The sequence below is a fragment of the Mauremys reevesii genome, linkage group 5, assembly GCF_016161935.1.
Source record: "Mauremys reevesii isolate NIE-2019 linkage group 5, ASM1616193v1, whole genome shotgun sequence".
NCBI lineage: Eukaryota > Metazoa > Chordata > Testudines > Geoemydidae > Mauremys > Mauremys reevesii.
The window spans coordinates 32,732,962-32,877,140 of record NC_052627.1 but is presented as its reverse complement, the minus strand read 5'-3'; the positions used below and the strand labels follow the sequence as shown (position 1 = coordinate 32,877,140).

At 41.5% G+C, this 144,179-nt stretch overlaps 1 protein-coding gene and 1 long non-coding RNA gene across 5 annotated transcripts; one reads left to right on the top strand and one right to left on the bottom strand.

Moving 5' to 3' along the window:
• Window positions 1-23,361: 23,361 nt before the first annotated feature.
• TET2 (tet methylcytosine dioxygenase 2) lies at window positions 23,362-113,745 on the top strand. 4 transcript variants are annotated; one of them, XM_039540994.1, is made up of 11 exons: window positions 23,362-23,642; window positions 32,078-32,150; window positions 83,198-86,597; window positions 88,505-88,595; window positions 97,497-97,590; window positions 98,805-99,013; window positions 100,336-100,486; window positions 102,744-102,833; window positions 104,198-104,335; window positions 106,168-106,528; window positions 110,677-113,745. In XM_039540994.1, exons 3-11 carry the CDS (start codon window positions 83,243-83,245, stop codon window positions 112,077-112,079), a joined length of 5,892 nt encoding a protein of 1,963 aa, XP_039396928.1. In that variant the 5' UTR covers window positions 23,362-23,642; window positions 32,078-32,150; window positions 83,198-83,242; the 3' UTR covers window positions 112,080-113,745. The 4 variants fall into 4 exon arrangements, with proteins under 4 accessions (XP_039396928.1, XP_039396927.1, XP_039396930.1 ...); XM_039540993.1 differs by lacking the exon at window positions 32,078-32,150; XM_039540996.1 differs by lacking the exon at window positions 32,078-32,150 and having other exon boundaries at window positions 106,168-106,344; window positions 110,677-110,949.
• On the bottom strand, window positions 60,330-137,711 carry LOC120406328. Its single transcript, XR_005599223.1, has 3 exons — window positions 137,637-137,711; window positions 134,981-135,112; window positions 60,330-60,750 (listed from the first exon to the last, which is right to left on the bottom strand). It is a non-coding gene; the product is annotated as an uncharacterized LOC120406328 (long non-coding RNA).
• Window positions 137,712-144,179: the final 6,468 nt, after the last annotated feature.

Sequence of the window (144,179 nt, the reverse complement as noted above, 5' to 3'; positions counted from 1 at the left end):
GCCTGATCATGGGCCTGTGTCTGTATGTGTCGAGTTAGATCTGAGCTCACAAACCCGGTTCTCCAAGTTTCCCCCACTTCCAAAGCACGTTTTAAAACTAATGAAATGTAACAGTAATTAATAATAAAACTTTCGTTGACTTTGCATTTCTGTTCCTGGGTTGAAACATGGAAGCATACTGTGCTGGGTTCGGTGTGCACTGATGTACAGACCGCTTGTCCAATACAGGACGGACAGCCTCCTGCTCCTACATAGGTCTGTGGGGTGGGGGACGGTTTACAGTGATTGTGCATGTAGGGGTGGGTTTGCAGGAATGGGTGGGTTTGCAGGAAGGGGCGAGGGGTGCCATCTTTGGATAGGGGTTTGCATGATGGCTGTGGGCTGTGGGTTTGGGCGTTGGAAGGGGTGAGGGGTGTGGGGGACGGGTGAGTATCTATCCCTGGATGAGGGCTCTTTTTGGGGCTCAGGGCAGCGGAGAGGCTCGTGGCTACGGTCGAAGTGCATGGTAAGGGAAGCCTGCCTTTACATTCGGGGATGGCAGGCGCCAGGACCCTGGACAAGCATACACATCAACAACTGACCCGGGGCAGCATACACCACACAGACTGACCCTTGTGCCTAGTGACTGCAGTCTGTGTGTGCCCTGCAGTTGACCCTGCCCCCAAGTCTGTACCCTGGTAATGTGGGCTATGCACTGCAATTAAAAATCCCCCCCACACACACAAAGTCTTCTGACACGAGAAACGTGACGGAAACAGAGAGTAACAGCAAACCGCTTTTAATAATGTTATACACAGTGGGGGGTTGAAACTTGGATTTGGGACTGGGTGATCCTGTAAGGGAAGAACTTCTACAAATTTAGAGCGCGAGAGGTGTCTTGTACATTAGCGCTCTGCTGCGGTGCAGTGACAGTTCTCACGGCCCCTACCACCCCTCCTTCTTGTAACTTTGGGTGAGGGGGGGACAGGACTTCTTGGCGTTGGAGGGCGGTTGCAGATGCAGTGCAGGGGGGCTCTCTCCTCCTGCCTGCGGTCCTGCAGAACATCTACAAGGAGCGTGTCCGTTTGCTCCCTCATTAGACCAAGCAGCGTTTGAGTCGCCTGCTGGTCTTCCTGCCGCCACCTATCCTCCCGTTCGATGTGTGTGCGATGCTGCTGACACAGGGTCTCCCTCCACTGTCTCTGCTCTGCCACCTCGGCTGTGGAGCAGGCCATCAGTTCCGCGAACATGTCGTCCCTAGTCTTTTTCTTTCGCCGCCTAATGTTAGCCAGCCTCTGCGAGGTGGATGACGGGGCAGTCCGGGAAAGAGCCGAAGCTGTGTGATGGGAAAAAGTAAGTGATTTCCTTGAACAGATACATGTTTGCGAACAGTGAACACAGTCTAGTTAGTTTCTGTGAACAAGACCATACAGGGCACCTAGTCTCACGAGATCTCAGGCCAAGTTCGCGATTTCGGAATACGCTTTCAGTGGTTGCGGTCTTGCACAGGAGACGCTGCGGGGAGGGACAGCTGAATCCGTCTAGCAGCCAGTCCTGGTAAGCCTTACAGTAGAGTCTGCTTAACAGTTAATGGATAGCTGTGCCCTCCGCTAAAGGCAATCTGGAAAGCATAAAGTCTGAGCCTTTTCCAGCCCCTCCCGGCAGTGCACAGGAAAGATCACTGTATGCTTTTCCTCTGTGGCCTCCAACACGTGGCTGTTAAGCGAGGGTCATTCTTATGCAAAGTAAAAGTCTACCATTCACAATAGTAACAGTACACTAATTGCCCTAATTAGATGCAGCACTTCCAGAACGACATTACCCTGAGGCGTGTCACTCGGAGTCAGAGAGAGCGGATGCTAAGGGAAGCCCTGCACAGACCAGGACCATATGCAGCAATGCTGGTGGAGGCGATGGTTCCTATGTACATTAGGATGTCCTGGCGCGGAAGAGTGTGCTTCCACGGAGCACCCAATAAGGCACCTCTCCCCAGGAACCTCCTGCGGAGGCTTTTCGAGCTGCTCTCTGAGAGCTTTTTTGAACTGTCCCAAGAGGATTATTGCTCTATTCCTATATGTGTGGACCTACTTTTTGTATAGTTTGAGATTTAAAAATTTTTATATAGTATTTCTATTTTTTATATACCTGTTTTTTAAAAAATAAATGTTTCCATGTTTATAGCACTTACCGCCTGATCCTTCCCCTGATTCTCAGTCCGGGTTAACGGGCGGGGACGGTTGGTAGGGGATCTCTGTGAGGGTGATGAAGAGATCCTGGCTGTCAGGGAAAGCAGGAGTGGGTTCGCTGTCACCTGCGCCGTCCTCCAAAGACCATTCCTCATCTTCCCCATCGGCGAACATCGAGGAGGAACTGTCCCGGTACACTATTCCATCCTCGGAGTCCACCGTCACTGGTGGGGCAGTGGTGGCAGACCCACCTAGAATGGCATGCAGTGCCTCGTAGAAGTGGCATGTCTGGGGCTTGGCTCCGGAGCGTCCGTTTGCCGCTCTGACTTTTTGATACCCTTGTCTTAGGTCCTTGACTTTCACGCGGCACTGCATCGCATCCTGGCTGTATCCTTTGTCTTTCATGGCTTTCGAGACCTTCTTGAAGGTCTTTGCATTCCGCTTGCTGGAGCACAGCTCCGAGAGCACAGACTCCTCGCCCCACACAGCGATCAGATCCATGACTTCCCGGTCTGTCCATGCTGGGGACCTCTTTCTATTCTGGGATTGCCCGGACTCCTCTGCTGGAGAGCTCTGCATCGTTGCAGGTGCTGCGGAGCTCACCCCGATGTCCAACCAGGACGTCAGATTCAAAGTGCCCAGACAGGAAAATGAATTCAAATTTTCCCGGGTCATTTCCTGTATGGCTGGCCAGAGAATCCAAGCTCGGACTGCTGTCCAGAGCGTCAACAGAGTGGTGCAGTGTGGGATAGCTCCCGGAGCTACTAAGTTCGATTAGCATCCACACCAAGCCTAATTCGAGCTAGCCATGTCGAATTTAGCGTTACTCCACCTGTCGGGGTGGAGTACCAAATTCGAACTAAAGAGCCCGCTAGTTCGAATTAAATGGATTCCTGGTGTGGACGGTTGAGCGGTTAGTTCGAATTAACGCTGCTAAATTCGAATTAAAGTCCTAGTGTAGACCAGGCCTGAGTTGCTGTGTGCATTAATCTTATTTGTAATATTTGTGTTCCATACTATAATGTAATATTTTAGCAGTTTGTACTGTGAGCCTCTGTGACTATAGGAATCGTCATATAGGAGAGTGACATTAATTAGCATGAAGAGCTGCTCTTTTACAGAAATTGTTACGCACCTCCTAAAAGAGGAGACCTATCAATACTAGACATGACCCGGCTGAATCTTGCAACTGAAAACTCCCCACATCTGTATTGAGGAATTGTCAATACAAGGACTAAAGATTCATATTGTGCTCTGCTCTTCTCCCTGTGAAGATGAGTCATACAAATGGATTCCTCTCATCAGCTGTGTTTTCAGCTCAGAGCATATGGCAAGAGGGGGATAAAAACCCCAAATCAAAGGAGCTAAGGATTTCTATGCTTCTTGGGCTTCTGATGGGGGCAAAGTGTTTCTAGGCATAAGCAAAAGATCCCCAGATGCTTAGCCTGGATTAGCCCTAAAGGACAAATACAGAATTCATAGTCACTGGAAAAATTAGGGCACTCATTATCTGATGGGGAGCAAAGGACAACATGCACAGCTTTTCCGCAGAGAGAACTAAAATATAGCCTACAGCTGAGAGCCACTGAATCAAACTTTAAACCCTGTATATGAAGAAAACCACTTCCAGCCAGGGATGCAGTAGCACCCCTAGCACCTATATCTACTGGTCTCAAGAATCCGGAGCCACAGCTATTCTCCCTTTCTCATAGATCCGCCCCCACCACACACACACAATTCTCAAAATATTTTCTAGTTTCTTCCACACACTGTTTAGGATGAAATTAGCTACACACAGATCATCCCAGCAGCTACGAGGTTTTGGTTCCTGTCAGCTTCACAACAATGTTTTGCCTTAGTCTTTCAACATCCTATTAAGTGGAGGAGGAGACAGATCAGGCTGTCACTGTTCAATAACATCACTGCTATTTTTCAATTTGACAGCCAACAGCATAGTGCAAGTGAGGCGCTACCTATGTAGAAATGTGCCAAGACACAGGTTCAAGGCTTACCACCACTCACTTTTTCACTGTCAAGATATCAACCATCCTTTTGACATATCTGCTGAGTTAATAACGAGAAAGTGATTCATATCAGATGTTGAATCTGAGGGCTTTTGTCCCCACCAATGGAGAAGAAAAGGACAGTGCACTCCCATAGTATGCTGAATAGCACTACAGTATTTGTTTGCCTCCTGCTACTGTTATCATGCTGTCCTATTCTTTGGCTAGGCATCTTTGCTCCCCAGTGATAGGAGAAAAGGGACACCAGAAAGGCAGAGGCAGTGGTTTCAGACAGAATTTTCCAGGACATATTTCACATTTAAACTAGTAACTTTGCCAGTGTTGCCACTAGACACAGAAGACAAACATTTTTTCCACTCTTTTTAAAAAATAGTTTAAAAAGAAGCTTCTGAAACAGAATTTCATTTTTAAAAATTACAGTGACTTAAGAGTTATTTCTGACTGTGCCCAATAGCGAGGCCAAGAGACATACTCAGTTCAAGACTGTGAAACTATGTACCACTTCTGACTGACTGAACACTAGAAACTCACATTCTTTTAATGCAAGTACAATTTTGGCAATAGACGTGCATTTGAGTCTCGATCCAATGCCCAGTGAAATCAATGGGAGTACCCACATGAGCCCCATGTGGCTGAAAATGCAAGATTTAGGGTCCCATCCTACAGAGTGCTTGAGCCCCTTTCAAGGAGTGGTGGGGGGCATGGATCAGTGTTCATATCGCACACCCCGTCAGTACCTGTACCAGGCCAGGGAAACTAATGATCCAACCAGCAGACCAAATTCAGTGATAAATCCTGGTCACGTGCCACTTGAGGCACATTGCACATACTATAAGATGACGGGATGGTGAACTCCCTTAATTCTTATTAGATAGAAGTTAAAGGAAGGGGGTGTTCAGAAAGCACACCTCCCCTTCCTCTGCTAAAGCTGGTATAGCACTCCCCTGACTTTTCCCTTCCTAGGCTTGGGAAGTTCCCCCTCTTTCTGCCTATTCACTGACAGGAGAATTGAACTGGGAGCAACAGATGGGCCTGGTGGTGTCTGACTGAGGAATTAATGGGACTTATGGCCTTTCCCACCAGTAGATGGAGCAGCACTGGCACCTTATGGGAGAAGAACTGTCAAATCTGAGAGTCTTTCTTATCTATCTTCTTTTCTCTGTCCCCCTGCTGGTTCTCCCAGCCAGCCCAGGGAGACAAAGAGGGAAAGCTCCCGCTCTCTCCTAATTTCAGCTGAAAAGAGGGACCATATAGCCATTCATCCACCACCCCGGCCCTAGCAGATTCAAGAGGATACAAAATGGTCCTGCCGGTTCTTTCTCCCCTCTGGGCATTCCATTGTGTGTGCATGTGGGGAGGTGGGGTGGCAATACAAAGATGGTCCCCTGCTCAACTTTACATCATTTGTGCAAATAGGCTATGCTATGGGCCTGCCTAGGACCTGGACACCCTGCTGAGATATTTATTCCCTTATTTCCATTCTCTTTCCTGTGCCAAATCCTGCCTTGCAAAATGATCCAAACGTCACTTCTCTGGTGGGAAAGGCCAGTTAAATAACACATCTGAAAATCAGCTGCAAATGTCCCATAACTGCTTATCCAGCCGTGATTATCTTTAGGGAACACAAGAGAGACAAGATGGGTGAGGTAATATCTTTTAGTTTTAATGAACCAATTTCTGTTGGTGGAAGAGACAAGCTTTCAAGCACTACAGAGCCCTTCTGCAGGTCTGGGGAAAGAATTGGGAATATGGAATAGGGAATATGGCATTTATATCTGGCACATTTATATCACCATTACTCATCTGCTCCCAATTTTCAACCATATACTATTGTGGGAGCATATCCAAGAAAAATGAAGTGGAATAGACTGACATGGCTCTGCCTACTACCCAAACTCCTCTGCTCTCCATCCCCAGCAACTCCCTGCTCAGTTGCTCCTGAGGGAACAAGCTAGGATGCAGCCTCTACACTTCCCTGATGAAATCTCATAGGCTGTGAATTTAGGAAGCCTTGCTGAGGTACACAAAAAGGTGGGAGGAAACTTTACTCCCTATTGCACCTTTACACAGCAGAGTCAAATAAGGCACAATATAACCCCATATCTTGTGTAGATTTTGCCCATTCAATGAGATCTTTATTACATACAACAGTGTTCTGTTCCTAGTTCAGTGACTCCTCTCTGTCCTTAGGAACCAGTATAGCTGTAATTCTGAACACACACACACACACACACACACACACACACAGAAAAGGATCAGGGGAAAAGACACTTTAAATTTTGGATAAAGGCTACCAACTAATCAGCAATCAAAGGGCAGGTAGCACTGAGCCAAGCACCTGAATTAGAGTCTGATAAAAGAAAGTGTGCAGTGATATATTACCTATATGAAATATTGAACTAACAACACGTCAGCCTGACCACATTTGCTTGTATGCGTTGTTTTCCTTTTTCCCCATCACTTTGTTATGTGTCTCTTTAGGTTGTATGCAGGGCAGGAAATGTGTCTTCCTGGATATCTGTAAAGTGCAAAGCAGAACTGGGTACTGCTATCATACAAATAATAAATTATTAGAACGATAATATTATTTCCAGTGTCTTCTCCTTCAGAAGTGAAAACATAGCTCAGGTCCTGACACTGTTAGCTAGTGCCATTTGTGATGTGAATACCTCTATAAATGAAACTAGTCGCAGATCACCAATTCCTTTCACATGGGCCATTAAACCTCTTACACGTGGTAACAACTTCAAAACTCTGCTGACCTGGAGACCTAGAAGTGAAAGGCTAGAGAGCCCATTGCCAATTTCTGGAGCCATCTTTTTCTATTTATTTTATGCTGCTATAGAATTTGCTTGCTGTAAGGCCTAGGGCTAAGGTGCCACTGTACGAAAGAGAGTGAAAAGACTGGGGTTGTTTATCTTAGAAAGGAGACAAATAAGAGGGGGATAAAAGTATATAAAATAATGAATGCTCTAGAGAAGATAGAATGGGAAATTCTGTTCTGCCTGCTCATAACACAAGGACAAGGGAACATTCAATTGAATTGAATGTTGGGAATTCAAAACTGATAAAAGGAAATTCTGTTTCACGCAATGTACAATTGAGCCATGGAACTCATTGCCACATGAAGTCATTGAGGCCAAGAATTTAAACAGGATTCAAAAAGAGATTAGATATTTATATGGAAAATGAGAATATCCAGAATTACAATTAATGGCAATAAAATTTTTGAAAGGGATATTAAACCTCATGCTTAGGTCTCAAACCAATCCCTAACTACCAGAGACCAACATGAGAACTAATGGGGGCGGGGGCAGATTATTTCACATCACTGTACTCTGATACCCTCCTCCAAAACATGGTTCTGACCACTGCTGGAAACAGGATACTGAACTGGATGGATGTGAGCCAGTCTGGCAATTCCTACATTCCTACAATGGCAGAGAATACAGAGGGTGCGCCAGACCTGAGGTTATTAATACCTGAATGAAGAAAAAGATGGGAGGTTTTTTGATAATAATATGCTCTATCTCCCTCCTGTCCTGGCTATTGAGAGCATTCTGTATGTATTGGTGGTTACTGGAATTTGATCATTTGCTTTTGCATGTTTCATTGCTCACCATTACCCATAAATCTCAGTCAGTTTTGTCTTATTATTCCTATGGTGCTGTTAAATTGTGTCTGTTTCATGAAAGGAAGCATGACATTTCTGTGCAACTCTAGTGTGATAAGCTGCCTAACTGACTCTGGTATGGTTGTTACCAAGTATCTGTGGGTATAACATCTGCTTTACTGGCCATGGCCTATTTTCTCTATTGTGATTTTCATTTTTCATTAAATAAAATACCTCAATCACTGATACAAAACAAGACAATTTTTCTTTCTTTATCCTTTCTGGGGTCAGATATGTTAAAACTAGAGGATAAAACCTCAGATCCAACTTCCCTGCCCCCTGAACTCTGGAGAAGTTTGAACTCAGATCCAGTTCCAGACTTCATAGCTAGCTGAGCTAAGTCACTATCTCAGATCCAACACCCTGAGCTTTGAGGAAGTTCAGATCCAAATCCAGATATGAATGTTTTGTCCAATGTCCATTTTTAATTAAAACAAAGTAAAGATCTTGAGAGGGGGAAATGTCATTTAAATACACGTTATATTTTAGATTTTGATGACCTTGTTGTTCTCTATCATATTAAACAAAAATGGCTTTCACTCTCTCAGGTGTTTTTCAGAGGGAAAATAACTAAGAACTGTTTTTCTTATATTTCCTTATCTGCTCTCTAACTGCCCTGGAGGGATATAGCAACACCCAAGAATCACCTGATTACCTGCTATTCAAGCTCTCTCTCCTATTTGAGCTAAAAGTCTCATAAAATTCTCCCCTGGTGATAGTCACCTGTTACTAAATTCCCCGCCCCTCTGTCCTTTTGTTAAACTACAATTAAACTTCCTCACCTGTCAGTCATTTTCTCAGTTCAGTGAGCTCTCTATTAGTTTAATATTTTCACACTTGCTCTTGAAAATCCTGAATTCATCAGTCTCTTTATATGCCCTCCTGTGTTTTCTATACAAGAGCTTGAGCTGCTCCTAGGCAGCCTTTGATGAACCTGCTGGAAATGGACACTTTCTTTAGGCAGGGTTGTTTCTTGTAGACAATCTATTAGAACAAATTATTAAACAAAAGCTCCCATGGAAACTAAAGGCAAAGCTTCCAATGACTTCAACGGAAGTAAAATTGGGTCCAAAGTTTGTTCTTTCTTGCCATAAAAATCATAAACTAAAACAAAAACAACCCTCCACCAAAAGTCGTTATCCACAATAGAGAGGGATTGGATGGGGTTGTTCTGACAGACTAACAACCTTTGCTTTTAAAAAAAAAATTAATATATACCCACAATTTACGCTAAATATAATTTTCACTTTGGCTTGTGAGTATGAGTGAGATTATATCAATTTAGAAAATCATGCTGGAGGAAGTGAGCAGTCTCCTTGGCTAACTATGGTTTCATTCTGTAAAATGGTGATACTACAAGCACACAGCTTAGAAATACTTAGTCTTACTTTCAGAGGGGCTCATGGCACATAATTCTGCACTCTGCTACATGATGTCAAGTATCAGAGGGGTAGCCGTGTTAGTCTGGATCTGTAAAAGCAACAAAGAATCCTGTGGCACCTTATAGACTAACAGACGTTCTGCAGCATGAGCTTTCGTGGGTGAAGTGGAAGAAGTGGGTATTCACCCACGAAAAGTGGAAGAAGTGGGTATTCACCCACGAAAGCTCATGCTGCAGAACGTCTGTTAGTCTATAAGGTGCCACAGGATTCTTTGTTGCCTCTGCTACATGAGTTTGACAGTGAGGTAACTTCATTGATTACAATAGTTACAACTGTATAAAAATTGACAGGTTTCAGAGTAGCAGCCGTGTTAGTCTGTATCCGCAAAAAAAACAGGAGTACTTGTGGCACCTTAAAGACTAACAAATTTAGCATGAGCAGAGCTTTCTGAAGCTCACTTCTTGGATGCATCCAAGAAGTGAGCTTTAGCTCCTCACGAAGCTCATGCTACAATAAATTTGTTAGTCTTTTTGTATAAAAATTGTGTGAATAAGTGGTGGATCAGTTCCAAAGTTTGGACACATGCAAACTCTCCCAAGTTCTGGTGTGTTTGGGATTTTGTCTTGACACATTATTAGAGATCGGAGCCAAAAACAATGTTTAATTCCAGATCTGGATCTGGTATATGCAAAAAGAAAGTTTGAAATAGAAATGCTCTGTTATAGAATGGAATATTGATTCTATGTCATAATGAGGTGATGCTTACTGCATGAAGCTAAATTAGTTTAAGCAGAATACAAACAAGTTTAATTTTGTCTATATTAGGATTTTGAACCTAATGAAATAAATGATTTTAGTTCTGGCAGTGCAAGATTTCTAATGTAGACAAAACCAGAGAGAGCAAGAGAGAAAGGGGGAGAGGTGCTACCAACTCTTCTTTTCAGGTTTTTAATTCTGATTGCACAGGGAGAAAGGAAAAACAACCAACAAAATTCCCAGTAGTTTGTTAAAGAAATTATATTTGCATTTGAATTGATAATCTTGAGGTGAAAGGCAAAGCCCATTACCAATCCCAGTCAGCCAGTCAGAGCTTCCCTTTCCAGAGTTCCTATGTCTCTGGGCTCTACTCTCAAGACACCCTAGAAAACAAACAATAAAACTAACAGGAGGGCTTACAAAGTCCCCACAGACTTATAGCTGAGATTTCTTCAAATGCCAGTAATTATCTGAAAAAACAACACTGGAGATGTACCCCATCATAGGTCTCTCTGTCTCATTCATCTCTTCTTGCTTATCCTGTTCAGTTTTTCTTTTGCTAGCTGTTCTCTAACTCTGCTACAGGAACTAGTCTTCAAATCTGCCAGGAAGTCATAGGTTGTGTTGTAATCAGTGGCACACTCCATATATTCTTGGCACTTCCCTGTAAATGGCAAGCCTTTTTATCTCCAGCCTTAGTACATGTGTGGCAAACTGTTTACTATGACCAACATTTAAATCCTGGGTCTTAATCTATATTTAGGAAATTAAATAAAAGTGACTTTCAGATGTGCTAGGCACCTGCAAGTCTTCACTGGGATTAGTAGCAGTTCAGTACATCTGAAAATAAAGCCACGTTTTTGCTGGGTGTGTGAATATAGATTTAGGAGCCTAACTTTAGTCACCTAAGTTTGCAAATATGGCCATATGAGACCAATGCTAAATCACACCTTTGTTTTCTATTCATATTTTCAATATTAGCATAAATCAATTTTCAAAGAAAACCACCTAGAACAAGTTAGGAAAGTAAGAGACTCTCAATATGGGACCACTAAAAAAAAGTCAGTTTTAGAACCGTGAGCCTTAACAGTTTCCCTTTCTTTTGCATCTGGCTGAAAAGTGACATTCAGGTTCAGAGAACAGAATGACACTTTAAAGTCCCACCATCACCACCACATACACACAATTTGATTTAAATTAATATAGCTAAAGTATATGTAGGGGCTAATAGATATAAATGTCATACTGAAGTTCATAATCAAAACCCAGGTGCCATGGATCTCCCACTTAAATTCATCCTACTTCTCATGTATATTCCCATCTGTTTCTCACTGAGTTTGTTTGTACAGCCATAGAGAACAAATATGCAATGTGTTATTTATTTTGTAGAGGCAGGAGAGTGCGGTGCAAAAAGCAAAGATAGCATCCTGAATCAAACACCCACACCTCCTCAAGACTTCATCAGTACATCTAATAATGGAAAAAGCCACACCCACACAACCATCATAAAAAAGGCAATGACTGCTAATAAAGAGATCCCTGGAAAACAATGCTGAGTTATAAAGAAGGTATGAGCATCCATCCTAAAATACAGCAACCTTCTCGTCTGGCAATCACACAAGTACTTCATTCAAGTGAAACCAGTGTGTCAATCTCTCCTCACAATGCATATGAGTCTGCTGGTTGATAATGTTAAATTGAAGAGATGATGGGTTTAAGCCATGGTGAGAGCTACCAGTTTCTCATGGCAAATTATGGAGAAGTCATAGTGACAATAGTTCATGGAAATAATGGCAACATTATGTATTATAGTACCTGAACTGCCTTTGCAGAACCAGAGTGCTATATTTTCCCCTTACATAGGGGCATGGCCGTCATTTCTTGCCCTATATTTGACTAAGTTGCACCATAATGGTTGTCCAGTGCTGGGGAACTTCCATGTGAGTACACCAATAGGGTTCCTTATTTTCTTGCAGCATTGTCACCGATCCCCTGCTCTCTAATAGCTTCCTGAATATTATTCCAAGGTTACAGGGGTGGTGTAGAGACATGAAGCCAGGAGCAATCAAGACAGAAGCTAGGTTAGGCATGATGCAAAGAGTAGAAGAGAACAAAGGAGGAGATGAGGACAAAGATGAAGGCAGTAGCTGAGTTATGGAAAGCTTTGAAGTTGAGGAGAAAGAGCCTGAATTTTAAAGAAGAAGGTTCCCAGTACCCAGTTCCCAGGAAGGTAGGAGACATGGTGAAAGTGGCACTAAAAGGAAGATGATCTTGGACATAGTTTTGAACTACAGGTTACATTCTCAACACTGTGAATACAGTTGTTTGCCTTCTCATTTCCCCCAAGCACCTACTTCCTCACCCACACATCCATCAGTAAAAATTTCCAGATGTCAAAAATCATGGGCAGACTTTTAAATAGTCTAAAAATAATGCAATTCATGACTGACACAACAACTTGATCCAATATCAGAGCCATTCAGTAGTAGTCACACACTAAGTTTCTCTCAAAGAGCCCTACAGACAAAAGGCCACTTACATTCAATGTACATCAAGGAGAAGATGGGCCAGATCTGACATAAATCTATCCATGTGACACTTGCACTAGTTACATTGTGGGGCACTGATAACATGGATTCTGTAAAAGGTTCTTTAGAAGATCTGGAATTGTCAGTGATTGTGTAGCTCTTCAGTGATGATTAATGTCTAAATGAACTGAACTGAAGGTGATACATGCCACTAACTTTTACTACTGCAAGCTGTTGAGGATAGGCCATCATTAGGCCTCTTCAGGAGGGACAGAGTTTCTCATGGGACAACCACAAGCAGCCCACTTCATCCTCTGGGAGCAGATATTCTGGCAGCCTGCTCCACCTTTCTTTCATTAACTGCTTGCTCGCTACTCAGACAGCAGAGATCCTTGCAAGATTCTAAGAGGTTCGAGGAAAATGTAGGACTCAGAAAGTCTGGAAGGTTCCATGAGATTCTACAAAATTCTAGGAGGTTAGAGATAAATGAATCCACATACGGAATACCTGAAACATTTTACTTCAAACATTCTATTTTCCCTTTTATCGCTAACAACGACGACAGCATCCTGAGCCTGACACTACCCAAGCCCGGTAGCCCCAGTGGTCACCTGGGTTTCCTGCACCTAACTCAGGCCTTGAGCATGGGTATGTCACCTTCAGCTGCAGTGTAGATATACCCTCTGAGTAAAAGAGAGAGATAAAGGGGAGTGTGAGAATGTAAAGGCCTGCTGATGTGTATTTGTTAATTTTCTAGATTCCAGGGAATAAAATGATTAGATGACATAAGTGCTGGAACTCAAGGTGCTGGGGTTGCTGCCACACCCCCTGGCTTAAAGTGATTTCCATCATATACAGGATTTACAGTTTGGTTCAGTAGCTTTCAGCACCCCCACTATACAAATTATTCCAGCACCCCTGTTAGGTGAGACAGAATATGAGTATTTTCTGGTTAATTTACTCCTCCCTCCCTACTCAAACTCTTTATTATTCTAAATAACACATTAATGGACTCATGAACACAACAATGGCCATAGGCTGAGTAAGGGTATAAATACAATGAACAAAATTCAGTTTTGACATAAATCCTGTGCAACTTCACTGGAGTCAAAGGGGTTTGCACTGAAGTTTAAGAAGGCAGAATTTGGTCTTGCATGCTGTATACAGTTAAAATAAGCCACGCTTTACATTAACATAGGATACAGTGTGACAAAGAATTCACTTCATATAACTCATTATCTCCTCTTACATAAGTAACAAACAGATCCACTAGGACCCACCCTGGAGCAGTCCACAGCATGACAGGCAGGTCTGCCTCAGTTTCCCCTTTCAGGTAACCCCAGGATTCTACACTGACTCTCTTGCTTGAATAATACCCCTCCTGGGAGCCACTTCACTACAAAACATATGCTAATCAACCCATAACAAGAGAACCAAAACATGGTCCCTATTACCTCCAGGGCACGTAGTCCTTAAAACCCCACTCTTCCCAGCGGGAAACACCCCCAGCCTCTCTGCTGGGAGTGCATTCCCACCATCCTCCAGTGTCTTCCCCCACTCCTAGTCTATCCCCTTCCATTCTTTTGCCATGACAGCCACCCCAGACTTTCCAGCTGCAGTGCAATCCTGCTCTTCACAGCCTCTCTGCTGAGAGATCATCTTTACTAGGGAAACAAGTGCCGTAATGAGGGCAAGGCGAGTGAGGCACTTGCCTCGGGCGCGGAAGGTGAGGGGCACAGAAAGTCTCTCCTTCGGCAGCAAGTCTTTCCCTCCGAGAGGGACTGAGGGACCCGCTGCCGAATTGCCACTGGTCGTCAGCAAGGGAGAGAGGCAGCATGTCCGGCTCTTCGGCAGAAATTCGGCGGCGGGTCCTCCAGTCCCTCTCAGAGGGAAGGACCTGCTGCTGAATTGCCGACAAAGAATGGCAGCAATTCGGCAGCAGGTCCTTCCCTCCGAGAGGAACCCGCCGCCGAAGAGCCAAACCTGCCGCCCTGTCCCTTGCCTCGGGCACAAAAATCCCTAGTTACAGCTCTGCAGGGAAACATCCCTCACTCCCCGTGGCCCTGGCACTGTTCCTCAGGATTCAGCTCTCCACCTCTAGAGATGTCTGTCGGTAAGACCCTTATTTGCTCCCAGGCTTTCAGCCCTCTCCAAACCTGGAGTCCAGTTCTCCAGCTCAGAGCCAGAAGGTAATGCCTTCTGCTGCTGCAGTCACTGCCACCTTCAACCTGGGCTCTTCATCTCGTGTTGCTTTTCTTGCCTTCGTCTTTCCCCCAGGAAATGCTTTCTGCCTCCTTCCAGAACTTTCTCCTGGTCTCACGCAGCTCATACCTGCCCCTGACTGAACCAGTCTGCTTTGACTCACTAGGACTCCCTTTGCCTAGGTCTCTCCGTGATCCTTTATAACTTCACCCTCTTAACTGGACACTGCACATGGGAGCATCTGTCCTGGACACTGGATCTAATTCATTTGCTGGTGCTAACCTCCCTTTGACAGCATCCCTTCAACAAACTAGAGCCTGGTTTGCTCACTGATGCTTTGGAAGAGCCTGGGGAACTTTGGGCTTTGACTCGCAATTTGGATCTCTTTCAAACTGCTTTGACATCCTTCACAAACATTGCCATTCATAAAACAATAGAAATGAGAAGGACACTGAGGGTTGGATCAGAGATTTACAAATAATACTACCTAGCACTTATAGAACACCTTTCATCAGTAAATCTCAAAGCAGGGCAGTATCATTACCCCCATTTTACTGATGGGAAAACTGAGCCACAAAAAGAAGGAGAGACTTTCCCAAGGTCAGCCAGCAGCAAAGCTGAGAATAGGAGACAGGCATCTAACATCCCTGTTTAGTGCACCATTTACTAGGCCACACTTATTCACTTAATATGTACCTGCAATTACTTCAATTGTATAGGCAAATGTCATACTCCGACATGCAAATGGCCAATAATGCTTCTAACTGATCTTCTGTGCATGCAGTTTTCCAGTTTGCACATATAACTATGGTAGCAGCTTGTCCAAACTGGGCATACACACCCACAGTTGAGCACACAGTTTTAAAATGCTACCCTAAAATTACTTGCCCAAGGCCACAGAATTATTAAATCTCAGTGCCACAATAGCCCACGGAACTTTCTAGTTTCCAGTCCTGTGCTCAGGCTATTAGACCACATTTTTTTCTGAAAAGTCCCAAAATGAGCAAAAGATGTTCCTAACCACTACAACAGTGTATGTATAGATATTGCTTTTTCTGTAGGAATCACAAGAAGCCATATGTTTAATTATTTGCATTTCTCACAACTGCAAGGATCAATTTTTTAGAAGAAAAAGATGGCTCAAAGAATAGGCCTAAAGAAAGGCAGAGCAAACAACTTTTGAGCTAAGCAAATTTCAAGACCTAGTAAAGTTGGATGTCCTTTTAAAAAAAAACAAAACCCTGTTTGAAAAATATTCATCACAATTTTTTTTTATAAGTTCAGGCTTGAACTTTATGCCCACACTGTAAAAGTTTAATGAGGAGGGAGTGTTTTCTTTTAAAATAACTTTTCCGAGACCTCCAGCATTCCTGCTGAGTTTAACATGCTCTTTAACTCTGCAAGCACTGCTGCCATCAGACAAAAGAAACAAGCAGGTCTGGCATCCTTCACAACAACTACTGATGTACTGTACAGAGGTCACTTACCCCACAAATATGTGGCATATGTTTTAGTCTCTTGTTTTGCAGGAATCAGCATTTGGAAGCTAGGAATGGATGCAAATACATTGCATCATGATGTCAATTTTCATTTTCAAGTCTAGGAACTGGCTACCAGTTGTGACTTTGTTTTGTTTTTCCTTCCTATCTAGCTAGGCTTTTAAAAGGTCAGGCATCACCATGCTATCTGAGCATTTTAATTGGAGCATTTTTCCCATTTTATAAGCGGAGATAGGTCTAAACACATGGGTCAGATTTTCTGATTGTGTAAATCCATTGAAGTCAATGGAACGACTCCAGGAGAGAATTTTGGCTCTGTGTGCCTCCTATTAGGCTGCTAATAGAAGTCAGGAGATTTGCATTGTAAAGCAAGCTGCACTTGACAGCTGCATGTGTAACGGACAGCAGTAGATTTGAAAGCCAAAAGATAGCTGCTGTCTATCAACATGTGACAGGGGCACTGGGTCAGCCAGGAGGCCTGCAGGTCAAGGTAGTTTAGAACAGCAGAACTGAGCAGAGGATACTGTTGTAAGTGTGGGTTACATTTTGTGGAGAAAGAAAGTGCTGCTGTTTCATCAGAAGCGCTGATCCTGGCTTTATCAAGTCTGTGAGGAACTTGATTATAACAGACTGTTGTTACAGCAGTAAATTATCTTTTACACACACACAAATAAAAAAAGAGCAAAAGCAGTTAACCACACCTATAAGAGGAAGCATTTTAAGAATGCACCCATTTACTGCAACTAGCATTTGGAGTAGGTCATGTGTGCCTTGTCTTTTGCTTTTCTTTTGCCCTAACTGCATAGACAGAAAAATAAATCCAAATTCATTATGCAGAACCTGCTGTTTTCTTTGTAAACTTCAAGTTATCCCTGTTTGCAGTTGCTTGATAGTGTGGAGGAAAAGAGGGGATGTGTTCTCCTTTTTTTAAATCAACAAATGTCATAGTGGAAGTAAGCGGGGGGAGAGAGAGAGAGAGAGTTGGCAAGAAAGGCCAGGCTTGTTTCCAAGCTGGGTGCAAGCCAGAGAAGATTTCAGGCCGACAAGAACCACCTGTTATAACAGAGAAGGACGTGGAAGGAGGTGGGGAGAGATTTCAAAGATGAAATGAAAAAGAGGTGACCTTAAGGATCATTTTACCAAACACAATGCAAACACCAAAGAACAATGCAGATAGAAATGCCTGAAGAAGAGCTCTATGTAAGCTTGAAAGCTTGTCTCTCTCGCAACAGAAGTTGGTCCAACAAAAGATATTACCTCACCCATCTTGCCTCCCTAATTTAAACATGTAAATGTTGTATCTTCATTAGGCAAACTGAGGAGATACAAAAGATACAGTCCTAGAACCACAGCTGGTATAAAATCAGCTTAGCTCCATTGAATTCAATGAAGTGACACCAGTGTTCACCAGCTAGCCTGTAGCCTGTCTGATAGTTCTCTTCTTTGTATCATTTGCCTCATAAAGATAACAGGAAGGGGAAAACCTCTCTGTTTTATTAAATATGTAGAATTTAAACAGCCTGAAATACTGGTGAAAGACTGGTAGATGCTTGGCAAATGCAGCTTGCAGTGAAAGGACAAAACCTGCTGGGAAACAAAATGAAAAACTTCTATCTTCAGATAAACTAGTCTGCAGAGAGCCTCATTCTGATATCTATCACTAACATCAGTTTAAACTGTGTGAAACTCGACTGAAGTTAATTATCTCACACCACTATAAAACCATTGTGAGAGGAGAATCCTGTCCAGGCTTTGAAAACAAAAAGATCTCACTGTCCAGGAAATTTTCTTTCCATACCACACAGAACTAAGAATTCTAGCTTTTGGGGGGGCTGGTTCTGGTTTAAAAAAAAACTTTAAAAATGAAACTGTTCCATTGTACTAGATGTTATACAAACACAGAACAAAAATGGTGATACATTGGACAAGTCCCTCCTTGTTATTAAGAAAAAAATCTTTCTTCATTATTCTTTTCTTCATTTTTTTTAACCTTTCACTACATATATTTTCACATTGCAGAAATGTTTTTAAAAATCCATCAAAGTACCAAGCAATGAGCTTGTGACAAGGGCTGGACTTCAATAGATCACAGTGACGTAGCTGCTCTGCTACATATGAAACCCTGACCCAGAATCAGGTTGTCTATGAATGATTTAGCACCAGGTTCCCCATGAACATGTGGTGCACTCTGGGTGAGAGGCAGCTCCCTTCTGTGCATGTTCCGGTCCCCAGAGAACATGCAATAAAATTATTTGTTATGTAATAATTTATTGCCAAAATAGCCTCTAAATTGTTCTTCACTGAAATTACTGAGCCAGATCTTCTGTCCTGATAAATTCCTTTTGGATTTTTCCATGCTCATAGACTAACAGGACAGATAAGGGCTTTCTGTCTACTATTGCTGGCTCTAAGCCACCCCTTTCTGTTCTCACCGGTGTAATAAGCACCTCTGGATATGAGAGGCTCGGCCAAGAATACTGCTTCACTCCAGCAACCATTAGCTATGTAACAGCCCCTAGGGACCATGATTAGCCAGGATGGGTTAGAGCAACCCTGAGATCTCAAGATAAAGGGTGAAAAGGTGGCTTTCCTTTCCTTTGAGTCCTGCACTGGATATTGAATAGCCAACCTGAGGATCTAGACCTCTATTTGAAAGCTAGGCCTTTATGGTATGAACACTAAGGGCCTGATCGCAATCCTCACGTACAAATATAAGTAACTACTCACATGGAGTTCAAGTTCTCATGTGAGTAAAGTTGCTTACACGCATATGTGTTTGCAGGATTGAGCCCTGAAGTAACCAGTGACTTATTATTTTTAAAAAGAAAATACTCAAGGGCCAAATTCCATTTTTGAGTACTCCTATAGAAGCCCATTGATGTAAGTGGGATTACACAAGTGTAATCAAAGCAGAATTTGGCTCCAAGACTCAAGCACTCAGCGCACGTGGAATCATTTCCTCTAGCAGAGAAAAATAAAGTCATCGTTTCAGAGTGCTCTAGTGAGTCTCTCTCACAAAGAAAGCAACCAAAGTCACTTGTGTAACCCAGTTACAGATTTTAGAGATGTGTGAAAGTGACTGGTTATCTAGCCCATGTCGCCAGAGGTCTAGTTTTCTCTGTTTTTTAAATTATCTCCAGATCCATTGCTTCAGCACATGGACTGAAATGCTGAGAACACAGGATTTTTTGTTGAAGAGGCTAGGTACCATATTATCCATTATTATTATTATTATGGTCACAAAATGTTTAAGGAGAAAGTCAGAGGAAGACTAAAGTTAAAGTTCTGTTTTGTGGACGGTGACTGTCAAGCTCTCTCTGTAGCTCACATGGCCAGAGTAAACAGGAGGTGGGCATCAGCTAGTATGGGGGAAAAATGATGACTCAATGACTTTTAAAGGTCGAGAACCAACCACATCAATATTCATAAGGCTCCTTTGACGTCTGTTCTCATCTGGCAATATTTTGGGGGCTGTACAATGGACGAGCAGGACTAGGACAGGGCTGCCCTAAAGACAAGGGCCTGGATAGTTCGCCTTGAGGGGTGGGTTTTTTTGGTGGTAGTGGTAGTGTTGTTTAATGTTTTGCTCACTCTGCTGCATGGCAGCTACCCTGTGGCGAAGACTGTGGAGAAAGTCCTGTGTCAGCTCCCTCCTTCTGGCACCCAAAAAGGGCACATCACTTGCCACAGAAGAATTTTCTTCTGTTGGCATTCTAGATCACGCTATATACTCATGTTTTAATTAGGATTATCCCACTTTCGCAACTCTTTGCCATCCTCATTTCATCTCAGCAAGAAATCCCTCCCCCAAATTTCCACATGCAATTCTCTTCCAGCACCCATTGGTCACAAGCCTTGGCAGTGTGCTTGGTTTTAATAGGTGGCTAAAGGTCCCGCCCCTTGGGACTCAAAGGTGAGGAAATGAAAAGTGTGGCGCATGAGTGTGTACAAATGTGTCCTTGGTGCATAGCCGACTCAAGTTACAGGGAGGAGGTGACTGAGGGAGGGGGGGACTCGCAGGGCAGGGACCCAATAAAAAGATCTGGAGGGCCATGGGTAAGGGGCAGGCAGGGAACACCCTCCCACATATCCACTAAAGGAAAGCCAGAGAGGCAGGCAGTAAGGCTGCCCTCACCTCCTGGAGTACGCGCTGGTGAGTGTGAGGGATGTAGTGCCCCATGCACCAACTAAGTGCCAGGGGGTCCCCCCAGCCCGCCCCCAGGGTAGTCCAGAGGGGTCTCTGATTCTGGTGGCTCCTGCCAGGGACCAACCTCTGGCACACCTTCTCCTTGTCCAGGGACAGGAGGGCAAACAACAGACCACTCCTATTACTGAGCTCTAGGAGGTCCCGGACCAGATAAAGGTTATCAAAGATGGTACAGCCTAGGACAGTGTAGATCTGGTCAGGGTAAACCACGTCCGCCAGCACGGATCCCAGCACAGCAGGATGGCCTTTGCTACGACCTTGTAGTCTGTGCTGAGGAGTGAGGTGGAACACCATTTCCTAAGGCCACAGAAGTCCCCCTTCTTTGGTAGCAAGGCGAGCACAGCTCGCTTATATGACAGGGGAAGCACTCCACTCCCTAAAGATTTCGTCACCATGCCCGGTGACGACTTAGTTGATGAACATTAGATGAACTGCAGGTTGGGAGAGGCTAACCCCCAGCCTGCTCCCCCCCCACCCAAGGATCTACTCCCTTCCCCCGCTGGAGCCCCCCATCCCCATGGCTGCCAGCTCCCCTGTCCCCCGAGCCCAGGGCGGGCGGTCCCCACTGGTCCCCCCCAAACACAGGGCTGGCAGCATCTGCACCTCCTCCCCCCAAAGCACTAGGCAGAGCAGGCCCAGGGCCGGGAGCCCCCTAGCGCTAGGCGGCCCCAACCATCCCAAGTCCCAGCCACCCTAGCCCTAGCCCCAGCCCTAGCATGCCACTTCCCTGAAGAGAAGCAGCTGCCTAGGCTGTGGCCAAGCGGGAAAGGCAAGCAGGGCTTTGGGGAGGAGCATGGGCCATGCCAGGCTGTTTGGGGAGGCACAGCCTTCCCCAGCCTATGCGATGTGCCACCCATGTTAGTGGACATGAGACGGAGGGCTTCTGAGAACTTGACCAGAGTGAGAGGTAGCTCCAGCCAAGCTGGTCCTGGTTGCCCATGCTGACCGTTGGGAATCCATGCCAGAGCACCTTGCAGGCATCAGCGTCAGTCAGATCCAGGGAGAAAAGGCTGGTGCTGAAGGCCCTGGCTCTCCTGCACAGCTCCACCAGATCCGTGAGAGGGGTGCAGTCCTCTGCCAAAAGGCAGTGACATGCTTCTTAGCCCCTCTCTTTTCAATTCAATTCCTGGGGAAAACATGCCAAGTGGGAGGTGCTAAGACCAAGCTTTCCACTTGTTGCATTTCCCTTGGACAGGCACCCGCTCCCCAAGGTGGTTTGACTAGCATGGGTGGGTCCGGGGGCAAGGCTGATGGTATGGGGGAGGGATCTGGGAGGCAAGGGCGGGACAACAGGGGGAAGGGGAATCTCTCCCTGGGGCAGACTCTCTCCCGGTGACAGCTCTGCTGCCCTCTCCTCCGCAGGCCCTATCTGACTATGCACAGTGGTGGTGGGGCCCGCCTGCTCATATGGGTGCAATGGGGGGGGCTACGCGGAAGCAGCAATCAGCAAAGGAGAAGGAGAGATGGTTATAGAGACAAGGGAGTCAGGGTTGCCAGTGGTAATGGGGCCGGTGCCTTCCCAGATCTTGGGGGTTCCCAGACCCCGTCCATGCTGGTTTCCAGATGTGCCCCATTGCCTGGCAAAGGAAACCTCGGACCCACCTGAGGAATAATGTACCAGGTAGTGGGCCCCCTGATGGCACCAGGAAGGATCCCTTGAGTTCCTTTCCATCACACACCACTGGCGGCAACTGGATTTGCACCTGCCGGTGGAACAAGAGAATGTGGCTGAGGGCAGGGTCCTTGCAGCCCAACGGGAGAGGGCTGATGACAGATAAAGGCTTCCCCAGGGTAGAGAGAAATGGCAATAGGGCAGCACTGTGGAGGAAGGGTGGGACAGAGGTGAAAACCACCCATACACCCAGGTCCTCCAGGGCTTCAAGGGGAACATAGATGCCTCCATCGCAAGGCCCTTCTTCTCCGCCTCCTGGGCAGCGGCTTCCAATGCCAGGAAGAAGACAACCTTCCCGTACATCTTGGAGGTTGCCACAGTTGCTGTGGGCCCCACTACCCATGCCAATGCCCCCATGTAGGTCTCCATGTGGGACAAGGCGGACACCAGGAGGCAATGGATGCCATGCTTCCTGGTCAGGGTGGGAAAAGGGCCCTGGCCACCAGAGATGGAACTAGGGCAGGGGCAGATGACAGGGCGGTGGGCAGGCGTATGCTCTGGGGGCTGGAGGATAGGTGCCCCCACAGCTGGTGGACAGAATAGCAGAGGGAAAGGAAGCTGTGGCCGAAAGCGGGGCCACTGCGAGGGGGGGGAGCGGTCCCCGCTACGGGGGGCTTTGCCTTCCAGGTGGGGCTCTTGCCCATCTTCTCCCCCTGGCCCTTTCTTCTGGCTGAGGAGCTCCCTTGAGTGTGGTAGAGGTGGAAGCCATGGCAGCAGCGGAGTCCCTACCCGTGACCGCCGCTGCCGGTGTCCCAGTGGGGATGCTGGCAATGGACCCAGCAGCAGCAGCCAAGTGGTAGCCACAGGGATGGATGGGGGAGTAAACTGGGGAGGGCACGGCATCAACGGGGGGAGGGGATCTCCAGTACTCTCCCATGTCATCCAAGGAGAAGGGACAGGAGCAGGAGCCAACATCAGAGATGGGGGAGCAGATAACCACTCCTCCCCCTTGGGCTGCAGGCCGGGGAGGAGGGTGCCAACGGCGAGGGGGAGTCACAGGGGTGCCAAATAAGGCGTGAGGGGAGGGCAAGCGTGCCAGCTCCTCTGGCTGCACTGGGCTGCAAAGGGCCTGTCAACGAACAGGGGGAAATCAACAACAAAAAGAAGCGACACACACACACACACACACCCCGAACCCTCCAGGCCCTTCTCTTTTCGGACTCCACTCCGCAGCTTTAGGGCAGCCCTGGCCTGGCCTGGCCGTCCCTCGTACAGCCCCCCAAACATTGCCAGGCTTTGTGTGGGGAGCGCCCGGGCGAGCCGGGAGGTGTGGTGCCGCAGCAGCGCCCACGGCGCGGGGGAGCCAGTTCACATGCGAGTCACGCCCGCTGCCGGGAGCCGGAGAACAGCAACACTGGGGCTTCACCAAGTGATGAGAACAGACGTCAAAGGGGCCTTATGAATATTGATGTGGAGGCTCGGGTTGCTTTCGTAAAGGAGCAGAAGGAAGCAAGATGGCTGCCCTTTAGGATTTGTTAGCGAGGGGAGCAGGCTGCATTTGCTGGATTGCTGCAAGGCTGAGGGACGGAAAGAGGTCAGAGCGGTTCTCTTAATGCCACGAAACTCTCCCTTTCCTTCAGCGGGGCTTGGCTAGCGTGCTGCTGGGGGGCTGGGATGCCGGGCTCCGCTGCCTCATCTACAAGTAGAAAGAGGGGAATGAATTTTTTCTGAAGCTTCTCCAACATGGCTGACAAATATAGTTTTTAAAATGTTTTAAAAACTACTGAGCTGGTCGCTTTCCTCCGCTGGGCTGGGCTGCTGCTCTCATCCCAAACTTTGCTTTTCAGCTGCTCTCAGCACCCCGGGCTGGCTGGTGTATTTATTTAGTTTTGTAATGCAGGGAAGTGTGTTCATCATTTTTTTTTCTTTAAAGACTTCATGATTCTTAGTATCAGTTGTTGCTGTTGTTGCCCCACTTTCCTCCCTTTCAGTGGGTTTCCTTCTGTTCCTGCGCCGAGTCTGTCACCGCATTTTATTGTGCTCTTTAAAGAGCCCCGGGAGGTGTTTTAAAACTGCGGTGGATTCCTGTTTTCTTCTTCCACTTCAGGAGGATTTTTCTGATTGAATGTGATAGCTGGTGGGATTTTCTGCATCTAGCTTTCATGTATTGTTGTTTTATTTGATGCGAAAGGGGTGTCTGGTGCTATGGGGGAGAACGGGGGGAGCAGGAGAGGAGTAGTTTCTTTGGATAAAAAGAAAACTCTTCCTTTCTGATAAAGATAGATCCGGTGCCTACAGCCTGGGCGTTCGGGCTAGTTTGGGGGAATATCTGTGAGAGAATTTGTACGTGGAAAGTCTGTTTTCTGGCTTTGTGCTTCTCATGAATCAGCTTTCATTTGGTTTGCTGGTGAGTGACAGACAGACACAAAGGCAGGCGCAGTCAAAGGGGGAGAAGAGGGGGGAAGGATTGTGGAGTTTAAGGACTACAAGGTCAGGGGCACTGAAGGAAAAAAAAAACCCTATCCTAGGGGAGAAAGAGAGAAATGGAGAAGAGAGTTGTAGCAAGGCCTTCCTTTTTCTTTATGATCTTTGTCATCCTTGTTAAATCCTGTGATCTAGGTGACTTACACAATGTGACTAAAAAAAATGCTTTATAATGCATATTAGTTTTAAAATGCCTTTAGCCAGGTAAGGCATGTACCTACAGTCTGACTGGAAAAAAATCCAAAACATATGATTTTCAAACCTGACATGACTGTGTCCTGATGTTGTGTTTTTATTAGCATTAAACCATTCCTCCAGCCTTTGCAGTCATTTTCATACCCTGGGTAAAAAGGAGGCTTTTTTGCTTGCTCTTTGATTCTTGGAAATTCAGCTAGTCCTTGTTCTGCTTAGCTATTTTCCTTTTCAAAGTGTGAAGTGGGGGAGAAAAGTGATGTGGTATAGTAGGCTTCCACTGAAATGTTTCAACCAAAGGTCTCATTATGAGATTTTTTTCCACGATGGAGAGTATGCAAATGATCACTGTGATAGAACTACATGATAAGCAACTGAGAAAAGGAACAGTGAATAGCAGTGTGGTTGTATAATTTGTCTTAAAACCAGAAATGTAGGAATTTCAGAGATGAGGAGTCATTAGCCTCAGTAAAAGCAGGTGAGTGGGTGGTGTTTACTGGCTAATGAGGCCATTATATTTGCATTATAATGGCAGGTTGACTTGCTGCAGTGGAAGGGATAACATGTATATTCATTTGTGTATTTGCATGTGTATTCCATGATGGCACTTGTATTGGAGGCTGTGAATTGCAAAATAGGGCATGTTTGTAAAAGAAATTCAAGGGAGAGGTGTTAACAGCCAAGAGTCATGAATAAGTTTCAGTTAGAAGGTGATGTGGATGATCAAAAGGTGAAGAAACCCACACCACAAAGCATACACAACCCTTTTAAAGTACACCCCCAAAAAACTATTTGTTGAACATTTCACTTGTAAATCATCCTTCTACTTATCTTTGAGGAGTTAGGCAAATTTGCTTTAAACAGTGAGTGTCCATCACATGAGCTGCGTTTGCAGATTAAAGGGACACTTTACTCATGTCTCCAGAAGATAAGCACAGTTCATTGGCCAGTCCTTATGGCTACTTACAATGATCGTTTTATTTTTTTTAATGGGTATTTTCCCATCTTAAATAACACCTATCACCCAATAAATAAACAGAAGTTACAACCCATTTTGTTATTTAGACATTACTATTTGTAAATCACGTTGCATGTATAACCCATCTAATGTCATAAAGAAACACTTCCTTTCAGCTCTTCCTTTCTCAGACCTGTAACATTTTAATGTGCTCTCTTCTCATCTTGAAAGCTTTCTACCATTGTGGATTATTTCCCTTCACTTCTGTTACACTAAAGTATCTAATTTTCAAAGGATTGCACAGATTTAAACATTAATATCCATAGAGTCTTGATAAATCTGAGTTGAGATAGTTGGATTTATTCCTACTCCATCAAGCAAATAAAGCTTTTCCCATTATTTTGTGTAGTCCATTATAATAACATCCAGCAGCTACATACTGGAACTATTTAAGTGTATCATATAGTTTATGCTGTTGTTAGCACTGTTACCTTTTACTTGTTCTATGGTAACTCTTCCTTAGTTGCTCAGGAAATATAATGTAGTACCAAAGAAACCCTGTCAGAGAAGTCCATGCAAAAGTTTAAATCCAGCATCTGGGCTGGGGGAAATTTAGTGATTGGTTCGTTGAATTAGTTCTTTATTTTCTTGTTCTTCGTTGCATGTGAGCAATCTTTCAGTGGAAAACAATTTTGTTTGGAGAAGAGTTCCTCAGAATTATCTCAGTGGTTCCAAGGACCTCTGAGATTAGTTGTGTGTTACCCCTTTTAGAACCTTTCACATACTGAACTAATCATTAATAAATATTGGCAAGAAGGGGTGGAAGGGAAGGGAGGCATTTTCATTACTTAGATTCATAAATCTGCCAAATTGTTGTTAGTAGTAAGACTTTTGAACTAGGACTTTGGCATTGTATTGGTTCCTGGCCAAGAGCCAGGGGAACTGGTATTGTTTTGATATAGTGCGCATGGTCCTAGACTTTGGCATGTCAACATTGTTTAAAGAACAAGGAAAGTGTGCCTTCCGAGGCATTGTTATGACGGACAGATTTCCAAGAGCTCTCGTTGTCAGTGCTTCTGCATTAGGTAACAGAAATAGGTGGCCATAAATGTGTGGTTTCAGTGTGATGACTCCGGGCACTTTCAGAATTACTCTCCTACCCACAGAGCTGGAATTTTCAGCTGCCACAACTAGAAGGGGGCCATTTTCCCTTAATCTGAGCAGTTGCCATAAGACATACTACAGCTCCTTGCACTCCTGGGACTTATCCCGCTACCTGATCATTTACAAATATTAGTGACATCTAAGTGGTCCTAAAAACAAAGCATGTTTCAAAATAAATGAGCTCAGATTTTCAGTGGATGTTTTACTGGTAGTGCTAATGTTACCAAAATTAAATGGGAGCTATGGGGAATGTTTCATGTTTGATTTTTTTCTAAATTATTTTTGTGTAAATGGCAACAGAGTGGTTTTCTAATAGAGTGTCTAAATAGTCACTTTAAATAATTTGTTCAGTTAAACGCTAAGTGGTATATTTGTTTTTACAGAAGCAAAGAGGATCTCTTATTAAAGCATGTATTTTTCAAACTGAAACGCTGGATGAGCTCAAATTCTGGCTTATCAAACTAACCCTCTTCCGCTATCATTTGACTGCCACACAGTAGCATTAAGTGTGGTAGTAGCAGCAAAGCCAGCAGTGAAACTTCTTGCAAGCCAGCTTTACAATTGGAACCCTAAAGTGGTTGAATAAAGTTGCCAAGTTTCAAGTAAAGTTGGTGGTTATCTTGGAAACTGCTGCAGAACACAACCACAAGCGATTTCGCCAAATAATATACAGTATTTACGTAGTCCAGCTCTCCAATTTGTTGTTAAGGCAGTCTGCCAGCAATCAGTGTTGTGACATCATTTAGAAAGGCTGTGTGCTTGATCTGCTGATTCTGAAATGGAATGGGATGTACTATGATTCAAAAGGGGAGGGGAAATAAAAGACTATAGTCTGAACCAGAGGTAAAGCATATGACTGCATCATGGCTGGAAGCCAAATAGGAATTATGTGCATCAATCATTTTCAGCATTATTCTGATCCTGTACAGTACATTACAGCAAACACCCACCTATCCATTTAACTTGTTTCTGGAAGAAATGTCCTTTTATACACTGAATGAGTTTGGTGAGAACTGGTCATGGCTTGATTTAGTATGTTTTTCAGATTATCAGTGAGTGCATATTTACCTAGTATACTGCAGACACAAAGAACTAAAACTAGAAAGTACCATGAGTAATGGTCTTCTCAGTGGCCCATGTGGGTGGAGATGGGGTAAGAGATTGGATATCAGAAAGATGACCGTGTTGAGTCAATTACCATAGTCCCAGGGAATTGCTCAATGCATACAGACATCTGAGGTCAAGTAAGGAGAATATGAACTTGAAATATCAACTGGGCTAATCCCAAGGGTAATCACTGACCTGCTGACTAGAAATAAAGAGTTGTTCAGTTTCAAAAGATTGAACATGTGTCTTGTGGTGTGAGGATAGGCAGGAGAAATAAGTTTCTTAAAGTTTTGATTTGTTTCAAGACCTTCCAAATGACCTGAACTCAGTTTTTAAAGGTGGAAGAGAAGAGATGTTTGGCTCACATTTTAAAAAACTGCACTGATTTAGAAGAGGAAGAAAGCCTAACTAATCAGTCATAATGAAGAATTTTAAACTTTAAACCCTTAAAATGCACTTACATATGATGCTTTACAGCTCCCTTTAATATACAGTTCTTTAACACAGACTTGGGTGTTCTGAGGCAACATCTAGATTTGTTCCTTTCAAAGTCTGGCACAGACTTCTTTCCATGCATTTTCCAAAAACTTATCAATCCAAGCAGACTTCAGGGCCTTTTTAAAAAATGTTCTGAGGGGATGTGAATTCTGAGTTAAAAATTCAGATGCTATGCTGTAGCAGTGTGTGGAATGGCCACCATGACGAGGCCTTCTGTAATGTGATAGTTTTTATTCATGCAAGTCACAGCAAAGTCCAGACACAAGTAATGGTTTGCAGGATTGGACCTTCAGCGCTTGATCTTAAATATAAAGAAAAATCATTTCATTTCCATTGCCCCATGTGCAACGTAACAGGCCTGTCATATGCTCAGGTTTAGCTGGAAATTAAAATTAAGCACCTTAAATGGTATTTCAACATTTTCAGAAGTGTATTAGTGTGTGCTTTAAGAGGGCACCTCCATGTACGGATACTGTAGAAATGTGATGCATGGAAGGTGTACTTATTTCGTAGACCTTGTTGAAGAGCAAAGAGATGAGTAAAATTTCCATAATGAGATATAAATTAATGCATTCCCAGTTCTCCACTGCAGTGTCTTACACCTCCACTTAGTAAAAATCCAGAAAGATTTTCCAGTATCAAAAGCATAAATTTGCATATTAGGGCACTTCGGTTTTGGGTGGGTGCCTCAGAGGTGCCTAGCTAAAGAGTGAGCTATGGAGGCTGAGTTTACAAAAAAGTCTACTGTGCATGGGAAGAGTATTCTGTGCTCTTTTTGTGTGAGGTAAAAAAAGAAGTGAGGCGGTTAGTACATAAGATAACTTTACAAAGTGGACTTAATAAGGAGCTCAACAAGACAGTTTTCCACACATACAGGTCAGCCATCTTAAAGTTTTTCAAACTACTAAGTTGATGTAATCTAATTGTAAGAAAAAGTATCTTTCTTGTACAATACCACTACTAAGCTTGCATCATTTTAGAAACCAGCGTGAGACCTTGAAAACTTGTGCTTCACCAGAGAAACATCCTAGAGGACTCCTCAAGTTTAAACATGAATTTTTCATTGGCATGTAAGAAAAGGATAATTACCTCAACATTGCCTATGTATTCTTTACTGTGCACATGAAACACATTATACTTACTATTACATTTTGGTTCTTAAGATTAAAATGACTTGTCTCCTTATAATGCTTAAACACTCAAGAGTTCTGTCTGTCTTCCAAATGTTTTGGCATGAGACGCTATAAGTAGAATAACGGATACTGATTTGGCTTCAATATAACAACACTGATGCCATGGTATACCAGGTGGGTACATGTTTAAGGTCAGGATGATGACTCTCCATGTGGTTGTGTGCACGTGGTTTTAGTGTTTACAAACGATATCCCAGAATTCCTAGTAACTGCCCTGGCATAGTTAGTGAGTGCAGACCAGAGGGAACGTCCTTGCTTCTCACAGGGAAATTATTGTGAATTTTGGGATCTGTGGGGGCAGAAGGGGGATGCAATAGGTTGGTTTTGGCTGAACTTTCTGCATTTTTGTTACGTTAGCGACTTTGTCAAATAATGCTTTTTTCCCCCCTTGTCCTGATTGCATTCATGCTCTGCAAGCACACTTGCTTGGGGTTGACTGATATTTAGATTCAGGAGGGATTAAATAAATGTTGTAAAGGTGTTTGATATGAGGCTACTTTTTTCCCCTCTTCTTTGAAGATTCCATCACCAAAAGCTTTCACCACAAGCTGCTTTTAACAATACAAGGATCCCACAGTAACTTATATTTTCTTCCTTAATTTGGAATTACTCATTGCTTCTGAATACCGTAACAATCTCATCTTTAGCAAACAAAAATGAAATCCTCAATCATACCAACTTTATAAATAAAATCAAATTTTTTGGAAGGAGTTATTACTTAATGAGACATGTTGACACACACAGAGGCGTTATTGTTGCGAAAGCGAATACCACTGTAAGGCAAGTTTCAGTTCTCAAAGCATAAGAAGCTCTGTAGACATCTCCCTATTTGCTCAACAAAAGAACAATGCCTTCAATCTGTTTCAAAGGAGGTGGTAATCATATTGTTGATTTGCCAGGCTGGTTACCGGAAGAGCAGATGAAAATAAATCTGTTGGAAGCACCCCAACTGACAATTTAGTTCATACTTCATTGTGAATTTGACAAAAAGTTGCCAAACAGGTTATGGTATAAGGAAGAGTAGAGAGGCATTTTGGCTATACCATGCATATTGTTAGACCTTTAGGAACCTCAGCCAAAAAGTATTATTCATCCTGAAAATATTAACACCAGCTTAAAGCAGAGTTTTAGTCTTTGCTGTCTGATAAAATTCTAAAGCCTTTACAACCACTTTCCACAGGCAAGTACTCGGGGAACGGCAATGCATATCACATGCTTTGGGAAATGAATCCAGGGTACGTGGTGGTTTTCTTGTGGACAGGAAAGCAATTGATGCTTGAACCTCAGCAGAATCCTTCTGCATATTTAGATTTCATCCAGCTGTGTCTGGGTATTGCTGTCATAAAACAGACTATGTATAATAATCCATGTGCCGTGTTATATGCATTTCTGCTGCTATTTAGTGACATGTCCTCATTTGTTTCATGTTGCTTCCATCTTGCATTAATTTAATTACAGTGGTTGTGCTTTACCATTACATACTGATGGGTTCTTTTTGATCTATCACTTTATTTCCTTGGTGCAGTTGTCTGTATAGCATCCAACTTCTGGTTCTATTTCATTCAGACTCTTCACAATGAGTGAAGAGGGGCTTGTTTTGTTTTCTTTTTGGAGTTTTTCTTGAGCCAAGATTAGTTTCGCAGCAGCTGAGTAGAAAAGTAAGGAAGACAGGAGTAAAGGTTATGGAGGAGAGCAGATGTTTAAAAATGGCTCTTCTGATCTTGCATTGCCTTTTTATTCCTCCTCTTGGGCCACTAGTGCAGAGGGAAGCCAAAAAGAGTACACCATGTTAATACTGGGCCTGATCTTGATATTAGAGGGCATTGCCCTTGACTTTAATGCCTAACCCAGTTCCATTATTACTGGTGTTCTTTCTCTAGTTAGTACTAGAGGTAGCAACTACTCCTGGATCACACCCCTTTTTCTTGCGCCTGCTACTTTTTTTTTTAATCTTTGTTTAATCTGTGTGTTCTTTCAGTACCCTTTCATTTTTGTTTGAAGTCTCATACTTTGAAGTTATACCATATTTATACTTGCCAGAGCACACACAGCTCTTTCAGCTGTTATGTAAGCAAAAAGAAAAGAATGAGTGCATATTTCTTCTTGTGTAAAAATTGCTTTACTTCCCTTTGTGTGGCAATGACTACTGTGAGGAAAATGTTCTGTTATTGCACTAAAACCAGAAGTTGCTCTCCTCCCCGCCACCCCCCAAAAAAGAGTCACAGCATCATGACAACCTGTAAGTTTTAAAATACATGCAGAATTTAGAGCAAATGCACTTCCACTCTTGAAAGGCAACCGGCAAAAGATTAAAATAAATTGGACTTTGCCTCTCCCTTGGTCCTTATTAGTATATTAAAGAAGGCCTGAAAAATGTTTCTTTAAATTAACTAAGTTTTTGTTTTGTTTTTCTTGCTATTTTTAAAAATTCAGATCTTGTCTGTCAAGAAAGCTAACGGAGTTATTGAAATGACAACATCACGAAAGTCAAGAAAGTGAAAGCTGAGTAAGTGAGAGGGAAAGGGGTTATAAATTAGGCCCTTTTTTAACACCTATTTAACTTGTATGACTAAGACATTTTGGGGAAAGGAAGTCTTTGTTAAATGTTCAACACTCTGCCCATTAAGTTGATGTGTGCGAGCACAGACTGCATTTCCTCTGAGGGTATGGCTACACTTAGAGCTGTACAGCGCTGCTGCGGGAGCGCTCCCGCGGCAGCGCTTTGAAGTACAAGTGTGGTCGCGGCGCCAGCACTAGGGGAGAGCTCTCCCAGCGCTGCAGGTACTCCACCTCCTCGTGGGGATTAGCTTACAGCGCTGGGACCCGCGGTCCCAGCACTGGGGCAGTGTTTACACTGGCGCTTTACAACGCTGTAACTTGCGTTTTTCACACCCCTGAGCGAGAAAGTTGCAGCGCTGTAAAGCACCAGTGTAGCCAAGCCCTGAGACATCCAGGAGGTCAGCCACCAAAAATAGGAAAGATCAGACTTTAGGAATATCAATGAGAGTGGACAAAATAAAACCCTTTACAGGCCACCATACATCCTGAAAAGGTAAAAAGGTAAAAAGTTGTGCCCTTTTTATTTGTATATCACCTTGGTCATAGGAAGGAAGATTATGGAGAGGGGAAGGGAATGAGGAAGAAGAGCAAATCATCAACAGCACCTAATGATGTCCATATAATGGGAAGGGACAGCTTCAACTTAACCGTACTTCTTTCTGAATCTTTTCTGCCTACAATTGCTACGAGTCACATCTGAGAACTGTAACTGACAGAGATTAGAGGAAAAAGTGTATTTTTGTATTTGACAGCATTCTGTGGCAGTTCTGCTGTCTCCTGCGTATAGTCCGGCTGTGATCCTGCAAATTACTCTGTGCTAGCAAACCATGCTGCTTACACAGAACCCCATTGGCTTCAGAGGGGCTCCACAGGGACAAACGGGCCTGTGCGCATAGAGCAGCTTGGAGAATTGAGGCATTATTTAGTCAGCTTCTTATATTCTTCAGCAATGGGGGCAGGGTGGGAGAAAAAATGTTACTTTGTTTTTGGTTAAAAAAGGGAGGAAATGTAGCTGTTAAACCATGAAAATGGGCAGAAGGACTCAGGGGCAGATGTAGTAGCTGAAACTACTTGTAATACTTTTTAAAATTTTGACTAGATTTCAAGTTAATGATTTCCCTTTAAAAATAAACCCTGTAGCTAACGGAGATTGTGAAGAAACTTTCCCTGTGCACAGGTGGGTCTATAACTACCTGCTGCAATTGTTTTTCAGATTTTTTTTTTAAATCTTCCTCTGGAGCATCTGGTATGGAATACTAAAGGGTCAGACACCAGATATTGGAGTAGATGGATCACTGGTCTAATTTGGTAGTGGCAGTCCTGATGTTCTTAAATATAAGCAGAATGGATAGTGAATGACTATTTATCATTTGTATTCTAGTAGCACCTTGGACTCCAATCAAGGACCAAGGGTCCTTATGCCCAGAGCCTTACCAGCATAAAATAGGGCAATCCCTATCCCACTTAATGCAGCAAAGTAGATTGTCAAAAAGTAAGAAGGTGCAGTAGTAGTAGCTTGCTTTCAGAACTCAACAACAGAAGCACTGCTACAGAGGGAGACTTAGACAATCCCTTTCTTGAATAATTTTCAAAACAAAGTAAAATTACTTGCTGTTTGTAATGCAGGAGGCCTAGAAATCCCAACCAACATCACAAAAGAAAGTTTCTGCCTTAAAATGCTAACATTATGAATTGACAAGACAGACAAAAAGCGGGAGGAAGGGATACAATTTATAGGCAGTGGTTGGGACTCAAGATACAGATATGTTAAGGTGCTGATGCAAAGCGGCACTGAAGCCAGTGAGAGTCTTTCCATTCGCTTCAGTAATCTTTGGATCAAACTCTCAATGGCTTACCCAAGTACACACAGGAAGTTTGTGGCAGAGATGGAACAGAACCCTGAGTCCCAGTGCCTTAACCCTCTTTCCTGTCCAAGCAGACTTTAGCAGATAACTGGCTGCTCTTACTGAGATAACAGAAGTAGCAATGTTAGGAAATGGAAACTAGAAGCAGAAACAAATGGCTTTTCACTTATTTCCAAGGCAAATTTTTATTAGTGTTTTCTGTCCATGAACGAGTACAACCTCCTTTGGTGAACAAGTGCTGTGGTTTTAAGCTGGCCCCACTCAAACAAAATGACGCAAGTTGTATTTAAATATCGTTTTTCATTTGGTGGAAAGGATCGCTGATGAATATTACTTGGATAGCAAAATAGCTAAAACAACCCCTTCAGGTGAAATGGGGATAATGGATGGGGGGAGGGAGAGGAAAGGAAACTATCACAATTTCACTGCCAACACCAGTTCTTCTGCACACCTCTAACAAAAAAACGCTTTCACAATGAGCTAATTAGAGTTTAAAATAGCATGTTGTCAGCTAATTGCAGTGTATGGGAGCGGGGTGTATAGTATCAGCTCAATGAGCAAGGTACTCCGATCATTCCCATTAACCTTTAATGCCCTAAATCCTCCCATCAAGATGAGATCTCCCACAGTCTGCAAACTGTTCCCATGAATTTCCTCAAAGCTACCATGTGAATGGCATTATGACTTGGCTTATCACTTTTAAGGCCAAGTGGAGCTCATGAACCCTCGCACAAATGTCATACGTAGCAGTTGAGCTCATCAAAAGAGCAAGTTCCATTTGTTGTCAAAAATGTTCCCTGTTGCAAGAGGTAGCGTACACAGATCTGGTTAGGAGTGAGAGGAGGGTTCTGTAACATAATCCTAAAAGCACTAATGGCCTTTAAATGTCATCTGTTATTTCTGAAACCTGAATCAAACAGGGTAAATTTTTCTCTCTCTCTTCATTCCACTGATGGTTTCACGTTGATACTTGGCTCTTTCTTTAGTTTTTATTTGAGAATGTCCCTGCTCTGTGAAATCTTGGTTAATCAAATCTGTAAACTTCAGTTTGCAGTGCATTTACACGAGGCTGTACCAGGAATGATGGAATATTATAATTAATCTTGAAATGTATTCTAAAGCAAAATAAAAATGGATCTTGTTTCTTCAGGATTTAAACAGTTTTCATATAGAGACTGAGTTTCATACAGCTAGTGCTAGAAATGCTGTCCAAGGCTATGGTCACCAGAGTATAAGGAATTTTTTTTTGGGGGGGGGGGTCATATTTAGGAATCCAGTTCTGCTGTCAAAACCTTTGGAAAGGGATTGAGAGAAACACACTTAGACTTTACTCTCCCTTGCTTCCACACCGTTTCTTCTCATTAAGAGTTTTCAGATCCAGTGAGACTTGAGTCACCACGTGGGTTGCGCGCACATGGCTGCACTGTTTACAAACATGGTCCCAGAATTCCCAGGGCTGTTATGTAACAGTCAGGAGAGTGCAATATTTCAAGCATCAGCTGTGCTCACTGAGATTCCCAAAATCCATATTTCCAGTCCAGGTTTCCAATTACGGATAGCCACCATTGCAAATTACAGGGCTGACTGGTCAGGGTATTTCATGAACAAATTCTGTTCTAATCTCCCTTGTGTTACGATTAAGCGATATTCAGCACTAGAGCTTAGAATGAGGTCGTCTGTGGTGAACTAAAAATAGAAGCTTTCTTGCTTGACAGAGAACTGGAGCTGGACAGCGGTAGTTGAACTTGCGTATGATAGCGAGTAAAATTATTTTCTGCTTGCCACAAAGGCTACTAGGAATTCCAGTAACATTTTACTATTTGGCAAGATTTCAAAAACATTCTAAAACCAATGGATACTTTTTCTCATTTCCATTTAATTAGCAAACTGGGGAGCGTTTTCTATTCAGGCTGAAGTGATGAGCCTCAGCAAAATGTAAATAGTTTGAAGCCGCTAATATTTGATGCTAACATTTGGCGCCACAATCCCATTATTGTTAGGAGAGAAATGCCATCATCTTGGTTTATTTTAGCAGGCCATTGGAATATAGCACACAAGAGGTTTAAATAGCTGTGTGTCACTGGATTAAATTGCCTCCTGTAGCCTAGGCAGAAAAGACAAAGCACTCTTATTCCCAGTCACTCAGCTAAAATTGTATTGACTTTTTGCAGCTCTCCTTAGAAGTTCACGGTTCAAGGACTCATTTATCTACTGTACCTTGCATTAAGATAACAAGATATAACTACTCAGGAAAAAAAATTCACTTTGTACTTTTTCCCCCCCCCCCCTTGTTTTGGTTTGGGGCGTGATTTATTTATTTTTCTTCCTTCCCCTCACACCCACAGAAGCTTAAATGTCCTGGGAAGTGCAAACTCAGCAGGGATTGGTAACAGTTTAACTCTTTGTCCTATTCTCAGTTCTCATAGCAAAGGTCAACAGCAAATGAGATTCACAGCTGCACTTGAAACAGAATCACTATAGATGGGCAGGGACACTGCTTATTTTTCCCCCCCTTTTTCTGTGGTATTTATTGGAACACATCGAGCACATGGTTAGGGCCCAAAAAACTTTCTTTGGGTGGCTGTAATTTCTAATCTTGTGTTAAGAGGAAATGAAAGACTTGTGACTTTTATTTGTACTGGTCATATCTATAGCTTCTTGCAACTTCTGCTGATAAACAGAAATAATTTAGAGGCTACTTCCTCAAACGCCTGAACTGTGGTCTTAATTTCAACAGCACAGAGCCAGCAATATACTACAGACTTGGTATCTGTGTTATGTGTGTCCAAAGTTGATTTGCAAAAAGAACAGGAGTACTTGTGGCACTGGAAACTCTGGTTACGCACCCTTTAAAAATCATGAATGTTGGGGATTTGGGGTAGTGTGTGTGTGTGGGGGGGGGGTATTTTGTTTTTTCAAAGGGCTGTATTACAGGGACCCGCAAGCTCAAAGTTTCATTGTCTTTCTGGGAGCAGAAATAAGTATTTCTTAAGTTTTCAAGGAAAATAATGAAATATTCAGCACTGTTAATTTGTTTACATCTGAGGAGGGGCCTGTCTTGACACAAACAAATGTAACATACATTCACGTGTGCTGTATGCAAGCAAAAAAATCACTTTCCCCTTCAAATAACCTCCTGCTCTGCTTCACGCGGCTGCAATGGGAGTACACTGAAGAGAGAGTTAAAGAGAGTTAGTTGGCTTAGTTACATTAGTATTGGCGCCAGGGTTTACCTCTCAAGTAGGAGTTCCAGGTCATTCTGATGCCTCGCCACGTGGCCGCGCGCACATGGTTACAGTGTTTACAAACATGATCCCAGAATTCGTAAGCTCTGTTATGAAACAGCCAGCAAGTGCCATATCTCGCAAGCTATGGTGACCTGCATTGTGAGTGCTGGAGAGAATATTGAGACGCTTGTACAAAACACAAACTGGAGAACACATTGGGCATTCAAGCAGATAATTTTACTTCTGAGTTTTTTGGAAATATCACTGCCATCAGAAGATAATTTTCCACTGTAGATTTAAAATAGCAGGTATTAACTAGTACCAGTGAGTAAGTGTTTTAGCAATGCAGGGACAAAAGTGACTGTGTTCTTAAGCATCGTAATTTTGTTTCTTAACCAAACTAACTCAGAAAATATTTAAAAAAGACAAAGCAATGTAAAGCTACTGTCACACACTGCATAAAAAAAATGAACACTGTGTGATCTTGTGACCCCAGTCTCGCAGTTCCTTTTTATTCCTTATTAAAACATTTCCTCAGACATTTTGTGCATGTTCTGTAGAAAACTTCCTGCTTTAAAATTCAATTGTGGAAAGATGAAAACTCTCAGTATTCTAAAGGAACGTACGTGGGTGTGCAGAATAGGAATACTGCGTAAGGACTCAATTGTAAGTTCACCAAGAAGCTTGGGGAAAGGGTGCTGCCTAGTCACGTTGCCCCAGGAACAAACTAAGAATCAGAATTAATTTCCTGCATTCTCCATATTCTGTTGCAGTGAAAGTTCACTGATATTTGGGTACATTAAATATGCCAAAGTTAACTTTAAAAAACTGTTTAAGTTCCATTAAGGCAGTAGTCTTGCTAGAAATTAGCAGTTCACTAGAAACTGCAAGCAAACCATCAGAAAATTAACTTTTGACACAGATTCCACTGATGGGTTGGAGGATCTAGAAAATACATCATTTAGGAGAAGATGCTATTTTGTATCTTGAAAAAAGAAACATAAATGTGACAGGTTGCCCGAGATGGACAGGCCTTTCCTGAAAATGCTACTAAATTAACTGAAAACAATCCATGCCCTTTAATAAACCACTTCCTGATTTCAGTTTTGGAATTAAACTATTTGTAAAAACCAATTATTTGATGAAGGACTTTCTTTCCCCCAAAGTAGTAAAGATTTCTAGTTTCCTCTTCTGCTTAGTCATAAAAAAAATATCAAATCTAGAATCAGATACAACTGGCTCACACCTTTTTGCATGCTTCCTACACTACATGACTCAAGTTAATGTCATTATGGTATTTAATAATAATTCTCCTTCTCCATTTTGAATTTACATAGTCCAGAGTGGTTGGGTGTTACTATCATCTAGAATAACAAACTGCATAATTATTGTAGGGTTTGCTTAGCCATAAATAATTCTACAAGTGTAGATTAATATGTACATATTTTAAAAATAAATTGAGGATCTAGTAAGAAGTTAACTAAATCCGTATATTTTAAGAGTTATATGTTATGCTCTCTATATATTTGATTAACCCTTTATTATCTTTAAAAGGACATTAGTACTTACAAAAGGTGCCGGACTGAAAGCCCTAGAGAATTAATTCCTCAAGAAAGATTCAGTACAATCTTCCCCACACCACCCTGCCAATATACCTCCAAACAGGGGCGGCTCCAGGCACCAGCACGCCAAGCACGTGCCTGGGGCGGCAAGCCACGGGGGGCGCTCTGCCAGTCGCCGCGAGGGCGGCAGGCAGGTTGCCTTCGGTGGCATGCCTGCGGAGGGTCTGCTGGTCCCGCGGCTTCAGCGGACCTCCCACAGGCGTGCCGCCGAATCCGCGGGACCGGGGACCTCCCGCAGGCAAGCCGCTGAAGGCAGCCTGCCTGCTGTGCTTGGGGCAGCAAAATACCTCAAGCTGCCCCTGCCTCCAAATTACTACTGGAGGAACCATTTATAAGTATGAGAGTAGTTCATTTTCCGTATGTTTTTCCCATTCATTTTCAATCCCTCACTTCCATGCGTGTTCAATCCTTGGCACCTCTGCTGTGTCTACCAACATCTGTATCAACTATGGTAATTTTTTATGTAGACATATGCCAGTTCTGAACTAACCACTAATTCATTTCATATGGGCTACCAAATAGTTATCAGATAACTACAGTGGGAGAAGAAATGCTCTGTATCCTAGGCCCTGACTTGACCCTGGATGCACCCAGCCTCTTCATTTGGCTAATTTTAAATTGTATTCAGCATGTGAGAACAAAGGCATTTTCATTGGTTATTGATAGGGCCCTTCCAAATTCACGGTCCATTTTGGTCAATTTCATGGCCATAGGATTTTTCAAATTGTAAATTTCATGGTTTCAGATATTTAAATCTGAACTTTCATAGTTCTGTAACCATGGGGGTCCCAACCCAAAAGGAGGTTCTCGGGTGAGAGGGGTCGCAAGGCTATTGTAGGGGGGGACATGATATTGCCACCATTAGTTCTGCACTGCTGCTGGTGGCGGCACTGCCTTTAGAGCAGGGCTCCCAACCAGCAGCTGCGGAGCTATCTGCAGCCGGGGGAGGTCCTCAAAGATGGGTCAGATCCAGCTCAAGAGCAGAACATCCTTTCCCTCCCCATCCCAGCTGGGACGAGCATCTGGAGACAGGCACACGGTAAGAGTCCCCAGCCCTGCCCCTCCCCTACACTAGCCAGATTTCACAGGTAAGACCAGGTTTCACAAGGGAGATCAGAATTCATGGTCCATAATACGTTTTTCACAGCTGTGAATTTGGTAGGGCCCTAGTTATTGATGGCTTCTTACTGAAGGATGTTGTAAGTGTTCTTTACACTGTATATAGGAGACCTAGAAATTAGTTGCTCTTTTAAAAAACAGCACTATTGAAAGTGGATAACTCCTGTCTACCCATTTAAAGAATTCCTCACGGTCACTCTGCATGTATCATTTGCACAGCACTTAGACGTTATTGTGACTCTCTAGCTATAGACAAATAGGATGGAAGGCAAAGTAGGGTGCTGGTATTAAAAACCTCTCAAATATAACAGTAGGTTTTTACTGTGCACATTCTGCACTAGAATTCTCATCAGTAATACTGGAACATTTTTTCCAGAAAAGCTGAACGCATTCTGAAAATGCTCAGAAACCAAAAGTCTTGTTTATATGAAACAAAAAGTTGCCTTTTACTCATTATTAGTGTTAATGACGCCCACAGGATTTTGTTTGCAGTGGAAGTTCACACTTAACTTATAAGATCCACATAGGTAGAGGTGAAGTGAACATGCAGACTGTAATTAACATATCTGTAGTGCATATTTAACTTAGTGTTTTTTTAAAAAAACTATTCTGATGACACCAGAAACTGATCTGGTGACATTTTTCTCATAGTAATTTTCATTGTAAAAGAATATCTTTAAGTTGCTCCATAAAGCAGATGTAATAAAAGAGCTGTTAATTTTCATAAGCAGTAACTTCTTTGCACTGGAGGTGGGAGAGGTGGGAGAGAGAGTGGTGTGAGGATTAGCTTTGAGTGGTAAAAAGTAAGTACTGATATTGTGTCAGTTTAGATGAATATCTCAAAATGCAGACTCTGTCATGGGTCTGTCATCTAGATAAAAAGGGTAAAGGAAATCCTGTCTAACAAGTTTAGCAAAAGCCACACCTAAAGTCCAATTATGGCCTCAGATACATGGGCACACTTCCTACTGAAGTGAATGAGTTGCACCCAGGTATCTGAGAGCCGAATTGGAACCCTCCTCTAATTTCTGTTACATGTAGAAAATCTGCTGGTTGATAGTCACATGACTTGGAGAAAGCATTTCTTGACACAATAAATAATTACATCTAGGAACAGTTGATTTTTGGAGCATGCCAGTGGGGGGACACTGATATCATAACCTCCCAGAAGATCATGTCAAAATCCCACAGAGAGGTGAAGCAGACTGACTTATCTATCTTTTGGACCATCAACTGAATTCTACCCTTGAGGGACAGGAGTTATGGCCTTGTGGATGTGGTATGAGGTATGTCCACTAAAACCTGTGGAGCTTAGTGATTCACAAAAAGAAGCTGCTCCTCCATGGATCTGGTGGAGAGCATCTACTTAATCCATGTTGCTCTTGGGTCTCCTTTACCCATTGTTCTCTCAACAGAATATGGTTCCCTACCGCTTGTACAACCTATTTCCTCTTTCAGTGGGCAGAACAAAGGAGAAATTATGCAATGAGCCTGACGGAGAGCTAATTAAAATATACGGAAAAAAGACTTCTATAGATGGCAGACAGCTGTAGATCAGACCCTGTGGTCTGGGCAACACTACATTTTGATGTTTTTTTCTTGTAGTAGTTTGACTGTTATTGAAGAGAAGGATGCCACAATCCTGCAAATCCCGTAAGAATCGATACAAAAGCATACCAGCAAACCCAACCTGAACATTGCCCATGTATTTGCATGAAGATTTGACCATGGGAAAACAGGGTTTGATTAAACCGGGATCTTTTTGAACTTCAAGGCTTATGACCTAAGAAACCACAAATGTGATTAGAGCCAAACTTGGAAGAGTTCCCAAGGAAGATGCGAATAGTAAGAATTCCCCATGTATCAGTGCTAGGACCAATAATGAGGAAGATGGTGTGATTACTGAGTGAGGTGGCAAGATCTGCTGATGAGATACAATATTTAGGTTAGAAGTACAAGAAACTCCAGAAGCATCTAAGAAAACATCAAACTGCATGAGAACAGATTAAGTCAATGTTGGCAAGTACAAAGAAGCGTATATTGGATGAAACTTTAAAGCATATGAAACGCTGAGTTCTGAATTTGTTGTAATCTGTTTTTTTTTTCTGAGATTAAAACTAGACTGTAAACTCCTTGGGGAAAGGACCATGTATTTAAGTCTGTATGAGGTTGAGCACACTGTTGGCACTCAGTATATAATAAAAAATAACCTCTCAAGGAAAAAGATCTAGACACTACTTCAGACAGCTAAATGAAACTATCTTGCTCAATTTTTAGCAATGATCAAGCCCCCCCCCCAGATGTGAGGTTGAATTAAGCAGAGGTTAGAGTACAATACTGAAATTATCACTGTATTAATGTACTGACCTGTCTATATGTATCATTGACCTCTACTGGATGGAATTAGAACTGCTTGACACCGCTGATGGCCATATACTACTAAAAGATTTTTCTTTAGCTCAAGTGGCAGAGGCCTGTGCTGCTGGAGTAGGAGGATCTGAATTCTATCCTCCTTGTTACCGTGGAGTTCCAAGCGAGATGGCCATGTACATCATCAGTTTGCATACCGTATACAAGTTTGGGTCACATCATTTCATAAAGGAGAGAGCAGAAATAGAAAAGATCAAGTAAAGGGCAATGAAAGCAACTGGGGGACGGAATGATATAGAAGAACAAGAGTAGATATAGTATGATAGAAGTATATATGGCCAGCCAGGCATTTGCATTTACTCATTCCCATAGTATGGTATGAGAAAAAGAGAGGGCACTTGGTAAAATTAAAAAGGCAATACACTTCAACTGGATAAAAGGAAATGAATACAAACTAGTGCAATCACACAAGGAACTTGCTGTCACAGGATATTACTGAGGTAAGTCATTTAGTAGGTAAGTAGTGATAGTAGTGGACATTTACATGAAATAAGAACAGTCCCTGCCATTACACTAACCAGGATAAAAGTTATAGGGGTGTTCAGTTTTTATGCTTCAGGATGTAAGCTGATCTCTAGAAGTAATCAGAAAGAAAACAATATTACTCACTTGATAGGTACATTACTGTGGGACCATATACCTTTCACTGAAGGATGTGCACTGTAGCAGACCATAACTAAATGAACAATAGTTCTGCTTCAATATGGCACTTAACATATACATGAGAAATGTATCCCTGTATGTCCAAGCCCCCAAAACATTCTCCACTTCAATGTTCAGAAGACTACTACTATGAAATCATGGTACATAAAATTGATGATTACAAAGAAATATATGCAAATGAATCACTCATTAAACTGTATTCTTCATTCATTTGGTGAGTATCTAAAAATTATGCTTAAGCTTTAGAGACATGACCTAGCATGGTCATCTATACTGTTCTTTGGAACAAAGTCTAAAATTGTTTAACTTTTAAAGGCAACAAACAGCTTTTTTTTTTTAAAGAGAAAATTCAAGGAACAGGAAAGCTCTCTCCTCTAGCCCTTTGTTTCTAGTTTTAATATTTAATGAACATGTGATATTGTTTTAAAGCCAGTCCTGATGGTCTTGTGAAGTTAATATTTAAAGCAGATGGCTGCTGTGCTTTAATAAGATGGTTACTATAGAAACACAGCACTATGAAAGCAATACTTTCTGCAGTGCTTGGTCTCCTCACTAAACAACTTAAATGCCCTTGATCTTTGTGAAGTGAGTGCATTCAGGACTAACACAGAAGGGAAAAGAAAGGTAGTATGCCTGTGAAGACTATTTATTTAACCTGGGACCCACTTACACTGAACTGGATAGTTAACATTTTTGTGGCTTACTGAGGAGCTGCTTGAAACTACACCAAATGTGAAAGGAGATAAGCAAAGATAGTTTAAAAAAGAAACTCACAAGAACCTTCATTCTATTAGGAAGTTTTCCTGAAAAATCTACAGGAAACATGGACAACTTTAAATGATCTTATATTAGAGATGGGTTGGAACCTGAATGAATGAATAATCCAGGCACCACAAGCTCTTAGAGTTTTCAGATCCAATGTTTAGATGTGTAGCTATGAAACTGTGGTGCCTGTGCCTTTTATCACACCTTTATATATCTAAAGAACTTTGCCTATCAATGCAGAGTGCAACCACCATATTCTGAGTAGTTGCAGCCTGTTACACGGGAATATACACTGCGCTCTCATGGAGACTTTGGTTTCATTTTTTTCTTGTTTTTCTTCATCTAGAATAAAAGCTAATTCAGACTGAGCGCACCTGATTTCCTCTATGTGTAGAAAAATACCAGCACTCTTGGTGCTTTATTCCATTTTTCATATTAATATGTTGTGCTTACTGGTTTGACTTCCCTTTGGAGAATTAAAAAAATTGTAGCTGAGTTTTTACAGCTGTCTCTCTCCCTCTAAGTATCCCAGTAAATAAAAAATGAGGAGACGTAGTAATGTATTAGTACTGTAATAGAAACAGCAGGTCTTTTTTGGGTGGATAGGGAACTCTCTTGTGCAAAACCACACAGAAAAGTTACATCCTCATCTGGATGTGAGCAAACTTTTCTGGCTGCCTAGCAGATTGAAAAGTTGGGTGTCAGTTGTAGCGCAGGAGATGAAGGTTTTATGAAAGATCGCTCTTTCATAGAGTGATGAGAGGAAGGGAAGAAAGAATCAGAAGTCCATTGTAAGTATTAAAAAAAAGTCCCATATATACTCGATCATAAGCCAGTTCATTTATAAGCTGACATACCCCCCCCCCCCCCATGGTTAAGTAAAAATGACAAATTTTTATGACCCATTCATAAACTGACCCTATAATTCAGGGGTCGGCAAACTTTGGTTCCCAGGTCATCAGGATAAGCCGCTGGCAGGCCAAAATGGTTTGTTTACCTCTAGCGTCTGCAGGCACAGAGGTAAACCTAAGTAAACAAAGTGTCTCCTTGCTCCCTCTGTTGCGGGGAGGGTCTGTGTCCCACCTCTCCCATCTCTATACCCGTTCATAAGCCGACCCCCTTCTCTGATGCTTCCCTTTTTTACTAAAAAAAAAAATTGGCTTATGAATGAGTATAGTACTTTAATTTTAACATCCCAAAAGAAATACATGAATCTGACTTACAAAGTTCCAGCAACAACAATTAAAAGAAATAGACACCCTTTCATAAAATCAAGGCATCTTGCTAAAACTCATGAGCTGAGGTCTAATCTGCAGTAAATCCTGACCTACACTGAATAAAGGTTCCTAGAGGTTCGCAGACCAGCTTTGCAATACTTTTGCTGCATCCCTTGTAGGTTTTAACCAATCGGTCCCCTCCACTCCTACATCACCCATTTGCCCTGTTTGTGTTTATTTTCCCTTTTTCCCCATTAAAAACCCTCTCTTGCTTTACTTTAAAGTCTTCAGGGACTGTCTGTAGTCTGTCTCATACAGTGTTGAGCACATTATCATGAGATACCCGATTAATATAACTCTTTCCCCAACTTCAAATTCACTCATTTAATTAGTTATTTCTGTATGACAATATCTGATTCCTGTTAAACATAAAAAAATTAGGAAGAAGAAAAACGTGTGTGACCCAAAATGCCTCTTCTTTTTGAGCCTGATCTGAATCCAACCTTCCTGCTTTATCATTATCCTCAACTTCTGTCTCCAGAGACAAATCAAAGTGTTTCTTGGCCACACTTATATTCCTTGTTCTAATCACTTTACCTGGTAGCTTTATTTCATACACACTATCATGGAGTCCTGACTCCATTGCCTATTTATACTGTATTTTAGATTAAATATCTTCATGTATCCCTCATCAGTTCAGTAAGATTCTTTCTGTGGTACAGGGAGCAATGCTGCACACAGTTTTCCAGATGATGTGTAACAAGTGCCACATGAAGTAATGGCATCACCTTTCTTGTTTATACATTATTCCTCTGCTAAGACAACCAAATAAATAAATAAGAAGCAAACCAGAGAGTTGTTTATACTTCAGAAATGCAGCTGATATGGAAAAATCATTGAGCACAACAAGGATTTGGAGTTAGTTTCAGTGTGTTCAGTAGAACATGCACATTTTCTGGACTAATTAACTTGTCATGAGACTGACATAGTTTTGTCTCTTCTTCCCTTCACCCCCAATATAACATGTCTGTTTTTGTAACAGGAATATTTTTATCCATGACTGATAGTATGAAGGAACTTTTCCCAGCTGGGCTCAGGGTAGATGTATTATAGGCTATTTTAGGTAATTACATGGCAGCTCTCAAGAAAGAAGGCTTCATACAGGGCAAAGCTCAACAGGAGAAATCAGTCCCTAGTAGTCTATCATAAGGAGTCCTGGGAGACCATGTGGTCCAGTGGATAGTGCACTGGGTTCTATTTCAGACTGTGCCACTGAACTACTGTGATCACAAGCAAGTGGCCACATCTCTGTGCCTCTGGTTCCCCACCTGGCCTCTGTCTGCTTGTCCATTTAGAATTGTAGTCCCTACGCTGAAGAACTTCTCTCTCAATATACATTTGTTCAAGGCCTAGCACAATGAGGCCCTGTCTCAGCTGGTGCTCATTTATGCTAGGCGGTGTGCGACCATGTAGTAAAAAACCAATTCCTGCCCCCAGAGAATTTAAAATAGCTTTTATGGAAAAATACAACAGGTAGATGAATCAAACAGATGGCAGGAGCATGAGATAATGGAAAAAACACAAATTTGGCATATATATGGAGATATACCTATCTCATAGAACTGGAAGGGACCCTGAAAGGTCATCAAGGCCAACCCCCTGCCTTCACTAGCAGGACCAAGTACTGATTTTGCCCCAGATCCCTAAGTGGCCTCCTCAAGGATTGAACTCACAACCCTGAGTTTAGCAGGCCAATGCTCAAACCACTGAGAGCTATCCCTCTCTCCATGGTATGCAATAGTCACATGCTTCCTGTTTGTAATATAAATGGTCATTCTCAATAGCATAAGCAGTAATGTAAATGTACAGTGATGACTGCTGGCAAATACTAACTTTTAATGATTTCACATAGGTAGCTGAGATATCAGTGTTCCTTTCATGGGGCTATATTATGAATGTCTAACCACATATGCTCCCACTGCAGTCAGTGGAACCATGTATGGGATTAACTGATCGCCGATGTGAGCAAGGAACTCACAACACAACCCATAGTTATTATAGGAAATAACTGGAATCTCTGGTACCTGTTCATGATAAGTGAAAACAGCAGTTCAAAAGGCACAAGTGATAGCTGTTGGGAAATATTGATACTTAAATGGCAACCACAATATCTTAAGAACATGGTGACATGAATGCTCTCTTCTGCTAACATTTTCTGGCATCTGACAATTCCGATACATTGATTTCTCTGAACAAATTTCTCAACTTTCAGGAAGTACATTCATGGCTTTAATAAGGCTGGGGGCGTAGGTGGGAATTTACAGTCTATTTAACCTTCTACTTAATCTATGACTATGTGTCCCATATGCACATCTGATTGAAATAAAGTGAAAGCAGAATGAATAGCCTCATTTATTTTCCAGGCTACCATTGAATAACAAGCATGTGAGGTTTTTTGTTTTTATTCTGTGTATGGAAGTTGCAGAGTAAATTTTTAATGGACACAATTCTAGTGTCCAAAATTCTTATCGGTGGATGCACTAGGATAGTAGAAGCAATAACTGTTGTAGGGTCCCTCATCTAACCAGCATTGATTCAACACAAGTAACACACACCACAAAATTAACAAAAATAGCTCTCAACCACCCCAGTCTATGGGAATCTTACATGAGTAAGGACTACATGATTGGTTCCAAAAGTGCCATGATATTGTTACTGGCATTCTATACTCCACCTTTACAATAAGCAATATAAATCCAATACAGTTTTCAAGGCAAGTTGATACTGAGTGACATTCAACCCAGTTCAGAGGACTACCCACAAGGCCTATCCAATACTTAAGTCCCATTAAGCTATGATAGTGATACTTAAGTGCATAATCTTGTGCTGACCATCTGCACAGGGGTATACACCTCTACCCTGCTATAATTTGACCCGATATAACATGGGTTCGCATATAGCGCGGCAGCAGGGCTCCAGCGGCACTTTAAAGAGTCCGGGGCTCCGGCTGCTGCGGGGAGCCCAGGGCTTTTTAAATCATGACTGGAGCCTTGCCACTGCTACCCTGGGGTTGTGGCTGCAAGGCTTGGCCGGCGATTTAAAGGGCCCGGGCTCCCCACAGCGGCTGGACCCCAGAGCTCTTTAAATCACCGCTGCAGCCCTGCTGCCACTACCCCAGGGCTGTGGCAGCAGGGCTCCACTGGCAATTTAAAGGGCCAGTGGCTCCCTGCGACTGGAGCCCCGGACTCTTTAAATCACTGCTGCAGCCCTGCCACCGCTATCCCAATATAACAGCGTTTCACCTATAACGCGGTAGGGATTTTTGGCTCCCCACGTTATATCGGGGTAGAAGTATATTTCATCCTTTGTGCACATTTCTGGTGTAAAAATAGATTTTTTTTAATCTAATTTTTAGAACTGTGAGTAGCCTAATTGAAATTACATAGCAAGGCAGGCAGGATTTAGCCTTGTATTTATTGCTTGAAAAAAGTGTGAATATCAAGTCCTTAAATATGAACTGACATTGGACACACAGTCCTTGATAGGTTTATTAAAGCTGGTAGCCACTACAGGCTGTGAGATTGGGGTCATCTTGCAAATTTAAAAGAATGACTTTTGTGTGGGTTCACAAAGATCTATATTCCAGAAAAGGATTCCCCTGTATGTCAAAAACAAAGGTCTGAAGTGATAGCTGGGAAGTTATGATATAAGGATTGTACCACAACACATTTCTTGACATCTTTGAGGAGCATGAATGCATCTCCTGTGAGCAATGTTCTAAATTACAGGTGTTGTATTTTAATAGAGTGTGTCGACATCTATACATTTCTCAGAAGGGATGAAACTGCATGAAAGGACTCTCTCTCTCTCTCTCTCTCTCTCATTTTTTTTTAATATTAAGAAAAGCAATCCTCTTAAAACACTAAGAAAATATGTGGTGCTTTCTTGGGCCTGACCCAAAGCCCATTGAAATTAATGGGACAACTCACTGACTTCAGCAGGCTTCAGTTAAGTCCTTAGATTCTGATTCAGCAAGCATGTGAATAGTCCCATAGATTTTTTTTTTATTTAGATACTCGTATGCTTATAGTTAAGCATGTGTTTTAGGTACCTTGCTGACTTGAAGCCTTAATAAGTAAAGTGTACACACGGCCTCAGTGAATCAAGGCTTCCGGTAATGCATATTTAAGGAGATAAAAATCCCTTAATGCCAAAACCAGTGTGTTCTCCCAGCCCCCCTTAAATTTTGCCTCTGCTCTTATTCTGGCAATGTGCACTGCCATGCGGTATGTCATGTAGTAATAGTACCATTTATCTGATAGGTCCAAATAGCGAGATGTTTCTGTATGACTCTTGTGAGCCAAAGTTTAAAAGCCTCTTCTCTTCCCCGCCTCGCCCCAATCCACATCCCTTCAGGGAACCAGCAATATGAACAAGAATACTCAACAGTCTCCCAAGAATACAGTTTTTGTTCTGAGTGGAAAGTTGGCTCATGCACATTAATTACATGTTACAAAGAATAACATTCACCTACGTTTAACTTTTGAAAGGGATAGAAAAATAAAATTACCATTTGCAATGTGCTGTTTACCCAAGTGGCAACTGTCAGGATAAACTTTTTAAAGCAAAATTAGAGAAAGTTGCCTGAGTAGGATGCTGGGAGAGTAGTTTCAAGAGGGAGAGGAAGTCTTACTACTAAAGATAAAATTGACTTGCTGCCATGATGTGCAGTATGTGGGGGCGAGGACTATGTTCAGTAGTAGCACATTTTTCCTATATAGTTAGTCATGGACCAAATCCAGTCCTGACTTAAGCAGGCCAAGTTGCTCCTCTTACACTGAGGATGAATTCAGTCCCTTGTGAATGTGTTAACAACCCACTGAATTTTTTAGTCTTCAGAATACATGCTGCTACTTTTTATATTTAAGTAAACTTGAATCATATGTTTTAAAAATGTGCTATAGCTTTTGGCATTGAAGCAATCATCTTGCATCATTTGATGTCAAACAATATATTGATAAGCAAGGCAAATGGCTGAAATAACACTTGATTTTAAGTAAATAAATAAGGTTGTTTATTTTTTTAACATCTTGCCCTTAAATCCGCATTGTCCTAATAGTGTTATCTTTAGGAAAAGATTAGATTGGCCTTTCGCTGTGGTGCTCTAGAGTCATAACTCTTCCACTCATCCTAATTAGACATGATTAGAATGGTCAGTAAATTATTAGCAGGACCGGCTCCAGGCAGGTGCTTGGGGTGGCAACTCCGGAGCAGGGCAGCACTTTCAGGTATTTGGCGGAGGGTCCCTCACTCCTGCTAGGAGCGAAGGACTTCCCGCTGAATTGCCGCAGATCGCAATCACGGCTTTTTTTTTTTTTTTTTTTTTTGGCTGCTTGGGGCAGCAAAACCCCTGGAGCCGGCCCTGATTATTAGCATAAACTTCTAGAAGAGAACAGTGGGGAAAGTAGAAGTAGAAACAGCATGGGGAACTGAAAGATACAGGACCATAATTATTAAGAGCTGTACAAAAAGTAAAACTTGTCTCCCACAGATGTTTTAAATTAAATACCCAAATAAAAGCAGCCTTTAATATGGATTTGGATACCTAGCTTTAGGCAGCCAGGTTTTGCCTGAGTTCTTATAGAAACTGGGTCTCATTCTGGAATTACACCAGTACAAACCTGAGAAGAGAGACTTCACTGGAGTTATTCCTAACCAACACTGGAGTTGGTGACTTCAGGACTCAGGCCCACCATCTTTGCACACTGTACAATGCGGCTTTTTCAAACATGGTGAAACCGAGAACACCAGCTATACCCTGTCCAAAATGTACACCTCAAAGTATACTATAGGCTGAAAGTGAACATAGTCCTACCTTCCTGAGGGTTTTTTGCATGCTCGATAGTAATACTGTTTGTTCAAGATCTCTCTTTTTATTTACATATGTAAAATATGAGTGAATGCTCAAGCTTATGAAAGTAACTAATAGAATTCCTCTCTCTACCTACAATTCTGGTCAATCAGGCAGCTGCCCCGTGAATTTGCTTATGCTTTTGCTGGTCTTGACCTGGAGTTTACCACTCATCCCTAGAAAGGCAGCTTATTCTCACACCCACTCAGTCATGACCATTGCCTGAGCAGAGACGGATGACGGTATCGAACTGCAAAATTACATGTGGTGGTAGTTTGGTGATGGAAACTGAGCTAGGATTACCAAATTCATTTAATTTAGGACTTTAAATTACACTTGATTTTTGGTTCTAGGGTGAAAGGAGAATGCTTTATCCACTAATCCAGCCAGACCTACTCTTGGAGGATATCGGAATTGTGATAAGCCCTTCCTGTTGTATTTGGGGTGGAAGGTGTTAAAATAAGGGCATTTCCTTCTTCAGGAAAAGGGTGCTTGAAACAGAAAGTTATTTTTAGTCTCTGTACACTATAAGAGTTGATATATGCAGCCTCTGACCTGACTGCTGATAACGCATTACCTCATTTGCAGTGCCAGTGGTGATGTGCATGCCTCTGTCCTTGCTTGAACCTGACGTGCAGAGCCACGTACAGTTGTCATGGTATTGTTTAGAGGATTGAACTACAACCAAGGTCATTTTTATTTATGGTAACCCACTAAGAAAATCTGAGCACCAAGTTTTAGCATTAACAACAGTGGGACAGTTACACCATTGTATTCCCAGCGTAACACTTTTGAAAAGCCATGAGTTACTCCAGATTTCAGACAGGTATCACAGAGATCAGATTCTGGTGCAATCGTACAGGAACGCTGGGCCAGATCTTAGCTGGTGTAAATTTATTAATTGATGGAGCTTTCGTGACTTACACCAGCTGAAGATCTGGCTGATTATCTTCATTTCTCACAAAATTACCAGAAACTCCTAGCCAAGGAAAACAGGATGTTCACTGTGAGCAATCTCAGACTTCCTAGGAAGCTAGATATGAATTGGCACCTGTTGACTAGTCTTTTTCTCTGTTATATAGAACTTTAACCATGGCCAGGACAGCTATGCATCCATCCGCATGGTCAGACAAGCAACCATCTTCACAGATGGCACAATTGCCTCTCCATGAATTAGCTAATTATACAGGCACTGTATAAAACTGATTGGCGCTTTTGATGGAAAAGTTCCAGCCAATGCGTCATTTCTGTGACATGCTCCACATCCACTGGCTGAAAGCCCTAGTCAGCTCTTCAACTAGGTTTGTCAGCCAACTGAAAGTGCAGTGACCTTACATTGACACAGATTCAGTCCCACTTGTGATGGAGGAGAATTGTATTTGCTTGTTGATCACTTTGAATAAGAAAGACACATGGCCACTACACAACTGACCTGTTCTATGAAGTCTCCTACACTGTCTTCATTAGGTTTGGAAATCGTATTGCCTTCAGTTATTATAGGCATTTGTATCATGCCCATCATGGTAAAGTATCTGGTCACTCGGCACTTGACTTACAATGAGGCGAGAACGACCACCAAGTACAGGGAGTGAATAATTCACAACTCCCTTAGTGCCACAACTTTAGAAGGGTAGAGACAAGGAGGTCTTTAATATCTTTATGGTCTCCTTTCTTTACTGCAAACTTGGCTTCACCTTTTCCTTGCTCTACTTGCGTCCTACAGAGTGAAAAGAATCACTGCTTTATTTCAAAACCAACCTTCATAAGCTTTTGCCTCTACTGTATCTGTAACCTCTTTTTCTTTTAAATCTAACCTTCCTTGTTTTACATTCTCATTCATCCATTTCGCCCCCTTTCCGGTCCCTTCTTTTGATCTTCCTTTCTTTTTTCTATGCCCAAAGAAGGCCTCACATCTGATTTCTCTAATCTAATTAAGACCTGCATTTATATCTGGAAATGTACAACTCCCTCCCCCTGCTTAATTCATTGCGGTCTGTTTGCTGCTATAGCACTAGGTTTGATTGTGGATTCCTCTCCCCCCACCCCAGTCTTCCACTCTGCATTTTGTGCTCCAGTATCTACCCTGTTTCCCATCATAGCCTTCTTTTTTTTTTTAATCTTCAATTCCTGTCATCAATCTTTGCAACCAACCTTTTTCCCAAAGGTGGTCAAATTAGAGTAATTCTCTTTGTAGATTAACATACTCCCAACTTCCTTTCCCGTTTTGGCTTTGAGAACCTCATGTCTCTCACTTTAAATCTTTTTAAATGTTTCTCTGAAATAACCCATGATCACAATAATAAAATTCATACAAAAACAACTGTGTGTGTGAATGAAACCACATGAGCTCAGGAGATATATTTCTAAAATGCACTACTCTGGATCACTGTATTGCTCTGGTCAGCAATCCTACCATTGTATGACCAAACAATTCTGTTCTTTGGTTTCCACAAAACACTACAGTTGCTAGTGTTAATGCTAGTGTAGACATATCCTTAAAGTTCCTCTCCTTACAACAACAGGAAAACATTCAACGCAAATTACCACCTCTGTCACACAAAGCAACCTGTTGGTTTTCACTCGTTAGATCTGTCAGTCACAAAGGATAAGTTGCCCCTGGCTCAGAAAGGCTTGTTTGTTTGCATGTGTTGTCTTCGCCACCCCCATCTCACTGTACCCAAAGATTAGGGTCCTCCATTGCATTGTTACCATTGTAACATTTGAAGCAGCAGCAGCAGCTATGAAGTTACACTGCCTTTAACAAACCTACTTACAACCTTAATCCCCCTTTGTTTGACAAAGTCAAGAAGTCTCTGGAAGTATCAGCTAGCTTTGCACTTAACTACAACTTTCTCTGTGTTTCTCTCCCCGCCCTCCAAATATTGTTCCCATATTTTGTCTTGTCTGGTCTCCTCTCCTTTTCTAGCGCTTGAGGGGAAAAAAATCACAGTTGTGGCACTGCCTTTTAGATAGTTTTCTACTCTTGGTATGTCTCTTAACCCTTTAATTCCAGTAAAACTAGTGATCTCTGACTTCATCATTCATACCACTACCAAGGGATGTTACTACCATCTTTCTATGACTCACTCTTGTTTTAACTAGAAAACCATTTTTTAAATACATAAATTGTTGGCTGATTATTTAAGTTATCAGTTGCATTCTAAAAAAAAACAAATTATTTATTAATGAAATTATTAGTTATTATAAGTAGCTTCTGTGCATACACAGCATGTTTTTGGTTTTTGGTTTTACATTTTTAGCACTCAGATTACTTGTGCGTGTTCAGTACCCATATTAATTCAGTGCATTGCATTGGCTTTGAGACAGTTGGTGATTGGGTTAGTGATGCAAGAGCGAAAAAGTTCTCTAAGTGATCTTTGATGCAATAGACTTGTGGCAGCTCTGAAGGGAACCATCAAAGTCTACTGGTTTATTGATCCACTGACTCCCTAAATGGTCAGTGATACAAATATGATCAAAAGCATAGAGCCATTATTGTGTAAGAGCTGATTTTTACAATAACCCACTAATTGCAGAATTACCTGATTCAGGGTATAGAGCTGCTACCTTAAAAGAAAAAAATAATAAATCTTGATTAAGTATTTATCCAATAGAAACTGCAAAATAACTGGGAAATTGAGGAAGTCTCAAAACATGCAATTTTCATAGAGTATTGAACCACCATAACAAGCAGTAATATTTCATTCTAAATAATGATAACGTGATTTAAGACTACTCTAGCAAGAAACAAAATCCACCGTGACTGAAAAATCAAGGGCAATATTCTCACTAATAAAACTTTGCACATTGCTAGCTCCATTTATCCTGAAGAATTTTGGAGTGTTTGATACACTTGGTATAAATATAGAAATCTCACACACAATCTGGGGGTTACTTTCTCCTACGACAGAAATGCAGTCACTTCTGAGTTGGAATATGACCATGGTTTTGTGCAGAGTGGAAATGAATAGTAATTCATTATGCTGACCTGACCTTACTGTGGGCCCAGTACTGGCACCAAGGAAAGATAACCACATCTTGAACAAAATATTAGATCCACTTCCTGCAGCACCTGGCTTTTTTTCTCCTAATTAGTCTGACTGTGCTCAGCCTGTGATAGGGTGACCTGGTGTACCAATTTTTATAGGGACAGTCCCGATTTTGGTTTTTTTCCCTTCTTACATAGGTTCCTATTACCCGCCACCCCTATCCTGATTTTTCACATTTACTTTCTGGTCACCCTAGCCTGCAAAAACTGATCTCATAGTTCAAAGTGGTATGGCTGCTGCCGTTTTCTTTTTAACAGTTTGACCTGAGTTTAGAGCTGGTTGACATTTTTCATCTGAAATATTTTTTCACTAGAAAATGCAGATTTGGAATGACTGAAACATTTTGTGAATTCATATCTACTTAGGTTAATTGTTTCGGTTAAAGAAAAAAAATGAAACTGTTGAAATAATTTCATTGTGACTGTCCTAAATGAGTGTTTGAAGGGAGAACAAAAAAAAATCTACCTGCAGTCCAGGGACAAGTCATAGGAGTGTGGCACAGCCCTACTACAGCTACTATTCCAGATCATAGGCTGGAATAAAGGCTGCTGCCTCTCCATACCCCACATGCAGGGGTTCCTGACTACAGGGTTGGCATAAGAGTGGGTCCCATGGTCTCTCTCTCAGTATATTCCTCTGTGGTGGCCTGTTTAGACCACCTCTCTGGCATATGGAAGTGCACAGGCCTTCCTCTGAAAAGTGCATCTGCCTGTGCTCCTCTCCAACCCTGCCAGTTGAGGCTTCCACAATGAGCAAATTCATCTTCTCTGCACAGCACGCTAGTTAGCATGTACTTGTAAAAAGATTTCAATGTAGTGGGATACAGAGAAGGAACAGGGCCTGATTTCACTTATAACAGTTCTACATCCCATGTGACTATGGCGTTACTCCTGATTTACACCAGAGTGAAATCATAATCAGTTCTGTAGCTCTTTATTGTACAGGACATAAATACCCACTATTGTACGCATGTATATATCTGAAGCGCCTCTCTGTTGCCCCATGATCTCAGATTAATGAGGAAATCTTTGTTTTTCCTCATTAACCAGTGGCCATTTCAGGGTTGCTTTCTTCTGCATGTGATGGTTTTCCCCATTACACAATCTAGTTATTTTTCATGAATTAAAATTCCCATTCTTTACATGTTTCTGTGATTGCAGTATGATTATCTACAATGCAATTAAGTAGTATGTCCATTTGGCACTATTCATGCTTCTCAGGGGAATCATAATATGCAGTATACTTTCCACTCCCCTTCTGCAATGCAGTCTAATTTCTAAAAACAGTGATCTGAGGGCACAAACCCTTAATATGTTGAACAAGAGAGTTCTAGGTGGCATTGGGGTAAATTCTCCAAACTTTCTTGACAACTCTCCTGTGACGTACAGAAAGAGTCACTTTCTTCTAACATTGAAAAAGAAAGTTTTTATTATTCTAATTAACAATTATTATCCTGGATTTCCTTTGTTTTTCTCTCCTTCTGGGTAAGGCTTCTGTCTAGAACCCACCCAAATTCCCTTGTTGCCTGGCTTCCTGTCCCAGTTTTAAAGAACCAGAGCAAATCTTCACAGTAATGTTAGCTAAAACGACTACAGTTGGGAGGTAATGTTTTATTTTTTCTTCAGATGCAACTGCCCCTTAAAGGGTCCCTTCTTCACGCCGTTCTTTCCTTTTGTTCACAAAGTAAAGGAAAAAACTCTCGTGTTCACAGTGTTACCTTTCCTGAAGAGAGGAAGAGGGGTTGAAAGATATTTGCTTTTTACCCTGCTATATACTGTTTGTCCTTGCATAAATGCTCATGAAATGACCAGTCTCTGCTGGCAAGCAGCATTCTCAATTAACATTTCCCTGTGGGCAGACCTAGGTCAGCCAGGATTTCTGGCTTGCAAAGGGGTTTTTTTTTTCCTTGCTAGGGAGGGAGGGGAGGGGTTATGTGCTGTGGGTGTATCTAAGCGAGGCCAGTGACCAGCTGTTCAGTAAACTCTGGCTTGGCTTCTTTAGGACTGGAGTGGGATTTCACCGTAGCTGTATGGAGCAGGAGCAGTGGCAGCCTGGGAACATTGGCTAGAAGGAGCTTCCTGCTCAGAGCTCATGTTGAAACAGGATGAGTTATGGACAAATAGGAATAGGAGGGAGGAAGGAAGGATTCAAGCCAAAACAGTGTGAATGTATCCCAGCACAATGAGCTGAACTACTTGGGTAGCTTTTGTCAGTGACTGATGCTTCTTTGCAAAAGCTAATGCACCCACCAAGCCTCGGAGGGTTTCTCTCTCTCTTCTTCTCTCTCTTTTTAAAGGTTTCTTGAAAATGATGATGTTACTGCTTCTCACAACGGAGTCGATGCTTCCAGGCTATTAAACCACACAGGTTACTTTACCGTTAACAGGTTCCAGCTTTGTGTCTCATAGTGAAATGATGTTTTGCATCACTGAAACTCCCAGAAGACCCCAGTGGCATTTTTTTCAGCATGTAAATTGTAAAATTAATGCAGAAGGTAGATTCTCTGTGTGGCAGCTGTTAGCTTTTTAAACAAAAAAGGAAAAGAAGTGTGATGATGATTCAATCAGGGACACAGGGAAGTCTGCCTGGTGACCAACTTTCCAAAGAATCAGACTTTCTGAGATGATTATGCTGGAAAGGCTTTAACTAATATTAACAGGGCAGAGGAGGCACCTCAATGTGCAGTTTTCATTGTTTTTCAATGCTTTGCACACACCCTCCTCCTCTCAGTTATGGCTCGGGTTTGCACCAGCATCATTCCCTGCTTCAACTCCATCATCTCCCCCTCCCCCCCCCCCAAAAAAAAAAGTCATCCCGAAACCATCTGTGTGATAGTGGGACATAATAATAGTCTACTTTAAAAACTTTTATAGAAATGCAAATTATCTCAAAGTAACTAATAAACATGATTTTCCCAGCACCCCGATGAGATACTTTATATCCCAATTTTACAGGTGGTAAAACTGAGGACCAGACAGATTAATTTGTGATCTATGCTATGAGGGCTATCCGTTGCTGTGTGTCAGTAACTGGTGCCGCATACATTTTAACTGCAAGTTTTGCAAACGTGAACAGACAAATCATGTTCAGCACCATTTCCAACTCCCCCCATTGCTGACAGCTGTGGTCAACAATGGGTAATTTTCCTAGTATAGGCAAGTTTTACTATGTGACCTGCACAAGTCACTTAAGTTAGTGGAAGAAGCAGGAATAGAGAGAACCCAGGAGGATCTCGTTCTAGCCTGACTTTGAGAGCCTTATTCTAGCCAAAAGCCTATCTTAGTTTTCTCTTCAGGAGCCAACAGACCTGCCACAATTTCAAAAGTCCAAGTTTTCTACCAACTCCATCTGCACAGGATAGCCCATGGTTGTGTGACTTCATTCGGTGCTACAGGTGGTCTGAAGGCAGCGGGTTTGGGCCTCCAGTTGGTCTTGGGACATGTGAGCTTTTGGATCTAATCCACTGCCAAGTCCTACAGGGATGGAAGCAAGCTTTTGCCTTCTCCGGTGGAACAGTCTGGAAAAATTCTGCCAGGGGACTATCAACGGGCCCCTCTCCCCTCACTTGGCACAGGGGGAAAATGTTTCCGTATACAGTTCTTCACATAGCAACATGGCCACAACTCTGATCACCCGCTCTCACTGCTTCCTTCTTCTTCCCCTCCATTTAATAGACCCTGAGGTAGGAGATGGGCTTGGCACAAAGCCATCTGCAAGAGGGAGTTTGAGAGATCAGTGCAGAATGGTGAAATAGATGGCAAGTTAAGGGTGTACCTCTTGAGGAAGTACAATGTGTTAGTGAAAAGAGAACAGACACCAAAGACTGAAACTGTCATTACTGTGCAGATCACAAAGCAAAAATAAATAAAACTTTGACTGTCCTGTCTACTTTCCTATTTATGCAACTTCCCAATGTTAATGACTAATGTCCTGTTACAAGTACATAGTTAGGCTTGGAAGGATTAGATTTTTATCAGTAAATGTAAATTTCACTGTATATGCACCAACCGACAAAAAAAATTTCCATCGATAATAAAAAATTTCCAGATAGGCAAAGTGGAAAAAATGCTGCTAGAGAACTTAGGGTTTGATTTAAAGATATTTACTCTGTATGTTTTGACATCTGATGTTAACAATTAGTATTTTAACAGCTATAAAGCTTTAACTTTTCGAATCTGTCTGTCATTAAATAATTAGTGTCTGACACCCCCCATCCATAATTTCCCACAACTATGAACATTTTAATGGATAAAAATGCATATAAAAAGTAAAAATTACATTCTGCAAACCCTGCACATGATGTACATGTTATAGACCAAATTAATCCCTAATGTAACTATTGATGTCAAAGGAGTTGATTTGTGCCCGTCTTTCTATGGTAAACTGAACAGCAGAGGACCTAAACTGTCCACTTAAGTGGAAGTACCTTTAAGATAGTCATTTGATCTGAGAAATTAGGTGTATTCTTGACTGCACTGATTACTTAAAACAAAACTGACCTGATGGAGAAGCAGGAGGGTAAATATATATATATATAGAGAGAGAGAGAGAGAGAGAGAGAGAGACCTATATCTCATAGAGCTGGAAGGGACCCAAAAGGTCAGAGTCCAGCCCCCTGCCTTCACTAGCAGGACCAAGTACTGATTTTTGCCCCAGATCCCTAAGTGGCCCCCTCAAGAATTGAGCTCACAACCCTGGGTTTAGCAGGCTAATGCTCAAACCACTGAGCTATCCCTCCCACCTATATTGATAGCAAAGGTGATGAAGTTTAAAAAAAACATGTTAGGCAGAAAATTAATTGTATCATGTTATCATCCTGATACACCAACGGGGTTACGCAGGGCATACATCAAAGTAGATTTGAATGTTCATTACATTCCTTGATTTCAAAGCCATCCTAACACCAGTGACTTGCCGTACACATACCTGGCAAGGCATTCCTTGCCATTTTGCTTCATTTCTTATTAATAGTTGGAGCTAAAATGCAGATTCAAAGCAAATGAGATGTTTCTATAGTAAACAACAGGAAATGCACAGTAGCTGAGAAGGCTTCACCAAAAATGGAAACAACATAATACTCAAAATCTGTTCTCTTAAATAGACCACAAAAATTATCTATTGGGGGAAGACCTAAATGAATGTATCATCATCAGAGCTCTTGGGAAATGCTGAAAAAGCCCTCAGGGTGAAAGCAGGATTGAGTGTGGTGCTGCCATTATAAAAGAAGCAAGATGACCTCAATTCAGAAATCCCCTGGATTTTATTTTACATCTGAATAGGGGAGAAAACAAAAGCCAGTGAAACAGAAAACATCTTAAATGGTGGTTAGCGCAATAGCAGTGCAGTCTAACCTGTCTTTTAGGGAGGCACTGCAGTGACGTTGTCCTCTTAGATTAGAGGTTTGAAAGTGCAGACAGCTGCTCTTGCTCCGAACATCTCTCCTAAACTGACCTTGTGCCGAGAATCCCTCCCCTTTTATCCTCAGATAAACTTCCATCATCTGTAGTTTTGGAGAAACTGGACCATTTCACAGTCATGTTGTAGGATCTGTCATGCATCAGTGTAAATCAGCTTTGTTTTTAGCAGGGAATTGCAAGTCATGCCTGCCTTTAAGGATTACTTAGTTCCTGTAGCCAGGAAACAGGAAACTTTTCCTTCCATTTTACCTTCCGCTGCCTCCTGCAAAGAAACATTACATCAGATGATAAAAGGAAGTTCTTCCTCTTTCTTGCTGAAAGCTCAATTAGATTTTCTACCTGAATGCTAATCTTTGGTTTCCAGTTAATTTTACATGGATAAAATTCCCTTCTTCCAAGCTTTGGATTGTTTTTATTTTCATCTACTTTTCCTAGAGTCCTACCAGTATCACTGATAATTTGCTCAGTGCGTGCATGCTTTCCTCTTTCCCTATCTCCCCAAACCAGTTTGTTCTCTCCCTTCCCCTTTAAACAGCAACCTACTTATTTGGGAGACACTCTCGCTAATACACAGTTTCTGTCTTGCCCCTGCATAGCATGAGCCAGCAGATTCTCTACTACTTGGAAAAACACCCCCAAAAATGGAAGGAGAAACAATGTCAATGGTGACAAAGCTTACTTATTCCTATAACCCCTATTCCCTAATCCAGTGGTTCTCAGACTCTTGTACTGGTGACCCCTTTCACATAGCAAGCCTCTGAGTGTGACCTCCTTTATAAATTAAAAACACTTTTTTGTATATATAATACCATTATAAATGCCGGAGGCAAAGCGGGGTTTAGGGTGGAGGCTGACAGCTCATAACCTCCCCATGTAATAACCTTGTGACCCCCCCGAGGGGTCCCGACCCCCAGTTTAGGAACCCCTGCCCTAATCCAAAGACATTCTTATTCTGTGCCTAAACTCCAGCAACAGAGTTTGTCCCTGAAACATTAATAATTTCATCCAGTATTGCCCTGCCTAGTACTGGTGAAAGCTTCTGCCCTAGCCTAGTATTGGTAAAAGCTTTTCATAATGCCAGAAGCTTCTAGTTCAGGGATTTCTTTACCAATGTTTAAAGTTTAAATGACACAGCCCTACCTCCAGAATGATTTTCCTTGCCCCTGAAATTGTTTTTAAAAGCTTCCTCTTAGCTCTTTCAGAGAATATAGGATTTCCCATGTCCAACCTTCATCCCAAGAGTAATTTGGAGAGCCAGAACTCTTTATCATTAGGGCTTTTTCCCCTGAGATGAAAGAGTAAAAGGGAGATTTGGCTACTCAAATTAAACAGACTCCCCTTCTTAGAGACCCTAACTACAGCCAACACTGCCTCTGAAATATGAGTGTGTATATCTTCCTCTGTCTTTAGTCCCCCTCCACCCTCAAAAAACCCTCCCTTTATTGTGATCTCCAAGCTCCAGCTCCCCAAATTCCAGTCAGTATGTGCAGAATACTACTGCCTGCCATCTTAAACCACAGAGCGAGATCTCTCACCATCCTACTTTTCTCTAATTGTTCCCCATTCGTTTCAAGGGAAGTTAAAAGCTGCCTGCCTTATTTTTAAAGCCCTTCATCAACTTACCATCTGACCTTACTCCAGCATTCCTTCTCATTCTCTCTATGTGCTCTTCTGTTCTTCCTTACAATCTAGCCGTTAGCGGGGGAGACCATTTTCTTTAACCTTCCTGTATCTCTCTGCCTCAAAGGCTCTATCATGCAAGAGCCTGATCATTGTGGACCTACCAGCAAAGAACTTAAGCGTATGCTAAACTTTAAGCAGGCGAGTAGTCTCATTTAAGTCAAGGAGACCACTCGTGTTCTTAAGCACGTGCTTAAGGGCACGTCTTCACTGGCAATGTTAAAGCGCTGCCACGGCAGCACTTTAATGTGGCTTGTGTAGTTGCCGCACAGCGCTCTCTCCCGGTGCTCTAAAAAAACCCATCTCCATGAGGGGTGCGGCTCCCAGCGCAGGTACGCTGTCTATACTGGCACGTTAAAGCGCTGAAACTTGCAGCGCTCGGGTTGGGGGTGGAGGTGTTTTCACACCCCTGCAGCACTGTAAAGTGCCAGTGTGGACAAGCCCTAAGTTACTCCTGAGGGCATTTTGCGCGAAAAATTAAAAAAAAATCGGTGACAAAAAAATTAAAAATTCTGTGCACGATATTTTAAAATTCTGCAAATTTTATTTGTCAAATAAATGTGAAGGCTCCAGCATGGCACTGGGGAGCACAGGCCACTGGCTTCATAGAGGTGGGAGATCACTGTGCAGCTTCCCCTGGACATGGACTCAGCGGTGAGGCTGCACCCAACCCTGACAAGGTGCAAGGACCGGGCCTGCCCCAAAAACACTGCAGAGCCCTGCCCTTCTGTGCCAGGTGCATCAGGTGTGGGCAGGCAGGCTCAGCAAGGCAGGATCCAAGTGTGGAGGGGCTTAGTGGGGGGATCCAGGTGTGGGTTGAGAGGGTTCTGTGTGGGGCAGTCTGGGTGCGGGCAGCTCAGTGGGAGATCTGGATGCACAGGGGCTTGTTGGGGAGTTCTGAGTGCAATGGTAATGGGACTCTGCAACAGGGTCCAGGTGAAGGTATTTGGGGCTCAGGGTGGGGATCTGGGTGTTGGGGGATGCAGGGGTAGTGGGGCTTAGTGGTATGGGGATCCAGGTGCTGCTGGTTGGGGCTTGGTGGGGCGGGGATCCAGGTGTGGGTGGCTTGTCGGGGTGGTCCAGGTGCAGGAAGAGTGGGGCTCATTGGGGGTTCTGAGTATGGAGGGGTGAAGCTAGGTGGGAGGGTCTGGGGGGGTTCTGGATGAATGGGGGTTGGGCAGGTGGGGGAGCAGCTCCCTCTACAGGGATCCCTTGCCCTGCAACTGAGGAGCAATAGGTGCAGGAAGCCGGGGGTGGGAGGAGAAGCGTTTGCAGAGCTTCCTGCAGGTGGGGGAGAAATCTGGGGGTGGGTCTGACCCAGCCTCGGATGCCATGCAGGGGAAGAGGAAGTCCCATCCTCCCCATCTGGGACTAGCGACTGAGCCCAGCACAAAGTAGGAGCCACCAGCCGGGTCTTCCACAGTCCCGCCTCCTGCCTCATAGTGAGTTACCTCTCTGCCAGCTACCCTGGGCACCCGAACCATAGTGCTAGGGAGGGTTGCATGACCGCTCTTGTGGCTTCCCTTTGCTTCCCCATCAGAAAGTCATTTTTCTGCAGGGAAGCAAAGAAATCTGTGTGGGATAGAAATTCTGCACATGCGCAGTTGTGCAGAAACCCCAGGAGCGTTAAGTGCTTTGCTGGAGTAGGACCAGTTTTTTCAGTACCTTGCAGGATATAGTCCCAACTCATCATTTCATGTAATATTTTCAGTTGGAATTTATCTTTTCACTCTTCCCTTTTGCCTTTTGTTATGAATACTAATTGTGTTTAAACTGTAAAGCATTTTGGGATTCTGTTGGAATAAAGATGTTATATGAAAATAAAGTTGTATGTACACTAGAAATGTCTGGCCCATCGATATTGCTCTTAAGTGACATTACAGCTTTATTATCTTTTCTTTGTAAGGTCGTGGGACCTTTCTTTGATTTTATTGGCTTTGGATTAGGCTCTCGATCTTAAATTGAATATGCGCATGTGATGCAATAAGATGGTAATTAAGTCTGATGGGATTTTGAGATTTATGTTTCAAAGTACCAGGTCAGGGAGCATGGGACTGTGACTGGAACACTGCACATATCCTAAGCCATCAAGGTTCTTCAAGAAGAAGAAGAAGATTACAGTCTCATATCAAATACATCTTATGATTTAATTTTTATTCTAAATTGTATCAAACCTGAAAGTTAATTATGAATGATAGACAGAATGTCGTATTAAATTTTCTAATATGTGATCTATTTAATAGCTTAAGTCTATCAGAACTTATTTTCTAGATATCATGCAAAGGTCTTCACAGGGAAGGAGATCCATCTTTACTCTTAGTAAACTTCTGTCCTTTTTCAATTTGATGGCAATTTTTTCTTTATTCATGTCTGGTGGATCCAGTCTATATTTTACTTTCTAGATCAGAAAAGTACAGTATAACCCTAACATAATATTTTTTTAAAAAAGAAACCTCACAAGTTTATATTCTTCCTAGGAAGGGAAATTTTTGTGCAAAGAATGCAAATAAAAATGGCCACACAATGAAAAGACTCAGTGTTGCTAAATTATAACCACATGACAGTTAGAGACACCACAAATATAAAACAATGATACTTTTGCCTGATTGGGGCGCGGGGGAGGGTTAACCTGCTATTGTTACAGCTGACACCTCAGGTAACTATAATGATAAAGTCTCTGGCTCTGTTGAAGTCAATGGGAGTTTTGCTAACGATTTCAGCGGGGCCAGGATTTCGCCCTCTATCTTTCCAGTTTGTTCAATTAGCATATTTGACAGTACTTTGTTTATAGTCAGTTTCACTGCGCAGGGTTTTCATACTACACCCAGCCATTAAAACAAGACAGAAAAATGTAGTTGTGAACCACAAATGAGTAGGGAGTTTCAGGGAGAGGTATAGCACCTGAAACTATTTTCAATCCACTTCTAGAAATTAAATTGTTTTCAAGTTAATAGCTTTCATTTAAGATTTTCCCACACATAGAAAAGTTGCCATTCCATTCACCAGGCCCATTATAATTGCTGTTTCATCTCTGAAATTCTGGACATAGATGACTGTGGTTAGAACCATTGTCTTTAGTTTTGCCCCTACCACAATATGCATGTTTGTGTGTGTGGAACGTGCCGTTTCACATACATGACAAATAGAGTAGTTAGATGTACAGTTATCAATGTTTCATGCTACCACAATTCAATGTGCATGTTCAAATGCAGATGTTGTGCATATAAATGATTGTACATGCAAAATGTGTGTGCGCTAGCCTACAAGCTGGCTGATTGCAAAATGCCACATCCTGCTTTAAGTTTTCTAACTGGACTGTAAACAGGGATGGGGGTGGTGATATGGTTTCCTAGCCTTATGCTGGTTAGACAGCTCCCAGACCTATGAGTCCTTGAAACAGACTCTTACTATTTAGCATCCAGTAGTCACTATCCCAGTTCCCTGGTGTGAAATGCAAACGTTTGTCAAAGGAATTGGCTAAATTTGGCATTATGCTTTGCAGATTATCAACAATATCCAATGTGTATATAAAAAATTCTAATCCTAAAGGGACAACAGTTCATAATTAACACTTCCAAAATTAGTATTACCTGAACTTTGTACTATATTATCCTGTAAACTAATAACACTATCAATTTGTATTAACTTCTGTAACCTATAAGAAAAATAATTCTCCAAAGTTGACTATCTGATGTCCTGTTTTAGTTGGAACGTGATGTGCTGACCACGTGCCGGGGCATGCTGTTAATCCACAGAGCCATTCAGTAACCCCAGCATACTGCAGGATGGAGGAAGGTTTTCCAGTTACAGTTAGACCCAGTGTTACGGCCTTATACATCCTGCAGTTGGTGATTCAGGAAAGAAGTAATTCAAGTTAGGCCGTCTTCAAAAGTAATAAAGTAGATTAGATGGGAGGAAAGTATTCTAGTGCAAGTCCAAAAGATAAGGGTTATCAATCCTGAGATGTGTAATGCTACTCTGATATAGGCCTTGTCTACACAGACAGCTGTGTGTAAGGTATGTGTAACTACACGCCTTGGTGAAAAGCAGGCTGTATCCACACTGTGGCTACATGTGGCAGTGAAAGGCTCTGGCCGGGGGGAGGTAGTGGGGAAAAGGTTCCAGCTGGTCCCCCACCTCTGGAGCCTTTCCCCTCTGCAAGGTGCTGGGGGATCCTTTCCCCACTGCCTTTCCTTCCAGAGAGCACCTTTCCCTGCTGCTGGAGCAAGGCTCCGGCTGCAAGGAGGCAGTGGGAACCTACATTGCTAAAAACAGCAGTGTAGATTAGAGTAGGAATAATGTTCATTGTTAGTGCAAGGCTCTATGCTTGACTCTGTCATACAGTATAGTATTTCCTCAGTAAGTGCACATGTTTCTTGTGCACTCAGTACTTCCCCCTCCCCAACCTTCTGCATTTCCCAGAGTTACACAAGTGGCCATTCTGATGGCTCTGAATGATACAGCAGCAGTGCTTCTCAGGCTATGGTAGGAGCATTGTGCACTAGTTAGAGAAGAATAATGAGATAGGGCTGCTGGGTTCTCATCTCAGCACTGTGCAATACAATCTTTTTCTGTGCCTTAGTTTACCAAATTAATAAAAGGACATAATGGCCACCACACAAGAGGGTTGAGGTTAAGTTAATGTTTATAAAGTGCTCTGAGGTCTTTGGCTAAGAGGTGCTGTATACATACAACGTAGTCTTTTCATAAATGAGTAAAACCACCCAAAATACAAGCTAAACCATCACTGCGATCTTCATGAACTCAAACATCTGTCTGTTTACAGCAACAGTAAAACTACAAACACACATTTGGACATAATTTATCATTGTCCTATGGCCCCTTTACTCTGACTGAAAAGGGCCATAATGCCAAACAATCTGGCCACTGAAGAGTTCTCTTATATACCTGCATGTGCGAGAACTGTCACAATGGCTACATGCCACTGACTTCCCCCCCTCCCCCCATGAATCTCAGGATGCACAGATTATCCCTTTGAGTCTGGCTTGAAGTGGTTTCCATCATATACAGGGTTTACAGTTTGGTTCAATGGCTCTCAGCCCCCCGCACTGTACAAATTGTTCCAGCACCACTGCCTTGAGTTCTCTATTAACGTATGTGAATATCAAAATAACTAGCAATCTGGTAGCATTAACTGTGCATCAATGCAAAGGGATATCTACTGTTCATTTAAAAAAATAAAAAAACGGGCAAGTGTTGCTCCTTGTCTTCCCTTGCAGAGTACTAGATTAACTTGTGTGGATGCTGTAGGAGCATCGCTCTTGTGAAACTTTAAAGTCCAGGTCCTTTGATCAGTATTTTCAGCTCTGAAGGTTTATTGTCAGGGTTTATAATCTCCTTATCTCAGTTTGATATCTCTTGTTTCTTACTATTGTGCCCTGTCTTGCTTAGCTTTCAACAAAATAGAACATTCTCCTCCCACCCCACTTCCTTCCCTTCACCCCCATTTTTGTCATTTTAAATGTCTTTTCCCACCTTGTCTCTCCTCCTTTCCTAGTGCTACCTACTATACTCCAGTACTCTGATCTTCCTTCTCATTATGTTTGTAGCCTTTCATTGGTTGTGTATTGGAGGGGCTATTACTGATCAGATCTTCTCATCTTTTCTAACGGTTTCCTTTGTAACCCTGACATAGCATTTCAGTATTCGTTCGGGTGCAAGCTCTTCCATGCAAGGACTGTATTTGTAGAATGCCTAGTAAAATGAGACTCCATTCCTGAATTGGCCTTTTATTTGCACATGTGAAATCAAAATAACGCAGCATCATACCAGTATCTGGGACTCGCCTGATTTCCTGCATACTGAAGCTTAAAAAATGAACACAGAGGAGCATCTCTTTTTATCATGAGAATTTTTTTTACGAAGCTGCATAACACTTTGCTCACAGTGGGGAATCCATCAATAAAGCAGTTCATCAGCACATACTAATAGAGAAAATAGATTAATTTCTAGCATAACATGGGTGATCATGTTCTTTACATTAACCCACTGATCCTGGTGATGCTGGAGCTAGAGCTGCTGTATTTGAATGTTGTTGGTTTCTACCTACCCCCAGGTAAGGTCTGTGCCATTTTATCTCAACAGCTGCACAGTCATTCAGGCAGCGGGAGCAGGGGTAAAATTTGATCAGAAGAAAGTCATTGGCTGGGCTCGCAAAGGCCTTACACTCAAATTGATGGCACTTTTGTGTTTGTCTGTACATAAACACGATAACTTTTGAATGCCACATCCAAACAATTCCAGAATTTCCAGGTGTGTTCTAGGTACTGATGGCCAGATTCCTTTTGTTGGGGGAAAGTTAGAAAACTGAAAGGAGGAAAATGGGGGACAGATGGTGCCCCTGGGTAGCACAACTACAGCTTCAGTCACCTCTGCAATTATCTGTATCCAACAACTGGTTGATGACCCTCATTACCACCCTCTGGCCTAACAATACTCTGATCTCTATGCATCCTCCCAACAGAGTTTAATATGTAGACACTGTGAATGTCTTTTCTTCCAGACAAATAATAATGATGGGGGAATGGGGGCATGCCCCTGATAGCGGGACGGGGGTACACACACTGGTGGAGGAGAATGGGGATATTGGTAAGGAGTGAGAGGAGAGGGCACACATAGTCCGAGCCACGGGAAGGTGAAGGGGCAGGAAGAGGAAATGGGAGACTCTGGAATAGTGAGGGAGGAAATGTGGGGTACACAGAATCTGGAAGACTGTGGAACCCTGTTATGTTGGGAGGAAGGGTACACAGATCCTCCCTGCCAGGGGGGAGAGGTGTGAATAGGGAGGCACAGAGTCCCTAGCATGGGGAGAAGGAGGATCACTCAGAGCTGCTGGCATTGAGGGGGGAGGAAATATGGATCCTGGTATGGCAGGCGGGGAGTGAGAGACACACAGAACCTCTGAAAGGGATGATATTGGGGGGAGTTTCAGGGAGTCCATGAAATAGAGTGGGATGTGAGGGTGGCACACAGGAGGCTTGTGGGTTGGAATTGAGGTTGGAATACAATGTGGGCGGCCTCTTATTGCTAAGTTACCCAAAGTTCATTAAACACTAGCTGTTGCTCAAAGACACTAATTTTTTTAATATAAAGCCAAGAAATCAAAGGCATAGAACACAAGGTCTCATTTTGCCTGGTTACCTTGGTGTAATGTAAGGCGGAAAAGGAGATTGTTGAAAAAAGTGGATGTAGCTCTGTTTGAATTGGCCAGTAAATGTGTTAATTAAAAAAGAAAGGCTAGAAACAAAAATGTATCATACTGGATCAGACAGAAACCAAGGCCCTAAACCTGCATTCTGATCCACAGAGGCAGACCCTTCCACCTGTGCAAATCCCCATTGATGTCAGTTGGGTTTTGTAGGAGCACAGGGGCCTACTTTAATGCTTCCTACAACTTTGGAAAAGTTTTCATGTGGAGGCAGGGAGGGACATACTTCTTAGTGGTTTTACTCCTCTTTCTCCATTCCCTATTCCCTTTTTGGTTTGGCTTATTATGATAGCACCTGGAGGCCTTCATTAGGATCACAGCCCCCTTGTGCTAAGCACTGTATATACACATGGTGAGAGCCATTCATACAAGCCACAGGGGATGGTCCCCGTGCGCTGGCTCCAGCCTGAGCCCAAATGTCTACGCTGCAATTTCACAGCCCTGCAGCCTGAACTCCACGAGCCCAGGCCAGCCCAAGGTGTTTAATTGTAGTGTAGACAGACCCTATGTGACTTTCTCAGGGTCACCCAGGAAGTCAGTGGCAGAACTGGAAATTGAACTAATCTATCCCAGTCCAGTGCTTTCAACCACAAGACACTCTCTCCAATCAGAAATGAGAGAAAAAGACCATTTTTTTTCTTCCTATTCCATGTGTGTATCTAACATGGCTACCATTGAGCCAAGTCATAGCTGTAGACAAAGTAGACATTTTCAAGAATGTTTTATAGAGACCCATTCAAGGCAATCTTTTCCCATGCAGTTGATCAAAAACAAAACAAAAAAAGACTACAAATGGAACTTAAATTGTTCCCTTTGTGTGGGACTTATCTGTGATATTTTCTCTTTTACTCAAAAGTAAGGAAATTGAACAAAAAAACAAAACCAACCCTGTTTGAATCAGAAGCTTATTCAGCACAGTAAACGTTTGAATTCTCCAACCCAAGTAGTCATGGAACATTTCAGTGTTTATGTTTTTTTTTCAAAGAGTTAGCTATTCCTGTTAGTCTGCCTTTGCAAATGTGGTGCTCTGCCATGACAAACAGCAGCTAGGGAACAAGGCACTACACTGCACCAATTAAAAATAAAAAAAATCTTTCTCCTCAGAAAGAACTGTCAGCAAATGAGGTTCCATGGGTCTGAGTAAGATGAGCAGTTTTGGGGAAGGGGCTGTGGCAAGGGCTAAAGATAGCAGAATTTAAAGACTAGGGCCCTGATTAGTAAAACATTTAAGCACGTTTAACTTGAAGTAAATGAGATTTAAGACCATGTTTAAGTGCTTTGCTGAAGAGGGGCCCAAATCCAAGTATCCTTAATGATAATTTCACCTATATGAAGTCAGTTGGTATCCTATGTGAGTACTACAGGATTTGGCCTTAAATGTGACTGCTGAATAGCACACAACACAGGAACCAGTCTAGTGAAGTTTGGTATTTTAATTAGTTACTGTACATTCAGCAGAGAAACAGATATTCAACACACACGTGATATGCAGCTCACATAGTATTTATCAGGCAAATTCATGTATTTTGCATATCTGTATTCTTGATAAGGATAAGGAGAAAAATGAGGCCATTATTGTAAAAAAAACCAAATCATCTCAGTACTTTTCTTTTCTTATGTTTCTTGAGATAGAATACACGTGCTAAAGGATACAAGACTCATGTCGCTAACTGTTATATAGTCAAGACACACCTTTAACAAATTGCCATGAAAGAAAGTCGGACGACCACATTGGTTTAAAATCAACAGTGCAAGATTTTTTCCCTGCTATCCTCAATCCTGCTATGCATAATCAGTATAACTTCTTTTTTAAAATACAGGTGGACTTCATAATGTAAAATAACTTTTATGATAAGTTTATAAACAAACACAATTAGCCAAACCAATAAATGCAGGACCATCATGATTCATACACCACAAACCAAATCAAGAACATGATCTTTTTGCAGTATAGACTTACGCTTGTTTGGGCAGGAGTGGGATTGCGTCGTTGATCTCTCTGTGAAGTGCCATGCACACCTGTAGGGATGTGTTAAATATACAGTCCCTTATACATATACTAATGTGCTCACCAGTAATGGTTCCAAGTAGTGTAACTTACAGCTGCGCTGCTGCCGTGTATTTTTGTATGGGTCAAGAAAACCTGACCCTGAATACTGCTTATACTTTAATGCAAATACATGATTCTTTTGTACAGCTGGTCTACAGAAATCTGCTGCACACATACTTTTTCACAGAAATGGATATTTCTCTTATTTTGAGCCTAGTAAACAACTATTGGGCTACAACTATGTAAATACTCATTAAGATCCCAAATCATTTGAGCATGTCCTTAAAAGTTAAAAAGAAGCTCTGGGTGATGGACTTAGGCCTGGTCTACACTAAGAATGGGGGTCGAACTAGGTGCAAATCATTCAGCAGCGGAATAGCGTAGCTGAAATCGAATACCCCCCTTTTCGAACTACGCTCCCAGACGCACGCCGCGAACCGAACGCCGCTCCAGCGGGCTCTCTCTGCTAACTCCCCAGCGCCGTAAGGTAGAGAGTTGAGTTCTCGAAGCGCTCGGCTTCGGAACTAGGATCAGACGCAGATAGTTCAGTTCGAAACGAACTCCGACCCACACCGCGCCGCCGCGTCGACCAGTGTAGCCCTAAGAAGTTCTGAAGAGAAATAATTGACAATGGCACATATGTATTTGCTTTTCATTGTAACATGTCCCTTCTTTTTCATTGTCTTTTTGAATGGCATTGTCCTTTAGATAAGTTAATGGAGGATATGTCCATCAATAGCTATTAACCAAGATGGTCAGGAACACAATGCAATTCTCTGGGTGTCCATAAACCTTTGATTTCCAGAAGCTGGGACTGGAAAACAGGATGGATCACTCTGAAGCATCCAGCTGTGGCCACTGTCAGAAGACAGGATATTGGGCTAGATGAACCAGTATGGTTCATTATGATGTTCTTAAGCAACCCCCATTTAAGGCCAGAAAATAGAGATCTCAGAGTCAGATCTAATCTTAAACCCCTACATTTAGAGCTTTAGGCTGCAAGTTGCTAAGCACTCCAAAAAGCAGCTCACCAGGCTCACTCCTATTGACTTTAATGGGAGTTGAGGAGACTCCTCACTTTTTAGGACCACTCTCTCTCACTAGTGTAGTGCCTAGCTCAACAGGCCCCCGAGCCGGTCTAGGCCTCCAGGAACTACCACGAGTAATAACTTCTACGAAGCATTCAGCACTTTGCAGAATTGTGCCCTTTAAAGTGCACAGTGAACCAGATTATTTTTCCCATTAAAATTTTTGATGCTGGTCTGATTTGCTTTGGTTCCCCATATACTACTTTATTGCACGTTAATTGCATGTAGCCCAGGGCAGATCTCGCTCATTTTTAGTCTTCCACGTTTAGGCATAGCCAGCTTTCCCGAACATTTTCTTAGTCATCCATACCCATCATGATTTTTTAAGAATATTGGTTGAAATATGTTTTGGATTTCTTACATATCAATTTAACACAAACATTTGTGAGCTAGATGGGGTTTTTATGATGGGTGGTCTGCTGGATTGTATAATGAGCAGATCAGCTCTTTTTGGCAATTTCCCCTCCCCCCAGAGTGAAATTATTAGCTCATTTTGTCATAATCAACCTGGCTAGCCAGCATATTTTTAGGAAACCCAAAATCTAATGTCCCTTTATGCATTTGACAGCAGTATGCATTTCAATTTAAATGGCTACACTGAACATTTAGTATCCTGATGACTGTCTCTCCCCTCCCCCGTCTTTCCATTTTTTAAGAAAAAGCAGCTGTTCATTTTCCCAAAGGCTCTATAGAAGTTATATTACCAAATGCAGATTTTTTTTTCTTTTGAGCTAAACCAGTTGTAAGTGTTGGAGCTTAAAGCCTGATTACTCTCCTCCCTGTCCCTACCTGCCTTTAAAAAAAACAAAGAAAAAAAAAACCCTACAAACCTGAAGATTGCTGCTGGCGTGATAAGGAACAGCTGTGGTATGAAACTGCATACAATTACAGTTCTTTCAGGACTGGAACACAACAGCTTTAAACACACACACACACCCTACCTACCTACCTCTTGCTGGAATTTCACTAATACACGCAAAACATTCCTTTAACTTCTTACTTTAGCCGAAGACCGTATTTATCAGACTTCAAGCTGGAAGCCCAGTCCTGCAAACACTTATGATATGTGCTTACAACCATGAGGAGTTCCACTAGGCCTTGCTGCTGGTATTTGTATATTTAAATTAAAAAAAAACCAAAGTTCATCTGCTGCCCTTTCATGGAGGAGCAAAGAGGGATGGATGAATGGATGGATGAAGTAATTTAATTAATATTTATTTGCTTTTTTCTTTTGACTTATAATTACTTGATAAACTCAAGATATTTCTCCATGCTCAGACTTTTCAGCTAGAAGAATCATAAGAGTTTAATTCAGACCCAGCACAACACTCAAGTCTCTGCCAAAGATAGATAGATAGATAAGATTAGATAGATTAGATAAATTGATCTCAGTGTCCTGAAACAAATAGCACTACTGCTTAAAAATGGTGAGCTTTGTAATTCACACTGCTTCTTTGTGCACCAGAAGGATGTCCACGTCCCAGAGAATAATCAATTAGTGAAATAGCATTTTGTGACTTCTGGGCAGAATATGAAGCAAACTTTGTAGAAAACTGACAAACGTTTGTGTAGCTGTGCTTTGTTTTAATTTAAAATTTGATATATACTTTTTTAAATATCCCAAAATGTCTTAAGTCCTTCACTAGTACTTCAGCCATTTAAAATTCTCTTAAATCCATGTGGGCTATTGGAGGCCTTCAAAGATTATGAGCTGAATTGAGTTGGCAGTGAATGGCAGCCTCTCAGAATGAAGAAAGGCTGACTGTTTTCAAAGCTTTGAAAGTATTTTAAAAGGATTGCCAGAGAGGAGTACTGAAGTTCCCTATAGAACTGTATTAATATCACCGTTACGAGGATCTACCGTTGGAGCCTAAAAGCCTTAATTAGAGTTAAAACACAGTCTGCTATTTTTCTCCTCTTTTAGTTAGTTCTTTATCTCTTCATGCTGCATCTTGCCATAAAGAGTACATTTTAACATGGGAAAGAATGTGTTTTGAATCATAGGAAATTGAAGGAAGGCTGAAATGTCAGCTCATTCTGGGATTCTAACCCATAACCTTTGTCGACACAGTAGTGCTGAATTTTTATGCTGTTCTAGAAATCGGTGGCTTGATTGAAGCTTAACTTTAAGACGATACCTTTAAATAGACTTCCTGTCCATAAAGACTACTCTTTTTCCTGGTTCACCACTAAGGCAGTTTCCATAAAAAGACCAGCCACCTGTCTCCTTCCAACTTTTTTCCTAAAACCATTCTAACCAAATGTTTCAGTTTGGCTTCTCAGTGTCAGTTTTTTGCTAAACTGTTGCAAAGGTTTAAAAGGCAATGAAAATAAAACAAGTTGTGTGTACTGGAGTAAACTGAGTGCAAGGGAGAACTAAAAAAATTGTCAGAATGCTGTAGGAGCTTTAACTCCAAACTTGGATTAGTACAATGTCTTAGTTAATTGCCTTCCAGAAAAATAAAAATAAAATGAGGCTCCAGCTCCTGGAAGAAAAAAAAATTATTGCCAGAATGTTAACCTCCGAAAACAAGGTTTCCATCCATATTCCTACAGTCCTGAGAGAATAACACTGTGGCTTCTTGTTAAATATTGATGTAACTTGAAAATTGCTTCTTTTGACTTATAATTAGTGCACAAGTTGGGATTTATGCTGTTTTCTTCGAGATTAGTTGATGCCTGAGATCTTCTTAAACTAGTGTATTGGCTAGTCCAAAAATAAGATTAAGACTTGGGACCAAATTCTCTTTTCCAATCCATATTATAGTCTCCAGAAGCTGAAAAAGTCATGTAATTGAATGGATAACAATATCCATACCAAATATTTGCTCCTAAGGTGTTTTGCTGTCCTCCAAAAAAATGCTGTTCCTCAGTTCCACATGTCCTCTGTGTTTCTGGTGGCAGAGCTCCACGAGAGGGTGTGTTTTCCTAAACTGTTTGTATTTTACTGTTTGAAAAGGGTGGATCTGGAAACAATTTAGCAAGCATCAATTACAATTGACTTGGGAAGGGATACGTTATTCCTTAGTGATTCCTCAGATGCATAGTTACTATAGAACTTTCTGCTAAATAAGTGATGCAAATACAAAATCTAAAACAAGGCAATTAGATGAATTTTGATAGTCCGTAAGGGATTTGGGGCCCAGAAATCCATGGATAGAATATGCTGAACCACGTGTTTGTGTATGTATATTCATTTTGTTGCATCAATGAGAGAGATAAATATTGGTATTTTTAATTATTTTGGGTTCCAAAGCCAATTGGAATCAATGAAAATCTCAGGGGTTCTGCAGGCTTCTTTTCTATCACACAGTTTGTTTGTTGTGCACATGAGGAGATAGCAAGATGATTTGCACTGCGATACCATCAATATATGGATGACATGAGGCTTATAACTAATCTAGATGATGTGATGTATCTGTTTTTCCAAGTGCTTGACTGAGATGGGAACTTAAATGAAAATGTTGCTCAATCGAGAGAAGTCAAGGGTGATGCTAGTAGGTTGGGATGTGTTGGTGACTTCTTGAGGGAGTGGAAGGACTGGTGCCTGCCCATATTTTTTGGGGGAAGTTGTCAAAGAGCTTCATTGCTTGGTGAGTTTGGATCTGACTGCGTTTGGATTCTCAGCGGGTGCTGGTGGTCAAAAGCACCCCTTTTTCATCTGTTAAGGCAACTGTGGTCATTTCTTCAGATATAGATTTTATCCATGCCATCGTTGCTTATAGATTACAATAATCCATTATGATGTACATAGGACTACTCAAGGACCACACAGAAGTTCAAACTGTGGCTGCTGGACTTCTTGGCTGCTTCAGGGATAATCTTGCATCAAGACTCTGAAAATTGCATTAGCTTATCTACCAGATGCAATTCAGGAAAAAACTCTCATTGGCTTCAAGAGCTTTTCGCCCAAGTAAAGTCTTCAGGATTTAGCCCATGGTTTGTAATGGTTTATGATGTTACAGAGAAGGGCTGTTTTGAGCTTTTTCCCTTTCTTTGCTGAAATTCAGAAATTGTTACTTCTGTAGCTTCTTTCAACCAGAAGACTCTCAAAGTGCTTTACAAACTATATAGAGGCATGAGGTTGCCCACCACTGAAATTCAGCCACTTCTGGGATAGGATAAGCTACTGTTTAATTGTGCACAGTAACACTAAACAAGTTATCAGGAAGTGAGCCTACTATTGTATTCAATTGATATTAGAAGGGGAATTAAAGTAGGCAGAGTTTAATTACCCAAACTGGAATTTGGCCAGGACACCTAGATAAACAGAAACTCTTGCAGAAACTGCCATGGGAATTTAATGACTGCAAATGATTTAGACCTCTGTTTCATCCAAATGTGTATAGCAGTACAGTGACCCAAGCATCATGCTGGGGCAGGGCAGTAGTTTAGTATTGACATAGAAGGGACTGTCACACCATTGCTATCATTTGTAGTTCCTTGACTTTTACTTTGTGTTCTCCCATCCAGCTACTGACCAAGTCCAACCCAATTTATGTTTGAGATCACAGCCCAAGGAGGTCTAGCTGCATAAATATACTGTGAATGGCTGGGCTATCAGCAAGACACCTTGGACAGGGCTGGCTCCAGACCACAGCGCGCCAAGCGCGTGCTTGGGGCGGCGTCCCGCGGGAGGGCGGCAGGCGGCTCCGGTGGACCTCTCGCAGGCATGCCTGCGGACGGTCCGCCGGTCCCGTGGCTCCGGTGGACCTCCCGCAGACGTGCCTGCGGAGGGTCCGCTGGTCCCGGGGGACCAGCGGACCCTCTGCAGGCACGTCTGCGGGAGGTCCACCAGAGCCGCGGGACCGGCGACCGCCAGAGCACCCCCCACGGCGTGCTGCCCTGCTTGGGGCGGCGCAAATCCTAGAGCCGCCCCTGACCTTGGAGAAGATGAAGTGTGTTCTCTGCTCTGTTTCTAGTTGATATGGATGGCCTATAGTACCACCCATCTTAATTCTGTCAGCCAGCAAGTGTTCATGGACATCAACAGAGAACAGTTACTGCTTTTCCTAATTGGATTCTGGCCAGCCCTTGTGGAAGTGCCAAAGGAGAGGGGAACTCACCCCAATTTTCTTCCTACTCCTCCTGCACTAGATGTATGTACAGGGGCTGGTTAGAATCTGATCATGGATGTTTACTCAAGCAAACTTGTTTGCATTCACAAAGTCCCTAGCTAGCACATCATAGAATCATAGAATATCAGGGTTGGAAGGGACCTCAGGAGGTCATCTAGTCCAACCCCCTGCTCAAAGCAGGACTAATTCCCAACTAAATCATCCCAGCCAGGGCTTTGTCAAGCCTGACCTTAAAAACCTCTAAGGAAGGAGATTCCACCACCTCCCTAGGTAACCCATTCCAGTGCTTCACCACCCTCCTAGTGAAAAAGTTTTTCCTAATATCCAACCTAAACCTTCCCCACTGCAACTTGAGACCATTACTCCTTGTTCTGTCATCAGGTACCACTGAGAACAGTCTAGATCCATCCTCTTTGGAACCCCCTTTCAGGTAGTTGAAAGCAGCTATCAAATCCCCCCTCATTCTTCTCTTCTAAACAATCCCAGTTCCCTCAGCCGCTCCTTATAAGTCATGTGCTCCAGCCCCCTAATCATTTTTGTTGCCCTCTGTTGGACTCTTTCCAATTTTTCCACATCCTTCTTGTAATGTGGGGCCCAAAACTGGACACAGTACTCCAGATGAGGCCTCATCATTGTCGAATAGAGGAGAATGGTCACATCCCTCGATCTGCTGGCAGTGCCCCTACTTATACAGCCCAAAATGCTGTTAGCCTTCTTGGCAACAAGGGCACACTGTTGACTCATATCCAGCTTCTCGTCCACTGTAACCCCTAGGTCCTTTTCTGCAGAACTGCTTCCTAGCCATTCGGTCCTTAGTCTGTAAAAGTGAATGGGATTCTTCCATCCTAAGTGCAGGACTCCGCACTTGTCCTTGTCGAACCTCATCAGGTTTCTTTTGGCTCAATCCTCTAATTTGTCTAGGTCCCTCTGTATCCTATCCCTGCCCTCCAGTGTATCTACCACTCCTCCCAGTTTAGTGTCATCTGCAAACTTGCTGAGAGTGCAGTCCACGCCATCCTTCAGATCATTAATGAAGATTTTGAACAAAACCAGCCCCAGGACCGACCCTTGGGGCACTCCACTTGAAACCAGCTGCCAGCTAGACATGGAGCCGTTGATCACTACCTGTTGAGCCCGACGATCTAGCCAGCTTTCTATCCACCTTCTAGTCCATTCATCCAGCCCATAGTTCTTTAACTTGCTAGCAAGAATACCGTGGGAGACCGTATCAAAAGCTTTGCTAAAGTCAAGGAATAACATATCCACTGCTTTCCCCTCATCCACAGACCCAGTTATCTCATCATAGAAGGCAGTTAGGTTAGTCAGGCATGACTTGCCCTTGGTGAATCCATGCTGACTGTTCCTGATCACTTTCCTCTTCTCTCAGTGCTTCAGAATTGATTCCTTGAGGACCTGCTCCATGATTTTTCCAGGGACTGATGTGAGGCTTACTGGCACAATACAAATAGTTAATAAAATACGAACCTCAGGAATTGGCGCAAAATAGAGAAGTTATCAAAAGAGAGTAAATCAAGATAACTAAGGTTACTTTTGGGGAAAAAAAAGTTTTTCCTGTCAGCTGATTGTACATGAGGGACTCTTTTGTATTCTATGCTCAAAAAGATTTCAGGAGCACTCCGAAGAGGCACTTACACATCTTTTAAAAAAGAAAACCAAGCCAACAATAATATACTTCTAACTCTTTATCTCTCATTTGTGCCCCGTATGTGGCAAGAAATACATGTATGTCCCTGGGTACTTCAAGAAGTCAAACAGTGGTGGGCAGAATTACAACTTGGTGGAATGTGAGATGCTGATCCATTTCCACAGTAATGTGCTATTTTTAAGTCATGCATCATGGCATCTTCAAAGAGGCCAGTCATAATTATGATGGATTAGACTGCAGAGTCAGTCCTGGATGCAGTAATTGTTTCACAGATGCTGCTGATGTGACTTGAATGTCTAATAAATTGTGTCTGGGAAAAAATATGTAGAACTGCTAAGCGTATTGGCTCAAACAACTGTTACTGGAGGCGAAAAAATAAACTACTATCCTTAGTAAAGGTGAGTTTTCCTTAAAAGAAAAGTAGTTCACCCCACCACAAACAATTCTATTCAACAGTAGCATCTAAAGCATATGCATGGTGTACTAGCTGAAATAAATACCAGAGGTATGCCATTGCTTGGTATTTCCGAACTTTAAATTGCATTACAAAAAATTACTGTGATTTGTCTGAGCACCTTTTATGGTTTGTAATAAGACAAGACTCAGGAGGATTGTGAATAACTGAGTTTAGACATGGGGAATCAAGAGTAAGGCAAAGTAACCCCAATCCTACAGTTATTCTGAAGAAAGGAAGCTTTTTAAAGGCTTTTTAAACCAGTGAGTTCATATTAGGCTTTGAAGAGTCAAATGGTTTAATCCTGCTTTGGAATGCCTTCCACCACCTCCTTTTATGCTGGAGCCAATCAGAATCCAAGGGATTGGTTGATTTGTAGCGTAAGGCTTTTGAGAAGCCTGTGAAGAGTGCATGTATTTTTTGTCATATAGTAAGGAAGGAAATACGTGGCTTTCAAGGATCATGAGTTTCCCTCCAGAGGAGCAGGCACACTTTGCACGGAGGTTTGCATGCTGAGCTTAGATACAGGCCACACACTTCTCAAGTAGTAAGGCTCTTTTATCCATCAACAAAACACAGAGCAAAAGGAGCTTTTGAAAACTTTTAACAAGAGTTAAACTTTACCCTCTGTGATAAAGTCGAATTCAACCACCAGTGTTAAAATACTGGTTTGCTTTGAGGACCATGGAGAGGATTCCCCTAGCTCAGTCACACAGACTAATACCTTGTTTTGATAGAAATAAAAAATAATCTGATAGGACAGTGTCAATTACTGTTCCTTTGTACTTTGCTCAGAATACTGTGTCATTTAGCAGCTTAAACACCCATCTTTCACCTCTGGGAGGAGTTGTTCATCTGCAAGCTAAAGTATCAAAAGAGAGCAGGTAGGGAATGGAAGGGAAGGAATTTCAGGTTACGGTTAATGTCTCTTTCTTGAACCCCCCTTGGGAGGGTATGTAATTCTGCAGCATCCTTTACTTTGCATTTTTGCTTCAAAGAACTATATGGAATGAAGGGAACTTAGAAAGTTTCCGTGATGTGCCAGTATAACAGCGATGTCTATTATGCTTTAGAATAGTCTCCCCAGGAAAGTTAAAAATGCCTTATCACCTGGGACTCTTAAAGCTAGCCAGGCCAAGATGCTGGAATATATATTGTACACAGAAGAATCCTGCTTTATTAGGGGGGCAGACTAGAACTGATCTTCTCCATCTCTAGTTTCTGTTTTTCAAATTACTTTTTATAAACTCACTTTGTTAGAGGTGGGGTTTGGGAAGTAACGTGACCGTAGCATATTTTTGTTGTATAAAGAATAATCCGAGCACACGGAAAAAAGGGTTAAAAGCACATTTAAGAACAAATGAGGGGGTGTGCTAATCGTATGTCCGGCTGTCCAGTTTTGACTAGCATGCACCTGTGATGCTTCGATTGTCCCTATTTTGAAGTCAGCACTCTGAACAGAAAGGGAATCCCAGTAATCTTATATAATGCTATCAATTCTGCTTGTAGTAATTTTACATGGCCCCACGAGCAATTCTTATTTAAAGAGCGTTTCTGAATTCTATTACTCACTTGAGCTTAGTAAGGCAATAATACCCTGGAATTCAGTGCACATTGTATAAATTAGGTGTAATTTGATATTGTAAAAAAATTAGAGAAGGATAAATAATCCTGTTCTGTGCTCTTGGAGGCAAATCTACTGTGATAGGAGAAATTTTCAAATGTAATAGTCCTCTCTGTGGAGTGGTAATATCAGCCACTTGTGAGGCTCAAGCTTGCTTAGCAGTCCAAGCAAGTATGAATTAATAATAGAGAGCCCTTCATATTCCCTTTCTATGAAAACTAGAAGTAATGTCTTCATTGCAAAAATTTGCCTGAGTCAAAATTTTTACCTTAGATTCATTTGTATCTTTAGTACATTATGTATTTATTATTTGCTTCATTTTCCTAACTTTCCCAATCTGAAATCCTTCTAACATCTGCAAGGTGCTCTGCCAGTCTGTCTTCTATCATTTGGGCTGTTGGTGGAGAACGATAAAACCAACAAAGAACAAATTATGGAGAGAATGCAACCGCTTTCTCTACTTTTTCTGTCATTCTGAACCTTCAGTTGATTTGCCTAATCAGAATTGGACAGTTGTTGGGTGGAATTTGTTCACTACACCCTGGCAGCACTTTTATCCAATGTGAAACCTTTTTCTATAAATAAAAGGTAATTTTTTTTTGAATATTAAGATATTTATTGAAGAGAAGAATTTCCAAATGACCCAACTCAAATCCAAGACACACAGATTTTAGGCTTTGCTGCGAAACAAAAACAAAAATACAATTCTAAAGGCAGACTCACAAGCTGCATTCATAAGGTCAAGCAAGAACAGTCTGTTGCAGATGAATACCATGATTTTATTTTTTTTCCCTTAAATAAATACATCATGGTAATGTTAGTACTGTAACAATAATGAATGAGTGTAGGGATTCCAGTGGAGAGTAGTCAGTTTTTGTTTTATTTTCTTATGCCTGTATTTTGCTAAGGGTGAGATCTTTGGAAAACCAACTTTAAATGACCTTGTCAAACAGCTGACGAGTAAAGGGCCGGGAGTGCCTCTCTAACCAGCAAGCTTGGTGGCAATAATCCTTCAGATCAGACAAAAGAGGCTTGGCGTACTATAATCAAACAACAGGATTAGCTCTAAGTCTGGGAACTACAGTTTCTGCATGATTTTCCACCTTACTTGGAAGAAAAATCATTACAGAAAAGTACAGGCAAAGAATATGCAAGCAGTAAATACTTACATTTTCATTAAAAATGATTATTAATCATGCAAGAGATTTAGCGTTAAGATAAGTATATTTCTGTTTGAACAGCATTTTCTCATCCCCAGTTTATTTTTGCATGCCCTTTTCTATACTAATCTGAGTTTCTCACCTGTGCATCCATTGTTAGGAACTTACTCAGTGCTGAAAATGTTCTTATCGAGTTTGAAAACACACTTGAACTAATCGTGTCCTGAACTTTAGAAAGCATGTCAAATTAAAATGTGAACTAAGACAGTATGTTGCTATAAGGTACAGTGGTTTCAAGTTAACAAACCAAGCATTTTTCCTGCATTTTAAAAGCAGGTCCGTCTAGTTCAGTTTCAATCTGCTTGCATACCACCATCAGCTTCACATGTTCATGCCCAATCTGATATTGTTTCAGTTCAAGTTTCATCCTTAATTTATTAAAAATAAAATCATACTGCAGCATGAATAAATGATACTTTATAATAACAAAGTCCAATGCTATTGAAAACACCCTCAGAAAACACTGGGTTTGATTAAACAGGGGGAGACCACTGTATCGTGGCATGCTGTGCATAGATAGGTCAGGAGGGCAGATGCTCAAATATTGTGCTTGGTCAGTGATTTGATCTGTATCAAATAAAACTAAACTTACACCCGTTTCCCTCTCTTTTTCTCTTTCAGATACGTTAAAAGGGCAGCCTTGTGGATGGCCCCGGAGCAGGCCAGATGGAACAGGATAGAACCAACCATGTTGATGGCAATAGATTGAGCCCATTTTTAATACCACATCCTTCTCATGTTTGCCAGGTGGAGCCTTTGTCAGTGAAGCTGCAGAATGGAAGTCCACTAACAGAGAGAACCCATGCTGAAGTAAATGGTGACCATAAGTGGCTACTTTTTAAGAACAGCTATGGAATACCTCACGTGAAGGGAAACCCAAATAACCGTACCAGCCCTGACCTCCTACAGGAAAAGAGAGTATATTCCAAGTATATGCAAAATGGTGGGATAAAACGCACTTTTAGTGAGCCTTCTCTATATGGCCTTCATCAGAACAAGAAAATTAAACAAGATGAAGAGGTAAATGGCAAAAAAGATGAGCCAGGGGAAAACAATGAAAAACCAACTGTCTCCAATTCATGCAATGAGAAGGAATCTGTGAGTTTTACTGGGCAAGAAAATGCAGCTTCTGATTTTATACAGTCTTCAAGATACAACTGTGATGGTCCAGAAAATCCTGAAAATCTCCAGATTCAGAATGAGCAAGAGAGGGAAAACATTAATTGCCACAACAAGAACATTGTCTTACTACTTAAGAACAAGGCAGTGCCAATGCCTAATGGTGCTACAGTTTCTGCCTCTTCCATGGAAAACATGCATGGTGAACTCCTGGAAAAAACACTGTCTCAATATTATCCAGACCATGTTTCCATTGCAATGCAGAAAAACACATCTCACATAAATGCCATTAACAGTCAGGCTACTAATGAGTTGTCCTATGAGACAACACATTCATCCCATACCTCAGGGCAGATCATTTCCCCACAGACCTCAAACTCTGAGCTGCCTCAAGTGCCAGCTGTAGTGGCTACTGAGGTCTACAATATGGAAGACTCCAGTAAACCACCTGTATTACCAAGTAGCTATTCACTTCAGAAATCAGAACTACAGCAACAAAACCCAGGCTATGATACACAACAGTTACCTATAGGAAACGGTAGTGTTCATGGAAATATGGGGCGGGCACCCAACCAAGATCTCTCGCTAAGTTCCAGCAGTAATCTGCACACTCACAACAATAGCCTGGAGCCGGTTTCAGAGCAAGCAGAAAAAAATGGTGCTTTGTTTAAAAAAATGGTGCACAATTCAATGTTTAATAAGGATTCCTTCACTCCTCCTCTTGCTTCTGCTCCTCCCCCAGCTCCAGAAATGAACAGCACTCTGTCCATTGCTGTTACAGAAGGACATCAACCCTATGACAACAGAGATGTTGAAAATCTTTCTATAGAAGTGAAGAATGAAGGGCAGCAGGCAGAACTGATGTCTAAGAGTCCTAGCCTTGCCCAGCAACAACCTAACTCTCAACAGAAGCTTCCAGAGAAGCCTGAGGTGTCACAACAGAGTGGCAGTGAAAGTGATCTGCCAGCTGCCATGACGACCTCCATTCAGCAATGCACAGAAGAAATAAAGCCAACATCAGAACCTAACATCCAAGATCTGCAGGTAATTGGGAACAATGGAGAGTTGCAGCAACACTATCAGCAGCCCCTGGGACAAAAAGAACACGAGATCCCTCCTGAGAAAAGAAAAGACCAAGCGAAACAGCCTCAACATTATCCAAAACCAGGTTGGATAGAATTGATTTCCACTCATTTTCACCATAGAGACTCCCCCCAGAAGCCCAATGAGGCTTTATTGAGGTCAATTCTCCAGTTCCAGCCAAATCCAATGGAACAGATGCATTCAAACCAGTATACTGGGAATCCTGATGCATTAAAAGAGCCGTCAGGACAATCCCATAGCCAGAAAATAATACAACAGGAACAAATGCCTCAACTATACAAAAGCGAGGCAGCACAACTGCAAGTCCATCCTATAGCTGACCAGCAGCTGCAGTCCCAAAAGCACTCTCCCCAGCCACAGCTCACAAAGATGAATTCTCTGGTGAAGTCCTATGTGCAGCAACACCATACGCAACAGCAGCTTCATTTCCAAGCAAGACAAGAACAACAAACTGAGCAGCCTTTGGCGGCCCTGTTAAAACAGCAGCACTTAAATCCCCAGACAACAGAGAATGAACAATTCTTACATTCAAACATTTTACAACAGATGTTGCAAAAACAGGCACAGCAGACACAACTGTCACACAGTCCACAGTTAACCCCAAACCACCACCACCAGCAAGGCCTGCAAAGGAAAAGCAAAGAACTGTCTCAGACCTTTTCCCATTCCCAAAGTGACAACGAACAGCAAATAGATGGGGCATCCTACAGTCAGCTTAAACAAGAAGAATGTTTTCAAACCGAGAATAAGTATATAAAACCAACTGAGTTCCCTCATAACCCTCAGTTTGGACTAGAGCAGGAACAAAGTAGCAACAGTAAAACTTCCATTTACAATCAGATTCTGAAAACAAATACTAATCTGCAGCATCCTGGCCGTATGCACTTGGTTTCTGAGAAGAAGGAAAACACCATAAATGCTGAACTCTTTGGAGTAAACAAAATGCAGGACTTGCAACATATGCAATTTTATCCAAATAGTATGACCCCAAAGCAAGAGGTGCAACATTGCTTTCAAGAACAAGAGCAACAAACTCAACAGGCTTCAGTTATACAGCGACCACTCCAACAACCAGAGGGATATGGTGGGAATTTGAAACAAGATATGTCCAGCCAGCAAGCTACACCAATTCAGCAAAGGTACTTACCACACAGCCAACAAACTCTCCTACAAGACCAGAAAGGGTGTCACCTTCATGCTCAACCCCACAAGGATTTTCAAAACCATGCTGCTCTCAGGTGGCATCTCTTACAAAAGCAAGAGCAGCAAATACACCAACAACTCAAACCTGAAATTTGTCCCAATGTGATGCGCAAGCCTATAAAAGTTGAGGCTGGCTCAAAGTCTAATATCTGCATGCATCTATCAACTGGACAGCTGGAAAACAAAACATGGAAAAAAACAATTAAACAAGAGAATCAGCACTTCAGTTGTGAGAACATGCAACAAAAGAGTATCATTGAGACAATGGAACAGCAGCTGAAACAGATTCAGGTCAAATCACTGTTTGATCACAAAGCTCTTACTATCAAATCACCTAAGCATGTGAAGGTTGAAACAGTAGGACCTATCACTATCCTATCAAGAAATTCTATTGCTGCAGAATTTGACAGCCACACATCAGCCTTAGATCAACAAGCAATTCCTTCTGCTGAAAAAACCCCAACTAAAAGAACAGCTGGATCTGTTCTAAATAATTTTTTAGAGTCACCTTCCAAGTTATTGGATACTCCTGTAAAAAATTTATTGGACACACCTGTCAAAACCCAATATGATTTCCCATCATGCAGTTGTGTTGGTAAGTGACAAGAAATGTACTAAAAATACATTGTTAATTCACAATTAGGAAGGTGGCTTTCAAAGTTGTTGGGGTTTTGTTTGGTTTGGGTTTTTGTTTGGTTTTATTTTGAGTTGATTTTTGAGAATGCCAGCAATTAGCAAGGGAGAGTTTCCAGCAACACTAGTTTTTACACTAAAATTAGAGCACCACCATATGTTTGTTACAAAGCAGTTGTCTGGTTTGTGTGCTAGTACATTAATGTATGGCATACAAATCTAATATAAAGTAGATTCTTCAATCTGTTTATCTCTTTGTATCCAGTGTCCTTCAGACACAGGCATATATTATGCAAACACATCTGATAAAAAGATCAGCTTCACAATTTAATTTGATGCAGTATTATTTAAGTCAAGGTTGGAGATATTGTTTGTATGAAATATGTCTTGGGGCCAAAACCTGAAATCCTCACTCCATTTTTACTCAGATACACAGTCAAATTACTGAGCATTTGACTGAGTAAGGGCTGACTGAAAACAGAGTTGGATTTTGCATGACCCTGTACATAGGTGCCTTCTTCCTTTCTTCCCTTCCACTCCCCTGGTAATGACCAGTGTCAGAGCCAAGCAGAACTTCAGTCACTGTGCTTTAGGAAGCACACGGACTGCTCCATCTCTGCTCTCCTCCAAGAGGCTGCAAAGGGGCAAGACCATGGATCCCCTCCCACTCTGCACAGAGCAGGACTGTCACTGTAGGAAGAGCAGAAGTGTAGTAGCTGGCATGTTCCTCCTTTTCATTCTGCCATGCACTGTTTTGTTTGGAGAAATGAGTCTCCACGCTGCCTCTTACTATGGGCACATTTTGAAGTCATTTTTCTGGAGAAATGATTCTCTGCTGAGTTGGATTGAGACAAAATGTACAGTTCCTCATTGTGAAGACAAATAGCTTTATTGTGACCTCTCTGATTTATATGTACACACACACACACACACACAGCGCCTGCCCCAGGGTATAAAGTTGAAAATATAGTTCTCTACAAATGCAAAGTTGATTTTTTCCCCCTTCTAAAATGTTTTGAGTTGAATCTCAGGAAAACTAACACGGGGGCGAAGGGAGAAAGTACTGTATTACCATACTGCAAGGGGAAATACAAAACTGGAAGCTGGTTTCTTGTTTCTCCTTGCCACGCTTTGAGAAACCTTGTACAAATGGAATGGGGAAATCAAAACTCTGCATTTGTAGTTTTAACTTGTCACTGTTACTTACAGAGTAGATCACCCTGCATTTTCACATAATGGATATATTAAGATAATTTCTCCAATATATTCGGCACAAAGAGGCTTTTCTTCAACATCTAGCATTCATCTCAGCTTTTCCCCAGTCTACCCCACCCCTTTTTCAGCTAATACAGCAATTGTGAACTCAGCAAGAAGAGTCCACCCTCTACTCAAGCTGTGTTTAACTTTAGGGGCCACATTTTCAAGCTTTAGGTGTATAAGTTACACATACATGCAAAAAACAGATACGTGATAGCCCCCTGAAATGATGTTTGCCAAAGCGACCACAAGAGTCCTCCCTTCTAAATACTGGGGTGAGAAATCACTGTTCAGTAACTACTGGGAAATGCTAATTTTTAATTTCATTGTAACTGCAAATATAAAACAAGCATTTATGCTTGCAAAAGGTACAATGGCGTGCAATATCTACTTGCACACACTGTCACCCATTATACATGTGTAAATTCATGTTTTGCAAATACACTTGGGCATAATTTGTGGGCCTACCTTAGACATGTATGTGTGAAAGTTTGGCCCCCAAAAATTCATAACAGGGTCCTACCTGGCCAGCTGTGGGTAAGCTTTGCAATGCAACTTCTTATATTAAATAATTATGCTTTAAGGCAATAACCTTTATTTTATTTTAAACAGAGCAAATTATTGAAAAAGACGAAGGTCCTTTCTATACCCATCTAGGAGCCGGTCCTAACGTGGCAGCTATTAGAGAAATCATGGAAGAAAGGTAATTAGCGCAAAGGCACAGGACAGATTAACATTTATCCTTTTGTGTATGTCAGAATTTTTCCAGTCTTTGCACATAAAGAAGTAAACAATTGCAAATGGAGTAATTATTTGTAGGCTTAGCTACTCCAGTGTTACCAGCTTTACGTACTGTGCTATTCACCAGAGAGTCACAATATTTGACAGGGCTAATAGTCTGCTGGCTGGCACAGGCTGCCCACTTTGAGACAGATGCCAGCAAACCCAAGCGGGGACAAGTATTCATAAGCCTGCCAAGCAAGTGTTGGCTATGGCTGCAAAAGCAGGCATAGACCTGGTATTCCCAGTGGGGGATGCACATGCCAAGATAGGAAGAAGATGGAGGGATGAGAGCACTGAAAAGCAAACTTCAAGCAAAATGTTATATACAAAAAGACTTAAAATGGCTTAATCCTACTCACTTTCTTCCTGCAGTGCGTTCAGTTATAATAATGGGAACAAAGTAAGATTTGGTCCTGACACTCAATAAGCAATTCTTTAGCAAAACATCTTCCCTTCCATTATATGAAAAGAGCATTATTCAGATTGATAGAATAAATTATATATCACAGGATACTATGTTACTAGTATTCTCCAGATTACCAGCAAAACAAATGCTTAGGATATGTATATAATAGTTATATAGAGATGTGGGTCGTTTATATATTACATAAATGTAAAACACTGCTAACATTAATAAGATGTTAAAATGGAGAACTCCAGCATACAACAGTAAGGTTCTGCTGCCACTTGAAAACTGCCATACTGCACAACCCATGTGTGCATAGACACTATGTGCCAAATCCTGAGGTCCTCACTCTGCTCTCTCTCTCTTTTTACTTACTCCATACCCAGGCTATTTGAAGTTTGCTTGAGTAAGGACTATAGGATTGGGGCCAGATTGAAGCTAGCAGGTGCACAGGGGAGTGGTACAGTATAAGGAGCTTCTTTCCCCTGCAATTCCTGTGCAGGGCTGGCCCCAGCTGCAGATCTTGCACTAGCCCAAGTACTTCTGGCTAGCATGGTAAGCAGCATTAGCAACTCTAACAAGGGAGTGTGATGCTGGCTGGTTCATGCCAGGGTCCCAGTCCTCACTTGAAAACTGACAAATACATAGCTGACATCAGTCTGGCTCACCGGTGCGTTAGTATTGTTAAAATAGGTATTCGAATTATAAAAATGTGATTACTGTTTAGACTGTATTGAATGTTTGTAAGTTCCTGCATGCATTAATCATCATTAATTATAACATCTGTGTCCCATACTGTAAGGTAATATTTGAATGTTATATTATAAGCCTCTGTGATTGTGTATATCACCAGATAAGGGAGTCGTAAACTAATGTAAAGTGCTGATCTCCAACGAAAGGTGTTACATCCTGGCCAACAAGGAAGGCCTCTCAACACCAGACAAACTATTGTGGAACATTAAAGAGGACAAAAAACTTTGTCCCCCGGCCAATGAAGATGAGACATCCAGGTGTCTCCCATCAGCTGAGTTTGCAGCTGAAAGGGCAAGGAGGGAGGGAATAAAAACCCCTAACAAGAAGGCACTATATCTTTATGCTACTTGGACTCTGGAGGACAAGGATGACTGGGCATAAGAAAAAAGATCCCCAGTGCTTAGTCTAGGTTAGCCTAAAAGACATCTAGAGCTTGCTTATTATAGATGCTTCTATTACTTTTTGAAAGTTAAGATTGGAACTCATTTGTGTCTATATATGTTTACGTGCTATAACCTTGTAAATAACTTTCTTGTTTCCTTTCCTATTTAATACGTTTTTAGACAGTTTACTATAGGATTGTTTACTATAGACAGTTTGCAGTTTACTGATTGTTTACTATAGACAGTTACTATAGACAGTTGTTTACAGTTTACTATAGACAAGCATTGTCTGTGGTATAAGATCTAAATTGCGATTGACCCGGGGTAAGTGACTGGTCATTTGGGACTCGGAGTAATCTCTGGTGTAAGGGCCCATCTGTCACAAAGGCAGCTCACCTGGGTGGCAAGACAGATCGGAGTACCCAAGGGGACTGTCTCTGACTCCATGTGAAGGCTGTTATAGTGCCTGAGGAGTTCACACTTGATAACTGGTTGGTGAAATCTGAGTAAGGCACTCACAACCAATTTGGGGTTTGTGCCCTGTTCCCTAACAGTCTGCCCTGTGATTAGTACTCACGTTCTTGAGCCACTGCAGGACAGCTTGATACTGGCATAGTTGTGACAGCATTCACATACCACAGGTCAATTAAGGTTATAGATCTTAACCCCAGCACTACTAAAAGTTTTAAATTGATACTGAGAGTTCTAAAAGATAAAGAATAGACACAACGAGTCATATGATGGTCTTGTGAAAAAAGAACTTGAACAGTTACATTTGGAGAGTGGACCGTCCTATAAAAAGAAGGCCTCACTTCAGGAGCTGAGAACTTTGCTCATAATTTTTGACCAGACACCAGGGGAAGAAGAGGTGGTGGAGCCCTTGGACCCTCCTACCCAAGATGCCACAGAGGAGACCACCACAGGGAAACTAGCCCAATTGACTGGAGAGCCCAGGAAGAACTCAAGCACAAGAGACAGATAGCAGAACTGCCAATCAGGGAGGCCAAGGCAGCAGGAGAGAGAGCCCACTTTAATCTGATGGAAGTTCAAGCAATGCAGCTCAAAATATTGGAGCAACAAAAAAAGCTTCTCCATGCAGTGAGTACACCCCACCACCACCACCACCATGCAAGGGAGTGGGAGAAAGTCCACCCAACTTATAAAGAAACTTGACTGTATACAAGAGTTCCTGTCCACCTTTGAGAGACTATGTGGGATGCACTATATCCCAGCAGAGAAACAGATGTCTGTCCTCTTAACCAGATTAACTGGGAAAGCCAGACAAGTTTTTAAATGATATGGAGGGGAGTGATGCCATGGTGTATATAAAATTTAAAGAAAAAGTATTGAAAAAATTTAAGATTACCCCGAGACCTATCAGTTGAAGTATAGAAACCTCAGAATGTTTGACAATGTCAGTCATCTTGAATATGTACATAAAATGTGTAATTATATGAGAAAATGGGAAATGGAGGTTGTAGCCTTGGGAGGTGCCAGGATAATGGCCACTTGTGATGATGAGGAATGCTGAAGGTGAATATGGAAAACTGATCTGATGGCTCAGAAGCAATTGTTATGGGTAGTTACAGATGTGAGAAAGGCAGCCATCTGTGACAAAGAGCCAACCACAGTTTTCGAGGCTGAAGAAATTGCTGATAAATATGTTGCATTAAGGGCCCATGGCGAGTGCAAATCCCAGGGGAAGGGAAATCCTCATGTCACCCAGGTTAAGAAGAAAGAGGAGATTGGAAATAAATGTAACCCAAACTTTGATTTAAAAAAAACAACAAGGGAACCAAGGGACCAAAAGGGAAATCAAGTAGTCTGCCATCACTGTGGGGCTCCCCGCCATATAAAATCATATTGCCTAAAACTTAAGGTGACCTCACAATCCACAGTCCCACTTGCCACAGTGAGTGACACTACCCTGGCTTCAGAGGCAGCAATAGAGCAGGAGAAAATAATTCTGAACTATATTAGGACTGAACCTTGGGAAGGTAGTTCAGAATTTATGTAAAATGCTAACTGGAAATGGCATAGATTGTAAGGGCTGGAGGGACACAGAGCCCTCACTTTGGTCAAGGAAAGTTTGATAAGGGAGGAAGACAGACTTCCTGATAAGAGTTTCAGCTTTGGCTGAATATTTCTGTACCTTTGGCCAAGGTCTACCTTAAGATTGAGGATTTTAAAGGAGATATTATTGTAGGCATTAGGAATCTACTTCCCACTAATATTGTAATAGGTAGTGATACCTTAGCCATGTCTAAACAGATCAATGTTGTAACTTGCAGCCAGAAAGAGTATCGCTGTACTTCACCTGGTGTATCTACGGACAGCTGGGAGGGTGCAAGGGGGAAGGAAATGCCCCCAGTCCTTTATAAGCTGTGAGTAAGTGTCTCTCCCCAGAGATTCCATGGCTTTGCCAAAGTCTGCTCTTACCTTAAGTGAAACACAAAAGGAATTTATTGAGGCTCAAGAGGCTGATCCTTCCCTGCACCAGGAGAGGAGTGCAGACCAGAATAATACCCTGACTGGGGAAGGAAAGGGTAGATTTTTTTCTAGAAGGAGGTTTATTGTAGAGGGAGGCTTCCATAAGGAAAAAGAGGCACCGTGGTGAAGTTTGCAAGCAGGTGCTTGTGTTTGATAAGTACAGGACAGCGTGGCTGCAGGTAGTTCCTGATTGCCCCTTTGTTGGACACTTAGGGGTGAAGGGAACCTGTCATAGGCTCCAACAGAATTTTTATTAGCCTCACATGTGTGAAACGGTAAAAAAGTACTGTAAGAGTTGTGTCATATGTCAGAAGCATAAGAGGTTAAATGGACTCTGCAAGGCACCTTGGCAGCCATTGCCCATCATTAAAGAGGTGTTTGCCAAAGTGTTTGTAGACATTGTGGGACCCCTACCCAGACCTTCCAGGAATGGAAAGAAATGTATACTGCCTATGGTGGATTCTGCCACCAGGTACCTGAAATGAGAGCTTGATCTAATGTACAAGCGGCTGTGGCTACTGCCCTAATGACCAGTTATAGCAGGGTAGGTTTTCCCAGGGAAATCTTGTCAAATTGTGTTGCAAATTTCATACCTGTCCTTTTCAGAAAGTTACAAGAGTTGTGTGGAGTGAGGCATATAAAGGCCACCACAGTCATCCAGAAACTAATGTGCTGGTAGAAAGATTCCGTAGGATATTGAAGTCTCTGATGAGGATGTGTGGTACCCAGCGAGAGAATGACTGAGATGTTTGCTCCCTTGTTTGTTGTTTGTGTACCCCAAGAATCTACATGGTTTTCCCTCTTTGATCTCCTTGACGAGAGACAGGTGAAGGGACCTCTAGATTTAATTCAAGACTCTGGGAGGGTAGTACAGAGGAGTTAGGAAAGCCTGTAGGGGAGTATGCCACTCATTCTAAAGACAATTTAATGGCTATGATGGACTTAGTGCATCAGAACCTTGAAAGGAGTCAGATGTCTCAGAAAGCTTGGTATGACAGGCATGCTAAAGAAAGTCTTTTGATATAGGTGATTTGGTATTGATTCCTGGGAGGAAAAACAAGATACAAGATTCCTGGGAGGGACCTTTCGAGGTAAAAGAGAGAGGGAATGAGGTCACTTATGATGTAATGAAACTCCATGGCAGGGAAGCTGTGCAAACAGTACATGTCAATAGATTGAAGGCTCACCATGACAGAGAGATGGCAATGAATATGATTTGTTATACTTCTGAGGGAACATTTTCTTCGCCTGTAATGGATTTGGTCAAGGAAAGTAACGAAGAGACTACTCTGGAGAGCACTGAGATTTGAGAGGGTTTGAACCCAGCCAAAAGCGGGAGATATTGGTTCTCTTAAAATACCACAGGCAGGGGCATTCATTTTCCAACCTCCTGGTTAAATTTAAAAAATAATGCACTCTATTGAAACTACAGCACCCTGCCCTGCTCCTAGCAGAGCCTATGCTAACAGTGAAATGCAAAGACAAATTCAGGAGGAATTGTAGAGCATGGTAGACATAGGAATGATCACTAAATCAAAAAGTCCCTGGGTCTCTCCTATTGTGATGGTACCTAAAAGAAATAAATCACAAGATTTTGTTTGGATTTTAGAAATGTACACACCATCACCCAACCTGATTCCTACCCCAACCCTGGATAGAGGACCAGTAGAGACATACAAGTTTATTCTTCCTATCAGCTGAGTTTTCAACTCAAAGTGCAAGTGAAGGGAATAAAACCCCCTAACAAGAAGGAACTGTATCTTTATGCTGCTTGGACTCTGGAAGACAAGGATGACTGGGCATAAGAAAAAAGATCTCCAGTGCTTAATCTGGGTTAGCCCTAAAGGACGTCTAGAGCTTGTTTATTATAGAAACTTCCATTACCGGTACTTTTTGAAACTTAAGATTGGAACTCATTTGTGTGAATATACCTTTACCTGCTTGTAAACAACTTTCTTGTTTCCTTTTCCTTGTTAATAAATCTTTAGATAGTTTATTATAGGATTGGCTACAAGCATTTTCTTTGGTGTGAGATATAAAGTGTAACTGATCTGGAGTAAGTGACCAGTCTTTTAGGATTGGGGGTTGCCTGAATATTGCTGTGACCTTTGGTATACGAGTTCATCTATCGCAAAGGCAGGCTCACCTGGGTGGCAAGACAGATTGGAGTACCCAAGGGGACTGTCTCTGACTCCATGTGAAGGCTGTTATAGTGCCTGAGGAGTTCACACTCGATAATTGGTTGGTGAAATCTGAGTAAGGAACTCACAACCAATTTGAGGTTTGTGCCCTGTTCCCTGACAGTCTGCCCCGTGGTTAGTACTCATGCTGTTGAGCCACTTGATAGGATGAGTGGACCATATTCCCACACTCCTCACTGCGCAGGGGAGCACGCACCTTTAGAAGGTGGTACAGGCTGCACCTGGGATGCAGTACGTTTGTAACTTCACAGCATTCCCAGCTCAGGGCTTTAGTTCTACCATTTAGGCCTTAATATTTACATTTAATCAGTAAAACAGAAAATCCTACATAGGAGACTTTGGCAGCGTTATAGAAGAAACTTTAATTTTTCAAACATTTTGACTTTTGAGGGCTTGATTTCACAATTTATTGTATTCACTTTTTTGCATTTAATTTCTGCTGTTTTGGCATCAGGAGAAGATCTAGAGGTATTTTGATTGACAACCCTCAAACCCTCAGCTGGCTTCACCAGAAAAGCTCAAAAATGACGTGAACAGAAGCAGGCTGGGAGTCTTTTCTATTGTAGGAGCTGTGTGGTTCAAGATAGCTTTGTAATTCCTCAGCCATTTGGCTCTTACAGCTAATACTGCATCCCTAAGTCAACCTTCCTTTAAAACACACACTGAAATAACTATACAAATATTCTAAAACACATATATCCAACTGCTGAGTTTAAACATACTATAACATTGACATTACTGAACTGGCTTTCAACACACTTGGCTTTATTTTTAAGCCTTTAGATCTACAAAACAAGCTATGTCTGGAATTTCTAGTTATGTGAGAACAAACGTCTTGCAAAAATCCATGGAAACGTGTGTTTATCTTTTCCCTCATCCATCCTCTACACTGCTCACATAACTCAAAACTATCAGCTCCTATTTTGCAACTTAAGGAAAGAGGTCAGAAGAGATAAAAAGTATATCTTATCTTCACTCTATAACTTACTGTTGTGAGAATAATATTATAGAAACATATTGCAGTGCAACCTGATTGCTAATTGATAGGAAAAATGGTTTTATAAAGAATTAAAACTGTTTTGCACATGTTTAATTTTTTAAAAAAACAGCTGTACATTAACATCTTAGCCTTTACCTAGGAAAAAGGCAACATACTAATTGTAGTCCAACATGATTGGGATTTTAGCTATATAATTACCCAGGGTAGTATGGAATTGCAACTCCATAGCACCACATCTAGGAATTATTCCTTTTTCCCCTTCTTTTACTGATGAAGAACATTTAATACAAACATTTGTATTTAATTTGAACACATAAATAAGAAAAGCAAAACTGAACATTCCAATAGCAGAGTTACCTTGGCCACACGACACATGTGTAATGCTTTCTATTACTAGTTAGAATACTACATATATAGTAGAATGTGATCTGGGCCAAATGCTACCCTCATTTATGTCCATACAACACGACTGATGTCAACAGAGTTGCACAAGTAGTCCACCCAAAAACAGGATTTGGCCCAGTTATGAAATGTGGCTAAATGAATGTTGCATTTACTGAGAGCTGTTCAAATTTGCAACTAAGTGGGCTGTTTCAACTTTGGTACACTATTGTGTTGTGCAGAAGGGCACCACAACATCAGCAGTGGCTTTAGGCAAATGCCTCTGGGGGACACGGAAGGAGGAGTGTGTTCAGAAATGACAACAGATCTCACAGTTCTTTTATAGATGCAGTGATTGTCTGCACAGCATAGGCTTCAAACTGCCAGCTGGTTCATTGGGGGGGGAGGCGCATGGAGGACTGACTATGTCCCCTTTGGGCTGTATGCTACTGCCTGTGGTTCTTACACACTCACAACTTTGGACCAGATTCTACTCCAAAAGTGTAATTACTCCTGATTTACATCAAGATAAGTGAGAATCAAACCAGATCTCCAAATCTGCAAAGGTTTACAGACACATTATCAAAGGCATTATTTTAGTGTATCCTTTAGCCCTGCTTAGGTATAGAAGGCAGGCATAATCCTTATCCATACTTAATAACTAAATGCAACAAGTGACTAGGAATGGATGATAATCTACGAGTATGTCTTAAAATAATTGATTTGTGACTTTTTGCTGACTTATGCTGTGTCTAAAGCAGAAATCAGTATAGAAAGTGAGTGAATGTAACTATTGCATCCCAACTATTCCATGACAATGATAAACTGAAAAAATGACTACCTACAGTTAAAAAAAAAAAGGGGGGGCTAAAATACCTGTCAAATGTGTGTTTCCAAATGATCAAATACAGCAAATTCACTATAGAAAGGAGCTATCTGCTTTGAAAAATTTAGCACAGATGGACAATTTTAGTCCTTTATGACCAACTAAATACATTTTACAAAATGGCCTCTTTCACCATAGCAACATATTATTGTACTGATATGAATAAGACTGAAACATTATGATTCACCCCTTCTTCTTAGAGCTAAGAGGTTTATTTCTTAAGATAAGATGCAGAAATGTGCTCAAATTTTAAGTATTTGTGCAGACCACATTCAAATTCAACTGCTTATTGTATTTTTTTTATTTGCTTGTTTGTTTAAGATTTGGACAGAAGGGTAAAGCTATAAGGATTGAGAGAGTCATCTATACTGGAAAAGAAGGCAAAAGTTCTCAGGGATGTCCTATTGCTAAATGGGTAAGAGTGATATCTACATGTCCTTAATAATCTAGTTCAGTTTGATCATTCATTCATGTATTTATTTTAGTTGAAGTAGAATTAAAAGAGCTAAGTACCAACAATATCTCAGGCTGCCCACTTGCCCACTCTGAGCCATTTTCATCCCTCACACCTTGCAGTTCCTTCAGCTGAGTTGCATGCGTGTGAGTGAAAGCAAAATTTGGCCTAGAGTTATGAAAAGGAAGATACATTCTCTTAAGAGCCAGAATATTAGACACGCTTCTTACTGTTACATTTAGCGTAGAAATAATTAAGAGGTGCAACCGCACTACTACAATGTTTTGAAAATACACTCTCTGATCAACAGAGGCCAGCACACTGTTTTAGTAAATATTCTCTGCTCTGGCATGATCATTACTGAGTACTTCGGGCCGGTTGATAGGAAACAAGATTAGGACAAATTGATGCCTTTTTAATGATAGTCTTTTTGTATGCCAGACTGTACCCTCTTGTAGAAATACCCACAGTAATACGGGCACTGAGAAGCAGGAACTGTCTTCCTACTTTGTTTGAACTTCACCTACTTACCACCGTGTGCGTGCTGCCATAATGTTTACACATGATAATTAATAATAAGGGCACATGAGGTCACAAAACACAGAAGCTGACCTCAAGTTTGCAATTTATCATCTGGGCACAGCAGGAATCAGGGGAGAGAAATGAGGGCAGGCTCGTCTGTGAAGCTTTTCTAATCTCTTTCCCCAATCTGTGTGGCTCTTGCAGAAGAGAGGCCTAAATTATTCACTGTTGCTTTAGGGACGATTTATTTGGGTACAGATATCTACTGCCATCTCTGTAGAGCGAAATACCATGGAGAGTATCTAGCTTTTCCTGCCCCCTCTACTACAGCAGTGTTCTGTTCTGCCATAATACCCTCCTGGCTCAGAGAATAAAGGAGATATTCTGCAAAGGTGGCATTGCACCTACCCCAGCTCTTCTGTGCTCTTCGGACAGGATCTATCTCATCTAGACTCCCTCTGTTTCAGGAAACAGAAGGGAACGATCCTGGCCCTTATCAGTATACTACTCAATGGAGGCAAGAATCTGTGTGTCAGAAGCATCAAGGGGAAAAATGTTTATTGGCAAATGTAACTTTTTACCATTACTGTTGAGGTTTCATGTTCTCTTGCTTTTCATTAAGAAATGCCTTTTGGGGGGGGATGGTGTTGCAGGTAGTTCGTAGAAGTAGTGACGAAGAAAAGCTGCTTTGCTTGGTGCGGGAACGAGCTGGCCATACCTGTGAAACCGCAGTGATAGTGATCCTTATCCTGGTATGGGAGGGGATTTCCCTGAGTCTGGCAGACAAGCTGTATTCTGAACTCACCGACACTCTAAGGAAGTATGGCACACTCACAAACCGACGGTGTGCCCTGAATGAAGAGTAAGTGAAACAAATCATATTGTCCTTCCCCTTGAGTATGCAATCAAGCTACAGCCGAAAGGACTGCTCTCAAACAAACACAAGTTCCACTTAAGTCTTGGATCTGATTTTTCCCTCACTGGTTTTATACTGGTGTCACTATTAACCTCACTGGAGTTACTCTTGATTTAGGCTGGTGTAAATGAGAACACTACAGGGCTCATTGCTTCAGTGGTAATTGTACTTGCCCTTGTCTGATAGAGAGCAGAATTTGACTCACAAAAGTTTATCTAGATCCAGTAGGGCAAATTCTGTGTTGGATTTCACCCCATGTAACACCGGTAAAGTCATGGCAGGGGGAAGGATTTTAGTTCAGAAGCTGCAAGATGTGTACGTACACCACTTTTAAAATTAGCCAATTCAAGTTACATATTCAGGGCTTGAAGAAACTTCTCTTGAGAGCAAGCTACTTTTGAGATTTTGAAACCCTACTGTCCTTGTGTGGGAGATAAATTAAGCTTCAGTAACATCAATGAAGACCTCTTTCTGCACTCACAATTAAAATATCTCAATATAAAACAGACATTCAATATATGTGCTTTCCCATCTAGGCTCATGGGAGTGCATAAGGAGAATTAGCTGTGTGATTTCTATATACCATTAAGTTGTGTGGCTACAGTTTTTAATGACGGTTCATTTTAAATCTCCCCTCACCCACAAAAAAATTAGAGAAGTGAGCACAAATTCTCTTAAGGCTTCATCTAAACAGAGAAGCACTTTAAAAAGCTTAGTGGCTAACAAAACCTTGATAGTCTGTCAAAATATTTAATGATTTGTAACATCTTTGTTTGAGTCAACTATTTTACAGCTAAGAAATTGTACAGCTTGTTCTCCTTTGCCTCTTTCTCCCTTTGATGGCTATACACAGAAAGAAACTCCATTCAGAACAAGGCTTACTTTATTACAAATATTCTGTTCTCTCTCTTTGGTAGCATGGGCATGGCTTTGTTTCAGGAACTTAGTCCTATCCCAGTTGGCAAACAGCAGTGAGTTAACTAGTTTTTCCTAGGAAGTCAAGAGGCCGCTTATTTGACAAAGCTTTATCTTATGGGGCCAAAACCTGGGCCAGGCTATTCAAGCACAGAAAGCCAAAAAGCAGCAAAAATCCTGCACTAATGGTGGGCAAATAAGGAGAAATGCCACACAAAAGAACTCTACCCCCATATACGTGAACATGTACACAGTTGACATGAATTGCATGAATTTTCAAGCATGCAGACTTTTACCCATGTACGGCTCTACATGCTGTTGATAGCCACATAAATGATTCTCTTATTCCTTAGACGGACTTGTGCATGTCAAGGGCTGGACCCTGAGACTTGTGGTGCTTCTTTTTCCTTTGGTTGCTCCTGGAGCATGTACTACAATGGGTGCAAGTTTGCCAGAAGCAAGGTCCCAAGGAAGTTTAAGCTGCTGGGGGATGATCCAAAAGAGGTTGGTGTTAATTTTAAAGTGAAGTTTGCCTCATTGTATAAAATGTTTCTGTTGTTCTTGTGGAGTTGAGGTACAATAGACACAGGAACAGAATCTAATTTGAAATCCACCCACATAGGGAAAGTAAGTAGGTGTCAGTCAAAATGGATTTACCCCTCCCACTGAGCCAGTCTAATTGACTGCCAAAATGTTGACAGCAGGTCAAAACTATGAGACGTGAAACAATATATATAGGTTTTGTGAAAGGGCACACCCAGAACAGTTGTGGCTATATCAGGCCCACAGACAAACTTTGCACATGCAGTTTCCACAATGGCAGAATACAGGATGTACTAGGTTGAGGCATATAACTTTTTGCAGCTCCGAGCTGGACTAAATTGCATGGAGACAGTATGAGGGAGCTGTGAGATACAGTGGGAGTGAAAGAATGAAAGGACTGGGAGGACTCATTCAGTGGATGCTGCTGCCTCGCCGACAGTGTAGGAAAGGTTTCCAGAGTGGCCTCTAAGATGCTGTAAGTACTGGACCCAGAACTGCATGCTGATCATATCAAAGCATGTCATGGAGCTCTGCAGCCATGCCTGTAGCTGGGGAACAAGTTGACTTTGAAGTTCTGACTCCAGTGGGTTCTAGATACCCTCAGCTAACAGGCCTGCTCATTGTTAATGGGCTGCCTTTCTGTGGAGGGCTCTACTCGCTGATTGCCTGGCACATACAAGTGCAAATGTGTCCCCTACAGTGGGGCTTGTCTGCTGATGGATGGGCCACATAACGTACTAAAAGCTGGGGGCATTTTATGCAAAACTCATAATATTTAGCATTTCAGACATATAGTCTGTGACTTATCATGGAATTAGAGAGCTGGTCACATTTTTTGGATTCTCAAAATTTTTATGAAAAAGGCAAGAATTTTGATAACATTTATCATGGAATTTTTTTACTTTTTTTTAAACCATCTGTTCATGTGACATTTTTATGCCTTTGTACTATATCTAGCAGGCATCATATGGCCTGTGGGTTATATTAGCACACTTGATATTCTATTAAAAACGTTAACATCACTGAGACAGTTGTAACTTTTGGCACTCTTTTTCCCTCTATTATAAAATACCTATGCTCGATGAGACCGCAACAAAGAAAGTGTGATATGTATCAAACGTGGGATCTACACAAAGACTCAAAGAAAAAGTGACATTTTATGAGTTGTAACTTGTAGGCTGGAAAGGAAAGCAACGTAATGGTTCCAGGCTTTAATAGCAACCAAAAAAAGGGATAATGTCATACTGTGATTTTGGGTTCCTGTGAACCCAGAACTCAGATTGAAACTAGTAGGTCAAACTTTTTTAACCAAATTAGTGCATACCAAAACTGATAGATATTTCACAGCTTTTCACGTGCTTTCATGAACATACAAATTCCCCAAATGATTACATTTCTCTGTGTAAATCTGCTGCTCTTTTAAAAAATTTGGAATGAGGCCTGTATTTTTAATTTAAGAAACAGATCTGAAATTAGGATTCTGGTCATGAGAAACTAGTGGAGCAACTTAAATTTATTAGAGCACTTCATGTTTTTAAGAGCCTTTCATTTTGAAAGATTGTATCTCTCTTAAAAACAAAAAGTAAGTGGTCATTTGTATCCCAAATTGTTCTACACTAGCCACACCCACAACTCTTGATTGCTTAAAAACTGTCATTTTTTCAAAGTCTGAAGTATTCCAATAATTTTAAATTGCTACATAGAGAGATAATTTCATTGTGTTGAAGTGTTATGATTTCAGTATGTAAAACTCTCAAATTACCGGTAGTTGGATTAAATTGATGCTGATTGGGCATTCTGTTATTTTTTCTTTTCTTTTTTTTCTCTCAAGGTTTTTAAAGAGGAGATTTTTTTTTATTTTTCAAAAAACTGTAATAACTAGCCATATCGTGCTTGGGTTTAACCTTTACATAGTAGGGTACATCTTTCCTTATAAATCAGATGAGCGTTATATGATGCCTCCTCCTAAGGATCATAGAAGCTCATTTCTGGACATACGTTGTGCTTTTAAAAACAGTAAAAGGGATCACTATAACTGAGATTTATAGGTTCTGTTATCTCAGCAAGAATTACAAGACATTTACAATTCATATTAGGCATTTATACCAGTCATCTCTGTGGTATCATAGTGTCCAGTAGCTTCTAAAGATGGTAGATTGCATATATAGTAATATGGGTTAGGTGATAATATGTTTAAAATTATTTCATCTGATAACAGGAAGAAAAGCTAGAGTCCAATTTGCAAAACCTATCAACTCTAATGGCACCTACCTACAAGAAACTTGCACCAGATGCATATAACAACCAGGTAGGTCAAAAAGAGTTGGCAAAGTCACTAAAATAATCTGATCTTTGCTTTACTGTGCCAATGCATGTTCTTTGCTGTAAGTTATTGTTTACAGTTTGTGCCAATATTGCTCTTATGTTAGACTAAATCTTGCTCACTCAATACATTATATAACATTTAACACACTAGCAAACGCTTTGCTCCTGTGATTGATAAGGTCCTTAAGGTTTCCAGATTCAGCATTATTCACTGGCTAAATTGACAGATGTTCCATTTCCCTGATTTACTTCAATCCAAACCTGTCTCTGCATGTTTTGTTCCATGGCAAATCCATTATTGGATTTTCCAATGTAGATCCCGCAGAAATTCTGCAAGAACATCTCATGCACCTTCAGCCCCATGGAATCTGAACATGATCCCTGGGTTTGTAATGGCCTTGAACCAGAACCCTAATCTCACTCTAATCCAGATTTGAATCCAAACACTGCCTCTTGTTTCAGATTGCACAGGTTCACATCTCTCAAGATTTGCTTTGGTTTGCAGATTTGAATGAAATAAATATCTCAAATTAAAAATAAAAATAATCACCAAACTAGCCAGGTTCTTCCTGGTGTGGAAGCCAAACCTCACATTTTAATGCCAACCCATAAATTTACTCAAAATAGGGCCTATGTTCACCTGAAAGGTTCATGAATCTTTGTGAAGTTTTTGACAACTTCTAACTCTCTAATAAAACGTGAAACCAAGAATTGTGTGTGACTTGTGGTTTCAGTGTGAACATTTCACACTGAAAATTAGTAATGAAAACACAATAGAAAATATTGTGCTGATTATCAGTTATCTATTTTTGAGCACCATGTTGCTTGCTGTTATATCAAATATAGTGGAAGACTGTCAATGTGCCAAGAAATTACAATCTAATGGTCATATTCTGCACTGACTTCTCCATACAGCCCATTGGAAGTCAGTTTTCCAAGGAAATGCACTCTTCCTAAGTAGTTCAATATTTCTGAGCCTGTGCTTATAACTTAACAACATGCCAGACATTCAAACTATATACTGTACTTTATCATCTGAAGAAACTAGCCAATGCCAGGAAAATGAAAAGTAATCTTGAAAGAGAAGTATTGTCAGCTAAATACACAAATATAATAATGGCAGAAGCATGGAGTTTGAACAAGGCAACATGGAACTGAGTAGCAAGAAAAGAAAGAGGAGCTTGTGTTCTCATTTTTAGTATCGTAAAGTAATTTCTTGGAATTGTTCACCTCTAAGAACTATACTCTGCCATTGCCAAGATATTAGGAGGCTCAGGTATTCAGTAGTAATTCCATGTAATGGGCTGTCCAGATAAGTTTCAGTGATTACTTGACTTCTGTTTCCAGATTGAGTATGAACACAGAGCGCCAGAGTGCCGTCTTGGTTTAAAAGAAGGTCGTCCATTCTCAGGGGTCACTGCCTGCCTGGATTTTTGTGCTCATGCTCACAGAGACTTGCACAATATGCAGAATGGGAGTACATTGGTAAGTCAGTGCTGCATAAAGCTGCCTTGTTTCAGCACTGATTTCTTATATTTAATTCATTATCTAAATTTCTATTAATCTTGCACATAAAGCTAACTGCTAAAAGAAGAGACATTCGTCAGTAGCTGGAGCTAAAATGTGCAATCCCTACAGGATTTTTCATTTAAATGAGACATTAGAGAAAGATCTAAAATAGATTTGGCTGAAAAACGTCAGTGGCACAGTTTTCCACTGGAAAATGTAGTTTGAAATTGAAACAGTTAGTGAAATCAGTTTGATTTTTCCAAAATTCCATTTCGGAAGGGAAAAAAAAAGGGGGGGGGGATTTACGATGATGCTAAAACTTCATATTTTGACATTTTGGGAGTGAAATATTGTGATATTTCCTCTCAAAATGACTTTTCACTTTGAATTTTTAACATTTTGTATTACATAATAAATTTCAACTTTATTTCATATTATATTATAACCAAAAGATTTTGAGGTTGAAAGACTTAATTCCCTCAAATTTATTTTGCAGAAAATTCAAAATTTTCAGGTTTAATTTCAAATCAGAATAAAAACAAATGTCAAAATCCTCTCAAACATCATTTCTATTCTTTGGCCAGTACTAAATAAAACCCTTGCTCTTGTCCCACAAAACTCTGCTACTCTCCAGAACTCAGCACTGAAAAATATAGCTGAACAAGACTAGCTGGCTTCGTTGAATAGGAGAGTTTATGGCTTACTTCTATCTACTGCTTGCTGCCAGTGAAAATATGCAACAACAAAAAAATATGACTAGCTTGCTGTAATTTGAAGTAACTGCATCAGTGCCTGTAAGCAGGTGCTATTCTCACAACTGTCTGAGCAGAACATCCAAATATTTTACAGAGTCTAAACTTACTCCCTTCCTGGGGCTTGACTTTCTTCAAAACAATATTAACAAAATATACACTTCCGTCTTTTCTCCCCAAGACTGGCTGGTTTTCCTGCAGATCTTTCTGTCATGCAGCTTCTCATTCCCTTTGAGAGATCCCCCATCACCTCTTATATCCTGGATGGAGTTCACAAGATGTGCCTACTGCTGTGTCTCTGCAGCAGTTCCTTGAATCTGTATCTGGCATTCAAACATCTAATGTGAGGTTGACTCAATGAAGGAGCCTGCATTCCAGTACAAGGCCCTAGAGTCTGCCGTACCATTACGCTGCCCTTGGAATTTTAGGGTGGTCTTTGAAAGTATATGTAATGTCATGGTTTGTTTTTTTTTTTATAGTAAACAGCATTGCTAATATGTAGCTAGCTATCGTGCCACAACCTAAAAAAAAAAATCTTGCTGGCTGTAGAGTTCCAGGGAGCCTAGCATTTCAGTTCCCTGACCATGGAATCATTAGCCCAAGAATTCACTTAACTTTTGGGAACACATAGCTATCCTGCCTACTTCCAGGTGGAATATGGAGTGTGAGGAAAATATACATTTTATATAAAGCGTCCCTTAATATTGCCAAACATGGGAAAGGTGGCGGGGGGAGTGCTGGGGAGAGAAGTTGCACGCTTGGATGCTGAATCTAGAAGCAAAAAAGAAGTTAAAGTTTAAACAATTCCTCTCCCCCTCCCCCCCCCAAAAAAAGGGCGGGAGTTAGCATTCAGTTGATACCTACATTGGATGCTCTATTTGGCATTACGTCAGTTATGTCATGAGCCTTGCAACCTGATGTTAGTGGTCAACTACCTGCCATTATAGAGTTATCTGAGCTGACAGTGTAATGCAAAATAGGCCAAAACTCCACAGAGTTTTCTGTTCTTTTCATGCTGATTTTTTATCGTTTTTCTACCATACCTTTTGTGGACAGGTGTGCACACTAACCAGAGAAGACAATCGTGAAATTGGCCAAATGCCAGAAGATGAGCAGCTGCATGTACTCCCATTATACAAAGTCTCTGATGTGGATGAGTTTGGAAGTACTGAGAGCCAGGAACAGAAAAAGAAGAATGGCAGCATCCAAGTCCTCAGCTCCTTTAGGCGCAAAGTAAGGATGCTGGCAGAGCCTGTTAAGACATGCAGGCAAAAGAAGTTAGAAGCCAAGAAAGCGGCAGCAGAAAAGCTTTCCTCCTTGGAGAATAGCTCTAGCAAAACTGAAAAAGATAAGTCTGCAGCAGCACGCCACAAACAAGCCAGCTCGGAGGCTGCAGGTCATGCAAAACAGTTAGCAGGTAAATGCAGGAATCTTCTATTAGTCAGTACACTTGTTAATAACCATAATTAACCATATGAAGGCAGTTTATAAAGAGCCTTGAGAAAACCATGAGGTCTTGAAAGAGGGATGAGAGGCAGACCAACTGAAAGTCTCTGGTAAAGATAAAGGGGGGGAAGGGGAACAGGGGCGGCTCCAGGCCCCAGCATGCCAAGCGCGTGCTTGGGGCGGCATGCCACAGGGGGGTGCTCTGCCGATCACCGGGAGGGCGGCAGGCAGGCAGCCTTCGGCGGCATGCCTGCGGAGGGTCCGCTGGTCCCGTGGCTCCAGTGGACCTCCCACAGGCATGCCTGCGGAGGGTCCGCTAGTCCTGCAGCTCCACCAAAGCCACGGGACCAGCGGACCCTCCACAGGCATGCCTGCGGGAGGTCGACCAGAGCTGCGGGACCGGCGACCGGCAGAGCGCCCCCCGCGCCATGCTGCCGTGCTTGGGGTGGCAAAATGCCTAAAGCCGCCCCTGAAGGGGAAACAGGGGTGATATCATTGTAGGGGTCTATTAAAGATAGGCTTGGCAGAATTTGATTTTTATTTTTTTCAAATTTTGACTATTAATTTTTGTTTACTTTTTTTTTGTTTTAACAGTTTTTACTGTTGTTGGAAATTAAGGGGGGCATAGGGTTGGGCCTGGGGTTTGGGCAGAACTGACAGCGGGGCTGCAGGGGGTTCTCTACATGACCAAGGGGCCCAATACACTGGGGAGCAAGACATGGAGGAGGCTGCAGTCCTGGCCTGGCAGAGCAGAGACACCCAGCCAGGACTGCAATGAGGTGGACAAGCCCACAGGCACAGCGTACTGATGAAAATTTCCTGCCCGAGGATGGCTCGAACACTCCTGGATGGTGGGTGAGTGAGTCCATGACAGCGGAGCTGCAGATGGCTCACTGCACTGCTACAGGGCTGGTGACACCCAATCCCTGCAGGCACAAGCAGGGGAGACTGCATTCCCACCAATGCGGATCAATATTTTTTTTCCATCCATTTCAATGTGTCAAGTGAAATCAATGTTTACATCATAGATTGATTTATATTAAATCCTACCAAGCCTAACTATGGGCCACCAAGTCAAGAGGAGGAGGCATTCCTAGAACAAATAAAGGAACTCTCCAAAACACAAGGACTGGTAGTAATGGGGGACTTAAACAACAGAAGTCTGAGTAGTTAAAGTAACACAGCAAAACAGAAAATGAAATGTATTGGGATAACTTTTGGTTTCAGAAGTTGGAGGAACTAACCAAGGGCACAGCCATTTTAGACTTTGTTCTGACTAACAGTGAGGAATTGGTTGTGAATCTGAAGGTTGAAGGCAATTTGGGTGAAAATGAAATGATGGCTCTTATCCTTATGATTCCAACGAAACTAAGAGCAGCAAAAGGACAATGGACATCAAAAAAGCTGAATTTAACAAACTCAGAGAACTGGAAAAGAAGAGCCTATAGAAAGAAAATCTAAACGAAAAAGTAGTTCAGGAGAACCTGGCAGTTTCTCTGAGAGACAATATTAGAAGTGCAACAGGAAACTATTCTGATGCAAAGGAGAGGAAGAATAGTAAAAGACCAGCATGTCTATTAGGAGCTTTTTAATTATCTGAAAATAAAAAAGGAATCCTACAAAACAATGGAAACATAGATGAATTACTAACAAGGAGTACAAAAAAATAACACAAGCCTGTACCTCCAAAATCAGAAAGGCTAAGGCACAAAATGAATAACATCTAGCCAGGGACATGAAAGGCAATAGGAAGAGGATCTATAAATATATTAGCAGTATGAGAGAGACAAAGGAAAGTGTAGGTCTTCTAATTAGGGAAAGGAGCGCTAATAACGGAAGACATCAAGAAGGCTGAGATGTTTAATGCCTATTTTGCTTCCATCTTCACTAAAGAAGTAAATTGTGACCAGAGACTTGACTTACAATATTAATAAGGGGAAAGAAATGCAAGCCAGAATAGGGAAAGAACAGGTTAAAGAATATTTAGATAAGTTAGATGTATTCAAGGCAGCCTGGCCTGATGAAATTCATCCTACGGTACTTAAGGAGCTAGCTGAAGCAATTTCTGAACCATTAACAGTTATCGTTGAGAACCTATGGAGGATGGATGCGGTCCAAGAGGACTGGAGAAGGGCAAACATAGCATTTATCTTCAGGGGCAGCTCCAGGCACCAGCACGCCAAGCGAGTGCTTGGGGCGGCAAGCCACAGGGGGCGCTCTGCCGGTCGCCGCGAGGGCGGCAGGCAGGTTGCCTTCGGCAGCATGCCTGCGGAGGGTCTGCTGGTCCCGCGGACCTCCCGCAGGCGTGCCGCTGAATCCGCAGGACCGGGGACCTCCCGCAGGCAAGCTGCCAAAGGCAGCCTGCCTGCCGTGCTTGGGGCGGCAAAATACCTAGAGCCACCCCTGTCTATCTTTAAAAGGGATAACAGAGAGGGATTATTGACCAGTCAGTGTGACTGATATCAGGAAAGATACTAGAACAAATTATCAAACAATCAGTTTGTAAGCACCTAGAGGATAATAAGGTGGTAAGTAATAGACAACATGGATTTGTCAAGAACAAATCATATCATACCAACCTAATTTCCTTCTTTGACAAGGCAACTGGCCTAGTGGATGGAGAAAAGCAGTAGACATGATTGTGACGTTGCACTCCATATGATTTTATGAAAATATGCTAATGAGTGTGAATAGAATGTAACTGGAATATGCTTCATGCAAAAGGTCTCTTGTAAGGTATTATTATAAAGCTTATAATCTACTGAGTGTGATCATCCAGTTTGTATAAATGTATCGTTCTTCTATCTGAAACTAGGAATATTAAGTATAACTCAGAGGTCCTATTATAATTATGCAAAGTGTGGGCCATTAATGGTGGTTTAGAATCTTGATGGCTCACATCAACTAGGACAATTGACTGTAGATGGCTCTGTTTACTTGCAAGAAGTAATGAAGGCTTGGGATCTCACCGGACATGTGACCATGTCACCTGGTACTGGAATTCATCTTAAACCTGGTGATTTTCCATTTAGAAGGTGGGGTTGGGACCCAAAGAGACAAAAGATTCCTGCCTTGTGCCAAAGGTATATAAGGGGGTGGAACAGAACAAAGGGGGCTGCAGTCATGAGAAATCCCTTAACTACCACCTGAGCTGAAACATGGACTGTACCAGGGGAAAGGATTGAGCCCAGACTAGAAAGGAGTCTAGTCTGTGAAAGAAGCTTATTGGAACATCTCAGGGTGGGGGGGGAGGGGGAGGTTTCATCTGTAATGAGTTTCTTACTGTATTAGGCTTAGACTTGCGTGTTTTTGTTATTTTTTGCTTGGTAATTTACTTTGTTCTGTCTGTTATTACTTGGAACCACTTAAATCCTACTTTTAACTTATTAATAAACCCAGAGCAAGTAATTAATACGTGGAGGAGCAAACAGCTGTGCATATCTCTCTACCAGTGTTATAGAGGGCGAACAATGTATGAGTTTACCCTGTATAAGCTTTATACAGAGTAAAATGGGTTTATTTGGGGTTTGGTCCCCACTGGGAGCTGGGTATCTGGGTGCTGGAGAGAGGAGCACTCCTTAAGCTGTTTTCAGTTAAGCCTGCAGCTTGTGGGGGACGTGGTTCAGACCTGGGTCTGTGTTTGCATCAGGCTAGTGCAGGGATCGGCAACCTTTGGCATGCGGCCCAAAAGCGTAAGCACCCTGGCGGGCCGGGCCAGCTTGTTTACCTGCCATGTCCGCAGGTTTGGCCGATTGCGGATCCCACTGGCTGTGGTTCGCCGCTCCAGACCAATGGCAGCGTCGGGAGGCGGGACAGGCTGAAGGATGTGCTGGCCGCACTTTCGGAAAGATGTAGACAAATTTTGAAAATTTAGCCCTTATATTTCATATGACTCTTCTCTAGGACAGGTCACATTATGACTTTTGTTCCAAGTTTTCACATATCATCTTGCCAGAAACTTGGAAAAGTAGAAGTGTTTAGTCAACTGTAAGAGGAATTGTATTTGTGTTTCTAGAAAGGGATCCTTCTGTTAATCTATGTGGGAAATTTAATGGAAATTGCTTTGGTGTTTTCATCTAGAGACAATGTAAAATATTTTTTTTGTTTTCCCATCTGCAGATCTTTTACGTCTTTCAGGACCAGCCATGCTACAACAGCAGCAACATCAACAGCGTACTCTCGCTACCAGCCCTCAGTCAAACCCTGTCAGCTCTTACTCTGGTTCAGGTCCTGCCAACCTTTACATGAGGCTGCCTAATCCAGCCAATGCTCATCCAAGCTCTTCATACACTTCAGATCTCTATGGAGGGTCCAACCCCATAAACCTTTATAGAACCTCATCACAACCTTCAGGGTCTTATTTGAATTCTTCCAGTCCTATGAACCCTTATTCAGGATCACTAAGTCAAAATAACCAATATCCACCTTACCAATGCAATGGAAACATGCCTATGGACAACTGCCCCTCTTACTTGGGTTCCTATCCTTCACAACCTCAACACTTGGACTTCTATAGGTATCAGAGCCAAGACCCTTTACCTAAACTAAGTCTGCCACCCATTCATACACTATACCAGCATAGACTTGGGAATAACCAGAGTTTGGGTTCCAAGTACTTGAATTATGGAAACCAAAATATGCAGGTCGACTCTTTTAATAATTGCACCAATAGACCAAATGTACACCACGCAGGGTCTTTTTCCCCTTACTCCACCCTTGAGGCTGACAGCCACTTTATGGATGTTGCCTCAAGATTAAAATCTAATTTTAGTAATCCAAGTGTGGACTATACTTCCATGAATAAAAATGGTGAACATCCCCTACATCCACCTTCACATCTAGCACATGATTACCACTCAGCTTCAAGTATATTCAGTGGTCCTCCTCATTCACTACATCTCCAAAATAAGGATAGTGAAATGACTTCACACACAGCTAATGGGTTGTCTAATATGCTTCCAGGTCTTAACCACGATAGGACTACTCCCCAACATGGTTTAAATAAAACTGATAGTCTGAATCCAGAAAAAGCAGAGGATCCTGATGATGTCTGGTCAGATAGCGAGCACAGCTTTCTGGATGCAGATATTGGAGGAGTGGCAGTTGCCCCATCTCATGGGTCAATTCTCATTGAATGTGCAAAACGGGAGCTCCATGCAACGACCCCCTTGAAAAATCCCAACAGGAACCATCCCACCAGGATATCACTTGTCTTCTATCAACATAAGAGTATGAATGAGCCAAAACATGGTCTGGCTCTGTGGGAGGCAAAGATGGCTGAGAAGGCAAGAGAAAAAGAAGAGGAGTGTGAAAAGTATGGTCCCGATTACGTGCCTCAAAAATCTTATGGCAAAAAATCAAAGCGGGAGCCTACTGAATCACACGAACCCTCAGAACCAACATACGTGCGCTTCGTCAAGTCTCTTGCACAAAGGACTATGTCAGTCACCACAAACTCCACAGTAACTACATCTCCATATGCCTTTACACGGGTTACAGGGCCTTACAACAGATATATATAACTTCACACCTTTGTTGGTTACCTCATTTTAAAAAACAAGTTGTCAATCGAATAGTTCTCATTTAGGTTGCAGGGAGGGATGGGCAGGGAAAGAAACAGTATTTTCATTAAACTTGTCAGTGGAAAAACCTCAGCACACCAGCAAAAAGAGGTAATCTTACCACCACACTTATTTTCCACTGACTTGTAAGTGGTCACAGATGGCATGTGGAAACAAGACCAAAGCATCCTATGCAAAAAAACAAAAACAAAAACAAAAAAAGTGTTTCACAATTTGCATTTAAAAACACTGGCTCCATTACTGGAGGAGAGAATCTGCAAATTTAACTTTTTTCCTTACAGTTTTGCACATCTGTGACCACTTTTAATAATATCAACTTTGCATAGTCATGGAACAGGAGCAAAAAAATAAAATACTGTAGTATTACAACAGCAGGAATCTTAAAATACCATCTGGTGCTGAATCTATGATGTACTGAAATACTGGAATTATGGCTTTTTAACATGCAGTTTTTACTGTAATCTTAATAGTCTCTTGATTTTATTTAACAAAATAGATACATATAGAACATAATGAATAGACAGCAAAACACTGAATTTGTTTGGATATTCTAAAACATGGTGCTATCTAAGAAAATGGTGTCTTTATTATAACCGTTGAACAGTTAATGCCTTTATAATAGATTAAAATGTTAATGGTGTATTCAAATATCCTTGAACAACAGGGGGGACCTTTTCATTCATGTTTGTATCAAATTTGCCTGTTACTAAAACACGCTTACTTTTTAACATATGGGAATTAAAGACGTCTGGATTTTGCTCATCCAGTCAAGTCCTGGATAAGGGACAATAATATATATAGAGATATTTTTTTTAAATAGTGTTTCAGAAGCACTTTGTCTACCTAAGCTTGGCAACTTGAACAGTGCTAAGGTACTAAGACATTAAAAGAAAGAAAGAACGTTTACTTTGATTTTAAAATGCAAAGAATTTTTTTTTAAAGCTTTTAAATACTTTTGGCTTTAGCCATACATCTGCTGGTGGGCTACATATCCATTTTTAATAAGTCAGTTACAGTAGAAATGGGGTTTACTGGATACAAGGGAATGCTTTAGTACACAACACACATGTTACTGGTGCTCATCTCTCACAGCTATACTGTAACAGTTTTTTACAATTATTATGACAAGTTTATTGCTCAAATGAGTACAGTTTTAAGGAGAGAATTTTATATTAACCACAGGTAATAATTAGCAGCATGTGACAGATTCTACAACTAGTTAGCTTAGGTTTCTGCTATTTCTAAAAGATCTGTATGCTCTTCAGATAACTGAATGGCAGATTGTTTTTGTGTTGATAATTATGTAAATTGTGGTGTATGTCATTTCTCAGTGTAAGTGTCCTCTTTTCCAGGAAGATTGAGCAGACTGATGCCTACATAAAATTAATGAAGAAGGGTTAGTTCTGTGTGATTCCATTGATTAAATGGAGGGGAAAAGGCAGCTGGCTTGCTATGGTGGTTTTAAATCGTTAATTTCTATTAAAAAAAAAAAAAAGCAAAAGTTGTATAGTAAATTAAATTGTAAACAAAACCTTCTTTTTTAATGCAATGCTTTAGTATTTTAGTACTGTAAAAATTATATATACATATATATATACACACACACACAAACATATATATACACACACATATATATATATATATATATATATATATATATATTTGGGTTTGAAGCTGAATTCACATCATGGTGCTACTCAGCCTGCTACAAATATATCATAATGTGAGCTAAAAATACATTAAAAGATTTGAGTGATGTTCCTACTTGTCATATACCTCAACACTAGTTTGGCAATAGGATATTGAACTGAGAGTGAAAGTTTATAATATTGTATACCACCTCCCCAGCCCCCCATAGCCTTTGAAAAAAATACCTTTTTTCTCAGTACTTGATATTTTAGCAAGTATAACTTGAACTTCAACCTTTTTTTTTTTTCCTAAAAATTCAGGGATATTTCAGCTCATGTTCTCCTTATGCCAACATGTCACCTGTGTGTATGTAAAGCTGTTGTAGGTTAATAAATATATTATTCTTGTGGGTTTTATTTTATTTTTTTCAGGGATTTAACTCTTCTCTTTTGAATCCCTCTTCTACTTTTACTTGTATATGTATTGATGTAACAAACTAATTTTGTAAATTTGTTAGCTCTTTTTATTGTAATGAAAGTGTTTAAAAGTTTTAGACTTGTTTTGCCTATTTCAAACAAAGAAAGAAAGTAGAATGCACTGAGCTAATTAAAGGGAAAATTGTAAGGCAGAGGTTTGGCAAGTGACCGTTTGCTAGAGTGTTTCAAATCGCTCTCTAAACAAGCTTCTGGGATACTGTAATGAATAAAATAATTTTTTTTTAAAAAGGTACAGTCTGTATGAGGGCTTCCCTAAACAAGAAAACCTCCATCACTTAGCTATTTGTTGTGCAATATACTGTAAGAATGATCTAAAGACATTATCTAGCGGAATTACAACCTAATTCTATTCAATAAAAGGAGGCCTTTTGGTTTTATTGGTCAAATATTTATATTCTGGCAATTTTTGAAATTCTTAGTATGTGGCTTTACCACTATAAATAAAAAAAAGTTTTAAAATGTTTGTTTTCATTGAAACAGGAGTTTCAAGTTTTTTAAACCTTAACTATAATTTCCTTATGTATTAGGTTAATTAAATCATTGTAAAATTTAATCTCTTGATTTTTTTTTTTATTTGAATCATATCCATCATGCCATCCATAGTTGATGTTTGGTTAATATACCATTCACTGTCATTTGCCAAACTGCTGGCAAACAATAGCAGGAAGCTTAGTTGGGGATTCAATTATGTATTGTAAATACCTGAACTGTAATTTAGGTGTACAGAACCCTGCCTCAGAATGAATGAAAAAGCAGACATAAAATTGCGTGTATAGGATTATCAGGTTGACTATAGCCATACTTGAAGATGCTTCTGAGTGGTGTCAACTTTACTTGAATGAATTTTTCATCTTGATTGACGCACAGTGGTGTAAAGTTCACTTCTAAAGCTAGTGGTTAACTTGTGTAGGAAACGTTAGCAGTTTGACACTAAGGTAATGAACTTCTGTGTGTGTTTTCCATGCTTATGTTCTACCTTTTTTTTTTTTTTTTAACTTTAGTTTCACTCATTTTTTATGAAATGTTTGGTAAGTCTATAAAAATCTGAGGATGGTTATAAATACTGTAAGTATTGTAATGTAATGAATGCAGGTTATTTGAAAGCTGTTTATTATTATATCATTCCTGATAACGCTGAGATGTGGGTGTTTTTAATAAAATTTATATTTATTTAATGCACTCAAAGTCTGTCTTCCAGAAACTTGTCTTTCATGATGAGTAATTTTTCCCAAGCACATACAGCTAACAAGAGAATGTATACAGTTCTGGATTGCTCAGGTCAAGGGAAGAGGTCAGTAAACTGAAAAGGATTTGAAGAAGCCAAAGAAAAATGATTAAAGGGCTGCAGAAATTTAGAGAAACTAGAGTTAAATATGTATTGCTTTGCTAAACACAGCTAAGGGGAAAACATAACTATCAACAAATACTTAAAGTTTGAAGCCACAAAAGAAAGAAGCTTATTTAGGGTGGGTTAAGAAGGATGGTCTAACTAATTACTCCTGATACAGTTGAGTACAAGAAAGTTTAGGCTGAACATGGGGAAAAATCTAATGGTCTAACTGTTTAAAATCTAAAATATTACACTCTGAAACTGTTTGAATGTTCTATAAGCTGCATGACTTCAGTCGTTTAGAGGCTTGACGAACACAGTGGGCCAGAACAGCAACTAGTGCAAATCAGCATAGTTCCATTGGCTTCCATTATACTGGCTTCACTGACACTGTTTAGGAGCTGGCTAAGAAAATTTAAACGAGGGAATAATCCCACTGACTTTATTGGTATAAGAACATAATTATGGCCATACTGAGTCCGACCAATGGTCCATCTAGTCGAGTAGCCGGCACCAGATACTTCAGAAGGAATGAACAGGACAGTTTATTGAGTGATCCATCCCATTATCCAGTCCCACCTTCTGGCAGTCAGAGGTTTAAGATACACCCAGGACATGGAGTTGCATCCCTGACAATATTGACTAATACGTTCATTGAGGATAGGTCCATCAACAGCTATCTAATTCTTTTTAGAAGCCACTTATACCTCTGGCATCCCCTGGCAATGAGTTCCACAGATTGTGCATTGTGTGAAAAAGTACTTCCTTATGTTTGTTTTAAACCTGATGCCTGTTTATTTCACTAGGAGGCCCCTGGTCCTTTAATTATGAAGGGGGGAATAATACTTATGCACTTTCTCCACACCATTCATGATTTTACAGAGCTCTATAATACACCCCTTTGATGGGATCCCTGGAGTGCAGTCTGGGACTGCGGGACTGCTGTGCCCCTTTAACACTCCAGCCTGGGCTGTCTCTCACAATGCTTTTGCTAGTGACAAGCAGCAAACCCCTCCAGGTGCTGTTATCACTCAGCACAACCATATGTGGAGCCCCACAACCATCTAGATTGCACGAATGCTCTCAAAACCACACATGAATCACATAGACAAAGGCACCAGCCAAATCTCCCCAGTTCCCAGCCTTGTACCTCAGGAACATACCATTTTGCTCTGCTCAAGTCCCTTTCTTGAGCAATGCAAGTTTATTAATTGGTTCACCACTTCATCAATGGAAAGTGGATATACACCAGCCTTTGTTAACCTGCGCAGCTTTACCACACACTTTGGGCAAACTCATTGGTAAAGATAAACAGTAAAAAAAAGTTAATTACAAAAGATAGCTTATAAGTGGTAGACAAAAATGCAGAGTGGTTACCAAAAACATACATATATATAAGCACACAATCTAAACCATAACCCTTATCACACTAGACCAACAAACAGTTCTCAAACTGGTTGTGACCCCATTTTAATGGGGGTCACCAAGGCTGGCTTAGACTTGCTGGGGCCCAGAGCTGAAGCCAAAGCCCGAATCCCACCGCCTGAGGCTGAAGCCAAAACCTGAGGGTTTCAGCCCTGTGCATTGGGACTCAGGTTACAGGCCCCCTGCCTGGGGCTGAAGCCCTTCCTTGGGCTTCAGCTTTGCCCCCTTCCTACCACACCCAGGGCAGTGGGGCTAAGGTGGGTAGTAATTTTTATTGCCAGAAAGGGGAGAGGGAAGCGCAGTGTAGTGAAGTTTGAGAACTCCTGCACTAGACACTTTTTAGCTCAAGTAATGTTCTCACCCCACTGGCTCTTACAGTCCTTAATATACAGGTTTCTCCCTTAAACCTGGGCCAGTCTACTCTGTTGATATCAGTCTTCTGAGTGTACTAGTTGCTTACAGCAGAGGTCGGGGAAGGACAAAAGGCCAAGCATGGGGCCCCTGTGTTCTGTTTTATACCTTTAGTCCACATGCTTGGAGAACACAAGTCCAGGCACATCTGGTGGGTATTGCTGAGTCACCAGGCAAGGTTGAGCAATTCCCCTGGTGTGGCCTTGTGAAACTGAGTCATTGCATTGTAGCTCTCTTGCTGGACAATGGCTGTTAATGGTTGCTCGACACCCACCCAGGTGGCGATTAGCCTGCCTGGTTATTGTCTTTGGGGAGCTAGTATCTGGACACTTCCCAAACCCACAGCATTTTCACGGCTGTTGTTACCCATGCATGCTGGATTCAAGCTAGTTTGAAAAGCCACCTATCTCCTTACACGAGGCCCTGAATCAGCAAAACACAAACACAAGCTTTGGCCCATTGAATTCTATTTGAAGAGGCTTTTTGTGTGTGTAAAATAAGAAAGGTGGTGTGGTATTTCAGGCCTTTACTCCAAGTAGAATTGCTTTTTCCTCAAATTCATGTAGAGCAACATTGTTGAGATGATTTAGGGTGCCACACTGTATACTAATCCAAAGCTAAAACACTTCTTTGCACCTAAAATGTTCTGAACTGCTCTAGATTTAGATCAAGCAGAAAACATAAATATTAGGGTGCCTGGATGAACTTCAAATGCTCAGGAAGCTACTAAGCCAATTTCCTATAAAATGGGCTAATGCTATAGATCTTTGTAATGTCTACAAAACAAGACAGCTTAGAACAAGATTTCTTCTGACATATTTGAGTTACACATATGCAAAACTGAGGAGTGGATCATGGGGTGTTGTTTTGTTTTTTTTAATGTATGCAAGTAGAATTCAAAAGCAATTACAGTGATTTTGCTCAAAGGGTCTGAGATTAAATCCAGCTTGGAAATATCAGTCACAAAGAAAGTTATGACCTATTAAAAGTGGAAGCCTTCATCCAGGGCCGGCTCTACAGTTTTCGCTGCCCCAGGCAGCGTGCTGAATTGCTGCCGCAGGCGGCAGGGGCAGTCCGTGTGCCCTTAGGGCGGCAGGCGCATTTCCACAGCGGCGGCAATTGAGCGGCAGCTTCTATGTTTAGCTGAAGCCACCGCGGACAGCTAAACATAGAAGCTGCCGCCGAATTGCCGCTGCCGTGGAAACGTGCATGCCGCCCTAAAGGCACACGGACTGCCCCCACCGTCCGCCGCGGCAATTCGGCGCACTACTTGGGGGCAAAACAACAGGGACTGCCGCGCCTTGCAGATTGCCACCCCAAGCACCAGCTTGGAATGCTGGTGCCTGGAGCCAGCCCTGCCTTCATCTCAGTCTGCATTACCCAGCATTAATTTCAGAGACACATTAGTAAATATTTAAAAAACAAAACCTTTTATCTACATGCACCACAAAGTGCGGAACTTAAACTCTGGATTCAAATGTGTTGTTTGTGTCTTAGGCCTATCTATATAAAATAAAGATACACACACCACCTTTTATTCATATCTTGAACTCAGTGGGATCATTCAGATGAGGAGACGTATTTAAGTGTTTGCAGAACTTGGGGACCTTAGTTTCTTCTGTGCTTTTGCTATGTATGTCTTGCTGAAGTTTGCTTCAATTCAAACAGTGCAGAGGTTAAAAACAATAAATTTCAGTTTTCAAGTGAATTAATACTCTGTTATTTAACTGACATGGCTAAGAACTTTGCCTAAAAAATATGCACCTGAATTTTCTTTTACACCCAATTACTTTTCCTTATGCAGCAATTAATCATTTTGTTCTTTGAGACATACAGTAGTTGACAACTTTGTCTCAGAAAAAGTGGCCTGACAAATTTATTTTTCCAAGAGCCAACTGACCATTTTCTCCATCACTCACCACCAGATATTTTGTTTTTCAACTGAGCTCATGTATTTAAGCAAGTCTTCACTTTTGGTCTGTGATTTTTTTCTCTAACTTTGTTTTGTTAAGATAAATATTGTGAAACTAATTAACTGCTTGTGATGGTTCAACAGAATTAATTAAATTTTATGTTCTGCCTAATAGTGACCTGCATAGGGAAAATAAAGTTGGGATTGTATAAAAGAGGGCTGAAAAGGTTTGCTGTTGGTGAGTTTTTCAATTTTTTTCCCCTCCTTTCAAAAAAAAAAAAAAAAAAACCCCAAACCCCAAACAAAGAAAATTCCCCAGTTGTTATGAAACATGGACAAAGAGATGTCTTTATTAAAGATCCACCACCATCATCTTATGTTACCCTTCAGTTAAGGAGAGAGAATTCAGTTCACATATATTGAGCTCTCCAAAGAGTATTACAGAAAAAAAGATGTGACATTTCTGATATTATTATTGCTTTTTACCTTTAATAACTATAAATAAAACAATAATATATTTATAAATAAAATAAACATATCAGCCCTTGTTTACACATCATGGTAAGAACATAATGATCCAGAAGAGTTCATAAATCCTGTCATGAAGCTCTCTTCTAAAAACATGACACTTTTCAATTTAATTAGCATTGGATTCAAACAGATTATAGACTCATAGACTTTAAGATCAACAGGTACCACCATGATCTTCTTGTCTGACCTCCTGAACATCGCAGGCCACAAAACCTCTCTTTGAGTTCAACTTTTTGCACCTTCTACTGTGTTTTAATTTAAAATATCCTGTCTCTCTCTTTTAAAAACTAATTTCTAATGGACTCATAGTCAAAGTCAATCCTATAGCCACTTGGGCTTGACTAGCTATAATGAGGTAAAAACAACTTATGTCTTGTCTCCACTAGAATTTTGCAGTGAATTAGCTATTTCAATGTGAAACACACACTTCTTTTTTGTAGTCAAGACATAGCCTCAAGCTCCTAAATCACTTAACAGCTTTTTGGAAATATTAGCCAATGTCTGATAGGCAGTTGCTGGTTGGTTGGTTTGTTTTTTGGAGGAGGGGTTCTTTTAGTTCCCACTTTTTTCAATTATTGGAACCCCATTGCATTTAAGTGTTGAATAATCTCCCTCCTTCATTTTTGTACTGCCGTTCCAATTATCTATAAAAACGACTGCACCATTATCTTTCTGTATGTAAGCTTTAGTGCAGAACATTTCAATAAAGAGATTTAGCTGGAGGGAATAGCTTAAGGCCTTAAAGCATGGTTCTGCTCTGAAAAATGACTGTAAAAGTGGTATCATGGGGTTCTCAGTTTGTCTCTGAATGAGATCTGCATCCCACTTGCTTAGTTTACAAGTAGAAATGTTTTTCTTCCTAACCTGAGTCTGGTTTGGTGTTTTCCTTCTGATTCACCTGCACTGGACTCCATAGGGGAAATTAGCTCCTCAAGACACCTGTGCAAGCCAAGGTGCCTTCAGTGGCTTTGCACAAGTGTAACTGAATAAAACTTTAAAACTCTGTTGCTGTACAAAAAGGAATAGAATCCAAACCTCTCCACTGTGTTGTCTCTTCAGTTTCACTAGCAGGAATAAAAAATATTTTTGTCACTCCAGTCAACAGATGTGACTGCAACCACATAAAGTAAATTTGTTGTGTAAGAAGATCTCACTTTTTCTATATTCATTTTGTGAGGTAGAACCTCAGCCTCAAGTTTCAAATACCCAGATTCCTTGAAAACAAATGTTCAAATCCCAGTAGGGTTGACTCAGTCCTTCATCCAAGTTAAAAGAATTTCATGTGGGTTTTGCAGGAAAGACCTTTAAAACCTAGGCCCTCTCTGCTCTGCATGTAATTTAAAGAAGCCATGGTTCTTTTAATTCCACTGGCCTTGACTAAATATCTCTCCCAGCTTCCCTCCGCCACACCTTGCTATGCCGTGTATTAATTGGCTACCATCATTCACACAGGAGAGTGCATTTTAGTGGACCTTTAGGATTATAATTTGTGGCAATTGGAAGGTGCTAAGCATTCACTCACCAGTTTACATACTTCAGGTAAAGAAGAAATTACACTGAGATATAGGGAGCAGTCAGATTTAGGCACAGGCTGGGCATCAGAAAATTCTGAATTCTAGTCCTTACTTTCACACTGACCCCACCAGTGGCTTTGGACAAGGCACTTAACTTCTCTATCTCAGATTCCCTGGCTCTTGTGAAGATTAACTGGATAACAACTATAAAGTGCCCTGGCCATGAAAAGAGTGCTACATATTAGGTCCTTCTCAAGCCTTAAGCACAAACACCAACTGATGGAACCAAGGATCTAATGTTAGGACCGTAGATAGTTGTAATGATCAACCTCCACTGCTGTGGTACCTGTCTAATGGTGACAATAGAGGGGACAAAAAAATTAAAATTGGATTTTAAAAGGCTTTCTATGGTGTACTGCAGTATAGACATTCTCAACAGTACGAACTCTAGACATCAAAGAAAAAGAGACAAAGTTGTGTTTCTGCCAGATGACTGCTTAAAGGACAGTATGAACTGCTTGCAGATTTGTAATCTTTATTTTCAGCTGATGGAGCTTTTGTTGAGTTGGTAGCATCACTAGGGTGACCAGATGTCCTGATATTATAGTGACAGTCCCAATTTTGGGGGCTTTTTCTTATATAGGCACCTATTACCCTCACCCCCGTCCCAATTTTTCACACTTGCTAGCTCATCATCCTAGGCATCACATACTTTTCAGTGTTCACAGATAGTGTCACAGTTGCTGTGATATCGTGTTACATTCAGAACAAAGCCTGAAGATTTTAAAATGTGTTTTTGATAACCAAGAACATGCTTTAAAAATAGCCAACTTATTTAGCTCTCTCCTTCTCTATTGTCTGCAACTTCTTACAGTGCATGAAAACAGCATTGCCTCCACTGCCGTGCTTATTATTGCTATTTCGCAAATATTGCTTTGTCACCACCACCACCTGTTCCTAATTGAACTTGAAATTAAGTAGGTAAATTAATCAATAACATTAAAAGTGTAGCTAATTTCTTCATCTATGCATCAGTCACATTGATTTCTCCGACATACAACTCTGGGAAAATAACTTGCTAATAAACTTGTCCTCCCTCTGATGGTTGGCTTTACAGTAGCAATGCAGAAAATGTGCTGGATCCTGTATAAACAGAGTCTTTACAAATTTCAGCAACAGCATGGAACATTTTAAAATAAAATGTTTAAGAATCAGGACATTTGCTATTTATGGAAATTGTAACTTAATTTTAACTATTAACTTTTTCTTGTGAAGATTAACTGGATAACAACTATAAAGTGCCCTGGCCATGAAAAGAGTGCTACATATTAGGTCCTTCTGAAGCCTTAAGCACAAACACCAACTGATGGAACCAAGGATTTCTTGTGGAAATCCATCAACCTCATGAAGAAACTTGCACAAATACAGACGGATATCATCTTCCTTTCCAAATGTAAACGGATGGACATCATACCTAATGGACTAAAGGTAAAAAATCCACTGCTATCTACATACTACACAGACCACAGTGAGAGATTATGCCGTACTCTATCTAAGAAACTGAGGAACCACCTGATCAGCATCCTATACAGCAAACAGGAAAACATCAAAAAAGAGCTCTCCAACCTAGAGACTCTCATCAATAACCAAACTTCCGTACAAACGGACTTCACTAAAATAAGACAGGAGATCTACATTACCCACTTCACCTCTCTAAAAAGGAAAAAGGACTGTAAGCTGTCTAAACTCCTACCTGCCACATGGGGCCACAACCGTGATACCCCTAACCCACCCAGCAATATCGTCAATCTATCCAGCCACACACTCAGCCCAGAAGAACAGTCTGTCCTATCTCGGGGACTCTCTTTCTGCCCTGCCACCCCCACCAACATGATACAGTTCTGCGGCGATCTGGAAGCCTACTTTCACCGTCTCCGACTCAAAGAATACTTCCAGGACAACACTGAACAGCGCACTGATACACAGTTACCCTCCCACCAACAGCACAAGAAGAAGAACTCCACATGGACTCTTCCTGAGGGTCGAAATGACAGTCTGGACCTATACATTGAATGCTTCCGCCGACGTGCACAGGCAGAAATTGTGGAAAAACAACATCGCTTGCCTCACAACCTAAGTCGTGCAGAACGCAATGCCATCCACAGCCTCAGAAACCATCCTGACATTATAATCAAAGAGGCTGATAAAGGAGGTGCTGTTGTCATCATGAACAGGTCTGACTACCAAAAGGAGGCCGCCAGACAACTCTCCAATACCAAATTTTACAGGCTACTTCCCTCAGATCCCACTGAGGAATACACTAAGAAACTGCACCATCTACTCAGGACACTCCCTACACTAACACCGGAACAAATCAACATACCCTTAGAGCCCCGACCAGGGTTATTCTATCTACTACCCAAGATCCACAAACCCGGAAATCCTGGACGCCCCATCATCTCTGGCATTGGAACTCTCACTGAAGGACTGTCTGGATATGTGGACTCTCTACTCAGACCCTATGTTACCAGCACTCCCAGCTATCTCCGTGACACCACTGATTTCCTGAGGAAACTACAATGCATTGGTGACCTTCCAGAAAACACCATCCTAGCCACCATGGATGTAGAGGCTCTCTACACAAACATCCCACACACTGATGGAATACAAGCTGTCAGGAACAGTATCCCTGATGATGCCACAGCACAACTGGTTGCTGAGCTCTGTGCCTTTATCCTCACACACAACTCTTTCAAATTTAATTACAATATATATCTCCAGATCAGTGGCACCGCTATGGGCACCCGCATGGCCCCACAATATGCCAATATTTTTATGGCTGACCTGGAACAACGCTTCCTCAGCTCCCGTCCACTCACGCCCCTTCTCTGCCTACGCTACATTGATGACATCTTCATCATCTGGACCCATGGGAAGGAGACTCTGGAAAAATTCCACCATGATTTCAACAGCTTCCACCCCTCCATCAACCTCAGCCTGGACCTATCTACACGGGAGGTCCACTTCCTAGACACCACGGTGCAAATAAGTGGTGGTCACATTAACACCACCCTATACCGAAAACCTACCGACCGCTATGCCTACCTTCATGCCTCCAGCTTCCATCCCGGGCACACCACAAGATCCATTGTCTACAGCCAAGCACTGAGGTACAACCGTATCTGCTCTAACCCCGCAGACAGAGACCAACACCTAGAAAATCTCCACCAAGCATTCTCAAGACTACAGTACCCACACGAGGAAATAAGGAAACAGATCAACAGAGCCAGATGTGTACCCAGAAGCCTCCTACTGCAAGACAAACCCAAGAAAGAAACCAACAGGACTCCACTGGCCATCACATACAGTCCCCAGCTTAAACCCCTCCAACGCATCATCAGGGATCTACAACCCATCCTGGACAATGATCCCACACTTTCACAGGCCTTGGGTGGCAGGCCAGTCCTCGCCCACAGACAACCTGCCAACCTGAAGCATATTCTCACCAACAACTGCACACCGCACCATAGTAACTCTAGCTCAGGAACCAACCCATGCAACAAACCTCGATGCCAACTCTGCCCACATATCTACACCAGCAACACCATCACAGGACCTAACCAGATCAGCCACACCATCACCGGTTCATTCACCTGCACGTCCACCAATGTAATATATGCCATCATATGCCAGCAATGCCCCTCTGCTATGTACATCGGCCAAACTGGACAGTCTCTAAGGAAAAGGATAAATGGACACAAATCAGACATTAGGAATGGCAATATACAAAAACCTGTAGGAGAACACTTCAACCTCCCTGGCCATACAATAGCAGATTTTAAGGTGACCATCCTACAGCAAAAAAACTTTAGGACCAGACTTCAAAGAGAAACTGCTGAGCTCCAGTTCATCTGCAAATTTAACACCATCAGCTTAGGACTAAACAAAGACTGTGAATGGCTTGCCAATTACAGAACCAGTTTCTCCTCCCTTGGTTTTCACACCTCAGCTGCTGGCACAGGGCCCCATCCCTGATTGATCTAACCTCATTATCTCTAGCTTGCTTCTTGCTTGCTTATATATACACACCTGCCCCTGGAAATTTCCACTGCTTGCATCCGAAGAAGTGGGTATTCACCCACGAAAGCTCATGCTGCAAAACGTCTGTTAGTCTATAAGGTGCCACAGGATTCTTTGCAACTTTTTCTTTGTTAATATTGATGAATGTTTGGGGGAGGTCCTCAGAGTCCATCTTATGATCATTTTCTGTGCAAAGATGATACAGTCCATTAGTTCTAATAGGACAATATGTCTGGTAACAAATTAGGATATTATAACTTGATTGCATGAAGAAGTCTGATGAAACAGAGTAGATGGAAGGAAACATGTTGTACTTAAACAAAGAGCTCCTAAGCATGAGCTTTGGGGGGAAGCTTTAAATTACCTACCAGAAAGAACTGAAATAGGAAAATTATGTGATCTCCTTAGAGGAGGGGCTTTTATAAGTATGGCCCTGATGCAGGAAGCATTTACAGATATGTTTAAGGGGCTGTCCATAAATTACATAACACATTAGGGTGTGGGTCCTTAATTTTGTGTGTTTTTTTCAGTGTTGCAAAGTGTTACAAGGGGTGGGTAGACACCCCCTAACTTCATACAGGAATAATTCAATTGACTTTACTGGGATTACTCATGTGCATAAAGTTAAGCATGTGTAAGTGCTTGCAGAAGAGGACTAATATATGCCTTTTTAGATAACAGTATCAGCTGCTAGTTTTTTCCCTGAGAAAGACCCCAGTTAATTCTTCTAGTTACAGCTGGGATATATGATAAATGTGTTTTCTGAGTGGGACTAATTGCTTCTTTATATAAATCTCACAATGCAGTTTATTGGCTTTGTCTCTAGAGAGAACATTGAACTCATCTAGTTTTTTTATATAAATACACATGACTGGAAATATCACAAAACCCAGATTCCCTGTAGATATGATTGTTGTCTATTTGGTCATATCTGATTGCACAATTCCAGTACATATGACTCAACACAGTCAGAGACATGATGTCTGATGCAAGGGCTGCACTGATATTAGTTTCTAGTGAATAGTAAATTAACTGAGTTCTTATTCCATCAGCTAAAGTGGATACATTTATACACCACAAAAGAAACCTATCATCAAGTTAACATATGTTCACCCTTCTTCCTGTAATGGGAAGAAGTGAAACCTGGCCCAAGCAGAAGTTCTAGAGATCCTGGGTGTGAAACTTGACCTTCTCAAAGGCTTCTCCTCTCCCTTCTGCTTTCTATAGTTCTTACACTGAGCACATTTTCAAGGGATGGGAGAAACTGATTTGAGATTAACCTCTTGTTCACTGGGGCAGTGCCCCTATGTTGTATGGCAAGACTGGGCACCCAGTCTCATAGGATTGGGTTGAACATCAACTGAAAGAAAGATTGATCCATGCATGCTAGCCTGAGACTGGAGATCTAGGTTCAATTCTCTGTTCTCTGTTCTTAAAGACTTCCTGTGTGACCTCGGGCAAGTCACTGAGGCCTGGATCCATCAAGGAACTTAAGCCATGTGATGCCTATTTTTTAGGTGCCTATAAAACCCCAGGAACAAAACTGCAATCTACAAAACTTGAGTTAGGTGTCTAGGATCCCCAATGCATGGGGGAGCTAGGCATCTAAGAATGTGATTTATTATGCCCCATGCAGGGTCTGGGTGGCTGCAGAGGTGGTATGTGCTATTCAGCTTCCTGGGGTTATCAGTAGTCTCCCTGGACTCCTCAGCCGCCCTGTAACATGCATGGGGCATAATAAAAAGCTTCTTCCATACCTGAGACACACTTTTCCCTGCACGGGTTGGGATCTGAGGAGGGAAGGAGCAGCACAGCTGCAGCTGGCCCAGGACTCCTCCAGGCAGGTGGAGGAGAGGGGCTCGGGACTTCAGCCAGCCTGGGGCTCCTCTGGCTGAGGGCGGACACTCGGGGCTCCACCCACAGGGGAGGGGCAGGGAATCTCGGGGTCCAGCCAGGGAGGGGGATAAAGGAAGCAGACAGTAGGGGTGGAGCCAGGGCTAACCTCCACCAAAGGAGGGTCCATAGTTAGGAGCCTGCCTCGCTCTCCACAAAATGGGAGGAGGTGGAGGGAGTGGATGATGATGCCCACCTTATTACTTTTAGCGCAATGGTTAGAGCATAGTCACATATTCATAAATGGTCTGGAAAATGGGTGAACAGTGAAGTGGCAAAAATTGCAGCTCATACAAAATTACTCAAGATAGAAGTCTGCTTTGGACTTAACTAAGAGTTACAAAGGGATCTCACAAAACCGGGTGACTGGGCAATAAAATAGCAGATTAATTTCAATGTTGATAAGACCAAAACACAATGCACATTGGAAAACATAATCCAAACTATACATACAAAATGATGGGGTCTGGAGTAGCATTTACGACTCAAGAGAGATCTTGGAGTCACTGTGGATAGTTCTCTGAAAACATCTGCTCAGTGTGAGATGGCAGTCAAAAAAGCAAACCAAATGTTAGGAACCATTAGGAAAGGGATACATAACAGGACAGAATTTGCCACTATATAAATCCATGGTACACCCACACTTGAACACTGTGTTCAGGTCTGGTTGCCCCATCTAAAAGAAAATATTAGAATTTGAAAAGATACAGATAAGGCCAACAGAAATGATTAGGGGCATGGAACAGCTTCCATGTGAAGAGATTAAAAAGACTGGGACTGTTCATCTTAGAAATGAGATGACTAATGTGGGACATGATGGAGCTCTATAAAATCATGAATGGTGTGGAGAAAGTGAATAGAGAAGTGTTATTTAGCCCTTCACATAACACAAGAACCAGGGGTCAACCAATGAAATTAACAGGCAGCAGATTTAAAACAAACATACGGAAGTACTTCTTCACAGCCAATCTGTGGAACTCATTGCCAGGGGATGCTGTGAAGGCCAAAAATATAACTGGGTTCAAAAAACATTAGGTAAGTTAATGAAGGATAGGTCCATCAATTATTATTAGCCAAGATGGTCAGGGATGTAACCCCATGCTCTGGGTTTCCCTGAACCTCTAACTGCCAATAGCTGGGTCTGGACAACACTCAATAATTGCCCTGTTATGTTCATTCTCTGAAACATCTGACATTGGCTGTAGTTAGAAGACAGGATACTGGGCTAGATGGACCATTGTTCTGACCCAGTATGGCCATTCTTATAGTCTTATATTCACTTCCCTATGTCACTGAGTAGTTGTGAAGATATACATGTTACAGATTGTGAGTACTCAGATACTTTGGTAATGGGGACCAATGTATGTACCTTAGATAGAAATGGAGGAGTTTGGTTTCCTTTTCTGCTTATGTTAAGTTTAGATTAGCCCTAACCATTTTGCCAGCCAGGGTGAAAAAGCATTTTTAGCAAACCCCTCCACAGTGGCCAACCAAAACAAATAAAAAACAAACAAACAAACAAAAACCCACAATGCACCTGGTCCATCAGCAGAAACATTCTCTGTAAAATTTTCCAGTTCATCTAGCCCACCTCAAAACATGTACAGACAAGAATAGCTGCTCAGCATGTGTGGAAAATTGTTCTACTAAACATGGAGGGGAAAGCATTGATTCAAACTCATGGACATGAGAAGCTGAAATTGCAGAGAGTTGCCATTAGTACTCTTGCTGCTGTGAAATCTGAAAGGAGTGGAATGGTTGCTCATTCAGAGGCCAACATAAAGGCAATGAAGGAAGCCAAAATTACTTTTCTGAATTTCCTCTCACTTCAGTTATAATTGGGCACCCCAAAGTATTCTGTTCTCAGCCACAGTGATAAGCAGTCAGACCCGTTGTTGCATATATAGAAGATATCAGAGAATTGACGGCCTGGGCAACTTTTGAATTGATTTCTCATAATGTGATCAATAAAATATTTTAGTATGGCCAGTGAAATCCTATGCACATCACCAGGAGATAGGAGAGATGCTGTCATCTGTCTGCAAAAGAACAAATATAGATCTGCTGACCTGTTGCTAATAAAGATCTATAGCAAATTATTTCTTTCCTGATGCCTGATGATACCGCAACTAGTATTTTATTTGCCAGCTTGAAAGAAATGCCACACAGTTCTACAAAAGCAAGGCTTGTTGTCTGCAACAGTAAAATTTAATGCAAAAAGACTAGCCTCCAGCTTTATGCACACACTGTCTGTCTCTTCATTTGAAGCTAGCTGTAAAAAAGTGCTAAACAAAATATTCCATTGTACAAAACCCCTCTGAGCCTCCTTTATGACATAATTGCCCTGATTAAAAGTCTCTACAATGTCTCACAGAGACTGAAATGCTGCAGAGAAGTGCATCTAAAATTTCTTTACCAACTCAATGGGCATTAAGGGCATCATCATTACAAACTGGGGATAGCAAATGACAAAAAACTACTTGAACATTTTTCTTAGATGATGAGGCTGTAGTCAAGGCAAAAGGATTATCCACTGTTATAGCGGACTTAAATGTGCATTTCTTTTATCTCAGAGTCAAAACAAGTTAATAACAAATTAAGCTTCCTTTACTGAAGTCTAACACCAAATATTCAAAAGGCAGCCACTGTGATTCTCTCGGTAAGGGAAAGTATGAAGCAACTTTGTAAAAAGTCTAGAATTCATGGCCTAAATATGCCAAAAGGGGCTGTCACTTTTGAGTGCCCAATTTTTTTTTCTAGTTCATAGATTCTAAGATCACTATATTGGAAAGAAAACAGAGTCAAATATAGTAAAAAATCTTAAATGAATCAAACTGTGCCATAGAATCTCTATGGATAGAAATTCCATGCTTGAATAATAAAAGTATAGAAGTAGGAATATGCTATCGACTACCTGACCAGGATAGTGATTATGAAATGTTCAAGGAGATTAGAGAGGCTTCAAAAGCAGAAAACTCAATAATTATGGGTGATTTCAACTATCCCTGACTGAGTACATGTCACCTCAGGACGGGATTCAGAGATAAAATTTCTAGAAATAATTAATGGATTTCTTGGATCAGCTACTTCTGGAACCCACAAGAGCAGAGGCAATTCTTCAGGATCTGGTCCAAGAGGTGAATATAGCTAAATCGGTTGAAAATAACAACCATAATGTAATTAAATTTCACATCCTTGGGGGGGGGACAGGAAGTACCAAAGAAACTCACCCACAGTAGCACCTAACTTCAAAAAGGGGAACTACACAAAAATGAGGAAGCGAGTTAAATGGAAATTAAACTAACAGTCACAAGAGTGAAATGCCTGCAAGCTTCAGGGAAACTTCTAAAAGACACCACAATAGAGGCTCAAATTAAATTTTTTTAAAAGTAAGAGGACCAAAATAATGCCACCATGGCTAAACAACAGAGCAGAAGAGACAGACTGAGGCAAAAAGGTATCCTTTAAAAATTGAAAGTCAAATCCTACTGAGGAAAATAAAAGGAGCATAAACTCTGGCAAGACAAGTGTAAAAATATAATTAGGCAGGCCAAAAAAAGATTTTGAAGAACAACTAGCAAAAGACAGAAAAACTAACAGCAAATTTTGTTTTAAGTACATCAGAAACAGAAGCCTGACAAACAGTCAGTGGGGCCACTGGATGAACAAGGTGCTAAAGGAGCATTCAAGGAAGACAAGGCTTTTGCAGAAAAGCTAAATGAATTCTTTGCATCAGTCTTCACTGTAGAAGATGTGAGAGAGATTCATCATCTGAGCCATTCTTTTTAGGTGACAAATCTAAGGAACTATCCTAGACTGAGGTATCAGTTGGAAAGGTTTTGGTAACATGACATGATTAGGGTGACCAGATGTCCCGTTTTTATAGGGACAGTCCCATTTTGGGGGACTTTTTCTTATATAGGCGCCTATTACACCCCACCCCCATCCCGTTTTTTCACAGTTGCTATCTGGTCACCCTAAACATGATACATTAAACAAGACCAGATGGTATTCACCGAAGGGTTATGGAGGAAATCCAATATGAAAGTGCAGAACTATTAACTACGATACGTAACCTATCACTTAAATCAGCCTCTGTACCAGATGACTGGAGGATAGTTAATGTAACGCCAATTTTTTAAAAAGGCTCCTGAGATGATCCTGGCAATTTCAGGCCAGTAAGTCTAACTTCAATACCAGGCAAACTGGTTGAAACTATAGTAAAGAACAGAATTATCAAACACAAACACAACTTGTTGGAGAAGAGTTAACATAGCATCTGTTAAGGGAAATCATGTCTCACCAATTCATCAAAATTCTTTTAGGAGGTCAATAAATAGGAGGATGGATACAGTGTACTTGGATTTTTAGAAAGCCTTTGACAAGGTCCCACACCAAAGACTCTTAAGCAAAGTAAGCATTCAGGGGCTTAGAGGGAGTCCTCGCAGGGATCCATAACTGGTTAAAAGGCAGGAAACAAAGGGCAGAAATAAATGGTCAGTTTTCAGAACAGGAAGAAGTAAATAGCAAGGTCTCCCAATGCTCTGGGACCAGCACTGTTCAACATATTCATAAATGATCTAGAAAAAGGGCTAAACAGTGAGGTGGCAAAGTTTGCAGGTCATACAAAATTACTCAAGATAGGTAAATCCAAAGCAAAGTGTGAAGAGTTAAAAGGGCATCTCACAAAACTGGGTGACTGGGCAACAAAATGGCTGATGAACTTTAATGTTGTTAAGTGCAAAGTAATCCACATTGGAAAACATAATCCCAATGATACATATGAAATGATGGGGTCTTAATTAGCTGTTACAACTCAAGAAAGATCTTGAAGTCATCGTGGATAATTCTCTGAAAACATCAGCTGCATGTGTAGCAGCAGTCAAAAAAGCTAACCAAATGTTAGGAACCATTAGGAAAGAGATAGATAACAGGACAGAATTTGCCACTATATAAATCCATGGTACACCTTGAATACTGTGTTCAGTGCCGGTTACCCCAGAGGGGAGGGATAGCTCAGTGGTTTGAGCACTGGCCTGCAAAACCCAGGGTTGAGAGTTCAATCCTTGAGGTGGCCATTTAGGGATCTGGGGCAAAAATCTGTCTAGGGATTGGACTAAATGACCTCCTGTGGTCCCTTCTAAACCTGATATTCTATCTTAAAAAAAAAAAAGACATATTAGGATTGGAAAAGGTATAGAGAAGAGCAACAAAAATGATTAGGGGGGTATGGAACAGTTTATGAGGAGAGATTAAAAAAGATTGGAACCGTGCAGCTTAGAAAAGAAATGACTAATGGGAGTTATGACAGAGCTCTGTAAGATCATGAATGGTTTCGAAACAGCAAACAGGGAAGCGTGAATTCCCCCTTCACATACCACAAGAAACAGGGGTCATCTGATTAAATGAATAGGCAGCAGTTTTCAAACAAACAAAAGGAAGTACTTCTTCACACAATGCACAGTACACCTATGGAACTCATTGCCATGGGATGTGGAGAAGGCCAAAGTATAACTGGGTTCAAAAATGAATTTGATAAGTTCATGCAGGATAGGTCCATCAGTGGCTGTTAGCTGGGACTGGATGACATGGGATGGGATCCCTTGATAATTGCCCTGTTCATTCCCCTTGAAGCAGATGCACTGGCTGCTCTCAGAGGGCACAGTTCTGGGCTAGATAGAGCATTGGTCTGACCCAATATGGCCATTCTTTTGCTTTTATGATAAAGGAAGGGTGGAGGGGATAGTTTGAGATATGAATTCAGAGTCGCCTATAGCAATACTCTAGGAAGCCAGGTCAAAGAGAAAGGAGGCAGCTTGTTTATAAGATTGTAATATTTCTGCACTCTACTAAAGGATAATGTATTTTACTGAATGACAAATTATCTGTTTAAATAATAATTTGACAAAGCACCTTCTATCTCCCCAGGCATTTACAAAGACACATACACAAACCTTTAAAAGATTACTATATACCCAAGAACTTCAGCCACCTCTGGGATGAAACACAATGGTTTAGCACAGAAAGTGGTTTCACAAACAAACTGCAGGGGAAATTTAGGAAGGCAGAATATAATTTTCAGAGCTGACCTTTGGCTGGACACTGGTGTTAACACCCCTATAACTTTAAAGATCCCCTGGTGATAACTAAAGGACGGCAAGTCATCAGGACTTCGGTTCTACATCTCAGTTGACAAAATTAATGAGAAATTAAATATGCAGTAGAAAGGTCAAATTCACTCCTGGCTTACGCTAGCTTCTGCAGTAGCAGGCTCCCTGGTGGTGGAAAGACCACCATAGAGACATCTGCAGTGACACAAAGCAGCCATCACCACACATCCACCAGGAGCCAGTGCATCCTAATTAGTGGGTGGTACTAGCTAGGAAGGAGGTATGGCTAAGGCATCCAGGGGAAATGCTAATTCAACACATTAAAAATATTGGAATTGCTAGAGTAGACTAATAGTCCATCCAGTCATCACCATAATACAAATAAATAAACATCATCCCTGCTTGGGATCCTTACGCACTTCTGCAATATAAATATATAACAACCACCACCACCATGGAAACACTGCCTGTCTTCCCTAGGGAGAAATCCCTCTCCCCCTCCTCCCCAAGATACTTTACATTTGAAGCCGGCCAAGCTTGATTACAGTTTCCTGTGGATAAGAAAGAGAGACCAGGGAACAGCCCACTGCTAAGCTCTATGAAAGCTCCCAGGGTATCAGGGTTGCAAACCCTCCAGGATTGGCCTGGAGTCTCCCAGAATCGGCACCAATCTCCTGGTGACTACTAAATAGTTTCCCTCAGAGTTGGCAACCCTACAGGGTGTTGCACTGTTCCCCTCTACTAAACACTTTTTCCTGATTAATGTAAATAAGGCTGCTGAAAAACTTCAGATGGGAAAAGGGCTTCAAGACTCCGTTTATTTTTAGCTGTTTTTATTTTGCATTATACAATCTTCCTTAAAAGCTGATTATTTCAGTCAATTGTTGTGCAGTCCCTCTCCCGCATGTGCTCATCTGCTACTCACTATCAATCAAAAGCAACACCCACTGTTAGCTCCTAGGCAAGAAACCATCAGGAAGATGAGTTACCATGATCACCTGCATTAATTCAGGAAGGCTGAGAAAATGCTGTCCTCTGTCATTTGTGTTCCCTTGTAACGGGGGGAGGCGCATGCACATTAGTTAATGTTTGCTAAGGTGGGGAGGGACTTTAACCTCATAGTAGAAACAATAACTGAAGAGCAGCCCCTGGGTGCAACACACTGCCGAAGTGTCAGAAACTATCAACATTTGTTTATGTTTCCTATCCCCCTCTCGAGGTAGCAACACAATAACTAGCTTAATAAATACATTTAGCTCAAACTACAACTGAAGATAAGGGAGGAGAAAATTCTTAACTTGTAGGGAAAAAACTTTTTTAAAAAACACCTAAATTATACATTAAGAGATCAAAATTCACAGTCATTTCAAATGTTTCTTGACATCTTCACGTAGCCTACAATATATTCATATTTTACCCTGAGAAGCATAAAAACAGAAACTTTAAGGGCATTCACAGTGAATAATTTCATTCAATGTAAGTTATTAACCAACAACTCAGACAACTCACCTTCAAATCCTTTCTTAAACTACACCACCACATCCAAGCCTCAGTTTCTTTGCGCTTAATTTTCAGGTGATCTGCAAATTTAAACAGAAGTTTGGTCCATCCAGGCTAGAAGGCTGTAGGATGACTGGATACCTAGTAAAAAGGTGACATTCAAAGAGTCAACAGAATGAAAGTTAAGTAACAAAGAGAGGAAAGGAGTTTTAATCAGACTATATGAAACAAAACTTTTTTTTAATGAAAGCCTATTTAAATGCAGTTGTATCCAGTTTTGGATAAAGGAATCCTTTTTAAAGATCAACACCATTTTCCTTTCAAGTCAGATGTTAGAGTTTATAAAAAAAATCCCTGAGACCATCCAGAGATCTTTATACAAAAACCCTAGAAAAACATATTTCCAAGACACTAAACAAGTAAGGAGAGGGAGAAAAAAAATAAAAGAACACAACACAACCTAAAGAACATAAGGCCTTATTTATACATCATAAAAGGAAAGAAAAGGACAAACCCAATTTTTCTTTAAATCATTTGCAGACAAAAATGGCTCTTTAACAGAGATGGACTTCTAGTAAAGGTGAAATAGACCTGTACTGAGCACTTTAAAGATTTCATTGTAATGGCCTTAACATAGAAGATTGCCTAATAAGGAAGGCATAAATTTCACTATAAATTGTCTGCATTAGGATTTTTAAGTGTGTTAATTAACACTTTTTAGTTAATAATCCTAGTGCAGACAAGCTCACTAAGTAGTGCTTTACTCTGGGCCATCACGCTGGTATCCAAATCAGATCTTATAAAAGCAACCACAACATTGGCCAAAGGCAGAAGCTTCCCATTCCAGCAATCTTTACAAAAACATTCATGTACCCAATCAGGGGAAACAATTGCAAAATACAACCCCATGCTTATATGTTGAGGAAGCAGTAAAAGTAAAAATGGAATAAAAAAAATCAGTAACATTCAGGTGACAAATTAAATTACATTTTTTAGCTGGAACAGAACCAAATCTCATATATCAATAACAATCTATCTGAAATGACTTAAGTCAGAAACAATTTAACTACAATCTTCCCATTAATTGGTGTTCCAAAATTAACCTTTCTATAAAACAAGCTAGGATTAAAAACTACCAAGGCTTATAATTCCCAGGCATTAGCTGTTTACCAGGGCCTTCGTCCTTCCAGCCAACGTATGTAGGTGAACCCTTGTGCCACTCTCAGACTAGATATACCATTGATCTATTATGGAATGACAATTCCTATGTCTTTATGATACAGGTGAAAAATAAAAATTGTAATTTCTATTATATATATTCATATGTATCCGCCACACAAAAACTCTTTTAAAATGTATTATGGTTGGAAAAGTATGACATCCCCATCTACACAAATACACAGAAGCAAGCCAATAATAAATTATGGGATATCATTTAACTGTGTCCTAAAGCCAACTCAGCATGTTTCCACTGACAGAGACAGAGTCTGCATCATCACCAGGAACTTCCTTCTGCCTACAACTGATAAGGAAACACACTACACACAACCCATTAATCTCCCTCACAGAATAACACAAACCCTTAATCACAACCTCATGCTTCCCCCATAAAAACATAACACCCCACACACTGAATCTGTGCACTTATATCATATTTGCCTAACCATAAACCCTTTTAAATGAAGTTTTTTATTCATGGAATTGCTTCAGTTTGGGGGTGAGGGGCATGGAAAGGGGTCATGGATTCTCCCCAAATTCCTGTGTCATGCAGGTACATGGAGAGAGTAAGAATATTTGAAATAGGGGCTATATGATTGAAATCGGGGGGTTTTGTAGTGGTCTTATTTTAATTCATACTGTGAAAAAATATCCATAAAAACAAGTGTTATAGCAAAAAAGATATTGTTTGTGTGTTGTGCCATAAAATACACTTTTCACGTTTGGTTATTTTATACACTTTTCAATGGCTTGTGACACACAGTGTGATTCAGTGAAGTAGTACTTTCCTGTGGGTATAGGTAGCTTCAGTCCAATTGCAAGTTAAGAAGAAATCGACAAAGAGTCCTGTGGCACCTTATAGACTAACAGAAGTATTGGAGCATGAGCTTTCATGGGTGAATACCTACTTCATCACCCACGAAAGCTTATGCTCCAATACATCTGTTAGTCTATAAGGTGCCTCAGGACTCTTTGTCGCTTTTTACAGATCCAGACTAACGTGGCTACCCCTCTGATACTTAAGAAGAAATGGCAGCCATTTTGAGTAAAGGAAAACTGTGCATATGATGGTAAGGATGGGGGTGGGGGAGGATAATGGTGAAGAACCTAATTACTTCAAATATACATGTAAAGGTAGTTAGCATTGAGTATTAACTATATACCACCATCCACACTTTTCAAACCAGCCATTTATTAGCAAAAGGACTGAGAAATAGGCCAGTCTGAAAAATTCTTAAATGTTTCATTTTTTTAAGTTGTCTGCATCAAACTCACAGATTTAGTTGAAAATTTCCAGAAAAAAAATCAGTATTTACTCACAGACTAAGTGCAGTAAATTTGGAGGGGATACACTGTATCCTTCAGGCAAAAGGGAGATTGAATCCCTACTTTAGGTGAGTTTTCCCACCCCCTTTGTTTTTCTGCATTATAAAGCTCAAGTGCTGACCTCTTTTCCTGAAGAACTTTGTCTGTCTTTTTAGAACCGGGAACCTGACATCACAGGAAACTACATTCTGAGCTGTGGCTAAGCCAACCCCCAAAAGAGGGGTGGGGCGGAGCTAATGGGCCAAATTCTCCCTTGCTTTACTCTAGGTGACACCTGTGAAAAGTGGTTGCCACGTTGCCATTTTGATTTGGTAGCATATTCACACCCACTTTGCACAGCTGTAAATGAGCATGTAAGGTGGAGAAGCAGGCTCATGGGGTTTAAGAGTAAGATGTTACAGCAAAGCACAGTAGTAAGCTCTGTAGCAATGGAACAGTTGGATGTATAATCTTTCCTTGCTTTTACTCATTGCTGTTGCCTCCCTTTACACATAAAAGTGTTATGCTGTTCAGTGTTAAATGAATTTCCTGTTGTGGCCATTTCCCTCCTAGTTTACCTTTAAAACCTGAAAATGTGAAAGTCAATTCTTCCATTCATTCCAGTTAACTGATTTAAGTGAAAGAAAACCTTCATTTAGTTGGGTACTTTAAGTGTAACTGTGTGATCCTACCTTTTTCTAGCCTGACCCAGCCCCCACCTTTGCTGTCAGGACTAGTTGTGGGTCTAGTAAAAAGTTTCTTTGCTTCCATCCAGCATGAAAACATGCATGCGCTTGTCCACACATACATAATCACACTGAAACCAGAGGTAGAAGGCAGCAGAAGCAGGAGCAATTCTCCCCAACCAGCTATAGGCAAAAGCTTTACCTCCCTCAGTCACGGCAAAAAAAGTGGAGTCTGTTAGTGTATCCACAGCCAATAACTGGTATAGCTGCAGCAGTGCAAATAAGAAAATCCATGATTTGCAACAGTTAAATCTACCCAATGAACTGGGACTAATCTCAAGCATAGACCCCGCCTCAGCTTTATTTCACTGAGGAGGTTTGCACAGATATACATTATATGAAACTAGATTTACTTTTGTACTCAGATTAAAACTTGTTTGACCTTAGCTCAAAAAGTGAGAATTTATCCATCTCATTCACAGTCAGTGTGCATAATACACAACACCTTCAATCTTTTGTCATCTAAAGACAGTTTGTGGTTGATTCCCTTCTCAAGTATTGTATGAACAGGGATATTAATGCATTGTACCAGCTGAAGCTGGAAGAATTCTTTTCCTATTTCTTCCTGTTCTGCATATTATTTAGTCAGAAAAATATACACTGTAGTCTTGAATCATGGTAATAATGAGGCTGACAGAACTCTGAGTGCTAGAGATCACCTTCGCCAACTTGAAAAACTGTGCTGATGTTGGGCTGATTTTTCTTACATTTATTGTAAGTTTTATACACAAGATGTATATATTATTTTTAAATGATTAATTATAATCACTCCCATAATTCTAGCATTCAGTGTGAGCTGTAAGTACACTAAGTTTTTCTCACTGTTGCTAGCATTGGTACATGTCCAGCAACAGCAAAAATATGATTGTAGATAAGGCTCCAGGCAACAACTGCACCATGTCATCTACCCATACTAAGAGTAAGCTGACATAAAATGTAAAAAATCTAGTGACCAAGAGCACCTTAACTATGCTAGCACTCCCACTGTCAGTATCACTGACACATCTGAATCAGTGGGCGCAACAGTGGGGAACGTTTCAGCCCAAATCCTTAAGACAGACGCAACCAGGAATGGTGAGCATCATCATACTAGCTCAGAGTGCAGATAGCATGTGGGTGATCCATGCATTTACTTGAACTGTGCTGTCCCAGTGAAGCTACCAGGCCTGCACTGTTTTATACATGCACGTCTAGCTTCCCTCCTTTATTTCCATTGTCACTGGCAGGTTTTTGTTTTATAGTTATGGTGGGTTTTTTAATTTCCCAATAGAAAAACAAAAGAGGCCACCACACGCTCTGGCTGCTTTTTTTTAAAAATTGTCCAAAGAGGAAAACAAGCTCAAGATCCCTCTCCAAAGTACTGTGGCAGTGGCAAACCTGCCACCACCTGCAGATATCGTGTGGTGGCAAACAAAAAAGCACCAAGATTCCAAACTCAGAAAGCATGAGGAAGGAGACAGGAGGCACTTCAAATGCATGGTATTGGGAGCAGTAGGATCATGGTGAATCTTATGAAAGCAGGCTCAGATGCCACCGTAGTGTATTAAAAGATTTATTTTCCAAAGGCAACAGAAAACTGCCATTCGAGGCAGGACAATATCCCCCCTTCTTATATTAAGAAAGGCCTGATAGTGTTATGTCAGAAGATAAATAAGGTCAGTACACACATCATTGTTGTGTTTACAGACACCATTAAGAGTCCAGAAGCAAATAAGAAAAGCAACTGCTCTATTGAAAGTGCTGAATTCAGCTGCATGAACAAGAAAACAGCAATACCCTTTAAACAGGCTGAACCAGTTCATATTGGTTTACAGAAAACAGCCCTCACCCAACTCCCATGGAAGCTATAGTGACAAAGCACTCAACCAATAAAAGCATTGGCTGATCAGTGATCCTCTGGGCTCAACACCAGTGCAGTGTCAGAGAACTGGCTTTTACACAACTGCTCTTATGAGTATCGGATACCCCATAATTCTCACAGCTTAATATTTCCCCACAGAAACCTTTACTGTCAGAATGGTAGCAAAGGAGAAAGGTGGGTATGGGGTATATATTAATCTCGTCCAGTACATCACTTCTGTGGCTACCTCTACTATGACAGGTTTAATCTACATAAGGTTGTGAGTTACTAGGGGCTGTAGCATTTGAAATCAGGCCAGGCTTCTGTCCAAATCACTTCTTGGAGACCATGAGTTTGAGTCAGATGAAGAATCCAGCACTTCTCTTTCACTTTCATCATTCCAAGTCTCCTTCCTCCATCCAAGTTCTCTTCTGTGACCTGCCCGAAGATCCCCTGGGTAAGGGGAAAGCTGCTTCACTGGCTTCTTGGTTTCAGCTCCTTGCAGCTGGGAATCGAGTCCGTTTTGCCCCCCTGAACAGCTAAAACAAGCAGCAAAGCCGGACATTGTGGGAGGAGGGTTGCTGTGGTGCCTGATGCCACATGGTGGCTACAAGGAGGCGTTGCAGGTGGCACCACAGCTTGCAACCTCCTGAGTCAGACATCCATTCCTCCCCTCCCCTCCTTTAGCCCTTGCTGCTCTTTATAGCACACACCATGTCCATGGCAAACCACATGCAGCCACCCAGTTGAAATGATCCTGTGCTGCATATATTGCTGAGAATGAGTCCAAACCACAAGGTACAGAGCTTAATAAAAGTTCCATGGTGCTCTGGTTATGACACATCTGACAACTCTGCCTCAATGCGTTCCAGTGCCTTTACTTTCATGTCTTAGCCAGAAAGACTAAATTAACTGACACTGATGTGAAATTCTACTCTGAAAAGGGACTGTACAAATAGCATTGCAGAGATCCATTTTTATTGTGTCCCAGCCATTCCAGATCAAATTGACTCCGTTTTCAGGACAACAATGGGGGGAGGGCTATGTAATCGCTGGGCTTTGAAACTCATCTTAGACTCTGAAAGTCAAAAGTGTATGTTTTGGAGCTTTTATTTCATGTTATATCTTTCTCTCTTATTTGAAGCTGTAACACAATTTAATTTTGTTGTTGTGATGCAGCAGTCAGAATACAATCCAGCTCACTGTCTCTCAGCTATGTTGGTTCGGCAGAGCAAATATAGGTTCCTCAGAACAGTAAACAGGTCTGACCAGGGAACGCTCCAGGCACAATGGTCTTTGGGATTTTCAGGATTGGCCTCATTAAGATCTGTTAAGTAATACAGAACCACTTCCCCCTTTTTTTTTAATTAATATATAGTCTCTTTATAGACCATAGGCTCACAAAATTCAGGACATTCTATGGAATGATTCACACAGCAATCTTAACATTTGTTCATTACAACACAGTCTTTTCACTACAAGATGAATCTGCATATAGAGTTAAACAAATGGTACAAATTGTACCAGTATCCCCAGTGTCTTTCCTTTATATTATTTGCTGCGCAATAAATCACACTGCAGCATTCTGAGATAATGAAAACGTGGTGAAAACTGTCTTAAAATGTCTCGATATATGTAATTCAAAATTCACGATTAACCTTTTATTTTTAAAAAAATTTCCTCTGCTAACACAGAGAAACAAACAAACAAAAAAATTAAAGCACCATTATTAAGTGGTCACCAAAGTATTAACTGGGCAAAGCTTAAAAGTACATAGCATTTACCAAAAATCTGGTTAAATGAAATCTCCTCAGACTAGATCATTTCCAAACATCTAATTCCAACTGCAATTGACTGTAGCTCCCATAATTTATGAATCCCAGGATGCACTTATACATCTGCAATATCATTATTTAAGCTTTTTATACCATTAGCATAAAGATTTTGTAAGTCATTACGCAGGTGACAAGTTGAAAAGTTGCAGGGAATCAGTGATGAACTTCGCTCACCTTGAGTGAAAAGAGTTATTTTCTCTTGATGGCTCATACTAGAGATTTTTAATGACAACAACATTTGAAGAATAGCCATTAAATCTGAACAGTCAAGAATTCCCCAATGAAAAAGTAATAAGTTTAAAAGGAGAGAGCTAATATGTTTGAGAAAATTAAAGAACTGCAGTTCTAGAGAATCATCTGCTTAGGCTGTTTTGCAAACATACACCTGCATTGATGGGTTTTGGTGAGGGATGGCCCAGGTAGCTAGACCATGACTGTCTAACCAAATAACCTCTGCCATGTAAGAATGACCTATGGTAGTGAATAAGGGATAGCAGAGAGGTTTTAAGGGCACAATCTCCCTAAGGCTCTTCCTCATCAAGGAGTGGCAGATGGGTAAAACAGAGCCAGATGGCTGAGAAAAAGATCTCTCACACAGACCCCAGAGAACCAATGGCTTTCAGTTCTCAAAACACAGGCCTCAATCATACATGAGTAGGAGGGCACTAATCTTTTCTGGTGGCCAGGCCCAACATCACATAGTCACTCTGGGCCTACTCCAATTCCTACCGCAGTAAAAGGAAGATGGGCCTTTGACTTTAATTGGTGCTGGACTGGGGCCTATGCCATACTCCTCCTCATCCTAATTCCATCCCTCCCTCTAGTTACAGGAAACTAGCCTGAGGTCATGATGATTGCAAGGTTTCTGATTCATATCCTCTTAGGCCATTCCAGATGAGGCATGAATAGTGCTACTTCCCATCCCCTGCATCCTCTTCTGCCCCCTACTCTTCTACTGCCCTATGAAAAATTCCTCATTGGGTGGTAGGTTTATGACAAAGGGGCTAACGGAGTTAGCTATTTTCCCATTTTCTCCCCACATTCCTGCACCCGCTTACTCTTGGTGTTAAACCTATGGTATGTATTTTAAAAACAGAATGTAATTCTCCTCCAGTGTAACTCCACTGATGACCAATTGAGGAACACCATTTGTATTTAGCCCATTGTGTTTTAACATTTTTAAGGGTAATGATATGACCAACGTTTTTTTTACGTAGCATAAGGTTTTGATATTGTATAATGTGAAACAGAGGGACATGCAGTAATTCACTGGTTCCACTTCCTCTAAGTCATCCTTGATTCATTTTCACACTGCAAGACTGTTGGCTAAATGCCTTAGAATTTCATCATTGTTAATGTTAAAAACCATGGGGAGGGGATGCAAAGCAATTTAATAGCCTGAACAGAAAAATGCAGTGACTTCTCAGTTGTCCAGGCTAGACTGGAAATGTACAGTAGTTGCTGAACAAAGACACAGAGCTATATATATGCAAACAATTTTTGTAAGAACTAGACAACATGACATTACTAATTTCCACTTACAGTCTAAATCCGGGGTGTCAAACATAAGGCCTGCAGGCTGGATCCAGCCCTCAGAACAATTTCAGTGTGCTTGTAGACTTCCCATGAATCTTTGGGCTTGTCTGCACAACCCAAGTCCACGCTACCGGAGAAGATTTGTGGAGTGTACGTATCAGTGTGCTGCTCTCTAACTCCCCTGTGTAGACTTGGTTAGCATGTGCATTGATATGTGTCTCTTTGAAACAGGACTACATCAATGCACACTAAACATCTAGTGCCTACCAGCAGGGCCCACATGAGGAAGTTAAAGTGCAACACAGTGATAAGCTAAACAAATCACACTCTTGCAGTCTAGACTTCAATGCAACAATCCAACAAAACCTCACAGAAAAGTGTAGAACCACTTGGTCCCATTTAAGAGGCTCTGGAGAGGCACAAGTCTGGTGGAAGGCAGTACATGTCCAGGTGAGGAGAAGGGGCACTGAAGAGTGCTTATTCAACATCTGGAGAATGGATACCTCTAACTGGCAAGTCAAAGAAAAGGACATTTCAGATAAGTAAAATGATGAATATAAGTAATTACCAACCTGGTTTATCTTTATCTGTTTCTATTTTATTAACTTTTGCTGAATGTGGCCCATGCCAAATGGCAGAATATTGGATCAGGCTTGCCATATGAAATTATACCCCAGTCTGTACTGTCTTTCATAGGGATCTTAAAGTTATTTACAAGCATTAATAAA

Bases quoted from the DNA above. Each gene is read 5' to 3' on its own strand.
- TET2 (XM_039540993.1), top strand. From the start codon at position 83,243: ATGGAACAGGATAGAACCAACCATGTTGATGGCAATAGATTGAGCCCA. The intron at 97,591-98,804 runs GTAAGAGTGATA...ATGGTGTTGCAG, and splicing joins GATGTCCTATTGCTAAATGG to GTAGTTCGTAGAAGTAGTGA. The intron at 104,336-106,167 runs GTAAGTCAGTGC...TTTTGTGGACAG, and splicing joins TGCAGAATGGGAGTACATTG to GTGTGCACACTAACCAGAGA.